Source organism: Mangifera indica, chromosome 4 (assembly GCF_011075055.1).
Source record: "Mangifera indica cultivar Alphonso chromosome 4, CATAS_Mindica_2.1, whole genome shotgun sequence".
In the NCBI taxonomy this organism is placed as follows: Eukaryota; Viridiplantae; Streptophyta; class Magnoliopsida; order Sapindales; family Anacardiaceae; genus Mangifera; species Mangifera indica.
Window position 1 is genome coordinate 14,328,895 of NC_058140.1, and position 140,403 is coordinate 14,469,297.

A 140,403-nucleotide genomic window follows, 5' to 3' on the forward strand; every position below is an offset into this window, starting at 1 on the left:
TAAATGATATTTAAACCGATTATAATATTTGAATAAAATAAAATAAATACTATTAAACTGTCAATACTAAACACTAACTTTAACAAACATATATGAAAATATTTTTTTTTCAAATTTAAATAGGAAAAAATGTTATTTCATTAAACATTAAGTGAGAAACAATCATTCAACCTTTATAATATCCCATAAAACAATTATTTATTTATTGAGACAATTTTGAAAATCCAAAACAAAAGAATGAGTAAAGAATAAGAAATAAATTGGATATTTGTTGTGACATTAGAAGTAGCAAACGAGTAAGTTATTTATAGGTATTTGATTAAAAGAGGATTAGTTGTTATATAAATTTTTTTGTTAACAGAGAGGTCAAACATATTTATGAGTACTTGAAAAAATAAAAAAAAAATAAAAAGAAGGGGAGAATTTTACTATACAAAGGCAAGATAAAATGTTATTGAATTCTTGTAGGGATGCTCCTTAAAGACTCTCATATATTCTCCTTTATATTTTTTGAGTATATAAATTGATATATATAAAATATATTATTATATAATTAATTATTATTTTATTATTAATTTAAAATTAATTTAATTATATAATAAAATATTGTTTATATATTTATTTATATATTAAAAATACGTATGTATAGTTTTATTTAATTTTATATTCTTTTTTAAAAGACAACATAGTATAAATCAACAACTAAAACAACTTAAGAAAATAGAAGAAATAGAGAAGGAAAATGTTAAAAATTGAAGACAAAATACAAATCCATCAAAACAAAAATATACCCATTCTAAAAACAATGAAATATTTTTTAAATCTTAGAACATATCGTGCTGTTTCGCCTGTAAAATTCTCTTCTATTTTTGTATTTTTTTAAAGTTAAAAAAAAAAAGTGAGTCTTCATAATTTGATAAAGGCAAATTATATTAAATGCCTATTTTACCTTTTTATTAAGTAAAAATACTCATTTCTTCTATTTCTAAGCAAACATGCCTGTTTTTTCTATTCTAAGAAAAAATGCCCTAATTTTTTTAAAACACCAAAATTACCCTTCATCACATTTATATAAATTCTCTCACTCTCATTATATACACTTCTTATATTACTTAAACACTTATTCTCACTCTCATTTTTACTTAATATCACTTACTACGGGTTCATTCGGAAGAAAAAAATTTGTATTTATGAATTCGAATAAAAAAAATCAATTCGTGAAAAAGAGTATTTATATGAATCTTAACTCAAAACTTAATTTTATTTGTTAAATCTAGTTTGTATGTCATGTAAATGGGGCATTTGAATATTTGATAATAATTTAGTGGTTAAACGAAATGTTAGAAAAATATGAAGGACATTTCAATATTGCACAATATATAAAGGATTTAAATAATATGTTAAGAATAAATAGATATATTGAAATATCTTAGAATATCAACAATAAAAAAAATCACTAAAAAATCTGGAAAAATATATCAGAATTTTGAAAAGCTTAGGAACTAAAAAACCAAAAAATCGATTTAAAATTTCATAATTATATCGTAAAACGTGTCTCAAAAAGCACAAAACTAAAGAGACAGATGTCAAATTTAAAAAATACATATAAAAAAAGTCTGGTCCGGTCATAAATAAGCTCAAAATCATAAAAATTGAAAATCCTAAATTTAATAAAACAAAAAACTACATAATACACGCTGAAACAGTCTTATTTGGGCCTCCAAATTGGGCACAACCAGCTGCTGGTTGCTGTTATAGAGCTCAAAACGAGCTTTGCGTTGATATATTACAGACCCCGTAACTCCTCCCTGATCAAAAGTTATAGTCGTTTAAAGTCTATCTCCTACAGACCCTATAGTTTTAAAAAAGTCAATTTTCACCCAACCTATGGTTTAGTATAAAATTTTCCACCAACCCCCGTGGATCTCTCTCTTTTCGTTTAACATAATAATTTAGTGGTTAAACGAAATGTTAGAAAAATATGAAGGACATTTCAATATTGCACAATATATAAAGGATTTAAATAATATGTTAAGAATAAATAGATATATTGAAATATCCTCGAATATCAACAATAAAAAAATCACTAAAAAATCTGGAAAAACATATCTGAATTTTGAAAAGCTTGGGAACTAAAAAACCAAAAAATCGATTTGAAATTTCATAATTATATCGTAAAACGTGTCTCAAAAAGCACAAAACTAAAGAGACATAGTCAAAATTAAAAAATACATATAAAAAAAGTCTGATCCGGTCATAAATAAGCTCAAAATCATAAAAATTGAAAATCCTAAATTTAATAAAACAAAAAACTACATAATACACGCTGAAACAGTCTTATTTGGGCCTCCAAATTGGGCACAACCAGCTGCTGGTTGCTGTTATAGAGCTCAAAACGAGCTTTGCGTTGATATATTACAGACCCCGTAACTCCTCCCTGATCAAAAGTTATAGTCGTTTAAAGTCTATCTCCTACAGACCCTATAGTTTTAAAAAAGTCAATTTTCACCCAACCCATGGTTTAGTATAAAATTTTCCACCAACCCCCGTGGATCTCTCTCTTTTCCCCCTCCCCCTAAAATTTTGAAAACACTAAATTTTTCCCCTATCTTATGGGCGCTCGTGGGAGATTAATGTAGCATCAACAAATTTAACCCATTTTCCAGCCAAAACTCGTCATTTCAACCTCTAATTTCAATACAAATCAAATCTACACATCCAATAATACAAAACCCCTCAAGAAATTTAAACAAAACAACAAAGAATCAAAACATCTTATGCATTGTTCAAAATTCAAACTCTAAACATTCAAATCTCAAAATCTCCCTCAAATCTCAATACTCTTAATAATAAATTGATTCATACAATAAGTGAGATGATGTACTATCCTTATTTGTTATTTTCGGTTGTCAAAAGTACGAAAAATCGATGGAAAAGATCGAAATCTGTTACGCCCGTGAGAGACCTATGAGAGATCTGAATTTTTCTTTGAATTTGAACAGTAAATCCATGGAAAATGTGGGATTTATATATAAGGACAATTTAGTCAATTTTTAAATTGAGGGTATTTTTGCTTAATCCTTAAAGTTTCAGGCAATTTTGCTTAACACCCTTTAGTTTTAGACATTTTTTATAATTTCCCATTGATAAATTTACCTGTTTTCAACCAATTCCCATTTTTCCTCATCCATACCTGGTCCAAAAGCCATTGATTAATGTCAAATTTTTAGCAAATGACCAATTTCCCACCAAGGTTTGGTAAAATAACATATTTCTACCGTTTACGTTAAACAAAACCAGGTTCTCACATATCTAATAAATTTATTTAAAAATTTTGTAAATTTTTTAAATAAAATTATTGAAAAAATAAAAAAATCTCAAATTAAATAACTTTACCCCTAAACATTTCATTAAATAATTTTTCACCTCAATTTTATTAGTTTTAATTAAAAAATTAACTTAAACAATTATAAATAAAGGTGTGAATGGTGTATAATTATATATTTGGGAGATAAAATGATAGTTTTTAAAAATATTAAGAGTGTTAGAAAATATTTAAGGTTTACAAGTTTAGAAATTTGCAATTAAGTTTCTTTGATTCAAATTCAACCCACAACACCACCATAAATAAATAGTCACACTATGCCACTATAAAACCCTATTATCTTACCTTCAATTTCAACCACCAAAACAAACATTAATGTATGTCATATCTTAAAGTATTCTACTGGTGTGGACCATCTATTTTATAGCGACATGGGGGGATACTCTTCGTCAAAAAGTTCAGTCTCAGTATTACGGCAATTTTGATAAAGTTGCCGACTTGAGGGACCCCAAATTGTAGCATGTAGGGAAATGAACTTTGATGGGAAGTCACTGCTTCCTGTCGGAATCTGAGCAACTGCACCTACCGGAACTTTATTAGCCGCTTGGTGACGATAACAACAGTGATGCTGTAATGGGGTTGACTATAAAAAAATAATTAAAAAAAAAAAGTTAAGAAAGTGAAAATAAAATCGATTTTAAAATTTTGTTAATTTAAATATACGATAAATTAAAATAATAAAATAATAAAATAATATATATTAGTATAATTTTAAACAATATTTTGATTACTTTTAAGAGTTAAATAATTTGAATAGAAACATGTGATTCATACTTTTAGATAATATCTTTGTAATTTATTTATAAATTACATAATATATTATTATTATTATTATTATTATTATTTACACATCATTATCTTACCCAATATCTTATTGACACTTCATTGTTAATAGAAAACTAAAATATTGGCACAATGACACAGATGGCCTGCAAATCCGGAAGAGGAGTTTACTAATTAGACTGATTCAAGATCAACATATAATTCTTAATGTTATGGGTCAATCTGAAAATTTGAAGGTCTGGGTCCTGGTCAATCATCTAGTCATCTCAAAAGAGTAAGAGTAACTCATACGTTCCGAATAATACCTACCTACTGTCACACCTTCAATAGCCCATTTCAACCCTACACGTTTTATGATAATCCTTTTGACTTCAAAGTCTTTAGAGGAATCTTAACCCTATGATCATTTATAAGTCTAAATTCAATTTCAAAGTCAGGAAAATTTTGCCTATACTATATCCCAAATCATATATTATCTCTTTTATTATTATTATTATTATTATTAATTATTTGATTCCTGTGTTAATTTTTAAATTTGGGATATAAATTTTTATTATTAGTCTTAAATAAATACAACTGCTGGAAAACAATTTAAGAACAGTACACATACACGGTACGCCCACGGATTCAATTCAATTGTAAAGTTTTTCAAATGTCTATAATTACTTGTGCACTGAATATTTATCTATCATTCATTTTCAATCAAAATTTTTTGTTAATAATAAAGGTAAAATTATTATTTAATAAGTAATACTAAAAAAAAAATTAATCCCATTTTTACTTATTAGTTTTAAAAAGGAATATTTTTTTTTGTTAAAATCTAAGTTTTAAAAACTCATTATTTTCTTTATTAAGGTTAACTCAAAAACCAACCAATTCTTCGACAATGAAATTCACTTTGGCCACCTTCTCCAAGATTAGCGACCTTCCTCTAGTCCTCTTTGTCACTTCTGATGACAAAAGAATCGATGGATTAGGATGTTTTTATCCAAATCTTAATAAATCTTGTTCGTTTTCAAAGAACAAAAAAACGGCTAACTTCTCAGTTGAATCTTATTTGTTGCCAATTCTTGAAATAAAACGTTTGTTGTCATTGGCTCTTGAAATGAAATGAGTGATGAACACAAGCTGCCGATTATATGAAACAAAATGTCATCGGCTCTTAGCAGATCAAATTGGTGATGATGAAGCTCGAAGGAGATGTCAATCTGAAGAGACAGAGTGCATCGAGAGGAAGCGATGAAGCTAATATTTGCTTGGGCAATGATGACATTGACAAATTCACGTCACCGACAGAGATGAAGAATAAAAGAAAATCCTAATGGGGAAAACTAGTAACTTTTCAAAACTTGAGTTTCGACAGAAATTATTATTTTTAAAAATTAAAAAATGAAAATAAAATAAAATTTTAATTTTCAATATTATTGATTAAATTACGGTTTCACTTTTATCATTATAAGTAAGTGTTTAAATTTTTGAAATTTCATGGGCAAGACTTTGCATATACACTAAATCTTAGGTGGGAGTAAGTCTTTTGGCCGCTAACAAATGACAAATGGAACCATCACTATACAATGATTAAAGTAATTAATTGGTAATATGATTATGACGTCAACATGCACCAACGTGGAACATATTCTTCTTTTGCGTGTATCTAAACCAGGATGAAAAATACTGACTTACTGTATTTTATAAGAAATAAAATTGTAATAATTATGCCTTCAACATAAAATTAAAGTCCATGATTTTGTCTACCCTATTGTCTGCTTTTGTGGATGCATTTAAAAAGGCTAAAAGACTTATTCCAAGATGCGTTGTCTTCGTCTGGCAACGATTCGACCAAGTCTTTGTTAGGCAAAAACAGTTGAAGAGGAAAGGGGAACTGATCGGAGAGAAAAGAAAAGACGGGAGAGAGAGAATCGATAACTAAATTCAGTGAATAATCACCATAAACGAGATTTAAAAATTGAGAGAGAATAAAAAGAGTGAAACTGATATTTTTTAGAAAGTTAGGGGGTGGTCATATATTAAAAAAAAAAAAACAAGAGTTTGTAACCCTAGTCTTAAAAGAGAAAAAAATCAGTTTTTAAACTTAAAAAATATAATATTAGGAGACATAAATAAATATTTCAAAATTTAAAAATAATCCTAAATATAAGTTTTAATAAAAATTTTAACTTTAATTGTGACAGTAAAATTTAATAGATAAATGAGTTTTTAAAATTTTAAAAATTAATGAATATGAATTTGGATTTATATTCAACCTTGGGTGGGAATAAGTTTTCTGGTATTAAAAAAATTATTATGTTCACAAAATCTAATTTTTTTGATTTAAAGAATAATATCTCACATATCATATTGGACAGGCAAAACTAGAGGTTCAGAAGCCTACCTTACAACAACTTCATCTAAGTAATTTAAGATTCGAGAGGCATATGCCTCTATATATTATAGCTTTTTCCTTTTCTCAGAACATAATCCATAGAATTTTGTACATGCACAAGTCAGTGACGTGGATTCTGATTTGGTTATTCTAATATTTGATCACATCCAGAATTCTGTCGATGCGGTGTTTTTGATTTGAGCTATTTATTCATATAAACTGAACTGTTTACAGCCGTTAAGGCTTTAAACCGTCTATGTGAATTTTCTTAATGATCATAGCTCAGTGTATTAAATCAATGTAGGCGGCTTCCTGCTTCATGGATGACGCATCTCGTAGGAAGATCTTGATATGTCCAAATTAGGTCAAGCCGGCAGATTCTTACCCTTCAATTGAATGTGATGTTATGAATATTTATGTACATGAAAATGAAAGGCAAAAAAATCTTCATTTTCATTGCATATCATATAGACCAAACCAATTTTATTATTACAAGTAGGTTATAATTTAATAGAGAATTTTAAATTAATTATCATTATTGTAATATATTAATTTAATTGATTAATAAGACATTCGGGTTCCTTAGAAAAATCCAAAATTTAAAGCGTATTACTAATGGATTTCATTCGAAAATAGACCTGTCAAGTATAATTCCCATTCTCCGGATGCTTATTAACCAACAAAGAGTTAAACGATACAACAACCAATTCAATGACTGGAACATGTTACACAAGTGAGAATCAAAATTCAGGCGTCTTTCCTTCAATACAAGGATCACTATGCATTTTTCATGTCAAAACTGTAATGTATCTCCCAGACTTTCGCTGTAAGATAAAGATTTACCCAGACTGAAGGATGTTCTAAGTTTTCCTTGTGCCTATCGGACTATTTACAACTATATCTCTTCGACAATATGGGCAGTCCCCACAACTTCTAACCCAAGGATACAAGCAGGCAGAATGGAACCTATGGTCACATGGGAGGCATATTAGTTCATCTCCATCTGTGAAACTCTCCAGACATATACCACAATCAAATGATACCTTTGACACTTCCTCTTCCTCACCTATTCTAAAGCTGCTAAAGATCTCCCTCTGCAAACAATCCAGGGCCTCCTGGGTGAGACCAGGTGGCTTCTCCTTTTCTGCTTCATGCACAAATTGCACTCTTCCTGTTTCAGTGATCAAGTCTGTAAAGGGAGATACCACAGCAGTTAACTGTCTGGTTGAGCTTTCAGCTCCCCAGTCCCCAGCATCATCAAACCTAAATTCACCATCAAATAAATTTCTCCTCCGATTGCCTGATGAAGCTCTGGAGCTTCTCCTACATAAAGCCAAACAGAGCAGGTCACTACCCTCACATTCTGTGAAGTTGAGAGATTATGGTGCAGAGATAGTAGTATAAATGACAATGGATGAAAGTCATGGTGAATCATCTCATCAGTATCATTAGACAAGTAAACTACAACCAATATGCCATGCAATGCATATTGTTAAATACATTACAAACATGATTTTAAAAACCGGCCTGGACTAATTGGAACATCACCACTGCTATGAAAAATGGAAACGGTTTGCTGAAAAACCATTTTGAGAGTTAAACTGGCAACCACTTGAACTGCCCTGATCTGTAGTTTAATGTTGCTAACATCAGCGTGATGATGTCAACAAAAAAAAAAACAACTTTTTTTAAAATTCATTGTCGGGACTTGAATCCAAGACCTCATCTATCAATTTAGAACATGTATATCATCAAACCAAGTTTATTTTTATATTAAAACAATTCAAAATGTATATTTAATGATTAATCATATAAAATTATTTTGAATATTATTTTAATATTTATTTAAACAATTAACTAGTTCAACCACCGGTGAAACGATTCGACCACTGGTTGGACCAAACCGCTTCCTTCACCAGGTTGATATTCGGTTCGGTTATGAAAAAATTGATTACAAGTGCAAGTGGCTCGAGTTCAGCTTTCACACATGATTAAAGTTTATTATAAAGTGCTATAAGCAACCGTCAGCGGGAGGTCATCGGAACAATATAAGTCCCATGACTTGAGAGTTCATCAATCAAGCAATTAAGATGCAAGCCCTTAAAAGCATACAAAGCCTTCATTAATGATTAAACAGATACTCATACAACCTAGCATGTCACTGAAGTATAATAAAATTTATTTTAAAAAAACAACAGTACTTTCACCAAGAAAAAACCAAAAGCAAACACAAATTTGTCAAGTCCACTAAAGGCATATGGCAATTTAAAATTTACTGCTGTGAAAGACATAAACAATTTCTTGCAGAGGATAAGAAGTAAGATTTGAAAAGAGATGTGATCAGTTTTTCAAAAATTAAAGTTGTGTTTTTTCCTAAAGGATTTCAGATAAAATTCATTGGTACAAATCTACCAACCAGTCACGCTCTACATAAAAAATTGGAATAAAAATTCATACAGGTTAAATTAAGTAGTAAAAAGCTAAACCCAGATATAACAGTAAGCACCAACCTGTTTTCAGAAAGGGATACACCTCTCAATCTCTCAAGAAGCCTTGCCCTTGCAAGTAGTACAGCTCCAGGAAGCCTGTCATTGCCATTCACACTGGACCTGCCTGTAATTCTTGAAATTGTTGAGTCAATTGTGTTGCTTGGGACAAACTGGCTGCTTCCTTGATCAGGCCGAACTAAAGCACGCTCCTGAGCAAGCCAAATGCAACACAACAATGAGCAACTAAATGTTCAAAATTCTACAATTAATCACTACCAATACTGATATATTTGTTTTTTGCAGAAAAATAAAGAAGTTTTCAATTAGGCTATATGAACATAGCTCAAAAAGTTTTTATTGCTGACCTCAAATTCTGACTCCTTAATTGTTTGACTTAAAATTTTGACACAAACCACTTTTAGTAAGGATCTATATTCCATTATTCTGCGGGGACACTACATCATGATACCTAAAGTACTTCGAATCAAACAAAACCGTGAAATCATGCATAACATATAAACTAAAACATCCATGTCTTCATATTGTCATAACTAGTTTAGACAGAGGAGGACACCAATGAAAGCTAAAATCCTGACCAAAGAACAAAACCAGGCATTTGTTTGATTAGTAATCCAGAGGAAAACAAAAAATACTTTTTCACAAGCAATCAACAAAGAAAGTCTTAAGAAACCCACAATATTTATGATCTGTTTTGAAATTCCATCCTAAAAACCAGTTTTAAAACTTGAATGAATCTTCAGGGAGATTGCACCCAAAATATTTCCAGAGGTCAGTTTTATCATACAATCAGTAACTATTTTTAGATACACCTCCGAATTAATTTAACTTGGCCCCTTTAGTAACTGTTCGAGACTGGGCGAATACCAGAAAGCTTAAAAGAAAACATTCAATTGAAAAAATAAATCTTTGCACCTGATTTATAGCGATTGTCCACAACCACTCTTATTATTATTGTAATTACTTTCTAAAAATTTGAAAATAACAAATAACTCAAAAGTAAAAAAATTTAATGGTAACACTAAAAACTTAATTAAAATTGGAGGAGTTGTGATATAACAGGTCCTTACCGAATGGGAGGGACGGTGAGACAGATGGCGTCCGTGCGGTGATCTCCGGAGAGGATCACAGCTGTCCAAATCATGGCGATGATTAGAATTATTATCGTGATGATGGCGACGATTGTGGAAAGTCCGTTCAGGGGTGAGAGAATCAAGCCCTGGCCCGTGCTCGACACGGGCCACGCGTGACCTCCTGTTGTAAAACAGCTCCGACGCGCTCGTCATGCAGCGAACGCTTCTGCGAAGGAAAGAGTGGAATGGCCTTGAAGGAAATTGAGCAGAAATTTGGAGCTATAACGAGACGGAGCTTTTAATCTTAAATACGATTTAATTAGATAGTTTGACTGATTCCTGATGCCTTTTGCTATGTTAGCTTAATTTGTAATAAATAGACTAAAACTGGACTGTTAAAGTTGCGTTCAACTTTATTTATTGCATCTTGATTACGGTTATGATTAAGAAGTATAATTACTAAATTAATATAATGTTTAAATGTAATAAATATGCATAAATATTATTTAAAAAGCCCCACAAAGGCAAAAATATAGGAACTATAAAAATGTTTGGTTAAAAAACAGTTTTGAAGTTTTTTTTTAGTTAGAAAAAAAAAAGGAATTGTTTGATGAATATTATAGGACAAGATAATTTTAAACAATATATCTGTTTATTTTAATAAAATTAGATAATTTTTATAATTTTATGTAATTTTTCTAATTTAATCAAATTTCAATGGATTGTACTATAGCAAAAATAATACAAGGCCAAAGGGCATATCCCCCCAAAAGTATGTTGTTTTTCTAAGTTTTATTCTTTTAATTTTGAAAATCTCATATATCTATCAATCACTGGTTAAAATTAACGGTAGTAAAGGTAAAATCGTTATTTTATCTGTAATATTAAAAATAAACTAAAATATAATCTCTTTTTCCTTCCTTAAACTTTAAAAACTAAAAATTTTCTCCCAATCGAAATTTTAAAAAATAATAGTTTCTCTCTAGGGTTTAGTTTTTAGATTTCTGGCATCAAATTTGATGTCATTGTTGGTGGTTTCTCCCTCTTGAAGCTCCATCTCTCTCTGACGGTCTCTTTCCACCCATTTCAATGCCTTATCAGTGTCGAATAAGGCTTGAAAAACGAAAACGAAGCTGTTGTCTTTGTCTAGGAAGACCATTGTCTTCCCAATAGAAGATATTTGAGAAGACGATCATCTATCCAGAAGAAGACGATTGTCTTTCCAGATGAAGACAACATCTTCATCTTTGTCTTTCAAGTCTTCTTTGACGTCGATCGAACATCCAAATGAGTGAAGAGAGACTGTTAGAGGGAGAGGAAGCCGAGAGAGAGAGAGAGGCTGCTGACAATGTTGCTAGAGATGACGTTGGAGATCTAGAAACTAAACTTTAGGGGGAGACTATCATTTTTTAAAACTTAGGTTAGAGAGAAACTTCTAGTTTTTAAAGTTTAGGGGGGAAAAAAAGATAAAATTTTAAGGGGTTAGAGTTGCGTTAATTTTAACTGTTCATAGGTGGGTATTTGAAAATTTCAAAGTTACAAAAGAAAAACTTGGAAAAACAACATACTTTGGGTAGAAAATAGTCCTTTGGCCATAATGAAATTATATGTACACATTTTTTAGTACATAAATTATGTGTCATCATATGATTGGATGATTTTAGATTAATAATAAAATGACATCTGATTACATGATGATATATCATCTATATATCTAATTATATATTGAAAAATGTGTATGCATATTATTAGTATAGAAAAAAATATTACGACATTTGAGGGGTTAGTGCATCTTGTTTGGTGTATTTATTTTTCACATACTAGATATTTTCTTAGCTATGTGGTTCTCTAATTTTCAAATGTCGTTATATTATATCTTATTTATGACTATTGCAAGACGGATTAAAATGACACGTGATTGCTTTGGCCTAAGTATGGAGGACAATGTATAACCATGCAAAATAATACAATAAATTATGTTAAAACAAAATAGAAAATGATTCATATTCATTTTGATTTGACATATAGTTGAATTATTAAATATTCATCTATGTCTTGATGGCAGATGAAATAATATTCATGGGTAAAATCAATGGAATGTTTTATAACATCGAAGATAATAATAATAATATTATTATTTGTTACATAATCTTCAGTTAAAATAATGTCAATTTATTCATTTCTTTACATGTTATTGTTAAGGAAAACATCTCTAATTCTTGGGTTTTAAGCATATTAATCTGTAAGTGATAATATTATATGTAACAAGTCAATATATATGATCGGTAAACTTTCCACTCTAGTATTTATCATATGAGAGACAATATCCATTTTCTTTTATAATCAATATTAAAGTTAAACATTTTCAAGGCGATGTAGAGGAGGGTAATGAATTTTGTCAAAATGTGCCCGACGAGTTTAATACTAATTTAGATATTAATAATTGATCTAGATGTTGTAGATATGCATGTCTAATTTAAATTTTTAGAAACTTTTAAAGATTAGGTTATAAATAAAAGGAAAACATACCAAATTATTCAATGGTACTGATGAAATAGATAATATTTCGATAAACAAATTTGAGTTCAAAAATACATTGAATATTAAATAGGGTGTAATTGGTGTTAACCTGAGAAAGATAGCCGTTAAAAATAAATTTTATATTATTAGAGACTTTTAATGATTGGCAAAACACCCATCTTTAAAGTTTTCATTATTAAAAATATTAATAATAAAAAGAAAATAGTTGTGCTAATATAAATAGTAAAAGATATAAACCCTCTTATTAAAAATAATAATATAACAATTAATTTTATTATTACTATGACAATATTTTTTGTTGTTAGAATTAATAACTAAAGTGAGTATTATCGATGTTCTAATATTTATCAGTATTTAAATATAATATTAAAAATAAATGTTTTTGTCATTAAATTATTTTTATTAGATCCTACATGATGGATATTTCTGTCTTTTTTGTAATATTGCTGGTCGTAAACATAATCTCAGCCATGACTATTTATGTCGTGGTAACTTTATGTTTAGGTTATAGCTAATTCAGGTCTTATGATAAATGATATAACCAGCCTGATCGCAAAGGATGAATTGCATCAGAAAAGACAGAAAGATGGACTAACAAAAAAGTTGGTAGAAAAGACTCAGTTTTCTTGCAATGTGATCATCAGGGGTCTGGTTTCTCATCACCAATATCACCATCATCATCAGTCCTGAGCCAATAGGTCTTCCCAAAAGAAGCTGCTTCTTTTGGAACATCATCCATCACCCATTCCTGGCCTTGAGGATAATATATCCCTGAACGAGGATGCGGAACCCAATTATTAGTCGATAATCTGCTCTTCTTTTCACCATCCAATGCCACTCCTGTTAAGTTCTTTTTCTCATGTGGTTGGCGACGATCTTCATCCAAAACAACAGCAAATTTGCTCGAGTGCCTACGTATTGACAGCTTTGCTCTGAGGATCCCAGCTCTTGCCACGATCTTTGCCTGCAAAAACATTGAACAAATCTCACTCTCCAACAAGATCTGCACTCTTCATGAGAACTAACTAGCATGCAGTAGTGTATATATATATGAGGGAAAAGAATCAGTCATTATTTGGGTTGGTTCAATTTATAAAGACTGAATAAATTCGATTCGAGTCTGCGTAGGATCTGGCGAAGGTTAAGTTTAAAAAGAAAAAGTGGAGGTGAACATTTATAATATTTTTGATACGTGAAAAACACAACTTTGTATGGTGTGTAACTCAGCATATTTCTGTGTTCTGTCTATCAATGGATATGAGATGAGTGCTCGTATTATTTTAAGTCGATTGGAATATATGATTTGTTTTTTCAAGTAACTGCTGAGTAGACAAGTACTCTACATGGCCAGCGCCGATTGGTGGCCAAAATATGATTCTTGCTATGGGGTTTGAGGCTTTGCGCTTAAAAAGGTGGCCCAATGCAATGCAGGTGTCCCAATAAAATTTAAATAAACTAATTAAATATAAAAATTCCATGTTAAAGCAAGCAAAAACTTTTTATGCATTCTTTATCAAAGGGGCCCAGGGGGGTAATCGACCACTACTTATAATTGATTGTGCCTAGGGGTGACAATGGATTGGATTAACTCTATATCAGAATATTGAACTCATAGGTCAGGTTAGACCTTAGATCTATATAATAATCCATCTTTAATTAAGACTTAAGACTTGATTTTATATACAATGAATTAGGTTAGGTCAGTTTATTAATTTTAATAAAAAAATATTTAATTATGTTATATAATTAACATATTAAGAAATTAATTTATAATTAAAAAAAGATAAATTTATTTATAATAAATGACTTAAGTTCTTGTAATCAATTTCATCAATATGAGATTTAAAATATGAACTTGATTGAATTTTTTATTTAATTTATATTTATAGTGTATGAAGAGAATGAGTGATTATATTCATTTAGATATGTGACTTTTATATTTGTATTTTACAAAAAATCTCACATTTAAAAGAATAAAATCTTTTAATTCTTTCAGCTATTATAATTAAAGGTTAAACAATATGTTTTAACCAAACTAAAATTTTGATTATCTCATACATTTGAGATTGATCCAAAGAACTCAAACTCATTTTTTTAATCTAAAATTTTCTTAAAATAATTTTTTAAATTATAATTATTAAGTAATTAATTATAATTTTTAAAAAATTATAATTAGTAATGGGTTGGGTCAAGTTGGTCCATGGGCCTAAACTTGGGCCCATAACAAGCTTGGAAAACCCATAGGTTGGGCCTTATTCTCGGGTTTTGGGTGAAGCCTCCATTTGACTTTGCCTAATTGATGCTTTTAGTTATGCGTAAGTCTCAAATCATAAAATTTAGCCTTCATGTTAGTTTGATCTAATATTATATTGTTTATAAATTTTAAAAATATCATTAATTATTTATTATTATATGAGTTTTCAAAAAATTAACACGAAAAATCAAAAAAAATATTTATTAATGTTATAGGGAATTAAAAAATAGTAATAAATTATAATAAAAAATATAAATATATTTATTATTTATTATTAACCTTATAAGAATATCAAAAAATTGATGAGAAAAACCTAAATTTATTAATTATTTATTGTTAACATTATAGGAAAACCAAAAGATTAGTACAGAAAATTCAAAAGCCATAAAATATATATATATATATATATATATATATATATATATATATATATATATATATATAAAATTAATAAATCTTAAAAGTCTGCAGGCTTGCCCCTTAAAGGTTCAGTATGACACAATCTACTGTAGTATGGGTAGAGCTACAGACTTTTATTATTTGATGGGTTGACTTGCAATGTAATGACACTTGACCCCGTAGTTTGATAGGTTAAAGTGTGGTTAACCTAGACCAACCCGTTAACATATATATATTCTTTATTGTTAAAAAAATACCTAAAACGAGTATTAACTATCAATTTTTTTAATATTGCGATTGAATTTTGTTTTTCAATTAAAGATACAAAGCTTTTTGATTTTCTAATTGAATATCTCAAAATTTTATTATCTTTTATACCTTTTCTCATAATTAAGCACTTAATCAGCCACCCGTGGGAGGAAGAAATGGGCAGAAAGTCAAGAGGTATCTTCTTACTAATTTTCACTTTCTTTTTATCTATCTGGGTCGTATTGTTTTACTTGTCTATGAATGTATCAGAGGTTGATTTGTAAAGCATAGCTGTAAGCTTATAATCCTGTTTTGTCTGAGCTTATTTTTGGCTTTTAGGAACCCAGCTTGAATCCAACAGGAAAGCAATACATGAACATCCAGGTAGTTTCTTTGCATGCTTTTGCTTCACCATGTTTCGCTGTTGTTGGTGTCTAATATAACAAGGACTTTTCTATTTTTAATATTTTTCGCTGTTCATGTGGGTGCTGAGATTTGTTCTTACTTCTAGTTAGGGCGATTACTGATGATATATTACGAGTCTAAAGATTTCAGTTTAAAATAGTAAAAACATGTAGATAAATCCATTGTGATTCTGAAATCTTTTACACTTGAATATCAAAATTTCAAATCTTTAGACATCCACCATCACTTCTTTTCCTGGAGACTTACAATTTTGTGAATGATCAAAGTCAACTGAATTCTCCTCCATTTGTCCTAAGCTTGTAATTCCCAAGAAATTTACAGTTTTCCTCTTTATGCCTTTGATTCTCCTAAAATATAGATTTGCTTATTTAATGACACTTTAACGTATTTAATTTCTCTCCTACTTTGCCTGGAGTCAGGATTAGATATCCTTCCATTCCATGTGGGAAGTTTACCAGAAAGATTGGCCTCTTTTTTAAATGAAGGAAAATAGATTTACGTTTTTGAATAATATCTTACTATAAACTAATGCAATGCCATATAAAATGAATAAAGTTGACAGGGTGGAAAAGTGGCCAAAAGAGTATTTCCTACTCAAGGTGTAGTGAAATGATAAATTCTAATATATTAATTTTTAAAAAAATCAAATATTTATCGATCTATTAAAATTTATTATTAAGAGTAAAGATAAAAATATTATTTAATTAAAATTATTAAAAAAATAAAAAATTACCAATTTCTTTCATAAGTTTAAAAATCTAACAATTTCTAATCATCTAAAGTATAAAAAATGACCATTTCATCTCTTAAGGTTTTATTTTTTCCTTTCCTTCTCCGGTGACGGTTTTTCGAACAATCTCTCATACTGACACGCCCTCTAGTGTTTTAGACTAAGATGAATCATTGATCAAAGATTTATCGATAACACGCTGTGTGATGTACAAATTTGTTATTGCACAACTTATTGTCAACGAATTGTTGGTTGACCTTTGGTTGGCCAATGCATAAATTTGTATGTCACACAACTTGTTGCAGACGAATTATCGATTGATCTTTAATTGACAGACGATTCATCTTTATTTAAAAGGTTGGAGGGCGTGTTAATATGAGAGATAAACCAGAGAACAATCATAGAAGGAGGAAAAGAAAAAAATAAAACTTTAAAAGAGAAATAGTCACTTTTTAAATTTTTGGTAGAGAAAAATTATTAAATTTTTAAATTTAAGAGAAAAATATGATAAATTTTTAGTTTTTTAATATTTGTATTTAAACAATATTTTTATTTTTAATCTTATTAATAAATTTTAATAAAAAAATAGATATTTAAATTTTTAAAAATTAAAAAAAAAAGAGAAAAGTAAGAATTTATCATTCACTAAGCCTTTGGTGGGAAATAGTCCTTTGCCCTAAAAAATTTTATGTGTTAATCTGAGTTTACGGTGGAAACATTCACCATCACAAGTTCATGCACCCCGTGATACAGTAACCCGTTTTCAAGTTACCCGTGAGTTGAGTCAGCAGAAGTGGGTGGTGCCTGGATGTACAGGTTGCCGGTTACATTCAAACAAGTGGGGACTGAGAGGACCCGCATCACGCGGCAGACAACTCTCCGCAGCCAATCACTGTCTGACTTTCTTCTCCTCTTCACTGCACTTTTAAGTTTGAACTCTTCAACTCTCTCTTCACTTCCTCGAACAGGACCCACACTAACATTGATCTATTGACTTGACTTCTCTCTTTCCCCTCCTTTCTTTCTTCTTTTCGTCTTCTCTTTTTGTTACTCTTTTGCGTTCTCTTCTTTTCTCTCTCTAATGGCTCCTGTTTCTCTCATTTTTTCATCCATTCTTTCCTTCTTTCTCCTTGTTTCCCCTGCTCTCTCAACCAACTCTGAAGGTGTTCTCACTGCCCTTTTGCTTTAGGGTTTTGTAATTTCTTTTGCTTTCTGATCTCTTTTGGTAACAAAATTATGTTCCAAATAGAAAATGAACTTAGAAAAAAAAATTTAACTTTACTCCTATGTTCATTTTGGTTTAATGAAGTTGTTATCTTTCTAAATTTTCTTTAGTTGTCCTGGAGATTTTAAGGGCTGGGCTTCAAATTCTTTGTTTCGTTTTTTATTTCTTTGATTTGTTTTTTCCAATTGTGGGTTATTTTGTTTGTTTGTCTTTAGGAAATGCTTTGCATGCTTTAAGAAGCAGGTTTAAGGACCCTACAAATGTGTTGCAGAGCTGGGACCCAACTCTGGTCAATCCCTGCACCTGGTTTCATGTAAGCTGCGATGCCAACAATCATGTGATTCGCTTGTAAGAATCAGATTCTTTCTTGTTCTTTTTTTTTTTTTTCTTCTTCTTTTGGGTTTTCTTTATCAGTTATTCGTTAATTTGAGTTTTTTTTTTGGGGATTTCTTTCGTTCAGTCATCCTAGTTGATTAACAATTTTTCTTCTTTTTAATTTCAGGGACTTGGGAAACTCTAACATTTCTGGGACTTTGGGGCCTGAGCTTGGTCAGCTTCAGCATCTGCAGTACTTGTATGTCTCTTTCCATTTCATTTATTTTATTCACAGTATCGAACCTTTTTCACGAACTAATGATGTGTTATTTGCTGGAAAGCTAAGTAGAACAACAAGAAAACCGCATTTTATCAGTTGCCTTTCAATTTCTTGTTTCTTTCCATAATTTATATAGTAATTGTGTGGGGGAATTGTTTATGGTACAGGGAGCTTTACAGGAATGACATTGGGGGGAAAATTCCGAAGGAATTGGGTAATCTGAAGAACCTTGTTAGCTTGGACTTGTATGAAAACAGATTTGAAGGAGAAATACCGAAGTCTTTTGCCAAATTGAAGTCACTTCGATTTCTGTAAGCATCTTGGTGCTGACAATTGATTGGCCTAAAACTTTGAAACTTCAGAAGTTACAGCTAGCTTGAAATTCTTATTTTGATGTGTTGAATCAATGTTACAGGCGGTTGAACAACAACAAGCTAACTGGATCTATTCCAAGGGAACTCACCACTCTATCAGACCTTAAAGTCTTGTAAGTTTATAGGCGAAAAAAATGTCAAATCAGGACTTTCTTCGTGGCTTGGATGTTTTTTTATTTGATTGTTTTTCAATTTTGCAGTGATGTTTCCAACAACAATCTATGTGGAACAATCCCTGTTGATGGCCCTTTTGCAAGCTTTCCAATGGAAAGGTAATAGAATATTATCGCAAAATGTACTACGGCATAAACTTTTCCTGGATTAGTGGACACAAATAGTGATTTATTCTGATTTACATTTTAATTTGCATCTCCGACATGGCCCCGCAAATAAATGATTGCCGGGGAGATACTCAAATTGCCTTTTTATATGATGGAGGTTTTGAATGGATTTACGTGAATGTTAGGTTTATTCCATTTTGGATTAATCAGTGAGAATCTTATAACGTGTAAAATGTGTAAAAGCCCTGAACTGATTGTCCCCCGTGAAAATTATTTGACCTTTTTTTAACCGCCAACAGGGAATGTATACTGTATCTATATGCGTCTTCATTTATCTTGTAAAAGTGCATCAACAAGTGTTTTGCTATGATTCCCAAATCGCTAAATTACTGTTGATGCATCTTATGTACATTTGTTGTTTCTAATGATTTGTTTTGTGGGTTTATTCAGTTTCGAGAACAATAGGCTCAATGGACCGGAGCTGCTAGGACTGGTGCCTTATGACTTTGGATGCTGAAGGAAAATTAGGATTTGATGGAATTTCTATGGAAGACTGTGATAGCTAAGTCTTATATATGGTGAAGTAGCTGAAACAAATGCCTAGTTGTATCGTGTGTGTTTTTAATGTGTGAAATAACTAAAGCAAGTAAAATAAGACTGAAGCAAATTTGAAGAGTGAAAGCCTTAGTTTTATCCTCGATGAGGAATGCAATTTGCGTTGCAGCAGCGTATGAAAAAGTGCAGCTGTTGGCACACCAATTTTTTATGAATTTTGATCTATCCATGTCTTTAAAAGATACTTGGCCACTTACATAAATTGCCTGTTCTTCGTCCTGTAAATGACTTAGGATTACAAACAGTCCATGTTTCTTGCGAGGGATAACAACACCGAGGGATCAAATTTTCTGATTTTCTTATTGAATGAATGGAACTTATATTTTGTCACATAAAAAGAGACTAAAGCTATCATTCAAAAGAATTTCATTAATTTAAATCACCTGTATCCTCATTCAAAATGTTTAGAGCAGACTGTCGCAGTGTTAGTTAATAAGCCCCCCGGCAACCTGTCTACTGTGTTATTCATTCCCTCGTAAAGGAGCAGACTGTAGTAGTAAGAAAGTTGATTTTGACATCTGGGGTTCTCCTTCCGGTATAGCTATGGGATCCTCCAAGGAAATAGAGCGCTTAAAACTTCTTCTGAGGCAACACAAATGGGTCTTTTTGGAAATTCGATTTTGAAATTTAGATACCTTAGCCTGCCAAAAAAATAAAAAAAATCATTCAAGAGATAGGATTATGATTAGTAATCCTGTTACAAAATACTTCTCAGGTGAAAAGATTTGGGTGGATCTTTTTGGGATGATTAATCGAATCTACTACTACAATCAACACTTGGTCTATGGTATAGAGTTCTAAAGTAGACAGCATTAGTACTCTTTTAAGCCCAATAAACCTTAGTGCTTTCCTTAACACGGCAATAATTCAATCAAGCAAGCTTGCCAAGTCACTCGCATTTGGTTACCGTGTCCTAACTTTAAAATCCCGAATCATAAAAAGGATGTACCAAACTCATTTTAAAGATTAGCGGCAGAGAAGTTACCTGGTAAAATTTGATGATCTTGTTCCTCTTGATGCTTGTGCCAAACTCATGTTAATTGCTGCAGACCACACCATTCCTTTAACTTCAGTTGCCTGCATAATTAATTTTAGCCTGGAACAATTTTAGGTGTACAGCTGACCATCAGTTTCGACTTGCCGGGAACAAGACCTTGATGATTTTGCTCTGGGTTCAGGTGTTGTAAAATGTACAATTATGTCATGCTCCTGCCACTCAGAATAAAAAAAAAAAAAACACTGCTGCATTTTCCGAATCCAAATTGAATCCACAATCAAACATTCTGAGCATTTTTGTAGTTAAGAACTCACTAAACATCTAATCCTCCCATAGCAGGATAATCTATTGGTTATCTGTTTTTTTATAAATACAGTTAGCATCAGACATTTTTGAACCACTGAGATAGGATATTGATCTAGTTTTAGACTATGCCCTACTGGAAGGATCTCCATCCACAAAGCATTTGCAGTTACCGATCTTTCAGAGAAAAATTATGTTCACTTCAGTAACATGGAAAGAGAAAGGAGCAACCAGCCAAAATGAAATGTGCCAGGCCTTTAAACCTTGATCAAATGATTCAGACTGGATGGTTTTTGGTCATTAAGCTTGTGCCATAAAATATGTTTCATAAAATTTGTCTCATGCATTTTGAGGATCATTTTACTCTAATTCATTGATTTCAAGGTTAAACAAATTCTCGCTACTATAAATGTCTTCAATGGAATTTAAACAGTCCACTGGAAGCAATATTCTGGTTCCATTGCTAACCAAATCAACTATAGTAAGAGTAAAACTTATTAATAAAAAGGAAGAAAATAGGAACTGTAGCCTAATAGATCAACTATGTAACAAGGAAGAAAAAATATCCACTAACGAAGCACCACAAAAAGTGAATCAAATGCAAGAGATATTGAATCATGTGTGCAAAGGAATGCACTGGTATAGATAAGTGGCAACATAAATGCACTACTTATGCGTTCCATTTTTACATATAAAAATAGATGCTGAAGCACATTTTGCAATGCTACAGAAAGCAGATTATTTTCCGTTTTCATTCATCTTGAAGGCAGAAAGTGAAGTAAAAAAGTTATAACTCACCTGTGAAAGAATGTAAGCATATTACAACTTCAATCAGTATTGCATCACAGCACTGAGATCACTGGAGAGAGACCTCAAATCAAGAAATGCCTTCTGAAGAACTCAAATTAAATGATAACTTAGTTCTTGAGTAAAACATTGAATAATAATGTGAAGACTGCAACCACAAACCTAACAAGAAGTGCTTTCATTCAAAAACTGATCTTGACAGTTAGAACTTAATAAGATCAATAGATGATGGCGGTATCTTAATGCAGAAAAATAAAGTGTACAGTTCAATCATGAAGGAAATTTTTAATTAAATTCCTTGACCTTAATTAACAAGCAAGATATCAGATGAAGGCATCACTATAGACTTCCAACCATCTACTCATCCAACACAGATGCAACATTAATACTACAACCGAAGTCACCATGCTGAAAGAATCAAAGACTTGTACTTAGTTCACATTGCTATATGACCTAATCGTAGCTTTCCAAATCTAATTGTTCACTACAAAAGTGTCTTCACATGTATTGTAACCAAATGAACAAGGGAAAGTGCTTCCTTTCATTTGTGACTCATACAACAGCTTTAAGTGAGTCAGGCAGCTGTGATCTAAAGGGAAAAATGAAATGGTTAAACAACTTACTGAATAAGAGAAAGTGAAACCAGATTCTAGATCAAGCTCTAAATTTAGTGAAATCAACTGAAAAAATGCTTTCTTTCATTCTAATTTGGTACATTAGAGGGGAAAAATCGGAATTTGATTGTAATTGAAGAACGATTTTGAACACCTAAACACTGACTTTTCCAGTACTGTCTAAAAATTATACATTTATCATATAAACATGTCCTCTTCTCAATACTGCTGACATTCAGATGATATTTTGTCAACCTGATCCAAAACTTCAGACAGCTTTTTCAACTTATTAAAACTCTGTAGTTGATAGTGAACAACATTCACGAGCTGATTCAAAAACTGAATCATCAATTTGTATCAAAAGAATCTTATCAATTTCTAAACTGTATCCAGAAGAAGTTTCCTTCATTCTTCTGAAGCATGGAAGCAAATCCTCTCAAGTTGGGTGGACCAATCTTCTCCCAGTACTGTGGGATCCAACTCCATTGCAGTTCGGAAGTCCAACATAGATGCATACTTGGATCTGGTCGGCCTTTTCATGTTCCTCATACAATTGATACTGGGCACGAGTTGACCAATTTGCTGTCTTAGGTGCTCGTTTTGATACCCTGGCCTAGCCAAACCTATGCAGGGGCCGATCAGCCTCTTCAAATACACATCCAACCCATTGTTTAATAGGTTAACACAGTCCACCGAAACACTAATTCCCTCCATCGCTAACTTTCGTTCCAAACGACTTTTTAAAGATCTCGTATCAGGTAGCTCAGCACTGTTCAGACATGTCACTGGATGGTAGTCACTACATATAGATATATTAGAAAGTGATTTGCGAACTCCACCAAAATTCATACAAAGTCCAAGAGGAGCAGTAACTGGACTTCTACTTTGAACACTTGGGCTCCCAGCTACCTGCTCAACCTCTTCTCCATCTTCAACAGATATAACTTCAACAGGAGGTCTACTACCCAGTGAAAGCAATTCAGTAGCACTTTGCTGCTCTAGTGTCTTGGAAACTGATTCCTCGCCAGCAATAATACTTTGGGGCTTTCCAAGAGGCCCCAATGGACTAGGACGGTCCCTCAATTTTCGATCCCGGTTAACCATAGACCTACCCTTCCGAGGGGATGGGGGAAATGCATCCCCATAAAGTGACTGAAGGGTGCTTCTATGGCTTCCGCTTAGAGTTTTAACATTAAGGCTGCTTCCTACTTTCTTAATGCCTTTGGGTGGCAGAACTTTGGCTACACACGCATTCCTGACAATCGATTTAATAAACTTATTATGAAGAGGGATATTTTCCCTACCAATAGTCCTAATACAAAATTTGTCAAACTCAGACTTGCTAATCTTAAACCTAAAAAATTTGCTAAGCTGATCAAAGTAACTTTCTCCTCTTTGCTGCCCTATCTTCTTCAAAATCAGAGCTTTTAGATCAAAAATGTCAATTCGAGTAAAGTCTGGACTTCCCGACATTTTGTACAAATAAATTGCACAAATTTAACTAAATCAAATCCACATCAAATCTTGAAATTTCAAGCAAAAAACAAGAAGATACGAGACGCTCTCTTCAACCAAAACTTGAAACCCTAATCCCGAACTGATGAGACCATCTGCAGAAGAAACACAAACTCCATCAACACAAAACACCAGCATCTACAAAGACCTTAAAAAAGCCAAAAACAAGTTCTGCTCAAGCACAGCTCAGAGCATTTCATAAATCACTAAAAACAATATATTAAAAAAAAACATAAACCATAAGAACATTAAATTTCCTAATTATATTAACAGAAAATACCAAAAACAAAAATAAACAAATTTAAGCAGAGATTTCCAAAACCAAGAGAACCCCATTTGACATTTCGATGGGAATCAAAAACCCATAAAGCGAATTGAGGGTTGGAAAAAGATTAGGTGAGAAGTACGTACCCAGACAGGCCGAAGCGAAAGTAGAATTCGGCTTTTATAAAATTTAATAACTGTTTGGGTGATCGATATTTTGTCTGTAGTTTGTGATGTAATTTAATGTTAAACAGAGATTATCTAAAAGACATTCACTCTCTTTGGGACATTCTTAGGATCAAACACATGTGCGCTCTTTTGAGGTTATGAATGTGATGTGAATTTTTTAGGGACTCGTTTGGTTTGCTCGCTTGTGATTTTAAATCAACCGTTTATTTTTATTGTTTATATAGCCTCAAGTCTTGGCAGACAAGGGCCGTGTATGAAAGGGGTTTTGATAAATTATATTTGGACTAGATGATATTCATGCATAATCCTCAATAAATTTATCAAGATGTTCTACATAGAATTTATATGCATTAGTTGATGGGATGATTTGGAATCTAAATTTATACGATTTGATTGCTTTTTGTGCAAAGATGGTTACCTGTTTAATGAGATTTTTGGTCATTCTTTATACATGAATAATTCATTATAATTGGCTAATATCAGGTACAAGAATAAAATGCAAAATGTGGTATATATAATGTTTTTTTCTGTTGTTCTGCTACCCAAATAGGAAAATTTGGAAGGTAAAGGCTGAAGGAGTTAGTAATCTAAATGACAAACCGAAGACATAATCTGGTGGTCATTGTTTCTGTTAACAATAAAATGACCGGGTTATTGAGATACAAAATGTAGCACCATGTGGTAGCTGAGAGGAAAAATAATCCTTATATATATTTTTTAATGTTATTCTGAGAGAAGAAAAATCTTGGTTCTTTCTTTTACGGTTGTGGGAAAAACCTTGATTCAATCTTTTATTGCAATTAGGAACCAAATACTAGAAACATGTAACAGTACAATATTTTTTTACTTTTAACCCTTCCTAGGAGCTATAGCTGAAGAAGAAATGAATTTTTCTGTAGTATGATAACTGAAAGTTACAATGTGGATGGAGTTCAAGCTACTGAAATCTTTAATCACCTACAAACTATATGGATTTCTTGTTCGTGGATTTTGTTAAGTTGCAAAAACATTTGAGGACTTGTTTCAACTTAGTGAGTCTATACATAATCCTTTACTTTTAAAGGTTTTGTATGTTTGATTGATTGCTATTTTCAGGGAAGCTCTGCTGCTGTGAATAAAGAAGAGCTTGGAAGAGCCACTTGGATTTTTCTTCATACTCTTGCTGCTCAGGTTTTCTTATTGCCATCACTTTGGCATCTTGTTCCTTTTTCTGTTGGTTCTCTTCCTGAAACCTGTTTATTGGAATTATGGCTGTTAATGGCTTATGGTTTTTTAGTATATATTTATTTCCGCTTTCTTCTTCATAATTCTGGCTGCTTTTGCTTAAGCCCTGTTGAGAAGACGCTTTTCTTGTAATCCCATATTCTGCTTTCATAAAAGCAACAATGTGACAACATTTCGATCTTTTCCTCTTGATACTAATCTTTATCACCTAATTCTTTGCAGGTAAACTACTTAACTGGGTTTTGCTTCAGTCATAATTATTATTGCCGAGTAAAGTATCATTGTTGCAAAACTTGACACATGGGTGTATCACCAGACAGCATAACTAGAAAATTCTTTGTTTTGCATAGACCTCAAAAAGCCTTTTCTTTGCCTATAGATGACAGAACAAAATGATATATATAGTTTCTTGTCTCAAACTCCATTTTGGTTCATCCCACCACTCTCAATGCAACATCAACATGTGCAGACGGGAAATTTCTAATGCAGCTTCACCACAGTGAAGATCAAATCACATCATGATGATATATATTTTTCAACTATGAATTATGCCATTGCTTATGTAAATGGGAAGAATTTTTATGACTTTGTTGCCGTTCTCAGTATCCAGAAAATCCAACAAGGCAACAAAAGGTGGATGTAAAAGAACTGGTATGACACTCTAACCAAATTTTGTTCTTTCTTAAGCTTATATTACTACCATTGCCACTCCACTGACAATGGAGAAAAAACAAGCCCAAAAATAATTAAAAGTTAAGACTTCAAAAAAAAAAAAAGATAATATAGGAAGCTTTGAAGCTTTGTTGGAATTGTAATTCAGCAATGAGACAGTTCGTGATGCCTGCAAGCTTCTGGTGAGCTTGCTTGAAGAACTTTAGAATAAGTTCAGGTGGAAGGGTTATCTTAACACCCTTAGAGACAACATAAAGTAGTGCTGATAATTGATGTTACTGATTTGATAAGCTTCTGGTGAGCTTGCTTGAAGAACTTCAGAATAAGTTCAGGTGGAAGGGTATCTTAACACCCTTGGAGACAACATAAAGTAGTGCTTCAGCACAAGCGGTCCTTCAGGTTTTGGACAAAATTTGGGTCAATTTTGTAGAGCATGCTGGCATTGACTTAACGTAATTTGTTTCAACTTTAGAATTCAGAACTGATGCTGAGGTCAAGTTTAGTCGGCTTAACTTTTTTGGACTTAATTCTCACATTTGTTTTATATTTGTGGACTTGACTCTGATTAAAAAAAAAAAAATGGAGATTTAAACTGGATTTGATAATTGATGTTACTGATTGTCCTTATTGGCTATCTAGATTAACTGAGAGGACCGTATTCGGCTTGCAGATGGCTATATTATCTCAGATAACCGCTGCAAAGATTGTGCAGATCACTTCAAAGAAGTCCTAAGGTGCCATCTCTTTTCCCCCTCCCTCCTCTGCATTGGTTGGTATTTTAGTCATTAATGTGATTCCATTTTCTTTCTGATAACCATGATCCTCGCCCCCACAAAACATTTTGATCCATCGGAACATAAAGGAAAATGATGTAATAACAAGAATTCAAAGTAATAAAACCACGGTGAAAAACTCAAACTCATAATTATGATTAAGTTTTTCTTTAAATATCTTTAATTATATGAGTAGATATTTTAAAGTTTGTATTTTAAAATATAAGTATTAGTAGAGGGGTTAAAGTTATGAAAAAAATAAAATTTAGAATTCTTTGTTAATAGGTTATCAAACTCTAATATTAATTATTTTTTATTAAAGATGAATTCACATTGAATTGATATTAGTTAAATTATTAACTTAATTCATTCAAATTTAAAATAAAAAATCATGAATTGAGTTTGAGTTCGAATCATGAGTATACGATGCTATCATACTCGAGCTCTAATCATGGGGGTTGCTTAGCTCCACAGGTTTGCGAACTTTGTCTTGATTTGTCCTGATGGCAACGGTTATCGAGATAAGTCTATATTCATGCCTACAGGTGAACAATGTGTTGATGGCGGCGAACCAGCTGACCCCCACAATTGAAAAATGCAGTAAACCACGAATTAGAGCTTTAATATTAGATAGCACAGGAAAGGAACTGACTTCATCAATAAATTTTCTATCTTTTCTAGCTTATCAATTATCATCTTCTTGAAACATGAAGTGAGCCGTCCGACAAGTCAGCTCAGCCACTAAAACCCACTTCTAACACGGTTGGCTAACTTAAGACAAAGTCAAATGAAGGTAAGGAAGGCTAACTGTTGGTGATAGAGATGAGTTTGTTGTTTGGCGAGACAGATTGAGTTTGAGGGAGAAGTATCATCACAATCTTGAAGATCATAAAATTGAGGTGAAAGTATCATCACTCGGGCTCAAGTTCTTGTATGCGATACTGAGCTCATGTAAGTCAAGCTCAAGCATCACATATCATATCAAATTCAAGCAGCACCCACCACATCTAATTTGAACTCGTGTCCTTCAAAAGCTTTAGCTCAACTCTTCATATGTCGATCCAAGCTTGAATACTCTCAAATTTGAACTCGGGACTCAGTTTAGACCCAACCTTATATTTTGTATCTATCTCTTTCTATACTGATGGACACATGATTGGTCCCCTATGACAGAGAAAATCCTGTACAGGCCCGATCTCAATACGAGTTCTCCTAGTGGCTGTGTCATGTGCATAATGTGGTTAATAGAAGGTAACTCATAGTCCATTCTTTGTTGATAAAAATTTGCTGTTACAGATTGAAGGTTTATGCTATACTATGAACCTTAACTGTAGTTGAACTGAATCCCCGATTCGTGTTAACATTTGGTGAAATAAACAGCCCAGGCAAATCGGTTTTCCCCTGTGATCGAGTAGACGCAAGGTGGGGCAAGCTGGACTGCGATCAACGTGCTTGCGGTCTACAGGGGGCGACAAATGTTTGGGCATAGACATACCGAAATAGCCGATTACCAAATTTAAAAAGAAAAAAAGGAATGAAAATTTAGTTAAGTACTTTCTCCCGTTGAAAATATTGTGCTTAAACTTGTTCATGTACATAGCAAACAAGAAAAATGGAGTAAAGTACACCACCAAAGCTCATATTTTAACTGTCTAACGTTTTAGCCTCAGCTTCATCATCTTTGACCTTGGTAGGTTCAGCCATCCGAATCGGTGGCGCTTCACCAAATTTCAGTATGTAAGCAGTCTCATGAACAGGCCGCAGTTGTGGAATCACTTGAGCATCCAAATATGCATCGCAATTGAAACACCACACTGACAAATCGCTGCTTCCCAACGAAAAAAGTAGAAGCAGAACTTCAGAAAAATTATCATTAAATATAAAACAAAAAAGATTGTAGATCATACCTGTAACTGAGTGCTACAGAATGGCTAGTCTGGTGGTAATGCTGAAGCATATGCTTATTCACAAAACGGCTGCAAAGCACATCCTTACAGCTCAAGCATAACCAGTTTTCAGTCGGATGATCGCACCTTATACATTAAAATTATTCCACAGGTTACAAAATGCAAATTAAAATTTCAATCTCGAGATCTTAGTTCAGCGTAAAAGGGCTAACCTGTTGCATGGTGTATCAGGAGTTGGTATGTGCGCGAGATCAGACGATAACGAGGTCAAGTGATCACACGACGTCAGAGCTTCCACCAACCCAATTCGGCTCCAAACATTAACGACTCATCCTCCTCTCCAACATAAATTTCCTGCAAAAATCACTTCAAATCAAATAGACGATGACGCGTTTTCATCTATAACAATATCGAATATACCAGCGGAGTAGATGAAGAGGTTCCTTGATTCGCCATTGACACACAGTGTTTTGGAGCTTTCACTGACGTTTCCTCTCAAACGTGATGTCGTTTTTGTTTTTTAGGCTCTTTAAGGTCTAGCAAACGATTTATGGGGCCGTGTAGCGTTAACCAAGGGGCTGAACTATCTGAGCTGGGTCGGATCACAAAAGGTCGATCCGGTTTTTTCTATAACTCTTCCGGCCCAAATAGAATTACACTCACGTCACCCTATTTATATATGCGTAATACGCACCAGGTTCACAATAGAAAACTAGGGTTTTTGACGCAACCGTATAAATTTTTCCTTTGCTCAAGACGCCAATCCCCTCAGCAATTTTCTAGGGTTTTCATAAGCTCTCTGCGCAGCAGCCCTTTATTTTGTTGAAGAAGCAAAAATCAATCATGGGTCACTCCAACGTTTGGAATTCTCACCCCAAGAACTACGGGCCTGGTTCTCGTACTTGGTAATTGAAAGTTTTCTTCTCTTTCATATTGCTGTCTTTTAGTTTGAGAGTATGAGGAAAAGGCATAAATTGGTTCGGCTGAAATCATTTTATGTGTTAGCTTTTAAGATTGAAGTTTAGTTTTCTGATTAATTCAACGCTCAACTTCTGCTAATGTAGGTACTGTTGTGGGTCTTAGTGTTTAATTTTATTGTTCAATATGACATTGATTTCATAATGTTGAGGTTGCTTTTAGTTGTAAATTGAATATTTGAATTACCTTTATAATTTAGAAAGGAAAGCATTTACCCGCCCCTCATGACTCTGCATCTTGAAGAGGCTCAAATGAATAAGCTTGGTTATGTAGTGATACCAATTAAGTTACTAAGTAGTTTTGGAGATGTCAACTGGTTTTTTCATAATGAATTACTGATGCTGCTCTTTAACCTTGTTGGATGTCAATTCCGTCAATGGATGCTTAACTGTTTTGACTGATGACTATTATTCTATGTTTTTAAGGACTTTTTAAAGTTATTTTATGTATTGTGTTTGTAATTTTATACGATTAAGCATCATTATTCCATTCTTCTTTCATGTAAAATTACACTGGGCAAAAGATTCTAGAAAGAGTTTGGTTATTCTTTAGTGTGGTTCATTACTCTTATTATGACTTGCTTAGTATTGGGTACCAATTATTCATGGGATTCTGAAGATTTGTATTCTGATATTTTTAATTGCAGCCGTGTATGTGGGAACCCTCATGGGTTGATCAGGAAGTATGGGCTCATGTGCTGCAGACAGTGCTTCCGTAGCAATGCCAAGGAAATTGGATTCATTAAGGTAACAAATTAGTAGTACTCTGCTGATGATTAGGTCTATAATTTGTGCATTATATGATGCCATTTATTCATTTTCGTCGCACTGATTTTCTTTTCCTTATTTTTTTTTTCGCAGTACCGCTAAAGGATTGAGAGCTTTACCAAGAAGAGTGGCGACTTTTGTTCTGATTAGTATGATAGTGGTTTTGGTGCAAGTATCGCCCCAGTAGTGGTTTAAAATATCGAGGAACACTATGATGACCTTATGTTTTTAATTAATTTGAAGGTGATTTTGATGTGATTGTCTAAGAATATTTGTCATTACTCTTGTAACTTGAAAAAGTTACCGTTTTAATGTTACTTCTGTAGTCGCCAGTATCTCTTAGTACTTTGGAGCACAGAGCTCAAAAAGTTTTCAGAAAAAATGAAAGCAGGGAACTTAAGTTGTGGAGAACTAAACTAAGCCCTATTCAGCTAAGAAAATTTCTGAGGCCATTTTAAAACTGACCTATTTTTGACTATTGGATGCTTTTGGTTCTATTCTGTAAATATGTTGAAACGTAACGTTTTAGCAACTGTTTGGTTGTTAAGATACCCTTGAAATTGACATTATAAAGGGTTTCACAGGAATATTGCTGCAAATAAATTCAATACACACTGGAACGAATTCTTTTCTCGAGTTGTACAATTATTGGCAGTGAAGACGGTAAAACCGCAGAGTCCAAGTGTGAATTGGTAGGGTGCTAAGTTCAGTTTTTAATCCTACCTGCCATAATTTCCTCACCAACTGAGAAATCTCGGATGGGCTCGCTTTCGACCAGACGTAAACTTTTTGCTCCTCGGGCTTCGCTTTAACACTAGAACCTATTCGCTGGCTCTCGTTTCCTTGCATTTAGACAAAAACCCCATTTCCATCTCAGGAAAATAAAAACATTTTATATTTTTTAAGTGAGTACATTGACAAGTATGAAAATGACTGAAGTCCTGGGTTCTGTTGTTGGTGGCTGAGGCAGCCTGAATGTTCCTCATAGCTGAGCTGCTTCTACTCATGGTAACTTTTTATAATCCCAAATACAAGGTATAGGATTGGATCCCAGGTCGGCTAAGTTTCTCACACGAGGTTTGAATGTTTTTTAGCCTCCCAATCTCCACAAGAAGTTTTTGGAATGAAATTTTCTCTAAGTTCATATATGTTGATATCAAATGCTCCATACTTGCTTGTGCTTTGCCTGTTAAAGTAATAAAATTAACGTCGAACAACTAAGATATTGTCTGGTTCTAATAATTCGAAAGAAACCTTTTTCTGGTGCGGGAGTCTAATTCCAGGCTTGCACAAGGAACCTTTCCCTCTTTGCTTTAACTGAGACTAATAATCAAACTTTCTATATATAGAAAACAAAACCTTTTTCACGGTTCATGAACGCTAATGCTGGGCATGTAGATGATGTAACCCTTACCAATTATGGCACGATAATGTGTTTTTGAAGCAATAACACATTATCACCAACCTTATCATATGTTATGTTTTCACACTTTATAGGATAACACATCAAATTAGAGGTTAATCATCATCAGGGAAATGAGAATTAAGCATCAAACATTCTCTTTACGATCTACTCTGTAACCCTTCTACCTGCTAAAGTTACACATGATTTTCCCATCAAAACAAATTAACTAACTTTAACAAAGGTAAGAAAGTCTGGAATTTCAGCCAAATTTGACATTGGATGATTGCCAATTATGCCAATTCAATCAGATCTTGCCATTTACATCTTATCTACACTGTAAACTTTGATTTGGTTAATACATCGTGTATGTCAATATGCCGAGTAAATGTATGTACATTTTTTCAAATGATCACAGACATGAATTCCTTCACCAGCAGCAGTGGCAATAGTGTGACAGCAGTTACATCAGTCAGTGAATCTTCCATCTCTATGCTGAGAAGAAGGGTTTATCTTCATGGCATCCAAATGTAGTTCAAATTTTTGGACACTGTATATCTTATTTAATTTCCCAAACAAATGCACGGATTGAGAATGGCACTCCTGTCATGCCATAAATTCCAAAGCTGACCCCTCCAAATAGTCCCCAGCCTGATGGCTCTCCTTCGCGACCTTCACCAGGTTAAAACTTTTACAGAAAGAATTCAACTTTGAAATGGCTATGCCCTTTTAAGATAATTATTAGTTTTTCAATTAACCAGCTCTGTTAAGGTCTGAAGGACTCACAGCTCAGTCAGCTGTTTTGAGCCTAATCAAATGGCAACTCTTTGCCCGTGTAAAAGTAGAGGACTTCGAGAATTTTTGCAGTTGTAAAAATAGTCATTAGCCTGTTTGCTTCTATCATGTTAATATTCTTCATGCATTTGATGCATGTATTAATTTGTTCTTCAGCTTCACATCTCATAATTGAACAGGCTGCAGGTGAAATATATCCATTGGTGAGATATTTTATGTTGCAACTTTGGATGCTTTCTCCTTTAGGATATGACAATTCAAAGCTTCAATGATAAAGGAACTGATCTGTGTTTGAAAAGAAACCCAAAGGGTGCAGCTAGAAATAATTTAAAAAGGAATAAATCAGGTTGGTAATGTATTATTGCAGTCACTTTGGCTTGTTTCTGCTTTCATTCTGAGTTAGTTTGCTTCTCACACAATTTACCTGCCTCACTTGAGAAATTAACAAGAAAAAGTAATACTATATATACAAACAAATTATACAAATTTTTATGTATAACTTGATGTAGTAGTATCGGACTAGGTGATTTTGAGGTAAAGAAAAAAGGTAAATAATTTTATTATCTAATCAAAAACTATCACCCAAGGTTGTACACAAATGTTTGTACCATATGTATAACTTTATTCTAAGAGAAAAATGGATAAATAAATAGTGGGAAGCATGTGATGTGCCAAAGTTTGCAACTCAATTGACAAGAGGTGTAGGGATAGCTCCCTAAAAAGTTCCACTATTCTTTAGAAAAAGAAACAATTAATAAAGATAGAATCTTTGGTTCTAAGAAAGTCTATTGCCAGCCAAATTGAATTATAAAACACATTTTAGTCATGCACAAGATGTAATTTCTTTTGATAACAAAGGACTCACAAGAATTTAGCCAAAGGGTTAAGCAAGAAAGCAAAGGAATATGTGCGTGTAAATAAACATCACTTAGTGGGCATTATTGAGTGAGTCTTAAGTCACATGTCGACAACATACTAAACTTTCAACTTTGATTATGTCACAATGTAGACATAGCTTAACAAACAAACAAAAAAAGAAATTTTGTTTTAAAAAAAATAGTATTATGTACACAAACAATGATATGTCATTATATGATTAGATAATTAAAAATTAAAGATAAAATAATACCTAATCATATAATAATAAATCATTATTTATTTATATCATATTATTATTTAAATAATATCAGTGATCATCTTACAAATAAAAGGAAAGGTGAAAGAAGGCAATGAGATGGTTTTAATTGTCGGCCATTAATATAATCATAAATCATTAATCATTGAATTTTGTTTGGTTGCATGTGTGGGCTAGCAGTCTAGCTTGAGCATCACTATTCTGTCCCGTTTAATATTTTGTTCCTGAGGTTTGAGTTAAGTTTAAAGTTTCAGTCTCTATTATTATTATTTATTAGCAACAGAAGAGATCAAAATGTTACTGGAATATTTTACAAGGCTTAAGGACAAAATTATGGGTAGTCTGTCAAAACACCCAATAAAAAAAAATATGAGAGCTTGAGCAAGATATGAGACAGAGATTCTCATGTGTTTTATTTTTTTTTTCTCCTGCTTTTTGTACTATTTTAGCTATATATATTGATGTGGGTATTGATTCTATTGTTTATGATGTTACCAGTCTGATACAGTATTATCCAATAATTGATTGTAAGTAGATGTGCAACCAAGTAATAACTAAGAAGGGCAGGATTAATGAAAGCCAGATCAAAATCCAAATTAAAAGGTACTGCAATTGAACAAAGTAGAATGATGTTTGATTATTTCACATGATAATTAAGTTATTATAATAATCATCGGCGAGTAGGGAACATCACTTTTAAAAAATAGTTTGAATGATAACAAATGAGATAAAATATAAGTTTAAATCTTATATAACGATATATCAATATTAAATTTTTGATTTATCTAACTTAATAGTTATAAAGTCGATTTCGAAATCCAAAGTTTGTTATGTGATTGATTTTTACCTAAGCCCACGTTTATTTGCCCATCCATCATTAGAATTTAAGCGCTAATTTTATCAGTTAAAAAAGATATTTCTATTAATTTGTAAAATATATATAGTGAGAATAATCTTACTTACATTTATCATATACAAAGAAGTGTCATTTGGTTCTCCAACATCAAAATTAAACGTCAAGATTCTTATCTTTTCATAAAAAAATTAAAACTTTAATATGCACTACTCTGATAGCCAAAATAGTATTTTTAGGTGTGTATAGACAAAATCACTCTTAAGATGATGTAATGTGTTTGAAATAAAAATTGAGATGATATGATTTGATTGAATTTGTCTTGAATTATACTACTCTAAGTGTGATTCTAATTTATTCTCTTGATACAATTCTGCTAAAAGTGCATTTCGGATAGTATAAATTGATAATATCATACTTAGAAATGTATTATTCAAACTAAATTACGCCATGTTAAGCGAAATATAGTTGTATTATCCTATCTTAGGCAAGATTTTTGTGGAATCGCACCATCTCAAATGCTATTATGATAAAATTGCATTATCTTGAGTATAATCTAAATGGGTTTTCACTTGTTGGTTTACTAATGATGAATATTGTTAGTGATGTTTTTTTTTTTATAAGTAATAATCCAAAAAATCATTATAAAGGTGAAATTGTTATTCAAGTTTAGTAAATATGGTAGAATCAAAAAAGTATATTTTTTTAAGTGATGGAAGCAAGTTAATAAACAAATTTCATAAAGAAATAGATGATAGGTGGACAAATGTTGTTTTTGTTGTGACCTGAAGTTCCACATCGCTCCCGTTCTGTCTACTGAGCGTGTATATAGGCAGAGGCCAGAAGCCCTTAACTTGAACGACACGTAATAAAATCGTGAGGATCCTAAAGATCTAAAGCGTACAATATCTAGTGGCTCATGTAGGTTCTGAACCTGGGTACGGGCCTGAAGCCCTATCCCGCTAGACACGTATGAAAACCTTGAGGATCTTGAAGATCCAAAACGGACAATATCGATCGAGCTATTTATAACAGTTTTAAAACTTAAAGGGTGAAAAAATTACACTTTATTATATTATGCTGTAAAAAGTGAGCATTATGAAGTCAATCTTGTAAGTAGACAAAACACAGTGAACAACAGACAATTATTAATTAACTCTATTTTAAAACCTCAAAGACTTGGACACTAAGACTACTACTGATGAATGACCATGTTAGTTCAATTTTATAGAAGACTATTTGGTGATTATTAATGAATGTCCCAAACTGGAGCTAACGCTGTAACATTTTCATAACAGTTACCTAATAGAGACATTAACTTCCTTAGAAATGAAATGTTTTTAGTGTAGACACAACTCCATCCATTTAATTCAAAAACAGTGAGAACACTGTAAATGTGACCAAACCCTATGTAGTCTGTAAGTACAAGGGTAAGAAATTTTATGTTATTCAAATTGATTATAGTACAATAATATTTAGTTTGAGGTAGACAAAAACTACAAGATCACTATAGAAAAATAATGATCATCAGTTTTTTATGGTAGACCTAAAACATATTGACAATTTAAAAAATGATTCAAATTTCCCTATAAGAAGAGTCCTTCTAATGTATCTGGGTTCTTTTTTCATCTCAAATCATTGTTGCATCTAACAGAAGGATATAATTTGGTGGCTTGCAAAACATACCAAAAAAGATTTAAAACAAGTAAACTAAATGAAGATTCTTTTAATAAAAACGAATAAAATTTACTATGAGAACACTCTTTAAGAGACGATATAAATCTAAAAAAATATCGAATTTTTTATAAAAATACCCAAAAACTCTCTCTAGTTGGTATTTCGCATTTAGTCTAACACGAACGTAATAGGATAATCAATTATTTAATGTTGACTATCATCTCCCCATATCCTTAGGTTGAAATAACATTACAACAATTAATCAAATATAATTATAAGTATAATACGACCCATCACCTTCCCATACCCTTAAAGTCGACTGTCATTGCTTTCACTTTCCTCTGGTCAACTTAATTTTGGCTTTCAAGTAATCCTGTACACCTACTCATTCATTCATGGCTTTCCACTACATGGAGGAGGTGCACTTAAAAAACAAAGAGAAAAAGTTGATGATAATTTCTAGAGAGGAAAATGCGTTGAAAGCAAGGGAAGTGACACAGCATCTTAATTAACCAAAACATTAATATAGTATGACCTTAGCTTAGGTTTCAATTATCACTAGGCATTTCTTTTGTCTTTTCTAAATACCCATTTAAATTTTGAAAGCCTTTTCAGTCACAACATCAACCATTCATTTGCTTGCTTAAGAGCTCCTTTCGTGGAGGTTAATTTTGCTCATTCATTCATGTCTTCCCTCAGGTTCTCTCTCTCTCTCTCTCTCTCTCTCTCTCTCTCAATTAATTGCTTATTTATTTATTAATTATCACCCACCACCAGATCCTAATCTTCATTTTTCATATTATATAAAAGTTGCATAAACACCTCAATTAAGTGCTCTATTTTGAAATTTGTATCATAATGTAAAACGTCCATGGTGGTTTATATTTGTTCAATATGAAGATTATGGCTTTCATTTCTTGGATTAACAAATATAATTCTTAATTAGTAATTACCCATTACATAAAATAAAGGTTTAAGAGCAAAAACACACTTTTGATTCTTATTGCCTTAAAATCCTCCATTGACATGCTAACCAACTTTGCTACAACAAGGTCAAAAGTTTGTACATGAAAATGAGGGCAAACTCAATTTTGATTTTTTATTTAACTTTCTCTATAAATCTTAGAGTGACAAAATTCTCAATTGGAGGAGAATTTTCATTATTTAAGCTTGATAAACAATGATTTATTTTAATTTTAAAGCAAGAAAGTTTACTTGTATAATATGTATATTAATATTAGTATCATTGAAGACCAATTATGAACACCTGTTAAAAAAAAAAAATTATTTGATTGAATGATAAAGACATAAATACAATTACATGTTTAATAAACAATAATTAATGCTTTCTTAATTCCCAAAAACTAAGATTAAACTAAATTAACGTCCTTCCAAAGATTCACAAAACCCAAGCTGCTACTCTCTCTTCTTCCCATCTCACCACCTCACCTACTTTCTTTTTTCTCTCTGAGAATTCACAAAGTTTTGATCTTCTCTCTTACCTATAATGCTAAACCAATTTTTGGTTGGGGAAATCTATTAAATATTTAATCTTTTTGCAGGCGCTTGAAATGAACAGGAAGAGTTGCTTTGTGGTTTAATGAGTGGAAGGGTAAAGTTGAATTCTTGAGAGAAGAGGCAAGCAATGTGAAGAGAAAGATTTTGTTCACAGAATGGTGGCTGCCATTTCTCAACAAATAGCAACAGCAGCTTCTTCAACCAAAAATGGTGAGCCTCGAGAACAAGAAGAAAACCCAACAACTAGTTCACGAACAAAACCTCCTCTTTTGCCTTCTGAGAAAGACAATAATGTACGCATTGGGGTTAATAATCCTAGAAAACCAAGAGGTAGGCAAGTCTCTTCTAGATATATGTCTCCTTCTCCTTCCTCTTCCTCTTCTTCTTCAACAAAAACAACGATTGCAGCTAAACCCCCCAGCCAAAGCCAAAGATTTTCATCTCCACTCTTGTCTCGTTCTACCAATTCACCTTCTACACAAACTACATTTCAATCTTTAGCTCCTAAAAGATCACAATCAGTTGACAGAAGGCGACCAATTAGTATCACTACTCCACGTCCAACAACGCCGGTTCCAAACTCTAAACAAGCCAATGCAAGTCAAGAACTTTCAACTGCAACAAAAATGCTTACCACTTCGACTAGGAGTCTGTCTGTTTCTTTTCAAGGAGAGGCGTTTTCTCTTCCTATAAGTAAAGCAAGGGCAAAGGCTACTCCTGAGAGGAGAAGAGCCACTCCTGTTAGAGATCGGCCATGGCCGAGTCGGACCCGGTCAGGTAATCCGGCTTCTAACCCTTTAGCAAGGAGTTTGGATTCTAGTGTTGAGAGTAAGAAGTTGATTGGGGTTGGATCTGGGTTGGTGGCCAAGTCGTTGAACCAATCTTTGATTGAACATGAGAGTAGGTTGAGTTTGGATTTGAGCAACGCTAAGCAGAACCCTGATGGGAATTTGTTGGTAAATGAGTCTGCTGATCTTTTAACATCTGATGATACTGATAGTGTGTCCTCTGGCAGTACCAACAATTCTGGAGTGCCAGATTCTGGTGGTGTTCTTTCGAGAATGAAAAATGGTGCTCGTGGCATTGTTGTTTCTGCAAGATTTTGGCAAGAAACCAATAGCCGGTTAAGAAGATTACAAGATCCAGGGTCACCTTTATCAACTAGCCCTGGGTCAAGAATGAGTAGTAATCCATCAAAGTACTTGCAATCAAAAAGATTTTCTAGTGATGGTGCAGTGAATATGTCTCCAAGAACAATGGCTTCTCCTATAAGGGGAGCGACTAGGCCGGCATCTCCCAATGCAATTTGGAATGGTCCAGGTTTGTCTCCATCAAGGGGAATTGCTAGTCCTTCTAGAGTGAGAAATACGTTTGGTGGTGCCTTGAGTTGGAATTCTAGCAACACACCTTCAATTCTTAGTTTTTCTGTGGATATAAAGAGAGGGAAGATGGGGGAGGATCGAATTGTTGATGCACATATGTTGAGGCTTCTGTATAACCGCTACTTACAGTGGCGGTTTGTAAATGCTAGGGCTGATGCTACCTTCAGGGTGCAGAAAACGGATGCAGAGGTATGTTAATTGGTTTTCAGAATTTTTTTTTTTTACTAATTGATGCTTACATAAAACTTGATTTACATTTGAGAGTGTCATATATATGGTTCATCCAGCTGAATTGTATTTCTGTGTGAAAAAAATACAATGGAGAAATAAGTTTTTTTATTGGATGGATTATGTGGTCAAATAAAGAATGTAGTAATGTATTGTAGTCATCTTGTGTTGCTTTTGTTCAACTGTTATCCAACTGCATTGTAGTTTGTTTTGACAATGGGATTGTAAATTTGGAATGCAAAGGCTATGTCTAGTATACTAAATGTAGCATTGTTGCCTTTACAGGTGAATCATGTTTCTTTGGCTAGGTAAGTTGCATAGGTATTTGTTTGAGTATTCATGGGGTAGATAATTTATAGGAGTGCACTGAAGGTGATGTGCAATGGTCTTCTATGATTGTAATGAGGTCATAAATGGGTCATTGGAGAACAGGATAGTGGATAAACATGGATTTTTACTCTAAACTTCTTTGGCCTATGTGAGCTTTCACTTTAATGTCTTTCTACTGATTCAGTGACCTCTATGTCATTTATAAATTTTTTCTTATGTGGCCTAAGATTGTCAATTGATGGTTTCTAGGAATTATACAATTGAACTAAATGTGTTCTTGCTTACTAAGAGTCCCTTTCAAGTCCAGGTATAATTTTCTAGAGGTGTTGAATCTTCTGTGTTTTGAACTGTGAGCCAATGAGTAAACGTGAATCAATCTTAGTTCACCATTTTGATGGCCTGAACTTATGGAGTTTGGATTATGTTTGATCATTGGAGTATATTGTTAATCTGGTTATCATGAAATTATGGTGTAAGTAACTTTTTTGAAGAACTGATAAGATATTTTTTTATATCAAACTGAAGAAATGTTATGCTTTGTAGTATCCAGTTACTAGAACAAAATAGCATGTTATTGTTCTTAGAACTTATTCCTGCCCCCTGCGAATAAATAAAAATTGCATTTGCTCGTATATTTAGCAGTTGTGTCATCTAAAATCTTTTGTTGTACCAGAAAAATCTGTGGAATGCATGGGCAACAATTTCAGAACTACAACATTCAGTCACTCTCAGAAGAATCAAGTTATTATTGCTGAGGAAAAAGCTGAAATTGACTTCCATCCTCAAGGGACAAGTAAGAATTAGAATTTCATTCTTCTAAGGTTCTAAATGTTGCAAGCATTGACAATGAGAGATTCATGAGGTTATATCACACTTTTTTGTCTATTCTGTACCTGGTTCTTAAAACCTGAGAAGTCACTATCAATTTGTTTATTAAGAAACTATCAACTCCTACAATTGCATGACTGGAGTAAGCTGAATAATCGACAAACTATGAGGATCTTTCTATTGATCCACCGCGTAGGTGTTCATGCAAATGAAAAAAATTTAGTGTATTATATTTATGGCACTTGAAGATGCAGAACTGCAAATTAGGACCACACTCTTAATGGAAGTTACATACGCATATAGTGCTCAACTATAGGAAGAAGTTCATTGTTATTATATTTTATATACTTAATCAAACTAATTTTCACTACTAGTGCAATCCATGTTTTGAAACTTGGACCGGACCAACTAGTCAAACTGGTCTGCCCAGGACCTTGTGGTCTGTCCCGTCCGGATCGATGTTTAAACTTATATGAGCTATTGGATTAGATTGACCTGATGGTTGAACCATGCAAATCACATTGGATCACAATTCAACCATTATACTAATGTTCACATGACAACCATGTTGTATTGTAAATTTTGTAATTGTTGAGACTCAAATCGAGTCCTAGCAATTGAAAGGAATATGCACAAGGAAAATGCTAGCCGTGAGACTAAAACTTAAGTCTGTTTGTATGGTGGCAAATTTGTAATCAAGCCAAATTCATTTTCCATTGCTTTAATTCAGATTAATATGTATGTAAAATTTTAATTCTATTGTTGACATCATACTAACATCATCGATCAGTTCGTTGGACTGCTTAAGACCCAAATGGGCCCTTTGAACGGGTCAACACCTAGTTCGAGTTTCAAAACATTGAGTGCAGTGTAAATGAAGGAAAAGGAATGTCCTTTTACAGATTGCCGGATGTTGTCCAGATTATTGAAGTTGAGCTTTGGCTATTACAATGAGAAAGTTTTCCAGGTTTTGGGTGATGGTCCATTAAACTGCTTGGTTTTGTATATTTGCCTCTGGGGCCTAGGTGATCACCTTTGTTTTTAGCTCTAACTTGTTCTTTAGCTTGTTATCCTGCTCTGCTTTAAGATAAAGACTGTTTTTTAAGGAGTTGAAATTGTTGTTCTAGAAGTAATTTCTTTTGCTTATGGTTTGAGGACTGCAGGTTGATTTTGATTAATCCAGGAAACAGCTCACGGAACCATATGAGCTCTTTATTCTTTTTGGCCTTCTGTTTTCTTAACTTCATCTTTGAGTTAGCAGCACTGAACATATATATTGATTAATTGAGAAGCTAGTGATCTTGGTTTGAAAGAATGGAGATGTGAACGTTAGACATCACGGGAGTAAAAAAGAGGAGTTTGCGATTAAACAGAACACCATAAGGACATGGTTGCTGGTGTCCAACATGGATTTGACTGTTTGATTTGACTATTAGTGAAAATTAGGATTGTGGTTTTAACTGTCATGATGTCTTTGCATACTAGAAATTCATGCTTACTGTCCAAGTGCCTGTCATCACAAAATGACATATATAGGTGAATCTTTAGTTGGTTATTTTATGTCGTTATAGTTATTACCTATTCAGTGCATAATCTAACACCATTATCCTACATGTCATCTGACCAGCATTTTCGTATGGATCATTTATATCTGTCATTGACAATTTAACTGAAATCTGAGAATCATGTTACAAAGGCTGTAGGTGCTACCATTTTAGCAATTATATTCAGTAACCTGTTATTCTCCTGAAGACCCTCCAAAATACTGTTTTGTTTCTTTATTTGACCTTAAAATTTTCTGATTTGTCACATGACGTTCAGACTAGTTCCACTATGTACGAAATTAATGTAATTCCATCATACTAACTGGCATGATGGTGTGGTTTGATATCATTATCAACCATGAGAATTTTTTTAGTGTACATAAAATATTTAAGCTGCCTCTTCAGGATGTCACATGGCAAATGCACATAATATTCTAGTCTTTAGCATACCTCTTCCCTGGTTGGTCAGTTTCCCTTTATTTTTTGACTTTGTTTAAATTTCTATCTAACCTGGTCTCTGGAATATTTCATATAAATAGAAATTTACCCTTCTATTTAGCTAATTGGTTGTGATTTGTTAGTGTGCTGAACTTTCAGTATTCAAATGACTCTATGTCTGTTTAATTAATTCTGATAAGGTATACTGCTCGGATGGGTCAAGCTTTCAGCTTTACTCAATTTTTTTTATTTTTTTGCATCTGCTTGCTCACTAGGATTTTCGGCAAAAAATTTTTTTGATCATTATTTGGTTTGTCTTTTCAGTTTCAATGTTGTGCAGTTTCCCAATAGACCAGGAAGGAGTGTAAATGATTTGTATTTTGTGCGCTTATTTTGCTTCTACTTCTTTAATGAACAAATTATACCATACAAAACTACAGCTTACACATTGTGTAAAGACTGGTAAGTATATCTCAGTGTCAGTCCTATAAACCACTCTCCTGCATCACTGACCTTGTTTTAGATACATGTAACTGAAACAGGCATCTTCTGCATTGAAGTTTAAGAGTTTGATACCTTAAGTTATATCTCTCAGTAAGGGTGAAGATCATTTTAATTAGAGAAAGAGGTGGACCAGGAAGACTGCATTAGAGAGAAGAAGTTTCACTGATGTTTCTCTACACCTTTATATGAGAAGTTGTCTCGCAAAGTTGTATTCTCTTCAGTTTGTACACTGCATTGTTTTTTTCATGAGAGAACTTACACATTCCTGCCCTTTTTGTGTGGTTAAGCAAAGTGAGATAAAGATAAAGAGCAAAATCTGGTGACTGGAATCTGTGAACTTTTAAGCACTCCTTCTAGAAGGGTGATTTGTAATTGTGAGAATATAACATGTATATTCCTCTCCCAAGGGATAGGCATTCATTTTAAAGCCATAAATTTTCTGAAAATGGTAGTTGCCTTAGGGTCTAAAATGATGTGTTTGAAAATATTTTAAAGATTTTGGCATTTGTTCTCTTGAGCATTTAGGTTATTTTAGAGGGTCTATACCTGAATATTACACATGCATAGCTACACTTTTTTTGTCATTTCCTTTTTTCATTCTATAATGGAGAGGCTGTAACCATAGTATAATTTTTCTATTCTTAGCTGAGGTCTGTTATATTTGGTGAATGTAGATGTCTTATTTGGAAGAATGGACTCTTCTAGACAAAGATCACTCTAGTTCTTTGCTGGGAGCAACTGAAGCTTTGAAGGCCAGTACTCTTCGTCTTCCAATTGTTGGAAAAGCATTCGTATGTGCCTACAGCCTTTCTTTTTGTTATTTAATTTTATACTGGCTTGATAACCAGTAACATTCAGTTGTATAATATGTCGGTTTCTCTAAGGTTGAAAGGATCTAACTCTTGGTTTATCATTATATTTTTTTCTGCTGTCTGTGCCCTTTTACATAATAGGCTGATATCCAAAAACTCAAGTATGCTATCAGTTCAGCAGTAAATGTGATGCAGGCAATGTCATCCTCCATATACTTGCTGTCATCAAAGGTAAAGTATTCAACTTACTACCGTTTCTTAAAACACCTTAACAGTCAGTTTCTTATCAAATTTAAAAGGGAAAAAAGGAACACCAAATCACTAGAAAATAGTCCACAGCGATAATTTTATATATAAGTCTTATTCTTGTGAAGGTTAAGAACTAGAATGCTATGAACCCCAAGAACATCTATGCTGCAGCCATTGACTGTGTTCTTTATTTGTGGTAAATAGAATGAATAAGTAAAATTAGGACTTGCTGTTATCTTCTCACCTGAGCATTTCCTCAATAGTATACATATCATTAAAGTGAGCCAAATACAATGTTTTAATTTACTAGATGTGTGTGTTAGCTATGTTGATAGATGATACACCAGATGAAGAAAATAGAAAATGGAGCAGCTTAAAATTTCATATATTCTTTAGATATTGAAGTAGCTATTGAATGGTACAGCTATAATTTGTATAGCCTTATCAAACCTGTCATTTGATTTTGACAGCTAATTAGATCTGACTGGTTATGAAATGAAACTACAGGGACTATGGTAAATAAGACCTTAGTTTCTGTAGTGGGGCTATACCTACTTTGTCTGCTTGCAGAAGCTGATATGACCAAACAATAATTGTGAAATTGTCCTTTTTGCCTCTGCTGTTTTCAATTGCTTGTTGTGGGCTTTGTAAATCCAATAGTGACCCCTCAGTGAAAAATATTTCATCAGGATATTATTGAAGGGAATATCTTATTTTCTTATAGGAAACGGAGAAATGATAATGTTTTAGCTCCCATTGGTATACCCATGCACTTTGGAAAGAAGGATTATGTCTCTCTTGTTTAAGTTTAGTGAATGGAGACTGTCAACGTTTCAAGGTTATTTCACTTTTAGTGAATAGGACTATTCTAATTAGTGCAAAGATTGTTTCCACCGCTGGTGCATCATTGCTTTACCCAACTGGCATGGTTTTTATTGCTCATGGAGTCTAGTCCCCTACTATAGCACCATAATTGAAAGGTCTTGATGTGGTTTCATCTTGATGATGAAGAATAAGCTAATATAAGTTCTGGTTAAGCTGTTGTTTATAAACAAAGGGGGACATAGAAGCAATTGTATCGCACATAGGTCTGAAAGCCACTTGATTACATTTTCTTGACCTCACCATACCACATCTGCCCAAAAATAATTACCATAATGTACAAAACTCCTTGTATAAACTTACTCTACAAACTGATGTATTATAATATAATTAGATAAGTTAAACTTATAGACACATTAAAGTGGATGATGTGGCAAGCATACTAGGTTGTCGCATTAGTTCGTGTGGCAAATTTGTATATGTAGTATTTCTTCTGCTTATATATCTAAATCTGTGTGTTGTTTGCAGGTGGAGAATATGAATTCCCTGATGGCTGAACTCATGAATGTGACTGCAAAGGAAAGGATTTTTCTTGAACAATGTAAAGATTTTTCATCCACTTTAGCAGCAATGCAGGTAAATTGGACTTTCTGCTGTGCTTTTTTGTAATAATTTCCACTTATTATGGATATTGAACTATAAAAAAAATTTCTTGTAACAGGTTAAAGATTGTAGCTTGAGAACACATATAATACAGCTAAATCGTGTATGAACAACCCAGAGCCTGACAACACGTGTGTAGAACTTATCTTATTTGACACAACTCACTCAAAACGCTAACATTACGACAACCCTCTTCTTTTTCATGTGGGTAGAGGCACACTGGAGGTAATAAGAATGCACTGAATAGCTAGTTTTGGCTTCTCATTTCTCATTTTTGGAACCGGTCATGGTCTCCTATGCATGTATTCAATGTATCTTTATATCAGAATGTTACAAAATGTGGCGATTCCTCCCCTAAATTAAGGCTGTATACATTATTAACTCTTCATGGTCTTCTGGCAAAAGAGAAGTAATGCGTATGTATATTTGTAAAATTCATCTTATCCCATTAAGTTCCTCAATGTTTATCATGTGTGGTAATGTGCTATTGCTATGTGCGGATTGATATTTATATTTGAACTAGTTTAGCAATTTGCAGTGTGGCCTTTGATGTTTACACGAAACCGGCTTTCTTGCCAAAACTAGTAAGTTGAATGCGACGATATAGGGCAGTAGCTGGATATGAAGTTAGCAGTCTTCTATATTTGGCAGTTAGTGGACCAAATTCCAGTCTGATGGATGCTTGGTTACTGTACTTTTCACTGGCAATGACTTTGTCGTTTGGTTATCTAACAATGACTGTGTTGTTCAAAAATGCATCTCACGTTTATGAAGATAGCAATTAAGCATATTACATATGAGTTTGACTTAAAAGTTTTTAGGCAAAATCCATGTACTGGAAATTTTATTCAAGAACTTACGATGATTGAAGATGATGAAGTAATTTATAGAAGGATTGCATTGGGTTTTTTTCTTTTCAACGTAAAGGGTTTGGAATGATTTTCTATCAGAAATGTATAACATAGCAGCAGGTATTCAGCGAAAAAGGATTTAAAAAACAAAGGCTGACAAAGTCGACTACATTGACTGTTTTTATGAGACAGCTCACATACTGTACTTACAATTTGGAACTGAGAAGCCAGGTGCCCACTATAACTTGCGCTGTCAAAATTTTCATTTCATATTCATAACGTAGGTATATGATTTGAGTAACACTGTATATATTAAAAATATAGAATACATAAATAAATATATAATTATGTGTGTTATTATGTAAATGATATTATTTTATCTTTAATTCAAAATCATACAATCAAATGATAACACATATTAAATGTATATCTAAAATAAGTATGTATAGTTTTTATTGTAAAAATTAATATAAATACGGGTAAAAATATAATGTATTATTATATAATTGTATATTATTTTATTTATAATTTAAAATTATGTGTACTTATTTTAGACACACAAATAAATACACAATTTGTGTGTTGTAATGTGATTAAATGTTATTTTTTAATTTAAAATTACACAATTAAATATATATCCAAAATGGGTATGTTAGTTTTATTGTAAAAAATATAAGTACGAATAAAAATATAATATATTATTATATAATTAGATATTATTTTATTTATAATTTAAAATTATTTATTTATATGATAATATATGTATCGGTGTTTATACTTATAATTAATATATTATATTAAACGGGGGAATAAATTATTATATAATATGGTAAAATATTTATAACTAAATATATTATGTATAAGATAATAAAATTATTTTATCATATTTATCACTAATATTGCATAGAGAATAAATCATTCTCAACAATTGAATTTAAAAGTTCTAATTTGCAGTAATTAATTAGAAAGGATCAACTTTTTGGTTTTGTTTAATGTGGTAAAAGGGACCCTTCTTCAGAGCATGCATTGACATTGCTGTCTACCAAAACCACAAGTGGGTGAATATTTGGTACAATTGCTTCATGTTGGATATAAGACAACTTTATGTCTCTCTTGAATAAATTAGTAATCTTTTTCAAGAATTATTTAAGATACAAACTCTTGGGAGTCATTTTTCTAGATATATTTGACCAATTTATAGAGCAAATTAGCTTGATAAGGCTAGGAAAGTCACAATGGTGCATTATATTGTTATTTTCCTCTTAGGCATAGAAAATTTTGTAGTTTCCTATAACAAGAAGGTTGATTAATGCTATAGATAAGTTATATCATATAATATCAGGCATTAGAGGAATGGATTTAATGCACTACATAGAATTCACTTGAATGTTTTCCCAATCCAAGGTGAATATTGGGGCAACTGGAAAGTTAGAAGTGGGTGATTGGTCCACCAAGCAATAATGGACAAAACCATTATCACCCACTTCACTAATTTTTTCACTTCTTTTAAACATTTCATTATTATTGAAAGTGACCAAAAACAAACAGCCTTATGCTCCCAACTCCTTCAATTCTTTCTCTTTCTTCCTGCTGGCGGCGGCGGCGGCGGTGGTGGTGGTGGTGGTGGTGGTGTGGCTTTGATGCAATGGGGGTTTTGTTTGTTTTCCAGGACAACCCTGTTAATGGCTTCTCTTTCTTCCTTGTGGTAGGCCAGCGATATGGGCACAAGCCCAAATGCAACAACTTTGCCTTCTTATAGTACTTTAGAAGCCACTCACCTTTCAGTATTCATTATCCTGTTCCTCCATTTTTGCTTCCTTAACATCTCCCTCTGTCACCGTTTTTGACGCTTTTGATTCCTTCTATACCTCTGTACTTATAAAAAATGCCCCTTTCTTTCTAATGAGTTGGTTATAATTTATGGAAGAATTCTTGCTTGAGAAAAATTAAATGAAAAAGCAAAGAATAATAATCAGATAAAGCTGTTTCTTCCATATTCAGAACAACTCAAAATTCCTCTAAGAATATTAAACATTGTTAATCATATTATAAGTTCTGGGTTAACATAAAATTGTTCTTGCTTAAACGAACAGTCGCAAGACCTTCCTTTCGCCTCCCTCACAACCATAATTTTCAAGCCCACTTTCATACGTGGTCGTTTGGGACTCCTCTGACGGCGCTGGTGCTCGCCGTTTCACACCTCTGGACGGCAAACTAGTTGTCAACGTTAGATCATCATCTCCTGCGGGTTCACAGATCCTTTTCAACGGTACGGAAATACCCTCTCTTGCCGTAAAGGAAAGAGAAGCACAGTTAAGTACATCAGATTCTGACACGTCATCCGACTCCGTCAACACGTCCGGAAGTGGATGCAACTCGCCGCCGCAAAGAACCGTCTCCACCGCCCTCTGGCACACGTTCCAGTTCCCCTTCCATAGCAATCCCACTGCACCGCTCACCGGATTCACCGTCCGCCCCACTGCCTCGTATAGCAACGACTGAAACAATGCTACAAATACCACAACAATCAGAGTCAGAAAATTTCCTCAAGTGTGTTGATAAATGGGAAAAAAGCCCGTTATTAAAACCGCGATGGATGTTAGTAGTTTGAGGAAAGACTAACCAGGACGTTGAGTTTCAGGCACGTTGGATAAAAACGACATAAGACCGGCGCGGCCGAAGAACTTGGCAACGAAGACGGTGGCGTTGGCCTGAGCTTTAGGGCTGCCTATCCATTGTAGACACTGCCTGAGCATGCAGTTGTCACTGCAACCTTTTCTCAGAATTCTGCAGCCATTACAACTCATTTTCCAAGATTTGAAGTTTTCTGTAGCGCATAAAAAACCAACAGAAAATATAAAACAAAATTTACTAAACTTTAGGTTACTTGGGGAAGAAGGATGAGAATAATTGAAGCGACAAGGACGGAGCACGGCAAGATAGTTTATTTATAGGGGGTGAAATAGATGATTATTGGGTTGGGGATGGTTAAATTTTAACCATGGTTAGTTGGGTTGAGTTAGAGTGTCCAGGTGAATTGATGGTGGGGTTTTGGGCTCCAAAGAAATGGGTGAGTGCGGCCCCGTGTCTCCGCAAATGGTTGGGGTTTAGGGGGTTTCTTAGCCGTTGGATACCATTTTGTGGATATCATTTTTTGGCAAGTCATGTACACAGGATGCTCTTCTATTTTATGTTTAACTTTTACAGTCATCAGATTCCTGGTGGTGTTCACTTCTGTAATGTCAAATCCAAACTCTTCTTCCAAACTATATCTGCTTCATTTTTCGATCAATTAAAACATGAACACTAGTTTTGAAGTTTCTAAAGTCATCAAGACCAAAAATATAAAACAAAAAAGAATTAAAAAAAAACAACTCCTCTGTATAACTTCGGTCAATTAAGACACTAAATGCCTTTTTCTGGATGGCACGGATTTAGATTCTTCCGGGATAGCAGAACCAAGACTGTCCGATGAATCTGAGCCACTGATGTCTCCTTGTACGCCTTTGCTAGACCAGAGCTTGGCAAAGATCTTCTTGGACTTGAGCATACCTTTCATTTTACTAATGGCAGCCTTGTCGACACCAGCAGTTTTAATATCACCACCATTTCCCTCACTCCCTCCCATTCCATTGCTTATCCTCAGGGTAGTAAGCTCACCCTTTAGGTCCTTCAGCTCCTCAGCTGTGGCCACAGCATCCCAGTCTTCCTCTGGATTGGTTGTTGCGGACCTTGAGCTCCCGTGAGATCCATTTTTTAAATCCTTAAGACCTCTTGATAGGTCAGGAGTGCTGCCACCTGATGAGGCAGCAGCCCTGATTTGCTCAAAATAGAGTACCTGGACAACAACACGCAGTGGAAGTCTATCATTTTGCACAGCATGCTTGCATGCATCTGCTGATAGCTTCCGACAGTCCATGAGTTTACATATCTTCTTCCTTTCACTTTTGCTGATTGCTGGATGCTCCTGCACCAAACCATGGCTCAAAATGCAATCACCAACAACGCAGCAGCATGAATTTTGTTTACAAAACTAAAATACTTAACAATTGTAACCAAGTTAGATAGCCATTAAAATTTATTGTGCAAAGTTTTACTACAAAATGCAAGAACAAAGAGCATGCTGTACAATTGATATCGTGGTGTTGTAATAGAATGTGATATTAAAAGTAAAAAACTAACTGAATCTCCAATGAGAGGAAAAGATGCGAATAATTCTTACCTTGAGGTACATGTCAATTGCCCGGTAAAGCCCATCATGAGATGGCCTAGAGATACTCGACACCAGCTTGGCTAGATCAACAAACTTTGACAATGGCAGCTTGGGATCCTTTGCAATTTCAGCCAGGTATCCATCAATCAGTTTTGCTACCATCAGCTTGGAAGCATCAGATAAAATCCCTGGGCTTCTTATCTCTTGAATCTCTTGAACTTCTTCCAGTGACTCAATCACAGCATTTTGATCTTGCACCATAAACTCTGCAAGAATTTTCTGTACTGTGTCAACATCATATGTGGTACTTTCACCTTCAGGTGCCCTTAACAAAATATCATTGACTGATGCGTCCTCTAGTTGATGCCCTATTTGTCTTACAAGCTGCTCCTTGACATTATCTCCTGAGTCTAAAAGAATGACTGCTTTCAACAACTTGAGCAAGAAACTACAAGAAACACAGCCTTTCTCTACAGGCAGCAGCCAGATAATTGTATCAACAACTGTTTGATACTTTGACACATCAACACACTGGATCATATCCTTGCTGAAACCTGAAAGCCTTCTGTAAGTATAAGCTTTCAAGGCTTCTCCAATCACTTCACTAGGAAGTATTGATTTGGATTTAATTTTCATTATAACAAGCTTATATAGATCAATTCCAAGCTCACATAAATCCTCAACCCACCAGTCCCTCGGTACAGCTCGGTTTCTGACTCCATTCCAGCTTGGATCATTCCCATTTTCCTCTGGAAGCTTCTTACTGTTATAGGTATATGACCAGTCAACTTTAGAAACATCAGTACAGGCCTTGGTTGCTATAGCTTCCACGCAATAGCTGACTATCTCAAGATCCCTAGACAATGGTAACAGAGACTTGGTTGATTGTAGAACAATGATTGAATCTTTCCAGCTGCGAAAAATGCTGGATCTAAGGAAGACATCAATTTTGTGAATGAGATTTCCTTTCTCAGTAGTTTCATGCATTCCTAGGTACTCAGCCGCACAACGAGCCCCTACAACATTGCAAGCATTGAGGGTTGCAGTGATTCCATAACAAAATTTGGCACAAATTTCAAAGGAAGCAGGACCACCAGGAATGTCAGAAATGTTAACTTCGTTAGTGTTGTCTTCATTAGAGGTTGCTACCAGCTTCTGCAGGGAGGCACATTTTGACAGAAGAGGAAACTGCATAAAACATTTTTTCAGTTTTATTTGATTCAGAGGATGAATACACGTTGGTACTGAGCATATGAGCAAGTAATTATACATATAAACAAATATCCATAAGCAGAATTTCCAAAGCTTTAAAAATTCTGCTACACGTCAGTTTTCTTAAACTCAGCTCCAGTCAGTATGTTGAAACTAGGAACCGCAGCTAATGGCTTTTATGAGCACATTTTTTATTACCTACTGATGATCAGTCAAGCAGAACAAGTTTAAAATGCCTTGGTAGTGCCAAACATTGCTTCATGCAATACCACAAAGCAAGGGCACTGTATTTTAGACTTGGAAATGCTGACAATAATTTTCTCACATATACTAATGTCTATTTTCAGAATAAAGCAAATCATACCTTGTGTAAATGAAACTTTACATCCCCAATAATAACAACAATGTCAGTTGCCAGCTCACTTGTTGCATACCTGAGAAAAAATATGTTTTTCCTTCAGAATGCTGCTAAAATCTCTCCATAATTTCAATATAAAAAGAATAAAAATGAACACGCACAATTAAACTTAGTGTGAGGATGAAGAATATCTAAGTTGTCATTTAAACTACTTTCACTTTCTTTCAGAGCTTCTCAGCTACACAAGATGACTAATGCTAATAAAGATACTTCTGAAAGTGTGTTACTTAATACCAAAGAAAAACACAGTGAAATACAATTTTTTACATTCATTTCCTATGATTATACTATATGGTGAAGCTATCTCAGAAAATCTTTCACTTGAACTTTTACACATCCCTCTATCCAAAGTTTATAGTAAGAAAGGAAGTTTAGCATCCCTAAAGTCTCCATACATTTCAAACAATTTTATCATTTCTCAATTTCACATATGATATTTTCTTATTAGCAATTACCATACATATTCCATTTATAACATAAGAGATATTTCCAGAAGTACGCAGCTGAAAAAATCATGCACATAGGAAGGCTTATACTTTGTCAACTTTAACAGAGTTACTCGCAATGTCGGGGAGCAAGCACATTGTAGCGCTAAATTACATGTACTTACAAGTGGACCAAACAAAACAACAACAACCATGAATACAATCATAGTAACAGAAACAGCTTGTGACAATTTAAATAACACCCAGAGGGATTTGAAGACAAGGCCACTTGGTCAACCGAATACCAGAAGTAACTACTTGACCCAAAAACTTAAACTAAAAGGTACAGGTCCAACAATCAAATAATGGATATAACATAATTTTGCTAATGACACAGCCATGTACTTTAAACTTATGGAGGATATCCTGTTAGATGCCTGCTTCTGACCAAGCAACATAGATATTTGCTTCTATATGACATTCCAAAATAAACCTGATAGTAAAATAGTGTAATAAAACCACTAACAAGACTGGAATCAGATTCAATTTAGTCACTTTTCAATTTAAAATGGAATTTAGTGTAGAGTCAATTGGTTCACATAATACAAGTAAAAGACTATGACTAATGCAGTTTACATGCACATTTCCAGATATGCATTTTAATGGTTTATCTACATTAACAATAGCAGCATAATTAGTTATCATCTAAAGCATGTTACAATCACATTAACTAGATAGCATTCCCAGAGAAGGAAACTAATATATTCTCTGTACTACTATAATTGGTGTTGTCAATATACTGTGCATAGAACACACAGGTTTTGCCACACTTTATAACACTTTTGTCATGCTTCATAACAGCTGTACTTTTTTACCCAGTTCTACAATCTATGTAAAGGCTTAAAATTCTGAACAATATGACAACCAAAATTAAAAGCAGTTCTAAACCAAGCAACTTCCTTCAGCAATAAGTGCCTGTCTCCTAAGTGTCAACTATCCAAAATTTCACACATCTAGGTTACAGATTAATATTTAATTAGTTGCTGCCCAAAAGCAATATTAGAATTCCTATACCAACAGTGAGGAAAAGCAAGCAATTTCTAGTTTATGAAGATTATTGAACAGGAAATGATGACAGACTCTACTGGCACAAAAATTCCTGCCTTGAGAATCAAGGAAACAGAACACAACCTTTTGAATCTCAAAGTTCCGAGAAATGGTCCCACTGCTGAAGGAAAAAGTTCAGAATGCAAGTCCAAATCCGGACCATATAAATGAGCAGGACAATATAGAGGAGAGATTGAAACTAAAATCATGTAATGACAAAGCCTAAACTCTGCCAACGTTTTCTTCAAAATGACCAAAGCAGATGTTATCAGGGATTAATTACATATTTATGATATTCCATAAAAGAAGAAACATTTTATAGACCCCAAAAGAAAAAACTTGTTAAGCATCACCAAAATGGGAAAGCTTCTAAAAAATGGCTAAAAAATGGCAGCCATCAATTCTAATGAACAGAAAACCAATTGAAACACATACAAGGTTCTTAGTAAAAATTGAGCCAGATATAAAAAACACAGAATGAAATAAGATTTAATGAGATCTTACCTAATGTCATTACCATCTATTTGAAAGGAATCTGCCTTTGATCCAAGTTTCATAAACTTCATCTTGGCAAGCAACGGATCTACTACTCCACTGATACCTCAAAGCCACCTTCCTCACTGCTCAGCTGACCACTTTTAAATCAAACTTATCAGACTCACTACACCACATGCCCAGTAGTAAAACACACATTACCGAAATGGAGGAAAATTTTTCAGGAATGGAATGTGAACTCCCCAGTTGTGGGGACCAAATTTGAGATGACACACTCGTTGGGTTAAAAGATAGTAAAGGATCTAAATGAAAGATTAATGATATATGCCCGAAGGGTATGACCGAATCTTGACTGCAATTGAGGCCAGGAATCCTAATATGATTGAAGGATAGAAAATTGAAGGCAAGACAGACGGTTTGAGCAATTTTTTAACAAAAGGTTCTCTGAAATGACAAGAGAGCCAAAGAAGAGGCTGTTTCCTTGGTCGGCGGCAAAGCCCACGGAGCCTGGGTGCACCCAGTTAGCTCAGGGAACATAGCCAGCAGACTCTTGACACTAAATAATAATCACTACCTGCATTAAATTATTCAAAAACCAGACACCTCACAAGCACAACTCTGACTCCACCTCACTAAGTATTTCTTTATCTTCCGATCTCTGATTACTGTGTTTCTTTGTTTTCCCTTAAAATAAATAATGAAAGCACATAAAAATTCATGCCACCAAGACTAATTGAGTTTCTTTAAAGCTTCAAGTTCTAAATCATTTATAAATAGTGTATTTTTCAACCATCGGTTGAGGTTTGAAGAACCTGCAACATTTAGAAAACCACCAAAACAGTAGACAACAAGCATCTATCTTCTTTATACGGAATAGATAAGAAAGATCGCAAAAATTAATTTATATTTTAGAAGAGTAACGAATAATCAAACATCAACTACCGCCCAAAAAAATTGCTTAAAGTTCAACTAGAACCCAGGAAATATACCAGAATATATCAAATAAATCTACTCAAAATCAAATCATAAACCGAAAGATCACATTGTACAATTGTACGTGTAAAACCCTAAAACCCCGACTATCAAATTGGTTAAATTAAACAAACAAGTCAAATCCCAAAACCCACTCTACGTGGATACCCCAACAAAACCCAAGACCAATTCTATCAGATTCACAAACCCATCGACAATATTTCCTAACTTGTAGCATTGAAGTAGAAATAAAAACCAACCCACTTGAAGATTCAGTAACTTCAACACCATACAGATGCTAAAAACTTTCAAACCCGACACAATAAACCAAAAAAAATGATCTCTCTAAAATGGAAAAGCTAACTAATTTGGTTTAACTCCCCAAAATCAAGCCTACTTACACTGCAATTGTAGTATCATTGCAACACATTTATAAATGGGCCACGCATGAGCACTAACTCACTGAGTCTAAGGAACCAAACCCACAAAAAAATACAAATTTACACAAAACCCATCAAACTAAAAAGCTTAAAAAGAAAACTTCAAATGTGCTTTAGCTGCTTTTTTCAGTTTCAGATTCTCTATAATTACGCACGCTAAAGAACCAGAACGCCCCACGTCAAAAGCCAAATAGTTAAGGAATGTGTTTTCCGTTCAGTGTGTGAGACGTAAAAAGCAACGGCACTAATTCTAGAAAATCTAACGCGAAAATGATATACTTTGTTTGTCTAAAGAGCAGTGGCGTGAAAAAGCCTAATTGGATTCATTCAATTTTGGGGAGTTACAGAGAGTGTCTACCTTGCTCAATTATGCACGCCAAAGACTCTGACGCACGGCTTTCTTTTTGCCGCTCTATGGTTTCTTCATTAAATGAGCCTCACTCTCACACTCTTTACTTGCATCTTAATGAACCCAAAGCCTCACTCTGTATATATAGATCAATAACTCAACTCTGTCGTCTAGAAGCTGCATGTAACGTAAAAAACCAAGTTCACTTTTGTTCAAAAACCAAAACCTTTTCATTTAACATTATTTTCTGTTTATTTGAATAATGCGCATGAAGTTTAAGATTATCGTTTGCATTGTCTTAAATAACCAACCCTAGCATCCTGTCCTGTTAGCGTTAGATGCAGCTTTTAGCAACATGGGTTGGCTCCCTTCTTGTTTCACCATAACTGTGCAGCTTTTAGCTGCCTATTGCTAGCTTTGGCAACTGCATAATATGTTCACAAACGAATTGTTTACCTTGTTTAAACTCAATCATAGTTTATGATTTCTTATTCTTTGATTATATTTAAAAGTGAGAGATTCTTAATGAGCTGAGTCTTGCATCAGCTACTGAACTGGAGGATCACCCTAAACAGTTCTGTGTATTTGCATGTGCTATAAGAGAGAGAAAGAGAGAGATCGGCCACATAAAATCATAATGATAAGAATCTTTAGCCACAGAAATCATCAAGAAAAACAGAATATAATTGATCATATTATATGAAAAATTGGCAAGAACATTTCATATTCCAACAATAGCACATCCCTACAAAAGTGCTAGATTTCTTCTTCTTCGCAATTATTGATCATATATATAAACAGCTCAATCGACCACATTTCAAGGTCATTTTTAATTGTCTCTTCTCTCTAAAGATTGAGCCCATCTAAACCTTAATTTTTTTCATTTCAGTTTGTTGCTTGAAATGTAGATCAAGTAGGCAGAACAAATAATCAAAAATCTGAAATAACGCATTAAACAGTTGATTATGAAAAATATTTTTATTTTAATTGAACCCCGTGACAGAAACATAAACTTTTGACAAAGTAAATTTGATGAATGAAATGTGTAAGATGGTGTGAACGATCAAGTGTGTAAACCCTACAAAATGACTCATGAAGGATTGAATAAACAAATAAAGAAAATGGAAATGAAGGTAGAAGCCTGAGTCATTGCTGACTCAATCAGCTCAATGTAAACATGGTAGATATTCCAATTTTCCATCTTTACAATAAAAAAAGGAAAAGATACCGTAAGAAAGACTTGATTGCTTTTGAACTTAATCTTCAAGGGATTCTTTTTATATGAATAATAATAATTGAATATTAGGCAGAATTAGCCGAAAGTCATAGATGGTGATTAGAGTTTTAGTTTATCGACGAACATACGCATATTAGTCAACCGCTCATCTTCAGGCCCTCTATCTTCAATGCTCCCACCTCCCTAATTACTTTCATCATAAGGCCAAACTAGCATTTCCGAAATGACAGATTCTCTTTGTTAATTTTGTAAAAGCCATTTTTTCATTCCCAATTAAATTTTTTAACCAAAATTTTTAATATTTTATTTTTAAAATTGTATTAAATAATTTTTACTCAAACTTATATTAAATTTAATTAAAAATAATAAAAAATTTTATTAATATAAATATAGATAATAATGTATAATAGTATATTTAATCATAAATTATAATTTTTTTTAAATACTAAGTTTTGAAATTTTTAAAAAATTTGAAGTGTTTTTGATATTATCATATTTTTTAATAATTTTAAAAATAACAATTACATAAAAGAAATTGAATAAAATACAATAAATTAGGAATATAAATATTATATAAACTATTGAGATTATAATATTTTTCCAAAATACAAAAAAATGAATATAATAATTTTCGAAACAAGATAGAGAAATTATTCATTTACCTTAGTAAGTTTTTAAAAAATGCCTTTACATCTCATGATATTATTCACATTTCAATTCAAACAAAAATGATATAAATACTCTTTGAACAATGCTATGTGTACTTATTTTTGGTGTATAATTCATGTACACAATGATGTGTCATCATATAATTAGGTGATTTTAAAACGTGTGTCATCATATGATAAAGAAATATCCAATCACATGATAACACCTCATCTGTGTATACAAATTGTGTATCAAAAATATATACATATAGTTTTATTGATACTCTTTTATTGGTTGAAAAATTAATTTTTTAAAATTTAAAGAATAAGAATTTATTATTTCATCCTATGTTTGGTGGGAAATAGTCATTTGAGCTCCTCAATAAAATATATATAAATACGACTCAACCTAATTTTCCATATACAAGAAACTTTTGGGTATTTATAATAGTTCATAATTTAACATAATGAATTGAGTTAAATCAACTATTATAATCTAATCAAAACATAACACTAAACAAAATTAATGAATTTGCTTTGTTCGGGTCACTAGCCCCCACACATTAAAAAATAATATTATACGTATTTATTTTAAGTATATAAATAAATATACATTTATATATATCATCATTTGATTGAGTGTTATTTTATCTTTAATTTAAAATCACTTAATTATATAATAATATATATTAAATATATATCTATTTACGTATTCAAAATTGTATGCATAGTTTTATTACACATTAAAATAACACTTTCCCAGAATATGTTGCCACAAGAAGTAGCCGGTAATATTGAGTCATATAAATTCTATTGATTTTATGCTAATTAAAATTTTGGGTTCTTTACTATTTACATTTGACATTTGACTATAAATGATTGACCAAAGTTAGGTGATGAGTATATATAAGTTTTATTTGGAAGATGCGACGTGTCTGATTTTGCACTTCACACATAAATGAACAAATGAAAATTAGGTCATCAGTCATCACTTTGGTTATATTAATTAATCTTCCCAACACATTATGGAATATGAATATCCCCTAAGAATCAACAGTCAAAACCTACCAAATTAATTAAGTGACAGAGGGAATCCAGAAACTGCCTATTTATCTATAAAAAAGATCTTCTTTATTTAATTTCGGGTACCTTTTTTTATTAAATTATTGCCTCTAATTAATTAGTAATTACGTAGTAATTAATGTTGCGGGCGGCAGGAGCCAAGAAGGATCCGCTAATAATGATAATATCCATCATCCCTCATGAGGTCACATGATTTAATCACTGTCAGATCAGAATCCGACGGCCATGCCTCCATTTAACTCATTTTTAATCCATCAAGATTAACTTTAATGTAGAGGTTAACATAACATAACATGCATTATCCATGTTAATTACATTTTGCGTGCATGAAAAAGGCTACACTACACTCTAGTGCTTTCGAGGTCGACTTTTTTGAGTGAATTCTGTTCTTTCATCATCTCATTGACGTTCACATGCATGGCAATCTCTCCACCATTACTTTTCATTATAATCTCTATTATCGTTGTTGTGTTTTATGTCATTCTCTTCAAAGTGATTAATTATTTATGGATACCCTTTATCGACAACAATCAAACACAGCCTAACTTTTTTTATAATATGGTTCAATTCTCAACACTTTTGTCCCTCCCTTTTAACGACACCAATTCAATCATGCCTTGCCTTAGAATAATTTTAATAATATACCAATTTAATTAAGATTTTCTAAATTATCACGTCACTGATATATTCACAATGTTTAGTCTTTTTTCACGATGTTCTAAATTCATTTAATTAGTCTTTTTAATATACGGGGATGGTTGAGATTCACCATGTCACCATGATATCATGATATTGTGATAAACATTATCAGTGAAAAGGAATGAAAGAACATGAACAAATAATAAAAGGTGACATGCTGCATTCATTAATTCAGTATTATATTAAAGAAATGTTATTTGATCCTCCAAATTAGGTTTTCGGTTTCTTTTTTTGGTAAAGAGAAGATATTCCTTTATATGAATGAAAACAACTAAAATCTTTTTAATCTATAATAGAGATAAATATATCTCATATTGTCCTTTCTCCTATATATTTTCTTATATTCTTTAATATTTAATAACCCTTTAAAAATCTTAAATTATTATAAATATATTTTATAGTTTAATTAATATTTTATTATTTTCTTTTAAGGATGAAAAATGAAAAAAGAAGAGAATTTTTCTTATAAAAATGGAGAGGAGAAGTGAGAAATTTTCCATTATATAGATTCCCCGTTATACTCATATCAAGGACGGGCTGAGAATAGGAATGGGGATGAGGGTTTTCATCCTTTATCTGACCCGTTGTCATCTCTATCTATACTCATCATAAATTATGAAAAATTTTCATAATTTAACTAACAATAAAAGTATATATACAATTTTATGTATAAATAATGATAATTATTATATAATTTTTAATTATTTAATTATATCATAATACATTGTTATTTATATAAAGAGTTATGTACAAACGCATTACCCAGACATTCATGCATGTCCCATTATAAGAAATAAAACTTTCAAATCTTTATAAAAGCAAAGTGGTTTGAGCAGCCCAATTAGGGGTTTCCTTGAATTAACGTTAATATCCAAATTAGTATATGGGCCGACAACTTATACAAATAATGCGGCTGCAAAAAAGCTTTAGTAGACTCTCTTCAAAGACATTGCGGCTCATCATGGACTTGCCCAATACCTATTCAAATAATTGGGCTGCACATTTTACTTTCTTTTCTGGCACGTGGACTACTTTTTTATGGTGCTTTAGATCAGATATCAATGGTGTTGCAGACCCTCCTCTCAGATATCTAAGCAATAGTATCCCAATGTTTAGTATCTGAATATATTAAAGTAACTTGCAAGCATGTGTTGTTTTGTAACAACTCTGCTGTCAAATATATATGGGTTGGCTGGCTGGGCAAATTTCATGTATCAGGAATTTGACTTTGGTGGTGCCATCCTGAACCAACCTTCAAAGTAGATTTGATCCAAACAGTTCCAGTGGTAAGTGGAAACACCATAATATATATATATATATATATATATATATATATATATATATATATATATATATATATATATATATATATATATATATATATTATGGTGTTTCCACTTACCACTGGAACTGTTTGGATCAAATCTACTTTGAAGGTTGGTTCAGGATGGCACCACCAAAGTCAAATTCCTGATACATGAAATTTGCCCAGCCAACCAACCAGCCGGCCAAAATGGAAAACTATCCAGTAATTCCTTCATTGTACTTGGACAAAATCAAAACTGCATGTCACAAGACTTGAACCTAACTACTCTTTTGGAGTTGAAAAGATCAAGTCACCATCAGCTCAGCTGAATCTGATCAATGCCATCTACACGACTTAGGTTTATAGTAAGTATTTTTTAATGCTTTCAATCATGTTCCTACGGTCGTGGCCGCACTTAATTTTATAATATGTTTGCCATTGACGATGGACATGGACCGCTGGTGCTGATCAAGAAACACCCCCCTAATGCAGCTTTGCACAATTATTTTCTATTATTTATGTTGGAAATATTTGAATATTACAAGAAGACTTGAATTCTATTTTATCATTTTATAAAAACAATAATAAAATTATATATACCTATTTTGAATGCAATTTGATACATGTTATTATGTGAAATTGAAAATAAAATAACATTTAAATATATGATGACATGCATAAATATGTATCTATTTATATATGGTCAAAGTGGGTATATATATAATTACTTTGTAACAATCAAAGTGAATGGCATGCTAATATGTATCAACCCTGAAGTAAAACATGGCAAAATAATAGAGGGCCTTCTCAGATACAATGAGTTGTCAAAAGTATAAAAAATATTACAACAAATAATCAAACCTAACTTTCAGTTTTAATACAAGATAAAATTAAAGTACACACATGAAGTGAGCATAAAAACTTTTTTGGGTAATTTTTACTTTGCTTTTTACACGTATATAAGCACTCAAACATACCTCCCGCACGCAAAGAACACTGTTTATCCTGTGTCTTTCAAAAAGTGCGGCATTCTTCACTTACCTACACATGATTTTTTTATCTAAAAACCTAGCTAATCAATGAAGTAGACGATTTGTGAAGTAACTAACTTGCCAAGCAAGAGAGTAAGCTGTGGATGTGTTTTATGTAAACTCCGATTAGAGCATATAATTAATTAGTTAATCCCAGAAAGGACATTCTTGTTCCATTGTTTTAATAGTTAAGCTAAGAATATTCTATGAGGCCACGTTTGGCCTTGATGACACGGCAAGTTCACATTTAGATTTGGACCAGTTATATATATATATATATATATATATATATATATATATATCTCTAGCTTAGGCTTTTCTTAGGGGTTGCGCTTGCTTTTATTTAGTTAGTTTCGTGGGAAAGTGGGACAAAATGCCCAGTAACGTACCTTGAATGCTTCGCTGTAGCTTCGCTATGTATGAACTGACTCAACATTTTCTTGTGGACAACTTTAATGGCGTGTTTGGTGGGAAAGAAAGTGAGGGAAAAGACAAGGAATTAAAGCGGTGGGTTAATGAGGAAGATGTGATTATAATTAAAAGGAGGCTTAAGTTAAGCCCAAATGGATTACATAGAATGTGGTAGGCAGGAGGATGAACTCTGCAAGCCAAGAATTGGTCCTATTTTATATGAATAAAAACGGAAGAATGAATAACAAAGCAACAAGTGTCATCAGGCACGCAAAAGATGTAAACTAGAGATGAAGGGAGGATTATGATGACCATGGAACATGTGCATTAAAGGCATGAACCACATGGGTTGGATTCGGTTTAAGCCACCTCTCTAACAGAACATGGGTTGTGAAGCTTCTGCTCGGCTGGTTCTTTATTGTAAAGCACCACCACCACCACATGATTTCTGTGCTGTTCCCCTGTTTACGCGCCAACCCACTGAATTATACTGCATTGGGCAGTCCAAGGGGTAGTTTAAATGACTGCAAAGTGGTGGATTAAAAGGCAATGGAAAAAATTTCATGTAAAACGGATATGAATTCAAATTCCTTTCAATGGCATTTTAAAGTTAAAACTCTCCAATGACTGTAGAGTTGGTCAATAAATTTAAGATTTTACCTGTTCTATGAGTAAAAGTTTAATACACAATTGAATTGATGAATATTTGATCTTTTCCTAGCAGGACAATTAAGGCCACCCATGCCATTACTGGCAAATCACTTTATTTTACTCGTAGGCTAGACAGAATAATGTACCGTGAAATTGAAAGAAAAAGTATGATTGGAAAATAAATTCATTCATATCTGAAATAGAGATGTAATCTTTTACAATCAAAATCTAGTACTAAAAGAATGAATGAATGAATCACACTAGAAAGACAGATCCTCTGTACATATAGAGTTTAACTAAATGAAACATAACCCAAACTGAACAAACAATTTTCATATATAATCTATAATTCTAAATTCAATCAATCTTTGCGAAGGACTAGTCTAACATCTTGCAATCTGTTGTTGATTCATGAAGAACTTGGGTTTCTTTGTTGGCAAAGGACTTTCCACTTCCTGAGACCAGAACTCCGGCAAGGCCGGCAAGTTCAGGTCAAACCCCCGTTGACTGCTTGACCCACCGCCTTCAGAAAACGAAACACTGGCGGTTGCATTCACGGAGGAGGCATTGATATTGTTGTTGTTGTTGTTGTTGCCGCCTTCGTAGTGGCAACGCTTGTGGCCCCCCAAGGCTTGACCCGAAGAAAAAGTCTTGTGACAGATTGAGCACTCATGACTCCTTCCACTCCCACTGCTGGAGGTGGCAGCGACCGTGTTGACTTCACCGGAAACAGCGGCAGCGGCGTGGGAGGTGGAGGAGATTGACGTCTCGGTGGAGTTCTTGCGGTGGCTGGCCTTGTGTCCACCTAAAGCTTGGTAAGAAGGAAAAGCCTTGTTGCATACAGCACACTTGTAAGAAAGTTTCAAACTCGGAGGCTCCGGGAACTGCTGATCTTCCTGTTTTTCAAGTGATGAAGAAGATGGGTTACCACCAGTGGAGGTGGTGGCTCCGCCGCGAGCAAGCATGATAAGACAAAGAGCCAAGTACTCCTCCTCACTGGAAGCTGGAGATTCGCTTCTGGGGCGCTTTGATCTTTTTCTTTTGGTCCATGAGTCTTCATGACTGAAGGGCTGAGTGGCAGCAGTAGGAGAATTCAAAGCTTGAAGAGCCATTGAAATTGAAAAGGTCTCTTTGCTTTTCTTGCAGAGAAAGATGTTGAATGAATTAATGGGTAAGAAAGAGTGAGAGTGGGGAGGTTTATATATAGGAAAAAATGAGTGAAGTCGGTCAACTAAAGAAAGAGTAGTAGTGGAGATGGGTTGGAGGTGGGGGGAAGGTGAAGACGAAGGAAGAGTGAGTGATGACTGAGCTAAACAAGACTTATTCAAGTCAAAACAATGCAACGCCTGCACTTTTTTACCCTTCACAAACAGAGACACTTGACATGCACTGCAAGACAAGGTGGAATTACTTGGCACTGGGGCTACATTAACAGTCTTCAGGGCGTGTGGGGCAAGTTTTATTTTTATTTTTTTCTTATTAATTTTAATTACTCACTAATCTAATCTAATCACTTTCTAAGAAACATGATTTGGTTCATGGTTGGTGTGTTAATTTGTATTAGCTAAACTATGTGGGCATCTCAGATCTGTAAGTAAGATTATATTGATAAATAGTGGATTGTTTGTTGCTTCCCCTATTTGAAATCTCACTCATATTAATAAGATAAATAAATTTAAAATATAATAATCAAATTTATAATTATTATATTAAATAAATCAAAATTTTGTAAAAATTTTAATTTTGTATATTTTATACGCTGAATGACTATTTCTCACCCAATGTTTGATGTTTTCTCAAATATTCCCTCTTTAACTATAGAAACATCAAACACCCACCCATGACTGATTAGATTTAACAGAACCTTAACGTCTAAAAATTTTATCTCTTTTTATCCCCTTAAACTTTAAAAACTAAAATTTTCTCTCAACCTAAGTTTTAAAAAATCGCAGTTTCACCATAGGGTTTGGTTTTGAAATCTCCGATGACCTCTCCGGCTCTGTTGTCGACGCCCTCTCCCTCCCGAAGCAACCTCTCCTTCCGACGATCTCTTTCCTCCCATTTAGAGGTCCAATAGGCGTCGGAGACTCCTTAGGAGACGAAGAACTTCGTCGGGGAAGACGAAGAGGTCGTCGGAGATTTCAAAACCAAACCCTAGGGTGAAACTGTGATTTTTTAAAACTTAGGTTGGGGAAAAATTTTAGTTTTTAAAGTTTAGGGGGGTAAAATATATTCTATTTTAGTTTATTTTTAATATTATAGTAAAAATGACGATTTTACCCTTACCACCGTTAGAGTTTTATTAAATCTAACCGGTCATGGGTAGGTGTTTGATGTTTTCATAGTTAAAGGGTGGAAACTTGAGGTAACATCAAACCTTGGGTGGGAAATAGTCATTTGGCCATATTTTATAATATAAACTTATTTAAATTCCTGGAACAGACAAATAGCAGTAGAGAAATGGAAAGAAGTAATAAATACACTAACAGCGCAATCAATTTTGCTTTGGTTATAACAACTGAAAACAAAAAAGAGGATATTCCACATTGGTAACGCCCTTCGTCTTCTGCCTCGCCAAAAATGGGTTTAATTCTTATTATCAACTTTATTAATTACGCAAAAGATAGTTGCATCAAATTCAAATACTCACCGTTTAGTTGGCATCACGTCTCACAGACGCAATTTATGTGTGGCTCACCAAGACGACAGCTACAGATTAGTGAAAGGAGCATCAGAAGCTTCAAGAATCAAGCATGTTTGATTGTCCACTTGTGTTGGTAATACGCATCAGAAGCTTCAAACATGTTAGACTGTCCACTTGTGTTGATAGTATTATCCTGTTTCTTGTCTTAAATATTGTTTTGCGGTAACTCTTCTTTCATCAAATTTGGGAAAATACTATTTAAATTTTAATTCAATGGTATCTTATGATTAGTTATGTAAGAAAAGGCATAGGTTCCTAAATAACGGGCTAAACTATTTTTTTAAAATGTCTTTGATTTCTTTTATTGCTTAAACAAAATTAAACTTAATTATATTGTTACTTTCATTTATTTTCATCTTTTTACATGAGATCGTGTCTCTCATTTTATATACTTCTCATTAAAGTAAATTTTTATATCAATAATTTAATGTTAATGTCCATGATAACATACATAAAAAAGGTATTTTCTCTTCATGTATAAAATATAACTCGCATTGAGCAAGTTAAGATGTCAATATTTGATGTATAGATAATATAATTTATTTTCTAAAAATATTATTTTTTAATATATGAAACCTAAATCATGTCAGGTATGCTAATCTATTTATATGTGATATACAGAGTGTAATTTATTTTGAGAAGATATTATTTATCAACGTGTAAAGTATAACTTATCAACTTGTAAATTGCCCAAATATAATCTCTCAGTGTGCAAAACTTAGCTCATTCTAAAGAGGTGTTGACACTTAATATGTCGAATATAACCCACTTTAAGTACGTCAAGGTTTTGTAAACTATAGGGGTTACGAATCAATTAAAAAAAATTAGATTTTTAAAGGTATTATGGTCAATTCAGCAGCGTACAAGAGTATTTGTTTAGAACAGTACAGTAGTAGAGTGCCAGTGTGGAACACAGTATCTTCACGGACGCGCAACTGTCACGCCATACGGCACGGAACGCGGTTCAGCAAAGACGGACGCGTGGTTGTTTAAAGACCTTTACTATTTAGAATGAGATAACCGACACGAATTTTTTTGTGTTGATCATCGCATAAAGCCGTCAATTAGTTGGGCTTGGGCATTTGTGTTGGACGCAATGTGGATACAGCTAAACTTGGTCGTCACAGCACGTGGCGGTTGAACGTACATGCTTCAGAATTCTAGTGGATGCTGCTACTTGTGTGTTAAGGAAGGTTGCAGTTATCTTTTAATCAAATGTTACGTGTACTTGATTAGGTGACTTAATTGTGATCCATTAGATGTAATCCCTTGCATAATATTTATATCCATATAATAAATTAGTAATATTATGTTTATGTATGTTAATTTTGAATAAAAAATAAATATATAATTATATATATATAAGTTCAATTATCACCTAAAAACTATTTAATTACTCTCAATTGTCACTAAAATAATTATTTTATAATTAAGTTAGATCGATTAATCATGAATGAATCTAGATTTAATATTATTTAATCATATTAAAATACATATTAAATATATATCAATTTATATATTTAAATAAATACTTATAATTTTTATCGATAATATATTATTTAATTAATATATGAGAATATAGGGTAAGCTCAATCAAACTATCTAAAGGTATATATTGCCACATATTCATTAAATTTGTTCCATTCATCCATCAATTTCATATCTTATAAACAATTTTTTTTATTATTAGATTAATGTTATATATACAAAAACAAATTTTATTATTAATCATACATCAATTTCAGCGCCATGACACCTGCAGATAAGAGAAATCCATGCCGTGTCCGTCAGTTTATTGCGTTGGCTTAGATCGAATAAACCTAGAAACTGAAATCTTTCGTATTCAAATTGCTGTATGTATAAAAAGTTTATGACTCTGTGCGTGCATCTGTTAAATTAATCAAAATCAAATGGTATTTGACAAGTAAAGGCAGCGGCGACGTTTGAGATGGCGTCATACAAGATTCAGCCAATGCCCGAGTGCTTCATCATCAATGAGGCTGCATATTTATCAGGTCGGTTCCGCAGCCTTAGCGTCAAAGTTGGAGTCTTTTCTTGGGCTCGTGTTATTCTATTAGTGATAAAGAAGAAAGTGAACTCCTACAAGTAATAGCGATGAAGTCATGCTCACATAAATTACAGCAAGGAAAGGAAGTATAGTGGAAGATTCAAGAACCTTGGGATGATTTGTTATTGTTAGTTGAGAGGTTAATTAAGACTTGAAATGTCAACGTGTTCACTTCAGTTCACCCACATGTATGGAATATGGGTTTATGTCCAGTCTCTTAACAACTGATTTGTTGGCTTATTTAGTTGCTCTAAACTTCTAGACGCAGACAGAGGGTCCTTGTGTGGTATTGATTAATCTAGATAACCATCTATCTCTATTACAATTTCATTGAATTTGTTAGAACTTGACAAAATTGCAGTTTGTGCTTGAAGAGGAAGTTAACTTGACCAGTAAGCTTTGCCATAAAGGGAGCCAGCTGGATTTTTGACTACTGAAAATGTAAAAACGGAAATTTGGTTCGGCCCAGGCCCAGTGGACCAAGTTCAGCTGGGGGGCTCTTGTTAGGCTTGCTTGCTCGTATAAGTCCATACATTTGGGCTGGCCTATCGTTTGATGAACATTTTGTTTAAAAATACCACTTTATTATAAATTTACTTAAAAAGATAAAAAATACAAAAATTGACCTAAAAATCCTTAATATTTGTGGCCTTTATGAAACCAAAAAATATGTAAATAAAATAATTTTTATTGTAAATCTGCATCACTTCGATGGCCAAATTTAAGGAGGGTGGGAAATCAATTTTTTCAAACCTAAAGGGTGAATGTTCTTTCATTAAACCTTCTGTGGGAAATATTTTTTACTTTCACATTTTTCCAAACTGAAAACCTGAGTCAATTTTGTCTTTTTGATGGCAACCTCTCTGTTTTGTCCACCTTCATCGCTTGCCAAAGAGCTACCGGGTCCCACACCCGCTCTTCCCAAATCTTCGTTTCTCTCCGACGGCAAGCTCTTTAAATTCACGCCCTCTTCAAGAACAAAACACAGAGTTGAAAGATGCTACATCACTCCCCGTGCCGAGTCTCTGAACCACATTCCCAGGCAGTTCAGGGAACAAAATCTCAAAGATGGATGTTAGTTTTAAATTAGCCACCTCTTCTTTTTTGCATTCCCTCTTGTTTATTTCACCAATTCTTCGTTTGTTTATTCAAAGAACACATTTTTATTAGTGACATGCAGTCTAATTCATTTATCATATTTTAATTTAGGATTTGAATTGAACATATGCTAATTCAATCGTAGTAGATAGAAAAAATACTTCGGGTTTCTTTAATTCAATATTATTTTATGTATGTGTAAGAAGAAGATATAATATACCTAGATGGTGAATGATTAGCCTAAATATTGGAGTAAGAATTTTAGTAACTGTAGAAATTCAAATCATTGATAGTGTTTTGGAGAGCAATTTGAGCATGATAGTGATCAAAGTTGGTGGCTTTCGTAAGAGGATAATCTTATGAGCATACTAGTGTGGGAGATCAAAATTAAGTTCTTTTTTTTTTTTTTTTTTTTGTATTTTTGCAGTGAGGTTGATATATTTTTCAAATTAGAACTATGTCATTAATCAGTTCACTAATAGTTGGAACTTTAACATTGGAATTTGAAATACGATGTCCATATAAACTAGGTTTTGACATCCTACTAAATTAAATATTAACCATTTGAAAGCTTTAGTGAGTACTTTTCCTGTAATTAGGTTTATGATGTTTTACATTGTCTAAGAAGTTTGACCATTAATAACCCCATTTAGCTCAGTCCCAAAGATTGCAGTTTAGTGGATATTATATGATGGATTTTGGTTTATCTGCTCCATAAACTATTTCAACTTAACTTTGGATCTTTAAGTATTTTTTAATATGCAAAATATGGGATTTGGGAGCAATTTCTTTGTGCTCATTTAGACACCATTTTTTCTGAGTGATAGAAAAATGGCTTTTCGTATTAGAACGTGTGAGCATTATTGTTAATTAATCATATTTTTATTTTTCTGAATTTTCTAATTGACTTCCAATGTGTATCTCAAAGAAAGATAAATTCAACTAATTACTCTTATTTTTTACTTCTTTCTTGCAGTGATGGACAACTTCAAGAATGTTCCTCAGTATCTCTATGGTCTTAGTGCTTCACAGATGGACATGTTCATGACAGAAGATAACCCTGTATGCAGACAATCTGAAAGAGTAACTGAGGTTCTTTCTTCTTACATGCTTTTTGAAAAATTTGAGTGGATTAATGATGATATAAAACAAGCAAAAACTATTACTTGTTAATTGCTGGTTTAAACAATTTCTTACAGGAAAACATTTCTTCTGCCCAAAACTATTTGAATAATGGGGGTATGTGGAGTCTGTCTGGCATGAATGATAGGGGTCCTTCAAAGTATAGTATGAGTGTAAGTATGTATCGCGGAGGGGCCAGAGGACATGGAAGACCCAGAACTGCACCTCCTGATTTACCTTCTTTGCTACTAGATGCTCGGATATGCTATTTGGGAATGCCGGTGAGTCTTTTTACGATGTTGCATCACCATCTACCTACAGGCTAAATATTTGTATACTACGTTACTACCTCTTGCCTGTTTAATTCTGTATACCATTCTGGTATTTTCCTCATTAATGTTGCAGATTGTACCTGCAGTGACTGAGCTTCTGGTTGCTCAGTTTATGTGGCTGGATTTTGATAATGCTACAAAGCCTATATATTTATACATAAATTCTTCTGGGACACAGGTTTGTGTTGGAAGCTCCTACTATTTATTTATTTATTTTCCTCCTACATGATATGCTGGTTTGGAATCAACAGTCATAGCTTGCTGGAACTGCATTCAGTTTCTGCTAATCATTTGTTAATATGGTTTTGTCATGCAATTTAGAATGAGAAGAAGGAAACTGTGGGATCTGAAACTGAGGCATATGCTATAGCTGACGCCATGGCTGTAAGTATATTTATAAATCACATTTCTATGACTGTCTTCATCTGTTTAAGGAATGCCTATCTTTGGTCATTATATATGATAATATTTGTCAACAATTTTCACTCAAAGTTCAGTGTGAATCCTTTTAATATGTTACCATAATATTAAAAGAACAGCTCTTTTACGGTCCAATTTCTGTACGATGGTTTTAGATTACATTTTTTTTCCAGTGATCCGACCTGCTTTTGTGTAACCTCTGTAATTTTCTTTTATTTTTTGGAAGTATTGCAAATCAGACGTCTACACTGTGAACTGTGGCATGGCTTATGGTCAAGCAGCAATGCTTCTATCTCTTGGGACAAATGGTTATCGTGCTCTACAGCCAAATTCCTCAAGTATTATTCAACCTCCTGTTAAGTTTTATAGAATAGCATGGTTTTGTTGCAAATAATTCTAATGCTGTAGAAACTTCTGTGGCTGACACTACTTCCATCTTTTACTTCATTTGGGTCAAAGAACATGATTGAGAATCAACTTTGGCTTTGTCATATCTTATCTATGATTCCTTCATATAACTTATCATCAATCAAATGCTCTACCATTTGACTGATATAATAATGACTGCAACCGAAAGAATTTTGGAAATGATTGGTGACATTGAAATGTGTAACTACAGATTTAATGAGATTTTTAATGGTTATGCTAGATTAGAATATTGGAGAGAGTAATGAACTGCTGGAGGAAGTTTGAGTATTAGTAAGCTATTTTGTCGGTTGCATACGCAATTGACGTTTTGCTCTTTACTTCAGTTCCTTCAAAGACCTTAATTTTAAGTTTTGGAAAGCATTTATTCTCAATTCAATGGACCCACCTCAGCAGATCACAAATGACTTTGTATGTGGAGCAAGCTTAGACCCATTCAGTACCAGCATTGAGGATATTACATGCAACTCTCTGATATAAGTTATGTAGTTAATAAATTGCTTTTGTGCATTGTTTGCATTGTTGAATAGCATTATTAGTTATTTTCTTATTTTTCTTGGAAGTAAATGTGGTGCATTAATCAATATGCTGATCAAAACATGCATTATCTTGTGAAGCATTTTTTTGCAAAACTTTTACTTATTTTTCCTTAAGATTTATCACAATGGTGCCACTTATATTTGAAGAACCAGAAAATTGGGTTTTGTTTTTCCACCCTCTGAATCTATTTCCTTTCTCCAAAACCCTTGAATTTTGTTTCCGTCTTGAAGAGCGCTTATATTTGATCCCAACCTTTCCTGAGATGGTAAACTTATGATAGACTATTGGTTCAGTGAACAGTTGTACTGCTCGGTCAGTTTTAGGGTACTTGAAGAACTGAGTCATGCTTTTTGTTTCACATAGCTTCTTATCATTTTTTGTTGAATTGCAGGAAAACTCCACTTGCTTACTCTTTTTGTTGAATTGCAGCGAAACTTTACTTACCTAAAGTCAACAGGTCAAGCGGGTCTGTCATTGATATGTGGATTAAGGTGCCCACTCTCTTTCTGTATCTCTTGTTCTATCTTTCTTTGAGCTTCATTCTAAACATGATTGCATATAGGCCAAAGAGCTAGACGCCAACACGGAATACTACATTGAGCTGTTAGCAAAAGGAACAGGGAAATCCAAGGACGAAATTGCTAGGGACATCCAGCGACCTAAATATCTACAAGCACAAGAAGCAATGGATTATGGCATCGCAGACAAGTTAATCAATGCAAGGGATACAGCTTTTGAAAAACGGGTACTGTTTTCGCTGTTTCATTGTCAGGCTGATTATTTTTTATGCCTCATGCCCTGTTTCCACTTATAAACAAGTTCTCTGTAATCAGGATTACGATAAGCTTCTTGCTCAGTCAAAAGCAATGAGAGCAGGAGGAGGGGCAGGTCCACAAGCAGCTCCTTCCGCGTTTAGGTGACGGTTCACAAGATGCTGAAGATACAATTTAGTCGTGAATATGTAGAAAAGACTGACAAAATACAGAATTTACTGAGGTTGATAAAATTTTCTGAATTAAATAGTTGGATTTCTTTAATTTTATTTCAATTCAAGGCAGCTCAGAATTCATTTCAATTCAAGGCAGCTCAGAATTCACGTCTATTGGACGAAATTTAGATCTGGGTAACAGACAAATTTTAACAATGTAAAGATGATTTCAATCCTCATGTCGTTATCACCATTTCAGTGAGATAAACCAGAAACGTAGTACAAGCACAAGCCTAACACAATGAATCTCAATCTAGAATGAAACAAATCTAGTTGAAATTTTAATGCTTACATTCAAAACAAAACAATTTCGTTGCAAGACTATGCTATGAAGATTGGTTCACAGGCCCCAAAAAAAAAAAAAAAGGAAATTGCAAAATATGTTACAAAAACTCTTTTCAGATAAAATTTTGACACGCTTCATCAGAAGAAAATGAAGCCTTCCAGAGGATGCTTAAAAGATTCCATATTTAAAAACGCTTGAACAAACATGGATCTTAAACAAAAAATTATGCTGGAGGGTTTGGGAACACTTTTGGCTTAGGCTTGACTTCTATTTCATTTATACTGCGCACAAATATTGCATCTGGTTCATGTCTGCAAAAAGAACAAACACATTTTAGGCTTTAGCTAACGTTAGAATTAGTAAGAGAGTCATGTCTTACGGTTTATCTCCCTCTTCAAACGTGTAACTTGATGCCACAGCCAAAAGACGACCATCTCTGCTAAATGAGAGTGCTGCAATGCTTGATGGATATTTTGAGTACTGCAGAAAAATAGCGTGATGATAATTATAATAAGCAATATTTTCCAAAGATGAAACCATCCCAAACATTTACAAAACACCCAAACTGTTTACCTGATATAGCCGCTTTTTGTTGTTCCCATCCCACACATTCACAAAACCATCACAACCTCCAGTAGCAAAGGTACCATAACTGCAGTTTAATTACAAAGCAAGTATGAAAAGTTTTGTATGTGAGAAGAAGACACCACTATGACTATTTTCAAACCCATAATTTAAAGTTATACAAATATGCTGATTTTATAAACAATTTATTTCTGAAGTCTTGGCTCTGGGGTCAGCTCATATGTGTAAAAAACTCACTAGACTGTATCAATAAATTTCAGCTTTTCCAACTTATAAACAAGAAAAAAAAAATAAAACTGATATTTTTAAGGACTTCACATTTAAATTCACAAAAATGCACATTTCAGAATTCAGTTACACCAAGTTATCTACATGTTTTCAGATATTCTCAAAGAGAAAGTTCGGGAATGTACAGTGCCAGTGGTTCTTGGCTTCCATTCCTAAGTTGATTTAATATTGAGTTAATTAATGGGCAACAGACCAATATGTACCGTTAGTCACTTGATTTGAAACATCCTACAAAATTCTTGCTCAACATCAATTTTAATGAGACAAGGATCTTCCACAAAAATATAAAATGACCTGGTATCTTAACTTCTGGCATCTCATCTCTATGTTATTTTATCAACAAAACTTTAAAACTTACATCGGGTGAAATGCAATGGCATTTACTGGATAAACAATGTCTCTTCCAGCCTCTGATTTTCGGTGACACTTGAATGCATATCTGTGCAGCATAAAGAATCATAAATATGCAGCTAAACAACAGATGAAAAAACACTGTGGCCATCGCCTTGAGTAAAGCATCGCTTAAGTTGCTTGAGGCGCGCCTTTGACAACTATGCACTGTGCATTAACAAGTACAAGCATACATGGATCTTTGTCCAATAATGTACCGATAAAAGGAGAAGACCATATCATGACTTGTATCCAGTCAATGACGTTGGTACACATCACCTCAGAGAATGTCTATTGTAATTAAACTAAGACAGTATTAATAACAAACCATAGAAAGATGAAGAAACTCCAAATTTTCTGAGAAGCTGAAAGAAGTCACTTACACTTCTGTTTAAGATACCTTTGTTTTAAAATATGAAAAAGAAGAATATTCGAGGGCTCAATTCAGCAAGAGCAAAACAAGAACCAACAATTACCTCTGTCATTTGTGCAACAGAACTAAAGATAAATGTGAACACTGCAAAGAGCAATCAATTCTATATCGTATAAGAAAATGTATACACATACTTTTTGGCTTGACTAGCTTCTGAGAGATCAAAAAATTCCATTGCAACCCGTCCTTCAACAGAACTAAGAGCATATCCTGCATGCAGTTATGTGGATGAATAAATATAATGTCCGATGGAAGGAAACTAAGGGAAAGAATTAATCATAGGGACAACAATAATTAGATTACTAGCAATAATTTGATATGGTAAGTCATCATGATGATTAAGGAGTAATTTGTACCTGTTCCATTAGGATAACAGCGCACACATCTGGTCTGATACTTTAAAGAAGATTCCCTCCTCTGCTCAGGTTGAGACATATTTCGCAAATCATAGACATTTACATGTCTTCCTGCAGTTGCCACAACTAGACGATTTCCAACAAGGGATAAAGAGTAAACACGCTCAGGTTGTGGGTACATTCCAACAAGAGTGCGCTCCTGGCCACTTGCACCTCTAGGATCCCAACACTTGAGAGTTTTGTCCCAACTACCAGTAATCACTTGCCCTGTAAGCAATCCAAATAAAGAAGGAAATACTACATGCTGAGAATTTTCCACACAGAAAAACAGAAGATTAATCCTTCTCCAATCCTAAACATTCAATCTGTGAATGAAACAAATCTGTCCAACTTATGAAGGAAAAAAACATTAAAGGATATAATGTTAGTGACATCTCCAAACTGACTCTGAATAATGATTAACAATAACCATCTGATACAATAAAGCATCCATAATTTTACATTTTTATATTGCTCAACTATTAAAACATAAATGTAGTGGCTCTTCAAATTCCACAGACCACAGCTACACCTGTATGCATATCAGTATGTTACAAGAGTTAATTAAAAATGCATACTATTATAAGCCCATAGTTTGAAAATATCAAGTTTTTCTATAGTTTAAGAAACAATCCAAAAGAAATCACCTAATTTATCAAAAGCATCAGTCACCCAAATCACCATAGAGCACCATTAAGAAGTGGAGCAAATTAAATAATAAAGGGAGCTTGTAAGTTGTGAATGATAACTGACCTGCCGCATAAGAGTACTCAACACAACGAACAGGTGCATCATGCCTTCCCAAGATATCCTCTTTGCCATGGTTGAAAACTAGCCTGAAACATTTACCTCAATCTTAAGCTTGATGAAATGCTCCAAAGATGTAATTGATACAACATGATTCAAAAATTCAGAGAGCATACATGTGTCTCATACAAGACCAGGGGTATGAGTGCAATCAGATTCAGTTGAGTAACCATCTTATATTTATGGGTATCAATTAGTAATAAGAAATTGCAACCAATCATAAGCAAATAAAAACAAATTATCTAAACATTCACTCAAACAACCATCAGGAGCAAGAGATCAGCAAATGATTTATCGAAACCAAAGAAAAAAAAAAAGTAATCATATGTGATGAGAAGAGGGAAGAAGAGGAGAGATGCAAACTAACTTCCACAGTTCAAAAGAACATGTGTAACCAAAGAACAGGCCATATTATAATAGTTGTTGATTCAATTACTGAGTAAAACGAACCAGGCACTTTAGTATATTTGAATGTATCTACAAGTTTCTTCAATATTTCTTTGACTGAGATAGCAAGAATGTTTTCGGTTCATTGCCCTCAAAATCTTTGTCAAGGAAACAAGGGGCCAATGAAAGATTAGGGAATTTTACATTTAAAGATAGACCTGGCGAAGTGGTGAAATGCAACAACGTCAGGTAAGACTCTTATCATCGTCTCTCATACACATTCAAGTCACTTCATATCTTTATTACTCGTAAAGATCTGACACCATTTTCAATAGTGTTACACTGTTGATAGATCCATAAAATAAGCATTGTGATACCAATGTACCTTGGCATTGTTTACTTTCTCCCTTCTATAATGCTAATCTCCATGTCCTTTGAAAGTATTGTCAAAGTACTACTGTGTTCCTCCACTTAACATCCCACCTTCTACAGGGAAGAGAATGAAAAATGGACAAAGCAAGCTATAAGCATAGTGGTACAAAACAGGTAGAGCTTTGTCTTCCTTTTAAATTCCCTTATAACCACATAGAGTGCATAATATTTGCACCTTTCACAAATATGGATCCAATCTTAAACTTCTTAATATAATATTAACAAATCCAACCTAAAAGCTTAAGCCCATAGTAAAACATTACCTATCATATAACTAGCCTTGACAAATTTGTAGAGTTCATTAGTCTGGGACTCTGACATGCAAGACATAGAAATGAACATAAAATAGTTTCCACTTTAAAAGATAGAAAACAAAATACATTCTTTCCTCTTCTTTTCTTCTCTCAGACAAACAATTAATTAAAGTATGTAACACAAATTAAAATGTTAAACTCCAAAAGAAGATGTATAATCAGTGATTTTAAAGGAAAAAATTCATTGAGTTTCCTGAAGATTTAGCCAAATCACAAGCGGAGCTCATCACTTTAAAATTGGTCAAAAACTACTCAAATTTTCCTAAAATTTACTAGAAATATCCCCTGCCTACTTGTTTGTATTTAGATCAAATATTAACCTCAACAGAGGCAAATGCAATTTATCTTAATGGAAAATCAGTTCACAACAATAAACAAAACAATAGTTCAAATATATCTTAAAATAATAATCATTCGAACTCTTTCAGCAGTCCTGCAACTATTGAAGTGATAAAAAGTGAAAATTGGAAGTTTTTATAACATATTTATTATGAGTTGCATGAACTCTTGGTCGGACATCAATGTGAAAAAAAGAGAAGACTAACCTTCTGACAGTATGGTCGGCGCCGGCACTGAAGCCAGAGGAATCATCGTGGAAGCAGCAATCAAGGACAGGCCCGCCATGCATGAACTCTCCGCGCAGAACATTTGCGCTAGCGTCGTACAGTCTCACACTCTGTATTACCGATCAAACAAACTCACTCTAATTTCAATTAAATTTATAAATAAATATTGAGGTTAGAGGTAGGTAAGCGAGCTGTACCTTATCCCATGAGGAGACGAGCAGGTGATCGCTGTGGTTGGAGAAACGAAGATTGGAGATCCCGTCGGAAGGCGGGTTGGCAAGCTCGCGACCGGAGATAGGAGGCGGCTGGACAGCTGTCATCGCCTAAATGGTTTGGAAATGCCAACAGAGAGAGCTGCTAGGGTTGTGCCGCGACAGCGAGCGCCAGAGAAGAGAGAGAGAGAGGGAAGGAGATTTGAAATGAAGAAGGGAGTGAGTTACTCTTATCGCTTGTGACGCTTATCTTTTCTTGTTTTTTTATTCAAAAAAATTTGAATTCAGAATGCCAAACCTTAAAGAGAGAATGAGGGAAAGCTTAAGTTTTGGGCTCTTTCGGCTTCCGGTGGGTTAGAGAATTTATATTTAAAACAAATCACTTTGCTATGAGATATAATAATGATTTTTTTATTTATGATAAATGATTTCCCGACCATAATAAGTTTAATTTAGGATACTTAATTAAAATAATCAAAATTTAAAAAGTTTATAAGAAATTAATCAATTTTTTATGGGTTATACAAATATAATTAAAACCCAAATTTGAATATCAAAATACTCTCATCTATTTTTATATAATCTTTTAAGGTTTTATACAAAATCATTTCGACCAAATCTTACACATTTGAAATTTCTCAATTTCATATTTTCCTTCAACATTGGTGAAACTTATTATACGTTATATTTATATATTTAGTAATGAAATTTCTAAGAAATATATAAACAAAAAGATTGGTATAGTATTAAACTGTTATTTAATCAAATGTGGATAAATTGATATTTTATGGGATACGAAAGTAAATTAATATTCTATAGTAAAATTATATTTTTCTATATTTGTTTTTAATTGTTTTAATATTATATTTGAACATTTAATTATGAAAATTTAGTTAGTTTTGTTACAAAATATAGGACCATACCATATAGATCACACATACCAGTCAAATATCCAATAAAGGGCTGAGCTCATAAAAATCAAACTTTCCAACAAGAATGCCACAATTGCACAAGAGTGGAGTCTCGCTAGGAGCATCTTCAGTGATGTCATGTAATAAGAGGCACAGAGGGATGGATAGTATTATCCTGTGGAATGAGTTCCCCTACATTTAGGAGACTCGGGAAAAGAGGGGGAGGAGCGAAGGACTTTTAACTAACAAGTGGGTTCTTTTGTAGGTTTTCACAAGGGTCATATGCCTCCTTATGTGTGCAATGGAAACTGACAGAAAGTTCGCAGGCCTGGTCCTGCTGCCTCCAAACGTGGAGATTCCAAGCTCTCTGGCAAAGGTTCTTTGCTTCTGTGTCCTCTTGCTGCTGTTCTTTCTGGGGTGCTGGATTGCTGAGATGATGGTGCTGCTCTCTGCTGAGATGCTGCCTTCCATTTTTCTCTGGGCTGCTGCTCCTACAACCTGTTTGGAAGATTCTGCTTTCTGGGAAACTGCTCTTCTCAATGCTGCTATTCCAGTTTACCAAGCCTGGTTTTCGTTTCCCGCTCGCATGGGAATTTTTTCAGCCTTGTCCAGTCTTCCCCCAGGCTCCTGGTGCCTGTGCTGTGCTGTTGGACTTCCAGGTTGCAGATCATTTTGTTTGCTGAGCTGCTGACTCTCCACTCCTCCTGTGAGCCATGCTACTGCATCTCCAGATTTCCCTGCTGCTGTCTGTCCTCCCTCCTTTTTATGACTTCCAATGCTGGCTCCCCTTGCTTGGTGTCTGACCCTTTCTTGCCTAGAAAAATCTGCTGCTTGGTCCTGTCCTATTTGTGAACTTGCTGCTTTGGCTCAACGTCAAGCTCGCATGTCTCCAATTAATGAAAATTTTGTTATGCTGGTCTCCTTCTCTCCTCGCCTGGTGTGGCATCGTATTGCATAGCTCCTGCTCCCTTTGCATCTCTGCTATCCTCAGCAGTCTGCATGGCAATTCTGCCTGGAGTTTAAGCATGGGTTTCTGCAGTATGTTCTCTCCCCAGGTGTGGTGCTGTAAGGAATTCTTTCCTCCTTTCCTTGCTTGCTGCAGCAACTTCAAGCTCTTCAAGTCTGGCCTTGCCTGGAATTTTCTTCAACACTATGCAGAAACCTCTTGGCCTGTTCTGCTTTTTTACTCCAGTTCTTCATTAGATCCAAGTCCAGGCGAATGAATGGTGCCAGGAGAGATGGCTGGGAAGGAGAGAGAGCACCGGAGAGGTAAAGATATCGTAGGGAGAGAACCAGATAAGCCACCGTACGTCAAAAAATTCATTGAAAAATTGAATTTGAGAGAGAATAGGTAACTTTTTAAAACTTAACCTTAAAAAAATTATTAATTTTTAAGATTTAAAGAAAAAATAAAGTAAAATTTTATAACAAATGAATTTGATTAATTTTAACCAGAGTAAAAAAAAAAAAAACAAACTCTGTAGCCTATTGTGGAACTTAAGCACCGCGTACAAAGTTTAATTTTCAAATCTTAGAATACTTTTGATTTATATTTAGTTTTATTTTGGACTAAATAACGTCATTGGCTTTGCGCATCATCCTAAACTAATCCGAAGGAAGGTAGTATCTCTAAATTTTTCCTACTCAGTTTAAATTAATTATTAAAAATAAGCATTAATATACATGTATAGAATAAAATATACAAAGACGTTTTTACCCCAATTAAATTTAGATATTTAATCTGATTACCAATCGGAGCTCGGGTGCCCAACCCAGTTGACATCATAAACCCAACCCCCAACTGCCAAGGCATCAATCCGCTCCTACGAAAAAAAAAAAAATTAAAAAAAAATCATTCAAATTAATTTGTAAACGAAGCCAGAGCAACACTTGCCATTTGATATCTGAACGGATCTCCCTTTCAGTCATTCTCTTAAAGCTTCAGCTTAAACCCTATATAAATTGAAATTCCGAATAAATGCACCCTGTTAATCTCTAACAATATCGAATCTTCACTAACTGATTTTGTGTCCGTTCGGTTTTCGGTGCAATGGTGGTCTGCAAATGCCGAAAGGTTATTTCTTTCTCTCTTCTGTTACTAATTATTTGATTCAACTCTCTGAAATTATTATTGAACTTGAGTTTGATATTTTCTTACACTAGAATGATTTAATTCGCGTTGAAATTCAAAGTTTATTAGTGGAGGTTTTAGATCTAATTTGATTCACTGTTTTGTTTGTTTCTGATGGAGTCGGATCGTTCATAATTCAAATTGTAGCTGTTCTTATTATTCTAGATTGATTCATTATAAGGAAAAAGAGAACAGACTTCATTTTTTTAGCTTACAGATTGCTAATCTGTTTTATGTCTTGGAGAATTGTTTATGTGTTTTTTTTTTTTTTTTTTGTGTTTCAGGCTACAAAGTTATATTGTTTCGTGCACAAGGTTCCGGTTTGTGGAGAATGCATTTGCTTTTTTGAGCACCAATTATGTGTAGTAAGTACAGTGAATACTGAATTCTAAGGTTTCTATATTTCGTGATAATTTAGATGTTGGCTATTTGGCCTTGATTGACTGGATCTTGTTCTTTTTGGAGTTCATTAAGGTTATGATTATGCATCCATGCTATGCCATTACTGGTTTCTATAGATATTTATATTTGATTATTTGTAGAGCTGATTTTGGTATCTGCAATTGGAGCATAGATCAGATTTATTTTGTAAATCTAGAAAGAGAAAGTAATGGAAGTTATTAAGATTTATACGAAGAATGTTATCACATAGATGCATCATGAAATGGATTCCAATGTTGGATAAGGGCTAGGTCTATGATACAAACAATATTTTTGTTTTCAGACATTTATCAGCCTCAAATCACGTTTGGCTGATTATAGTTAGATACCATAAACTTTCTACCTGGAGCTACAGAGTCTACAGGCCAGTTTAGATTGTTTACTCCCTCCCCTCCCTTTTTTAAGTATTTTTCTTTTCTATAATTATAGACTATATTTTCCTTCAATTATAAAGATTTTGAAGGTATCTTGCCTCAGTTATCTGTTTTCGACTGAGTTATTGGCATTCTAGATCTTTGAACCTTGTTACTTGCATTCTTTTTCTTCTAACCTTTGGCAGGGATTGTCTGGAATAGTAAATTGTTACTTCCTTTAGGATGTATGTTTGAATGAATGCCTTGATTATGGATTCTCTTGGAAATTTTGTATGCAATCTCTGTGTATTTGCATCGGCTACATTTGTTAGGAATTCAGTATTATTTTTTTTTGGCTTGTAGGGCATAAAAGTTTTCCTGCACTTTCTGCTGTATTTATTTTATTTTTTCCACATTTGTAGATTCGTACTTACTCAGAATGGGTAATAGATGGAGAGTATGATTGGCCTCAAAAGTGTTGTCATTGCCAAGCAGTGCTTGAAGAGGGGACCAGCTCTCAAACTACCCGATTGGGTTGCTTGCGTATGTGATTTTTCAGATATCACTAATTCCTCATGCAAATTTTTGTTTTGAGATTGCATGATGAACCCATCTGTTGAACATAAAGTCAACTATTTTTGCTTATTATAGATGTTATACACACAAGTTGTTTGGCTTCACATATCAAAAGCTTCCCTCCGCACACTGCACCGGCTGGATATGTGTGTCCATCATGTGCTACTTCTGTAAGTCTTATATTACTTGAACTATCATCTTGTTATATCCTTTTTTTCTTTTCTTCACTGCTATATATGTCAGTTGTTCATATAGAGCAGTATTTCAGGTGATATACAAACACTTTTAAGCATGCTCTTGTACTATTTTGAAAGGTAATTTTAGATGTCATTGCAATAAGTGGTTGATGGAAACCCACAAAAAAAAAAAAAAAAAAAATCACTATGATGAATTCTTGAATATGCATATAAAGGGAACATTGCCAGAGTCTTGAATCATGATATAAAATAATAACCTTAAAAAATTTTCTTTACCATGTAAGACGATGCTTTTGAGTGTGGTTTAGAGCACGGTACTTTTTTATGCTTAATAATTCTTGTCTGCTTCTTTAAGCTTTTAGATTAAGTGGTCAGTCAACATATCAGTAGAGCTAGGTTTACTAAGTGGTCCAGTGTTTAAATATCCTCATTTTGTTACTTGAATCTTAAGAAGTTTTGTTTCTGTTTAGTGTAAGTTGTGGTTGTGGGTGTGTTTGGTCCACATGCAAAAACATGTGAGGGGACACAAGAAGAGTTTAAATACATTTTTTAGGATCTTACTGACTAGCTTAAGCTTTTAAATCAAGTGGTTACTTGACATATTTGCATATAATAAGCAAAATCTTCTTCATGCTTGAGAGTGGGATTGTTTTGACTTGTATGAAGGCTGGCTTGATCTGAACAACTAATAACTTACGTTGGTTTTCTTGCTTCATTATTCTTTGTTTGCTCTTCACCAAGCAAACTTGAGAAATTTTGCAACCTCTTATACTTTCGGATGAAATCAAATCTTGTACATATCTGTAGTTGTGTACACGTTCCAAGCTTGATTAATGCCATGGATCTGATCAGAGTTTAGTCCATTTTGAGGATGTGATCATGTGAGAGTTTAGCACATGAAAACATGTTGGATTGATGATTCCTATATCAGTGGGGTTGTTGTAGGGCTTTTCTTGATTTGACTAGAATTGTCAATTACTTCATGGTCTTTGTGTTGATTCCATTTCTCAGTTTTTTGATATAGATGTGTTATCAACATGTCAAATCAAGAGCCTCATCATATAGACTTGAGACATGAAATCAGGAGAGAATAAAAATCAAGGAATTGAATTTTGTGACATGAAATGTTTGAAGGGTGTGGAAGTATCCAAGTTTCTAACATATTTGGAGTGCTATATTAATGAGTGGTTAATTTTGATAATTAAACATTTCATATACAATGCATATGTTTGTAGTTATAAAAATCTTGGCAAAAGAGCTGTAAACTGTTTAAATACCTTAAAGATTCTGTGGAATTGGTTTGGGCTTATTGGAAAACCTCAATATGTGTATGGTGCGGAGATTTTATTGGATGTAATAAGTTGCCTAATAGCGTGCAATAACCATTGGGCCAACTTCGGCATGTTACCAGTAAACTATGCAATCATGACCTCCTGACATTTTTGCTTGACAGATCTACATACTCTATTTTTCCTGTTTGGTTGTTGGTTAAAATTTTCTTTTGGCTGAGCATATTTCCTGGAATAGTTCATTTACAGTTGGTGTTCTCATTTTTGCAGATATGGCCTCCTAAGAGTGTTAAAGATTCAGGATCCCGTCTTCATTCACTGTTGAAGGAAGCAATTATGCAGGTGAGATTCATGCTTCACTCTAAGTTTGTTGTAATTAAATCTTCAGTCCTAGGAGAATCTGGTTATTGATATCTAGTACTTTAAATATGTAAAACTTGTTAAAAAAGGCTGAAGATTTTTTTTATAATTATGACATACTCATTCTGCATTTTCAACAGTTGATATAGATGTCCTACTTTTTGCAGTTATCCTTGAGTTGGTGCTTTCACCATAGGTATATTTGATTGTCAGATGGGTTGCATTTCAATTTAATAAGATGGGGTGAAACGTGTGCATCTTTGTAACTAAATTGTGTAGTGGATCTAATATCTAGGGACTGTTTTTTATTCGCTTTTTTTTTTGGCGATTGTGATCTAGAAGGGCTTCATTTCATTGAGACCCTAAATAACTCTTGCCTAACATTTTGCAGACTGGACTGGAAAAAAATTTGTTCGGAAATCATCCAGTTTCTCTGACAGTGACGGAGTCCTGCAGTCCTCCCCCTGCATTTGCGTCTGATCCAATAATTTCTTCTTCTAATGTGAGCTCATCATCCTCTGTTGCAAAAAATGGAATAAACTTAACTGAAGGATACATGGCGCCAACTTCTGTGGCAGAAATTATGGAGATTGAGAGTCCTAACTCAACAGGGAGTTTTATCAAAAGTTCTAGTCCTCCTGCTGTAAGGATTTTGTAGTTAATTATTTATTCTTAAATTAGATGTTTGTGTCATTTTGTATGTTTTTATGAAAGAGTCCTTTTGCCTGTATGCTTGTTTAATTTGTTATCTTAATTTTTCTTTTGAAATTGCTCTTTATCACAGCCGGGGGCTACAACACGGAAGGGTGGAGCCTATGTTGAGCGACAGAACTCTGAAATTTTGTATTTTGCAGATGATGAAGATGGGAATCGTAAGAAGTATTCACGAAGGGGTAAGTTGAACAAGTTGTTCAGCCAGCAACTGAACTGTTCTGAGCTATTTGTTATATGAATACCTGATGCTACCGATTTTCTTCCAGTTGAGTTTTAACATGTAGCAATGCCAAATGGGTGGAATACTGGTCTTGTTTACTAGACCAATATGTGTTTTTGTTCAATGCATGCTCTGTCAATTTTTCTAGCTTCTGTCCTTGAATTTGATAGTTGACTTAAAAGTAAAGCTGATTACAGTGAGCCATTATAGGTCCCCTCCGTCATAAGTTTCTCAGAGCATTACTGCCTTTCTGGTCAAGTGCATTACCAACTTTACCAGTGACTGCTCCTCTACGTAAAGATGCATCGAATGCAGATGATGTTCCGGAAGGTCGTTTGCGGCATCAAAGACCCTCAAGGACAGATCCACGGAAAATCCTTCTCTTAATAGCAATCATGTATGTCTGCCTCTCATAATCTGTATTGTATGTGTGCTTGTGATGTTTGTGTATCTACATTTTCATGCATATCTGCTGAAGCTTGTGTGTGTTTTGCCATCTATATGTTCTTTTATCCTGGATCTGTTACAACAATAAAAAGGAAGTGGAAAAACAGCAGAAAGAAAGAAAGGGATAAAAGTTGATGGGTTTGCAGAGGATGATGGATCAATTTTCTCAACTATTTGTTCCTCTAGAGTTTAAGGAGTTGCTAAAATACCAAAAGTCCAATTTTTTGGCCTCATTTTGTCCCCTAAATCCCGTTAATCCAAGGGCTGTACTGGGCATTATAGGATGACCCTGAGAGTTGATACATTAGTTCTTTGAACAATGATGTCATTAGAGATGTTGACATATCTGGTTATTTATTGACCCAACGAGCGAATAGGGATTTTTCATTGGAGAAATATATCACACAAATATTATTTTCCTTAATTCAGTCTCTGTTATGGTGTACAGGGCATGCATGGCTACAATGGGGATTCTATATTACAGACTTGCGCAACGTGCACTAGGGGAAGGGCGGCCTGATGATGAGCAGCAGTGATTATAATTTAAGGTTGCAGTGATTATACAAAGACTATCTACCGGTTATTGATGGTGCTGCTGTTTTCCTTCCTTCGGCTCCCTTATGTTTAACCTGTGGCTGATTTTGTATGAAACACAAATAGTAGGAGAGATTTTTTTTTTTCTAAATGCAGATGACAGACTGTTGCATAAGCGTTTCCTGGATCTGTCTTTTATTTGTCCCTTTGTTACCTGTTTTGGAATGAAATGGTTGAATCAGGTTTAAGGCAAAATGTTTTGTTGAAAATGGATTTGTTTTGTAATCATCTTTCTCTATTTAGTTAATAAGTTATTCGAAATTTAAAACTAGAACTATGTGACCACTTAATTAATTTGTATTTCTACAGTAATTTCATATCATAAAAGACCAAGAACCTGAGATATATAAGTATATAAAATCACCCTACTAATAAATATGTTTTTTCGATATAAGTAATTTCTCAATAATGTAGAGGACAGCCATGCTTCCATAAATATATATATTTGACTTCATAAGCTAATTAGGGCATGTTTAGTCTAAAAGGACAATAATAATAAAAGTAATGACAAAAAAGAATTATTTAAGCAAAATATATTTTCAAGTGGCACTGAAAGCCATGATTTAGGTGTTTTGATTTAGGTCAAATGACTTATTCTCACCTAAAATATGTTGTTTTCTCTTATTAATTTTGAAAATTTCATTTACCCACTTATGACTATCTAAATTTAAGGATAAAATCATTATTTTATATTTTTTATTAAAAATAAACGTAATTTTGATTTCATTTTTCTCCGTTAAACCTTAAAAATTAGTAATTTTTTCTAAAGCCAAATTTTAAAAAACTGCATTTTCCCCCTAGAGTTTTCAAACTTTCACTTCCAATTTTTCAGGTGACAACCGGTGATCTTTAAGAATCGTTTTTTCCTCTTCGACGCTTCTCCTTCCAACAGTGCTCCTTCCGACGCCATGAGACGTCGTCATCGACGAAGACGACTTGTCTTTGTCAAAGACGAAGATGCATCTTCGTCTCTAATGAAGACAAATCGTCTTCATCCAAAGACGAAGATGAATCGTCTTCGCCCAGAGATGAAGACTTTTTGTCGAGAAAGAGTTTTCATTGAAGAAGAAGTCTCACAATGCCTGAAGAAGCATGACTGAAAGGAGGACGCGTTGGAGAGGAAGAGACGGTGCCTAGAGAATGTTGATTGTCATCGAAAAAATTGGATCTAAAAGTTTGGAAACCCTAGGTGGGGGTATTCTTTTAGTCTTTCTTTGAATCGAAAGCCAACAACTTACATAAAATAAACAAGAAGTTTTTTAATTATGAAATATAAATAATTTCCATGTGAAACACCATTCTTTTCAGACCAACAGGCAAGCCTTATATCGTTGAAATCGTACAAATTAACTTTGAAAAAAAAAAAAAAAAGAATAGTCTTACTTTGTATCGAAAGGCTAACAACCCATATAAAATAAAATAAACAACAAGAATTTTATGAAATAGAAATAATTTCCAAGTGAAACACCATTCTTTCCATACAAAAGCAAGCAGGCCTTATAAAAGAAATACAAATACATTAATCCCCATAATTATTTTAAATTTCGAAACCACGTGGCGTTATACAGGACCATGTTCATGTTTCCTGATGCCTCGAACACCAAAGCTCCTCACATTAAGCCCTAATTTAAACATAGAGAAAGAGAATGAACGTAAACAAATGAAACCAAGGACATTATTATGAATTCATCATGATAACACAAACCCTTTTGAGTTTGTTTAACGGGAAAGGCTCTACCCAAAACAGAAAATAAATAAATAAATAAAAGCTTCAATTATAGAAACCCTAATGAGTCGTGCGAGCAGCTGGCCATAAATGAATCTATAAGCACAAATAGGAAATGTGGTACGTGCGGAAATAAATCCCATTTTATGAAGGTTTTCCAATATTGTTGTCATAGTAAGATTTTATTCCATTCCATACGAGTTGTTTTATGCAGATACTCATTATACTTTTAATACCAACCAACAAGAGATCGCCTGGAAGCCCGATGAATAAAATAATAATAATAATAATAATAAAATTTAGATTAATATAATTATCCTGTTAATTAGAAGTACGATTGATAGATATATATCTTCGTAGCAAAAATAGTGTAATTCTGGTTTCTGAATTAAGTAAAAATTTATAAAAAGATTTGAATGTATAAATTTATTTACAATATTTTAATGTGTTTTAAGGGGTAGAGGAAAGACATTGGTGTTAGATGGTTAAATTTAAGGACTTATGTTTGTTTATATTAAATATAAGAATGATAAGAAAATATATAAAAAATAATAATAAATTTTGTAATAAATTTGACACATAAATAGGGTTTAGTGAATAGAAAGTAGAGAATTGTAAAGTGGTAGATATTGTTGTTTTATATTTACTAAATTTAGTAAATGATTGGATTAATAAATTTGCAATGATTAGAAGTTATTTAAAATTAATTGTATTTTAGGGATTTAAATGGCAAGGGAAGGGAACCACTCTCTCTCCTCTTCCTCTTTCCTGCTACCAACCTGAAAAAATTAGATTATTTTCAGATCCTCTTCAATTATTATTTCTCATCAATTTATTTTTAAATTACCAGCCAAACTTTATAATTATAAAAATTAAAATAAAGAAAAGCCTACATCATTTTCTGCCACACAACAAATCAAATGTGCCAAAATTATCTTGTGATCTTTGCTTTAGTTGATAATTGGATTCTGGTAAAATATTTTAGCATACAAGTTATAGAATAATTGAAACTAAAAGATTTAGAGGTTCTGACAAAACTAAGGTACCATCGTTGTTGCAGAATCAACTCTGAATGCAAGAAAGAGTAGTTCTTTGTTTATAAATTCTTATTCAAACTATTGTGTTCTAACATGCAAGAAAGTTACATGAATTTGTGTACGTAGTATTTTTCTATTATAAATTGGCCAGTGATTCATAACTATTGCATGAACTTGGAGATTAGGGTTACAATAAGCTTAGAAAGATACATAGAAATCAGGTTTCCCCGTCCAATGGAAAATTTGATTAGCATTTTTAACAGACATGGATTCAGATTTGTGAAGTCTGAAGAAAGAAGGAGACAAGCATCTCATCTCCACGATCTGGCTGTACTTTTGTTAACATAAAATTTTCATTTTCATACTGTTTAAACGTAGTTCTTTATGTTGAATTTATTTTACTAAAAACAACCGCACGTTCTCAAGATTGGCAGGTGTGATTCTCTTCCTCCCAAATCTCTCTTTCAACGCCTTCATGTTTTATCCTAACTAGTCACAGTTATACTCAGCTTGAATCTCAATATATTTTTCGTTTTTGACTTTTGGTTAAGCCTCCAGGACGTAATTTGAGGCCACTCAAAAGGCTTCCTATTTTAATTGTATTATTGGGTGAACTTGGTCTCCCTCTCTGAGTTGTACATTGGCCCCATTATAAATTATGAGAATTAGTTACAGGGTATTGGACTTTTTGTGTTCTAATAATTGATAAATATGAAAAGAGATACTGTTACACAAATAAATTCAATGCTTTTGCGGACATTCTTCTGATTTGTTGGGTATAAATATGTCTCACAACCCAGTTTCCCATTCAAACAATCTTCCGAATTTGAGAGCTTGTTTCTCTTCCTAGCTAACACACTTTAAAACATTATCTCTAAAGGAAAAATGATATGGAGCCTTTGGGAGCTAATGCCGAGGGAGAGTGGGGATCTCTAAGTGGAATGTACACCAATGAGGAGGCTGATTTCATGGCCCAATTGCTTGGAAATTGTCAGTTCCCGAATGATTTAGATGGCAGCACAAACTTCAGAAACGCCTCATTGCTTTGGCCTGGCAATTATGAGTCATCAATGAACTTGTCAGGTTTTAGTGAAGGTTCGTATTATTCTCTGGATGTTGGTGATAATAATACTAGTTCATATAGTCATAGTGATGGTAGTAGTATTCTTTTCCCAAGTTCTTCCAGCCAGGAAAGCTACTATTTGAGTGATTCACAGCCAATTTTTGTCACTCAAAACTCTAGCTTTGGGTGTATGGATTTTTGTTTGGGGGATGCAAATCACACCACCTCTTACCTTATTGAAGGTGATGAGTGTTTGAAGCAAGAGATGAGCCATGGCAATAAGGAAAATCGATCCAAAAATGAATCTGAGATGCAACTAATAGAGCCAGTTCCTGAAGAAAAAACCATCAACAACCCATCTGAGAACTCTAAGAAAAGATCTAGAAGCACGACTGATGTGAGTAGAATATGAAACTTTTATTAGCAATTCGTTAACATTTTTTTTTTATTTGGTTGTGCTTGAAGTTTTTACTGATTATTTTTTTAACAATGTAGGCTCAAAAGAACAAGAAGGTTTCCAGGCCGAGAAAAAACCAGAAGACTGTTCCACCGACTAACAATGAGCAGGAAGATAATAATAATGGTGCTCTTAACAGGCAGACCTCAAGCAGCTGCTGCTCGGATGATGATTCTAATGCCTCTCAGGAACTATATGGTGGAGAGACTTCAAGTTTGAGTTCAAAAGGGAAGGCAGCTGTCAATCTCAATGGCAAAACAAGAGCCAGTAGGGCCTCGGCAACTGATCCTCAAAGCCTGTATTCAAGGGTAAAAATCTAACAACTGTATCACTCAAAATTTTGTTGTTGATGCCAATAAGTAAAAAGTTGAATAATTAACATTTTGCCTTTTTATCTTGCAGAAAAGAAGAGCAAGAGTCAATGAGAGGCTGAGGATTTTACAGAATCTTGTGCCTAATGGAACAAAGTTTGACATTAGCACAATGCTTGAAGAAGCTGTCCAGTATGTGAAGTTTTTACAACTCCAAATTAAGGTAAGGTCAACTGCAAAATTAAGAAGATTATGTTTTGCTGTGATTCATTTGAACCTTAAAATAACATAGATGAATTGATCTAATTCTTGTGCTTTTTGGGTTTTGATTTTTGCAGCTCTTAAGCTCTGATGATCTACGGATGTATGCTCCCATTGCTTACAATGGAATGAAAATTGGACTTGATCTCAAAGTCACTGCGCCTAGGTGAATGCAGAAGATTATTGAGGGCCTTTCTTTTATTTCTGTTAAAAACAGTTAACAAGTTCATAAATAATAAAACTTTTGCCATTATGTAATGAATGTATCTTTTACAAGTAATCATAATTTTCTCTCATCAAATTCATGGGAGTAATTTCAATGAGGAAGTCATTGGATATATCTGTTCAAATATATTGTCATCGGCCGATTATAATATTCTCTGGACTTAACACTGAGTGATATTTCAATGAACAATTTTCCTTGGTGTAGCAAAAACCAACTTGTAAATTAAAGAATATTTTGCTTGCAAACACAATCAATTATCAGGATTGTGAATGATGAAACAGTTGATAAAGGCTAGAGACTTAAATGCTTGTTTTCCCCCTCATCTTCCCTCTAGAACTTCTTGTAAAGCATCTTACATAAAATTTGGGAATTTCTATACTGAAAAGGTTAGAGGTAAATATTTTACAAGGGGGAGACAATATGTGTTACGACACAAATTTGATACGGGAAGGGTGCGTGAACAAGTTCGTTTTTTAAGCACAATTATTAGGGTAGACTGAAGGATATGGAAGGGATTATCCATTCCTGATGTTTCTGTGGTATTGGGTTTTGAGCTAAGTTAATGCATCAATGGTGGATGAGCATGTTCTGTCTTATTTTGATAAGGGGAATAAAATTAACATGGAGCTCAAGGTGTTAAAGGATTCCCTTCAATCAGTTAAAATTAGTGGCGTCAAGGGTATGAATGGTGAAGGCGACGGAGTTTGAAATGGAGGCATTAGATGACTTTCCTAGTAACTTATCTCTACTTCGTTATGTCTTAAAGATTGTTGGAAATTGGTAGTGAATTAAGTTATGGTGAAGGCGACGGATTTTATGCTATGTGCGTAAAATCCAATATTAAAAAGTGTAGTTTTCACTTAGTAAAATTATATATACAAATAAATTGTAAAAATTTTTATGTATAAATTGAGATAATAGTTTATGATTAAGTGATTTGCTTGTTAATTTTTTTTTTCTTACCTCAAAATTATCCAATCAAATACTATCACATATGATTATACATAAAAGTTTGTATAATAAATGTTAGCCAATAACATGTGTATGTATATATATACAAAAACATATATATATATATATATATATATATATATATATATATATATATATATATATATATATATATATATATCATCCTGTCACAGACTTACAGATGGAATACATGTTAAAAACAGATAAGAAAAAGGTTTCTTACAAGATGAAGAGATAGCAAAATCAATGGAAGTCAGTCTTTAATTCCCACATCAAATTTTTGCTTTTCACAATTCTTGTTAAAGAGTTACAGTTTTAAACTTTCCATGCGAGTGTTCATCAGAAAGAGTTGACTAATATAATCATTATCCAAACAACTTAATAGGAACAAGTAACAAAATATTCTAAATTCCAGCAAGTACAAACAAGAAAGTGAATTCTCTTTATAATTAAAAATAATAGTAAATACAGTCAGTGAGCAAAATGTTCATCCCCATCTAAAAGGCATAAAACGAATTTAAAAAAGTCATATAAATTAGGGGAAATAAGAATCTCGAATGGATGGGAACATAATTTCTTTAACGTTACAGCCAAATCCCTTATAATTTCTGTGCCCCAAATGCAATTCCTAGTCCCATCTCTTCATCATGTTATAGTCCAAACAAACAACAGGATTACCTCTATTCTGCCTTTCATTATTGTCCGGCGTTAAACTAGAAATGTAGTTGAGTCCCCTTGAAGCCCATTTCTGCTGATGTTCCAAAGCCCAGCTAGAAGTGAGCAGGAGTTGTTGAGGTGTAGCAGTCCAAATATAAACTTGCAGCCCATATTAACTTTTAACAAATGCTGTGCGTTTTGGTTTAAGTTCCTTAAACTAAAGATGCACCATATGGGGAGAGAATGAAGCTTCTTCTGGACGCTTCAGTTAAACTGCAGATTGAAAACAAGTTGTACTTTACCCTAACTTCGTTTCTTCTTTCTTCTACTTGTTCTCACTTCAAAGTGTCTTAGTTTTGATAAAGATCAAACGGTGTTCCAGAGTTTAGGTATGATTAGTTAAAACAGTTATGTTTCATTAGTGCTGATTTAGATGGCCAGCTTGACAACTGATTTGTTGTATAAATTCTGTGTAAAAACCTAAATCGATGGAGGAATTTTCAATAACTAGTGTATTCTTTCATTCGATTGCTCTTTTTTCTTTTAATTTCTTGTTTGGCTACTTTAATTTTTGCTAATTCTTGGAATCTTTCATCCAGTTCCAACATTTTTATAACATAGACATTATATCCATGCTTCAAATCCTTCAGACTGGAACAAAGAATGGCAATGAAACATACCCACTCTGTATTTGCCTCTGGACAGTCAAGCTGGACTGGGCCATTATGGCTCTGATCTCAGAATCCATGTATTACTGCAAAGGCAAAAGAGAATGAGATAAAGAAAGATCAAATACCCAATAGCGTGAAAATGATGCCTTACAACTTTTCTTTTTCCCATAAGAAATAAAACCGTAATTTGAATATCTATCAAAATGGCTGGCTTGAATAACAAATGAAGATGAATGACCATAGGACAAATGCATGCATACCACAAAGCTATCTCTTCAGATGTTTACCCAAAGTATTATACATACATACATGCATACATACATATATGTATATATATGGAGTGATAACTCTAGGGCACGTTTATTTTGCATGGATTCACCAGGCATCCTACTACAATAATGGATTAATGGGTAAAATATTAATGTTAGGAGCCTTCTATACCCTTTAAGTAGTTTTGAAATTCATAAATCCTTGAATTTGTTAGTGACCTCCTCTAATGGAAAGTTTTTGACAATGTGAGTTGCCTATTTGGGTAACATTTCAAGTGCAGTACCAACTTTACCAGTGACTTAAAACTACATCAGACTTAAAAGTTAAGCTGATTAGGCTGAGCCATTATAGGTCCCCTCCTCATAAGTTTCTCAGAGCACTGCTGCCTTTCTGGTCAAGTGCATTGCCAACTTTACCAGTGACTGTTCCTCCACGTAAAGATGCATCGACTGCGGATGATGTCTCGAAAGGTCGTTTGCAGCATCAAAGACCCTCAAGGATAGATCCACGGAAAATCCTTCTCTTAATAGCAATCATGTAATGTCTGCCTTCGTATTCTGCATTGTATGTGTGCTTGTGATGTTTGTGTATCTACATTTTCATGCGTATCTGCTGAAGCTTGTGTGTGTTTTGCCATCTATATGTTCTTTTGTCCTGGATCTGTTACTACAATAAAAAGTGGAAAAAAGCATCAGAAGGAAAGAAAGGGATGAAAGTTGTTGGGTCTGCACAGGATGATGGGTCATTTTTTTCAACTATTTGTTCCTCTGAAGTTAAAGGAGTTGCTAAAATACCGAAGTCCAATTTTTTGGCCTCATTTTGTCCCCTAAATTCTGTCAATCCAAGGGTTGTATTGGGCATTTTAGGATGACCCTGAAAGTTAATACATTAGTTCTTTGAACAATAATGCCATAGGCGATGTAGAAATATCTGGTTATTTATTGACCCATCAAGCGAATTGGGATTTTTCATTGGAGAAATATATCACGAAAATATTATTTTCCTTAATTCCGTCTCTGTTATTATGAATAGGCAAGGAAGCACGGAAAGGCACAGTATAGTGCGTTCCCGAGTTTCCGAAACATTTCAGTTTTCGAATCAGCCCGAAACCGGTACGAAACGTTTCGGGCCGTTTCGGTTATTTTGCAAAAATATGAAACGCATTTCTTGACATATCCCCAAGCATAGGAAACGTCCCAAAGCAATATGTTTCTTCCTCATTCCCAATTTCATTCAATTTCCAGTAACCTAACATCTCTCCATCCCAAGCATATGTCTCGGCTCCTCACAGTCTCCGACTCCGACTCTAGCGCGACATCTTAACTCCTCACTGTCTCTGGCGGCTCAACGTCTCAGGCGAATCTGTTACGTTATTCTTTAATCTTCATATTCTTCTGCAATCTTCATATTTGTCTTCAATATTCAATTTGAAAATTAAACTGTAAAGATATGAATCAGTCTTTGGTAAAAAGAGTTTCTCAAGTAATTATTAAAGGAACATGTGATGCATCTTGTTGTCAGAATTTTGAAGATCAAAAGAAGGTTAGAAGAACAAGAGAAAAACCCACAGAAAAGTTTGAAATATGCAGAGGGAAAAAAATAAGAAAATAGTGGACAGTAAAATATTCATTCAGAAATTAGTGCTGTCTGGTTTAAATTTTATTTATGTTAGTGTTGGATTGTAAATAGTTCCTAGAAGAATTGGAAAAAGTGTCCCATTGTTGTGTTATTTATTTTTTTCAAATGCAGAGTATTGTATTTTCTTATAAAAATTTGGTATTTATAAATAATCCCAACATTTTTAATATTTATACATTTTTTCACGTTTCTGTTTCTTATATTTTTTAAAAATGCGTTTCAACGTTTCCGTTTCTCCGTTTTTACATTTCGACGTTTCCGTTTCGGTGCTACTTAGTGAATAGGGCATGCATGGCTACAATGGGGATTCTATATTACAGAGTTGCGCAACGGGCTTTAGGGGAAGGGCTGCCTGATGATGAGAAGCAGTGATTATACTTTAAGGTTGCAGTGGATTATGCAAAGACCATCTACTGATGGTGCTGTTGTTTTCCTTTGCTCGGCTCCCTTATGTTTAACCCGTGACTGGTTTTGACTGAAACACAAATTATAAGTGAGATTTTTTTATTTTATTTGAATGCAGATGAGACTGAATGTTACATAGCCTTTCCCGGATCCGTCTTCTCTTTGTCCCTTTGTTATCTGTTTTGGAGTGAAATGGTTGAATCAGGTTTAAGGCAAAATGTTTTGTTACTTGTTTTGTAATTATCTCTATTTAGTTGATAAACTCGCATATTCGAAATTGGCGTAGAATGTAGATTATTAGTAACAAATTAGTGCTTTACTGCTGTGTTTCTTATGCATTTTCTTGGATTTCCTGATTGACAAGACATACTTAAGTAACTAAGTTAACACTACTTTCTATAGACTTCATCTCCTAAAGAATGCATGTTGATTTTGCGTAATTTAAAGCAAATAATTTCACAGGACTCTATAATTCAATTCGGTTTATGTAATAAGAAAGATAATTATCAATTGTTTAATGCAGAAAGTAAAGTTGACCAAGAAGCAATACCCAAATATAAATGGACGTAGATTAATACTATCTTAGTTATTATGAGTAAAAGGTATATTACTCATGTCTTAAAGAGCAGGCGTTCTCTATCCTTACTTTGACCGTTCACTGTTATCTCTTCTATGAATTGATCAGTCAATATGTTGTGAAAGTACAATCCTAAAGCTCTTAGTCTGTGTGACAAGCCTTAACATATTAATATACTTAACATATTAATATATCGACTTACTAGACTTGCTAATTGGTTTCTGACCACGACCTACTGTAAGGGAGCCAACTGATCCAGCCTATTATTATGTCTAAACAGTCATTTGTCGCGTCTGCAACCACAAAGCTTCGTTGATCTCATGGAAATCTCTTTATTTTCACTATCAACATCAAGCATGTCAATTCCTAATGTACTATTACCCCAAAAGTATACAATTAACACTCATAACATGCAGATCAGAGTTCTGAACTTCACGTCTCAATCAAATATCCATTTATTCAAGCACGTCACCATGCACATAATATATATATATGTTCATACATAAGAAAATCATTTGATAACAAGCATTAACCATCATCTAATTGTCACTCTGATCATAAACCGACAACAATGATCATAATTTGAAAGTGAGAATTCCTTTTCCATCACTGAAACACGAGAACCAAAAGTACGGATACTTGCTTGAATTCCAAGCATCCAATTTGATTTAGATCTCCAATCATGATCTCTACTCTCTAACGAATTAAATTCACAAAAATGTAATAAGAAATAGTTTTCAATTAATATTTTGTATATGAAAAATAGGTCAACATGTAGAATCATACCTCTTTTTATAGCATTTTAATAAGATGATCATTCAAATGAACATTTACTTAATCGAAACAATTATTTGACACTTAATTCACTTATAATATAATATATTATTTTATTCGTAATGGGTGTTTACCCTCCACCCTACTGTGGTGTTAACTTCACATACTCAACCTCCAAAAATGTTTATTTTATTTAATTACCTTTTATTTTTATAAATATTTTATTCAAATTTTGTTATAATTTGATATGTTATTGATTTGTATAAAGAAGTCATCCTCTTAATTTATAATTATTTTTAATGCGTTTATATTCTTTATAGTTGTGTTTATTAACTAATGAATTTATCATTATTAATGTAACAAAAATTTCATATTTAGAGACTTAAATAATTTATAATATGAATAATTTCTCAATAATAAGTAAAAATAATTTATAACAATTAAAAAAATTAAAGTTAATATTGAGCTAGTGTGGTCAACAGCTCTAACTGAACTCCCACATTAATATAATAGTAATTTTATATATATATTTATTTATTTATTTATTTATTTACATTGATAATATTTTTTTTTTCTTGTTCTTATCCTTCCATGTGAAATTGGAGTTTCTTTTTGATAGTATTAATCAATTTTTTCATTTACCATTTCATTTATTCCATTTATATTCACTTCGTTTGTGCTTCATAAACACATGCTGAATAAATATTATATACATATACGAGTCTTTTAAAATTAAAATCAAAGGGTATGATTTACCCAATTGAATAAAGGATAATGGAGTTTAAGAATTAAAAAAAAAAAAGGTGTAGACGTTTGCAAATGGTTTTCAACTTCTCATACAAAAAAACAGAGTTTTCTTCATATCTTAATACTTAGAAGCCATGCTTGACTTTGCTGTGGATAACTGGGGGAGAAGAGAATCTATTTCGACCTCTCCTAGAATTATTTTGACAGGCCAGATGCTGAAAGCTTTCCATTTTTGTCTAAATTTATTTATTTAAAAATTACAATACTGTAATATGGTACTAATACCCATGAAATAAATTTTAATCAATAAAGTAGAGACTTCAATTTTCCTCCTCCACCCTCTCAACTGCGACAAAAGAGTTTGTTACAATTACCCATTGATACAATCTTCGAGGTCAGAGATTTCATTTAATAGATAATTTTGATACAAAGAGACTATTTAGGTTTCTACAGAAATTTCAAATCACTAAAGACGAAAAACTTGAGATATATAAGTATATAACATCACTCTACTGATAAAATATTTTCGATCTAATTCTAACTGTTTAATATTTTTATTAAGTAATTTCTCAATAATGTAGAGGATAGCCATGCTTCTATAAATATATATATATATTTGACTTAATAAGCTAATTATGACATGTTTAGTCTAAAAGGATAATAATAATAAAAATAATAACAAAAAAGGAATTAATTTAGCAAAATTTATTTTCAACTTTGAATCGAAAGACAACAACTCATATTAAATAAACAATAAGGTTTTTAATTATGAAATATAAATAATTTCCACGTGAAACACCATTCTTTTCATTCAATATAGGCAGGCCTTATAAACAGAAAAATTATTAGTTGTTTCATTAAAATCGTACGAATTAACTTAAAAAAAAAAAAAGAATAGTCTTGCTCAACAACCCATATAAAATAAACAATAAGATTTTTATGAAATATAAATAATTTCCATGTGAAACACCATTCTTTTCATACAACGCAAGCAGGCCTTATGAACAAAAATATTATTGGTTGATTCATTAAAAATCCTCTATAAATTAACTTTAGAAAGAAAATAAAAATACAAGAAAAATCAGCACTTTTTATATATTTATAATTGATCAAGAATAATACCAGTAAGTGTCCCGTAATAAAAGACGACCATGGAAGGAATTAATCAAGTTTCTATGATTAATTAAATCCACAGAAAATAGTATAATTAATTAAATCCAACATTCGTTTAGCATTGGTTATCATGAGGTGAAACTGACAACAGTTGGTCTTTGAGACGTAGCATGTGGGCACAGAGAGTTTAACGAACATGCTCCATAATTTGAGTCTGCAGTATAATCAGGACGTACATTATAACATTAATTGGATTGGATCCTGGTGATTAGACAGAAGAAATTTTTTGATCTGTTTTAGTTAAGAAATTAATTATATGTCTGTTCAGAGCATATTTAGATGCTACGATATTAACGAGGCAATGAAGCTTACCACGGCTTCCTTGATTGAAAAATCCATCTTGAACTATGTAATATAATTAAGGTCAAATTCCACCCAAGGTTTAGTATAAGTCCTAATTCACTCAAGATAATTTTTTAAAATTCAAATATTTATCTATTTATTAGTTTTAATTATTACAATTAAGAATAAAATTATTATTTAGTTAAAAATATTAAAATAAAATTTTATTACATTTTCTCTTATATTTAAAAACTAATAGATTTCCTTTTACTCAAGTTTAAAAAGTAATTATTTAATCTCTAGGGTTTCTCTTTCACTTTCTTTCTTCGGCAAGCTTTCTCCGACGACAACTGGCCTTCTTCCTCTACCATGGATGACCATCAATACTAGTTACAACTTTTTCTGCCGTAGATGACCACCAAGATTGATTGAAATGGTCAAATTTTTAGGTACAAAGCTTCTTGAAACAACGACAAATCGCTACAAAGATTACTGCGAAATGTCAATCTTCAACATCTTTGGTCTTCGTGAAACTCATATTAGTATTTCTTGAAGAAGAAGGACGTTAAGGATCGACATTTTGCATTGATCTTCATCACTATTTGTCACCGTTTTAGAAAGCTTCGTGTAAGAAAATCCAGTCATTTTGGTCGATTTTTTATGGTTTTGCATCAGAAAACCGCCAAAGAGGGAGGGGAAATACTGTCAAAGAGGAATGTCAAAAAGAAAGGTCATAGGAAAGATGGAATAAAGTTGTTTGGGTGTAAGTTCAATGTTTCAAAGTTTGAGGGGTGGTTGTTCATTCTAAAATATAAAACCTTAAAAATCATATATGATGGGGATGAAAAATTAATTTTTTAAAATTAAGTTAATGGAGAAATGATTAATTTTTAAAACTAAGAGGAAAAAAAGAAATATTTTTTTTGTTTAAATAAAAATATTTAAATAATAATTTTACCCTTCACTTAATAGCTAAAATTAATGGATGAGTAAATATTTAAATTATTAAAAATTATGAGTTTAGGTTTATGGTAAACCTTGGGCGAGAAAGGTCTTTTGGCCTATAATTAATTAAATGATAAAAAATTAGACAGGGCTAAACGTAATAATAATAATATATATTGCTGGGTAAGCCTCAGATGAGATTGACTTATTTTTCCTGTGTAAGATGCTGGCGTGAAAGTATTTAGTATCGTACATCAATCAATGAGCCTTTGGTGTAAAAACATCAACAGATGTGAAATATAAATAAAAGGCATATAATTAGTTTTTTCGTGATTCAGTAGTAACGGTTAATACTAACGTTTACGATATTGTTAAGAATAGATTATTAAGTGTCCATAGCTATTTTCCATATGATCCTTTTTTTTTTATTATTCGCTGCCCCGAATTTATAATAATGACTGGTAGGGTTACATAATTTTTAGGATAATGCATGAATTAATAGTGTGATGCATATTACAATTGTTCTTATTTGATAGGAGTATCACTACAATTCAATTATAATTATTGATTTTAAAAAGAACGATTTTTTGGACAATAGAAAATACTCACATAATGTCCAGTTATTGTTGTAAAAATGGTCAATGTTTCTTGTTTTGAGACTTCTAAAAGAGAAGATATCTTTTTTGAGACTCGGCTCTACGAATCACAAGGCGGGATGATGCTTGTTTGCTATCTGCTAGTTGCAGTCTAAAGTCATATCTGCGAGTTAATTTCAAGGAAGAGTTTTGATTCTAGAATAATTACCTTCTGTTTTGATAGTATGAAAGGTATTATAGAAACTTTTCACCTCTTTTGTATAGATAGACACCATGTGGTCGACCATGATTATATCTTTTATTTGTGACTAGATGCTTGACACATGCCTTAGTGTTATTATAAACGGTTTGGATTATTTTTCACTTTTCCTGAAATTCTTTTAAGAGAATCGTCAAGTTCATACATAAATCATATTTTCCTTAAGCATTCTTAAAATGACCCTATCCTTTTGGTTCATCTCTTTCGGTCAAAAGTATCTTTCTAACTTTGTGCATTCTTCGTCCACCTTTATCAAGGTAAATTTTTTTTTTTAATCTTTTTGATGTGTTGTTTGTATAAGATCTTGTAGAGAGGGCTTTCCTTAGGGTATTGCTGTAACACCCCAGGTCTAATAACCAGGCCCACTGTTAAGATATTGTCCACTTTGGACACACAGTCCATCATGGTTTTGCTATTGGGCTTTGCAACCCAAAACGCGTCTTAACAGTTAAGGAGCTCACAGGCTATTTAACCAATCCAATTCTCCCACCACTAACCAATGTGGGATCCATAGATAGAGCACACACAGACCCAGCATCTCTCCCGTGCTTTGTCGATGTGGGATTCCCCTAAGGGTATCATATACATCCCCCCTTACGGGACTCAGCGTCCTCGCTGAGGTTTGCCCCACCATCGTTCAAGAGGACACGCGGAGTTGCTCTGATACCATTTGTAACACTCCAGGTCTAATAACCCGGCCCATTGTTAAGATATTGTCCACTTTGGACACACAGTCCATCATGGTTTTGCTATTGGGCTTTGCAACCCAAAACGCTTCTTAACAGTTAAGGAGCTCACATACTATTTAACCAATCCAATTCTCACACCACTAACCAATGTGGGATCCATAGATAGAGCACACACAGACCCAACATCTCTCCCGTGCTTTGTCGATGTGGGATTCGCCTAAGGGTATCACAATTGCCCTTTGGAGCATATCTTGATTGTCACAACTACAGTTTAGATTGATTAGGCAGAGCAAAGTTATCGATTTTCAGAAGAAGCAGTCCAGTGAGCAAACAAAACTGGAAAATCAACTAAGAGCCATTCTTATGGAGGTCCTTAAAGAGAATGATAAGGATCGTTAGCCACAGGAGGTAGGAATTGAGAGGAAGGCTAGGGTTTTGCTCCTTGATGTTTTCTATGTAGTTTGGGTTCGATTTCTCAACTAGGTTTTGTCCTTCTTGGATGAGAGTTACACTAAACAACGTGTAAAATGGAGATATCTTTGAACACTTAAAAATGTTTATGGTGCTCTACAAGGAGGAGCAAGAGCGAAGGCTAAATGCACACTCATAGTGTCAGATAATGATATGAGATGCATTATAAGACAAGTTTTGGATCTTGAGAGAATGAATAATTTTTGTCTTCCATTCACCACATAAACAAGGATGAAAATTTTATCCTCAATTCATCACATAAACAAAGATAAAAATTTTGTCATTAATTCTCTACATAAATAAGAACAAATTTTTTTGTTGGAAAAAAGTTATTCTTATATTCTTTTTTGGGACAAAACTGAGTTATTTAGGACAAATAATAATTCATTTATAAAAAAAAAAATTCATCCCAAAATGAGTATCATTTTATAACAAACCAATATTTTATTTATAATAACCAGTTATTTAGTACCTTTTTTTTGTGACCATTACCTTTTGGTAACCCAAATTTTTGTGATGATTTGATTTGTTGTGCCGATTAAATTTTTAGAGTGAAATTTTCACTTTCCGTGACAAATTTTTATCAAATTTTATGAAATTTGTTATAATAATATATCTAATTGTTTTTTATGTAGCTTGTTACTTTAGAATGGCTTGTCACCCTTTGGTAGTTTGTTGTTTTTTAGGTATTGTTTTGTGAATTTGGTCAAGGGAGAAGTTTACCACATGATATTAAGAATGTTAAAGTCAGGATTGAGTTTAAGTTTGAAGAATTTTAGGAGTGGATTTTTAGAATATAAGTTTCAACATGTCTCCAGTTTTAAGTTAAGAATGTTGGGTTTCTAAATTATCCCAAGTTACGGGAGTTTCAGAGTTATCAAAATTGTCCAAATGAAATAAATGCGAGACTAGATGAATTTAGCAAATTTCTTTCTATGAGTGATTTCTTATGTTCAAATTCTACAAAGGCAAACATCTCAAGGATGAAACAAACTATATGTTATTACTGAAATTGGAGTTTGTCTTAGTCAATTAACTGCTGTTACATGTGAAACAATCTGGCTATATTAATGAGATTCCGATCAACTGGGATCACAAGGATTCTACCATGACAACTCCTCATGCAATTATGTCACCCCATTAAATTTTAAGATACACATCTAATTTAACAATTAAATCTTGTTCAATTTATCTGTGATTCAGCTTTATTATCTATAAGATCGATGTGCAATTATTTTAATTTTCGGTTTTGTTCTCATCTTTCATTAAACTATTAAAAAATAAAATTGACTTGATTCTTAAAAGCATGCGGCCGATCCTTCATCAATCTCATCCAATATGTAGTATCCTCCAAATTTCATGATTAAAATTTCCCACCCAAGGTTTGGAGTATGCATTTTTCCACCCTTTGATGAGATAAATCAATTTTTTAAGCCAAAATCAAACACTATTAATGAAAAAGAGCTCTAACATATGTAGAAAATGTAATTAATATGTTACCCCTAATTGTTTCACATTTTTGAAATTTGCCATATTACTCTAATCAAATGCAAATAACATTTTCACTCTACTATTCATCAAACAAACCCACACCAGCAACCAATATTACATTTCTAGTCTTCCAGTCCAATCTTTTCTCATAATTGGTCAAAAACACCAAACACAATCTTGTGTACGTTGTCAGGGGAAATAAGGAAACAGTTCTCATCCAAGTCACGAGTGAGTCCTTCAAGTTGATGTAGAGTGTAGAGACAAGAGTGGAAAGCATTGGAGTCAAAGGTGGCTTGATTCAAAGAGAACGAACTAGAGCAGTATCAACAGTTTGTTTGGGAGTGGGGATACATTGTAGGAGTTGTTTCTTGGTTTTTTTCAACCACGATCCTTGAATTAGATAGCTAAGGTAATGGTCATGGTGGCAAAGGACATTGCAAGAGAAAAGCACGGTCATGACACTATCTAGATGAATCGACAAGGTCATGACACTAGTAAAAGGAGGATAGGTCACGATTTCAAGGAATATAACACTAATAATTAGATTAATATCGGAAAAGGTAATGAAACTCTTATTCTTCAAAGGCCATCAACTAAACCATTAATTCTGTCGGCTAGCTTTATGTTAAGGTGTTAGGTTCTAAGTGAAAAACTTGATTTTTATCCTCAAAAGAGTGGAAAAATATTTTAAGCTAATCCTTATGTGAAAAAATATAATTCGCTCGTTAAACAACAAAAGCACATTACCCTAGTCAATATAGATAAATTAATCCCCATAATTATTGTTAATTTTGAAGCAAATATTGAAACCACGTGGTGTTGTACTGGACTATATTCATGTTTCACGATGGCTTGAACACCAAAGATCTTCACATTAAGCCCTAATTTAAACATAGAGAATGAACATAAACAAATGAAACTAATTACATTATGAATTCATCATGATAGTATAAACTATACATAATTTGTTCTTTTGAGTTTGTTTAATGGGAAACAAGTGGTGAACTAGCTGCCAGCTCTTTCCAAAACAGAAAAATAAAAATAAAGAGCTGCAAATGATGAGTCGTGCGAGCAGCCGGCCATAAATGAATCAATAAACACAAATAAGAAATGTTATTATTCTCATGTGCGGAAGAAAATAAGATTTTATGAAAGGTTATCCAATATTGTTATAATACTGAGATTTTATTCCGTTCCAAACGAGTTGTTTTTATGCAGAAATTCATTAAACTTTTAACACCAGCCAACAAGAGATCGTGCAGAAGGCCGGCTGGCGAGTTCTTATTATTTCAAAAATATGAGCAAGGTGTATAAATGAACATATATGTATGTCGAATTAAGTGTACAATTCTGTCTGTATTCATATGGGAAGCTTCCTTTGCTCTTTGTTTAAGAAAAATATGTTTTATTTTAAGCGTAGATGGGGCGTTAAAGTCGCCGGAATCTTTGGTGGCACTTTGGGACATGGCCATGGAATTAGACTGATTCTTCTTTTGTATTTTTTCAGAGTATTAAATTTGTTAATGGAGTTCTATTGGTTAATAATAACATGAGCATGCATTTTGAGGTTAACTTTTTTTTGGGGTTTTGACCCAAATCTTTCTTGATGACATTTTAAATGATACTTCTGCAGCTCAGGTCAAAACTTCATTTTTTTTTTTTTGGGTTTTTTGCTGGGTAAGCTAGCTGTGAATTAAGAAATTGGCTCTTTTTCCTGCATGGATATTTTATAATTTGCCTCTTTAACTTCTAATTACTTACCTCCTCTTTTTTTTTTTTTCAATTTAATTGGACTCATATGTGTTAATTAATATTGAAAATGAATTGGGATAGCAGAAAATAAAAATGAAGACTAAATTGGGATGACTACTAATTTTGATAGTAGAAATAGATAGTAAACATTTTATAATTATATGATGAATATCTTTTAACTCTATAACCCAACCCAAGAGATCTGTAAATCTATTTGATGTAATTAAATTTGTTACCATATCATCATACCATCATTTACCCTATTTTAATAAATCAACTTATATTACTTTAGATATTGCATGTTGAATGAAGTTAAGAATTTATAATGAGATGGTTATCTTATTATTTAGCTTATTAATAACATTCAATAAAATGCTAATAATTTTAGAAATTTTGTAAAATAAAATGTTATCCGCATTTTTATGATAAATATTTTTCAATGTCACATGTTAAGAATACAAATTGAAAGTTATACTTAATAATGCATTAAAATAAGTAAATTTTTTGTCATTTTTATAATAAACAAATGTATTTTAATATTTACTATTAATGGAAAAACCAATTATCGAGATTTAGTAACTCGAGGATTTTAATGAATATAGTTATTAATAGATAAGTGATTAAATTCTAATTTTATAATCAGATCGATGAGATTTGATTAATATGATATTTTGAATAATGATCCAAATTTAAATCGATACAATTATTTTGTTAATTAGAAATACGGCAGATATATATATATTTTGCAGCAAAATCAGTGAAATTTTGGTTTCAAATTTAGTTAAAATTTTAAAAAATAGATTTGAATATCTAATTTTATTTATAATATTTTAATGTGTTTTAAAGGGTAGAGGAAGCACATTGGTGTTAGATGGTCAAATTTATAGACTTATGTTTGTTAATATTAAATATAAGAATGATAAAAAATAAAAAAAATATATATAAGTAAATTTAGTAATAGATATGATAGGTAGATTTAGTTAATAGAAATGTTAGATTTGAAAAGTGGTAGATATTGTTGTTTTATGTTTACTAAATTTAGTAGATGATTGGGTTGGTAAAATTACAATGATTAGAAGTTATTTAAAATTAATTGCTTTTTAGGCATTTAAATTGAAAGGGAACCACTCTCTCTCCTCTTCCTCTTTTCTGCAACCAACGTTAAAAGATTGGATTATTTACGGATCCTCTTCAATTATTTCTCATCAACTTATTTTTAAATTACCAGCAAAACTTTATAATAATAAAATTAAAATAAATAAAAACCTTCATCATCTTCTGCCACACAATAAATCAAATGCGCCAAAATTATCTTGTGATTTTGCTTTAGTTAATAATTGGATTCTGGTAAAAAATTTTAGCATTGTGATGACAGAAAATGAGCATGTGTATTCTTGAAGATGCCCTAATCCCCATCTTGGAATAACTTAACTACAATTAAGACTAAGTCTTGCATTGAATTTTCTTAATCTTTTTCTCTACATTGTTATTGCTTCATAGAAGTTAAATTTAATGTAATTTACCAACTTCTTTGTGTTGGATTAATTACACAAATTCATATACTATATTCATGTAATTAATTAATTGAATTACATTAAAATCTTATACATACAGATGGTAAAATATTTAAAATTAAAAGATTTAAGAATTCAAATAAAACTTATTTGCGATAATTGTTACAGTATCAACTCCGAATATGATCCATTATCTCCCTTTTCCCAAGTCTTTCTTGTTGAATGAGTGTAACAAATATGATGTAATAAAGAGTAATTCTTTGTTTATAAATTTCATTCTCAAACTCTTACATTCGAACTATTGTGTTCTAATGTGAGCGAATATAAAGATATTATGAATCTAACATGCAAGAAAGTTACATGAATTTGCATACATAGTATTTTACTATTTTAAATTGGCCGATGATTAATAACTATTGCATGAACTTGGAGATTAGGGTTACAATAAGCTTAGAAAGATACAAAGAAATCTGGTTTCACAGTCCAATGGAAAATCTGATAAGCATTTTTAACTGATATGGATTCAGATTTGTGAAGTCTGAAGAAGGGAGGAGACAAGTATCTCATCTCCACGATCTGGCCGTCCTTTTCTTAACATAAAATTTTCATTTTCATACTGTTTAAACACAATTCTTTATGTTGAACTTATTTTATTAAAAACAACCCCACGTTCTCCAGATTGCCAGGTGTGATTCTCTTCCTCCCAAATGTAACTTTCAATGCCTTCATGTTTTCTCCTAACTAGTCACAGTTATACTGAGCTTGAATCTCAATTTTATTTCGTTTTTGTAGTTTACTTAAGGTTCGAGGACGTTTGGGGCCACTCAAAAGGTTTCCCTATTTTAATTATATTTTTGAGTGAACTTGGTCTCTCTCTGAGTTGTACCTTGGCCCCATTACAAAATTCTGAAACTTAGTTGCAGGTTATTGGCACTTTTTGTGTACTGATAATTGATAAATATGAAATGAGATATTGTTACTTTTGCGGACATTCTTCTGGTTTGTTGGGTATAAATATGTCTCACAACCCAGTTTCCCACTCAAGCAATCTTCCGAATTTGAGAGCTTGTTTCTCTTCCTAGCTAACACACTTAAAAACATCATCTCTAAAGGAAAAATAATATGGAGTCTTTGGGAGCTAATGCGGAGGGAGAGTGGGGATCTCTAAGTGGAATTTACACCAATGAGGAGGCTGATTTCATGGCCCAATTGCTCGAAAATTGTAACTTTCCTAATGATTTAGATGGCAGCACAAACTTCGGAAACCCGTCAGTGTTTTGGCCTGGCCATCATGAATCAACAATGAACTTGTCAGGTTTTAATGAAGGTGCTTATTATTCTTTGGATATTGGTGATAATAATACTAGCTCGTATAGTTACAGTGATGGTAGCAGTATTCTTTTCCCAAGTTCTTCCAGACAAGGAAGCTACTATTTGAGTGATTCACAGCCAATTTTGGTCACTCATAATACTAGTTTCGGGTCTATGGATTCTTGTTTGGGGGATGCAAACAAAACCACCTCTTTCCTTATTGAAGGTGAAGAGTGTTTGAACCAAGAGATGAGCCATGGCAATAGGGAAAATCGATCCAAAAATGAATCTGGGATGCAACTAATAGAACCAGCTTGCGAAGAAAAAACCGTCAACAACCCATCGGAGAACACTAAAAAGAGATCTAGAAGCAACACTGATGTGAGCAGAATATGAAACATTTGTTACCATTTTTTTTTTTTGTTGGTTACGGTTGAAGTTCTTACTGATTATTTTTTAACAATGTAGGCTCAAAAGAATAAGAAGGTTTCCAGACCGAGGAAAAACCAGAAGACTGTTCCACCGAGCAACAATGAGCAGGAATATAACAACAATGGCGGTCTTAACAGGCAGACCTCAAGCATTTGCTGCTCGGACGACGATTCTAATGCCTCTCAGGAGCTGAATGGAGGAGAGAATTCAAGTTTGAGTTCAAAAGGGAAGGCAGCTCTCAATCTCAATGGCAAAACAAGAGCCAGTAGGGGATCAGCAACTGATCCTCAAAGCCTGTATGCAAGGGTAAATATCTAACAATTGTATCACTCAAAATTTTATTGTTGATGCCAATCAGTAAAAGTTGATTAATCAACATTTTGTTTTTTTATCTTGCAGAAAAGAAGAGAAAGAATCAATGAGAGGCTGAGGATTTTACAGAGCCTTGTCCCTAATGGAACAAAGGTTGACATTAGCACAATGCTTGAAGAAGCTGTCCAGTATGTGAAGTTTTTACAACTCCAAATTAAGGTAAGGTCAATTGCAAAATTAAGAAGATGATGTTTTGCATGTGATTAATTTGATCCATAAAATAACGTGGATGAATTGATCTAACTCTTGTGCTTTTTGGGTTTTGATTTTTGCAGCTCTTAAGCTCTGATGATCTATGGATGTATGCTCCCATTGCTTACAATGGAATGAACATTGGACTTGATCTCAAAGTCACTGCGCCTAGGTGAATGCGGAAGATTATTGAGGGCCATTCTTTAATTCTCTCTTAAAAAAATTTAGCAAGTTCATAGATAATAAAACATTTTCCATTATGTAATGAGTTTATCTTTTACAAGTAATCATAATTTTCTCTCATCAAATTCGTGAGAGTAATTTTTATGAGAAATTCATCGGATATGTTCAAATATATTGTCATCAGGCCGATTATAATAGACTTCTCAAGACTCAATACAGAGTGACATTTTCATGAACATTTTTTCTTGGTGTAGCAAATACCATCTTGTAGATTAATGAATATTTTGCACGCAAACACAATCAATTATCACTAAAGAATAGGGATGGCAACAGGGAGGGGTAAGGAGGGGATCTCAATCCCTATCCCCTTCTCCGTGAGAGATATCAATTTCTATTCCCGTTATAAAGATGAAAATAATTCTCCGATCCCTTCTTGAGGGTAAAAATCCCCTTCTTATACTCATAAAAAAAAATTTTCTCCTTATACCCTTAAACATAATATAAATATATTAAATGACAAAATTAAGTAAAATTAAAACGAATTCACTATTTCATATGTCACATATATAATATATTAATCACTTTATTATGTACAACAAAAACATAAATAATCTAAAATTATAAAAATATGTTAGTATTTTAAATAAATATATTAATATAAAGGGACTGAGACGAAAGCGGGGTAGGGCAGGGCGAGAAGAAAACACAAGTATTCTTGTCTTTGATTGTGGGGATTTTTTCATCTCCGTTCTCGTCCTCTTTCTTGTTTCTATCGGGTAATCCCCTCTCTGTTAGGGTCGGAGAGGATCAGAGCCTCTAAAATTGAGTTAACATTGTCATCTCTACTGGAAGAACAAACTTCTCTGTGAAGTTTTCTTTAAGAACTTTAAAATGTTATTCTCAGTTTTCATTTTTTCTTTTTTTTTTGTAATTGAGAACCAACCCAACCATTATATCGGATAAGTCAAGATTTTATTAGTCATGACAGAGGCTGAAATTTTGATATTTTCCCTATAAATTCTATTACTCCATTAATTTTACTGATCCATCAATTTTCATATGTTATTCCCTTGGTGTATCCCTTTCCAACAAGTCTAACAAGAGATTGTTTTCTTACAAGATGAAAAGACAGGAAAATCAACGGACGTGAGTCTCTAGTCTCTAATTCCCACAACAATTTTTTGAATGACCAATATCGTCATTATCCAAACAACTTCATGAAATAATCCAACAAAATATTTTAAATTACAGTTAAGTACAAACAAGAAAGTGAATTCTCTTTAAATTAAAAATAATAATAAATACAGTCATTGAGTAAAATGTTCACCCCATCTAAAAAGCATAAAATGAAATTGAAGTTGTCATATAAATTAGGGGAAATGAGAATCTTGAATGGATGTGAACAAAAATTCTTTAACGTTACAGCGAAATCCCTTATAATTTCTGTGCCCCATATGGAATTCCTAATTCAACTCTGCATCATGTTACAGTCCAAACAAACAACAGGACTACCACTATTCTGCGTTTCATTATTGTCCAATTCCAGCATTTATATAACATAGACATTATATCCATGATTCAATCTTTAAGACTGGAACAAAGAATGGGCACTGAAACACATCCAGTCTGCATTGCCAAAATCCTTGAAAGATTCATGGTTCCTTGTTCATGCGTGTTCATCATCTACATGATTTTGTACTCCAGCTTGACTGTCCAGAGGCATATACTGGGCCATTATGGCTCTGATCTCAGAATCCATGTATGACTGCAAAGGCAAAAGAGAGTGAGATAAAGAAAGATCAACAACTTGAAAGCGCGAAAATGATGCCTTACAACTTTTCTTTTTCCCATAAGAAACAAAATTATAATTTGCATATCTATCAAAATTGCTGGCTCTTGTTTAATTAATCAGCCTCATACCCAAAATAACAAATGAAGATGTATGACCATATGACATATAAATGCATATCACAAAGCTATCCCTTCAGATGTTCACCCAAAGTACTATATAGGAGTGACAACTCTAGGGCATGTTTATTTTGGATGGATTCACCAGGCATCCTACTACAACAATGGATAGAAAGGTAAAATATTAATGTTTGGAGCCTTCTATACCCTTTGACTAAAATTACAGATAGATTTAAGTAGTTCTGAAATTCATAAGTCCTTGAATGTGTTAGTAACCTCCTTTGGGTAACACTATATCAGAGGTTACAAAAACTTGTCCATTAAATTATAAAAGCAACATTTCAAGGGGTTGCGCACAATCAATATGCACAACCAACACTAACAAAACTGTGATATGCAAACTAGCTTTAAATAAAAAAAATTATATAAAATGAATGAAAAAAGAATATATATATCCCCAACTTACTCTTAATCTATATTTATAAACGAGATATGCTCCGCCAGCAGCCATAGCCAAGCCAACTAGAATGACCCAAAAGGCAGTCCAAGCAGATTTAACTTCTGTACCCCTCTTACCTGCCATTAGCAATGAGGGGAACATCAAGAGATGAACCATAGCAAAGCACAAGCATATTTATAGGTGGTTACCAAAAAAAATTATTTATAGGTAGAAAAGTATTGAAAAAACAATCTTGAGTTGGCAAACTCACTTATACAGGTATCATGGTCCCTGATATACAGAAGATCCCCACTACAAGTACATTCATAGCTCCCCCAGGTATTTTTGCAGCTACATGCAGGGCACTGACAAGCTGTCCTCTCTTTGCATTCATCAATATCTATATGTATATAGAAAATATTTAGATGACTGAACCATCATTTAAAGAATCTAGAGACAAACTTATTCTGGCTCTACAATAGAAAAGAAAAACTTTTAGCACACAGACTGCATAATACTTTTTCCATTCCACAACTAGTTGCAAACCAAAATAAAAGATATGTAATCTGTCAATTACATTTAAAAACAAAAAGATTAATCCAGAGTTTACATGACTGTTGAAGCTTTCTTTGGGCATGTAATTGCACTCATTCCTAGGTGTAAATGCTAATGAACCCAACATTCAAAGGCCTAGGATCTACGTCCAACCTCTTAAACCTTTTTCTTCCTTTCAATCATCAGAAAGTTGCATCTAGAATCAATTTCCAAGAAATCTGAAACCTATTCACATCAATCAATATGCCCAAAAGTTGTAATGCTGGATTTAAAAGTTCTGCACAGCAGAGATTTTCTGTTCAGCATCAAAAGTTGACTATTAGTAATTATGACCATTATGTTTACATTGCCGTAATTGCCAAAAGTAAATTAGTTTTCTCACACATCACGATTTCTTGTACCCATTACTTCAGATGCTGTTCAAAGAGTTACAGATGACATGTTAAATTGTCTTTGTATATGTTGTCTTTGTGCATTTAGACGCCATCTCAGTAAAATAAATTTTACATTCCATTCATCTTGGCAAGAGAAATATAAAATAAGATCAAAATGGAAGAATCTCTCACCTACGCAGCTTTTGACACCATCACCTTTAAAACCTGGAGGACACTGGCATTTCCCACCCTCAGAATCCTGTTCAAGGAATCATATTTGTGAACATAAATACTCTGGCAGTGAGTGTCAAAGTGCATTGAGAACACAGGAAGTTGTAAAGAGAATATCACTGACCAAACAGGCAGAGTAGGCGTGCCCATCCTTGGAATCATGCCAACAACCTCCATTATTTATCCTGCACTTTCCAGGACCACTAACTGCAAGAAAAAAGGAAAACTTATTGCTTAAATATTAAAACACCACCATTAAGTCTCTAAAAATCATACTTCTAGAAATTTAAACATCAGACCTGAAGCACAAATTCAAAATTTATATTTATCTTCCTTTATTCTGACCCCTAAAAAGAGATTAGTTTCTTTTGTTTTTTTTTTCCCCGTGAATCTTGATGAATGCACATTAAAGAGCTCAGCCTGAGGTCAACAACATCTACACATAGGGGTGAATTCAAGCTAAGCAAAACCCAAACAAGAGTATGCTCAAGCTTGGATCAGATCAAGTAGAGGATAGCTCAAATTTTACTTGAGATCAACAAGCTCAAATTTTTTTAGCTTGGGCTCAGTTTGGTGTGTAGTATTGAAGCTCGAGGTCAATTCACAAGCTACTTGACTTTGGATTCAATTTGAAAGGCCCAACCCAAGTTGGCAATAGCTTGAAATACGATTGATTTTGTTAATTTTTGGTTACTTGGATATTTAAAGCCCAGTTAAGATTAAGAGTGGATTTGATTTAAGCTAGCTTGAGCTTGGCTCAAAGCTTGGAGCTCGAATTGAGCTAGCAAGCTAATCTGAGCCAAGCAAGGCCCAACTCAAACTCAGCGCATTTTTATAAACAAGTCAAGCCCTTGAAACAAGCTTGATCTGAGCTGTGAGCCTAGCTTGAGTTAGCTTAGATTGAATCCACCTTTTTCTACACATCTCAAACTAGGCTCAGGTGTTACAAGGAAAAACTTACAATTGACTTGATATCTGTTGGGATAGGTTTAGTCTAACAAGTTCGAACTAACCCCTTCCCCAAAAAAAAGCCTTGCCCATTGTATTCCAAATACTATACTATATTCAGAGACTTAGAATTTTCCTTTGTTATTTTGTTTTTCCTCTAAATACTTGGTAAGCAACTCATAATCTTAGCAAATAACTTATATTTTGTCAACCAATAAGAAAAAAAGAATTTTAGAAATAGATACCAGCTAAAATTTATATCTGGTAAGAAGTAATTACAAAGTAAAGATAAATCAGAAATATTACTATATTAACATTGTTTCCTTGGTCTGATCAACAAAAATCTCAAGTTTAAGATATGTGAAAGAAACAATGATTCTCAGATGATGCAATCATTTGATTGAAAATCGTCTCTTAACTAAACTCACACAAATATAGAGGCTACATTTACAACAATCTCACCTTCACAGTGGCTGTAGCCATCTCCTTTGAACTGCACACCATCAACCAGGGGGCATTCGCATACCCTCCCACGGAATGTGTCCTGTTAGAATCATAAACAACTCAATAACTCAGCTAAATAAATGGACAAAAAAATTGAAGTAAATATGAAGCAAAAAAATAACCTGCCTGGCCAAACGGTTACATCCATACCTTGCAGGCCGTGATGTTGGCTTCTTTATCTTGCCAGCAACCCCCATTATTATCCAAGCACTCATTTGTCTCTACATCTGCCACCAAAAAGGTTCACTCATGAATTAATGTGCAAAACAAACACATCTCCCAGAGTTAACCATACCCAGTGAAGGTTCCAGCTCCCGCCAAAGGGTCCTGAATATGTTTCTGACTTCTCCAATGTCAAGATTCAACTAGCACACTAGAGGTAAGAAGCTTTGGGGCTTCGATTGTTGCACCAGAAACATATATATGACCCAACAATTGTAACATATACCACCTATTTAGTACCAGACTAAGATTAAAACTCACCACTACTCAAACAAACAGCTGGCTCAGTTGTTTCCTCAAAACCAGCACAGATGGCCCTCAAGACAGCACCTTTCTCCAACTTTCCTGCAAGAAGCAGCACATACTTCATCAAAGGGAAAAAGTCCATATTTTATCTACAAAACATTAACTCAAATACAGACCTCGATATTGATGATTGTTAACAACAAGGGTTGGCAGTATGGTTACATCACCCCTTGATCCTTTACCAACCTACATAAAGTGCTATTGTCAAAGTGATCATGTATAATTGAGCTAAGAACACCAATTTTGAAACAGGAGGGAAAAGAAAACATGGCATAATGTAACTTTATGTGCCTAAAATACTGAAACATATCAAGATGTACTAAAATTTAATAACAGTACAAAATAAGAGGACAATTACCTGGGCATCTTGCTCTTCTTTTAGAACAGGATTGTCAGCATCTGCCTCTGGATCTCCCATGCACTTTTCTATCTTTTTACTATCAAGCCCTGTTGAGACATCACATGAACAACTAAATATCATTCATCATCAAAGAAAAACATCCTCTTCTCCATGAGGCCATAAATGGCCTCTAAACTAATAATCATAAGATAAATGATAAGTTATTTACCTAGAGATTTGATCACAGCATCAGCACATTCTTCATTGTATTTTTTATCTTTCATGGGACATCTGATTTGAAAATCAGTCACATAGTCCCACCACACCCAGGGCTTTTTGGACTCATTTGCCACTCGATACACACATAGCTGTCTTAAGTTCTCAAGAACAACATCTTTTCCTTCATAGCCAGAACTGAAGTCTTGCTCAGGATCAGGGGCACAGTATCTTCCGTGATTGATGCACTGCGACTTACACTGTCTACTCAAAGTGAATGTCTGAGGACAATACCAAGTTATATAATGCGGTGTGAAAAGAGTGTAGCCACCTTTCTCAAGTATCTGTGCTGGACCCCTAAAATCCTTCACAAACGCCATTAACATGTCACATTTAACTCCACATTCATCATTGCTGTTGGTCCACAACTCATACTCCACACGGTCATCAGGATGTGGAACAGCTTCTCTCCAATCAAGATTTATGTTTACCATTTCTGCATCACTGAGTGCTTTCTTTAATTTTTCACCAAAACTTTTATCGATAAGTGCAGATGGTATGGTTATATTCTCAATATATGTTGCGGATGAAATATCCTCTTCAGGTGTGTCCATGGTTATTAATGCTTCCTCAATATCATCTGCAACAAGTACAGCCGCAGCACCAGCTTTCTGGGCATTCCAAACCTTCAAAGCAAAGTAGCAATCTGGAAAGAAACATAAACATTAGATATCATTCCTACAATTAAAGCTAGAAGAAAACATAATCCAAGACTCAAACTTACAGCAAGGAATTCTGTTTATTTCTCCTTTCAAATGAAAAACAAATATTAAAATACTCTGATGTAGGCCACAAAAAGGTTATAGATAAAAGAAGATTGGAGAGAAAAACAGTCAGCAAAGAGCAAACATTTGAGAGAAGTACATAGAACAATAGTGATTAAAATAAAAATTAGAGAGAATAAGGATAAAAGGAAGATAAAATTTAGAAGAACAAAAAGAAAAACTAAGGGAAACAAAATTATTCATCATATTATTATCTTCCATCAGTCTGTATCCCAAAGACTAAATGATTGGCCTATGTATGATAGTCAAGCAATGAGAGCTAAATCTTAATCAAGTAACAGATCTGACTTAAAAAAGTAGTATCTCTATATTCCTAAAATAATAAAAACTTCATCGATTCTACATCACATTCACTATAACACAAAACAGCATTTCATAGTCAAAAAGTTTAACAGAACATAGATGGAGAATAGCTTATTAGAAGAGCATTCAAGAATTTGCATTAAGCAGTTCAAGAATTATATCCAACACCAAAATAAAACATGGGTAACAAGAAAACTAGTGCTTGGTTAAAGAATAATAATACGCATTTATCCGCTGTCAAAAAGATTGACAATGGCAGTTTAACAAAAAGGCACAGGTTTGCATCAATTCACGCTAGGAAGTATCTTCACATTGAATTACAGCTTCCAACTTTTCAATAGAGGTTTCTAGTGATTGGCTAACTTTCATAATTATAGGATATCAAGTTCCTGGAGTCAGTTATTTTATATCTCCATCACCTATGAATACATTCTTATATCAAAGGCATTCAGTATTGAAATAAAATTAATAGAAGGAAACTTTTACCCGACATTCACATAACAACAACTACTCACAACATTAGGCCCCATAATTGAAACCATATCACATTTTCATCAAGCATGAATAACATAATACCTAAGCCCATAAGAAGAATCATTTCCAATGCCTGAACAAGATATAACATTTCAGTTCTGTTGGACACTTAAGAAAAATATTTAATGTTATAAGGCCAGCTTCACCCACCATAGCACAAAAAGAGAACCACAAACAAACTCGAAAGTTCTTTGGACTTTCATAGCTCATTCAGAAAGAGTCAGAGTCACTCAACGAAATGAAAACCTAGAATTTCAAAATGCAAATGTGGCTGGATCAAAAAAACAATAAAAAGGTCTACTGTATCAAGTGCAGTACAAAAGGGGATCAACTCCTCAATCAATCCTAGAAAACCAATCAAACATCATACTTCCAATCAGATTTTCACAATTAAAAGATAAATAAATGAAAGACCTGACCTGCTCTTCAATCAAACATATGAAACCACTTAGACCTCAAATGTCATAACTCCGAAAGAATTTTTTAATCCACAAGAAAATAAATAGCAATAACCAGAAATCTGCACTTGACTTATGTCAAACAAAACAGAACCATCAAAACTCAAATGTTACTGCAAAGAAAATAAATCTAAAACAGAAAATGATTATCTGTGAAAATGACTAAATACTACCAAAAGCAGGCAAAATTTTCCATATTAACGAATATCTCCTCTAGTAATATAAAATACTACAAGGATAGACTTTCCCAATTACTTAGCAAAAACAAAACCACAAATCTCAGCATAGCAGCCAAGTTTACTTAAAAAAATCTACCTCCCAAATGACAAAAGCAAGCTTAAGATACATAACACTAATCATTTGCCTCACAAATTAAAAAAACAAAGAAGTTAATTTAAACAATCAAAAGGGCACATAAACAATTAATAAAATCAACCAAAAAAAAAAACTGGAAAACCAAGGTACCTCCACGATCGACCAAAACAAAATTGGGCATAGCACCAGGCTTGGAATCAAACTTAATCCCAAAGTGATCAAACTCTTTACACCCCTTTCGGTTCTCCTTAGGATAAACCACAGACCCAGCCATGCTACCTCCATACTGCGGAATCCCGAAATTCCCAATCGCACTGTCATGCGACCCTTTAATACTCTCGGGCGATGTGACCATCAAACTGTTCTTCTCCACCACGAACCTCGCCACCGAATAGGGCGCATAACTTAACAGAAATAGAAACCCAAAAATACAGAGACTCCAAGTGGGTTTTCGAATCTCCATATCTTTGTGGGCTGCGAGTGAGATTCTGACTTGTCGAGATGAATCAAGTGATTAAAACATCAAAGTGGGTTGTTAAGTATAAAAAAAAAAAAGGTTTGTTGGTATTTCTGGAAGTAGAAATATGCTTTGTTCGCTAAATCTCGGTGATAAAAAGGTGAAAGAAACGTGTGTAGCGTGAATTTCGGGTAATGCAAGAAAGAAATCAAAATATTACTGTATACTGATTTATACAGTCATTTTATTTCATATCTTATTTCTTAAGAATTTACGGAATTGATTACTTTGGGAGTTGGATTACATGTAAAGTTACCTTTTTGTCCTTATCTAAGATAATGCAACTTCCTTTTACGGAATTTTCAAAAAATACCTCCTTTTCGTCCTTATATGGAAAATAGTTTTTAAAGTTTATTTTATATTTTCAGGGAAAATGTTAACAAGTAAAAGAAGTTTCAAATTTGTAAAAAAATTTGATATAAATTAAGGTCAATATTGTAATTACGGGGACTTAGACCGCGTCAAAACAGTAATGTGAAAGGGTAGAACGAAACAAGACGTCAACGTTTTGGTAGCCAGCCACCCACCCACCTTCCTCACAATTACTTCGTAGAAACCTTTTTTTTTTCTACTTTTTTTTTTTCGGTTTTAAGTAAATATTACAGCTTTTTTTACACAAGGAACTTTTCAGAATTTCAGTCTAATTATTTATTTTGTTGCAAGAAAGGAGTAATGGTCTTATTTTTTATTGGATAAAAAAAAAATCTAAAAACTATTTTATTACAAAATGAAAGTGATGTTCATGTTTGATTAGAGACTTTGACTCTGAAGTCATTCTATGACCATCTGGAACTCCCAATTTATTGCTAGTTTTTGTTGACCATTGACATGAGCTGACTCTAAATCTAAGCAATTACCTTATTCCACAAGTTTATTAAAACCTAAAAAAGAATGAGATGCCCACTTTTTATTTGTTTAAAATTTTACCTAATTGAATTAATCCATCTTACATTATCAATTAGGAAAAATTTTAAATTGTCTTATAATTATTAAATTAAAAATTCAAGAATTTTGTCTTCTTGTAAGCTTTATAAGAGGATTTCATAATTATTATCAATCAAGCTACCTCATAGGGTAAATAATTCCATTATTGTTACTATTTGGAATGTTACCAAGTCTAAGTTTTTTTATACTAAAATGGGTCAATTCAGTCAACTCTGCCTATATTGAAAATGTTGAAGTGAAAAAAAAAAATATTCACAATATAAACCAAGTCACAATATTCCCATTATTGTACGACCCTGGTACAAAGAAGACAGAGAAATTCATTGGCATATTAACAACGCTATTTTTTGGATCAAATGCCTCCGATTTTACTTAAAACCAAAAATGTTGCAGCTTCCTTGATTGTTCTGTTTACTAGCTGTGTGAGTGTGATTGGTGAAATGATTCTACGAATTACCTTTTATTTTTCCTCCAGTAGCCTGGTTGTTGAACTTCCATAAGCTTCATTTCGTATAGCTAGCATTTAATGTAGATATTTATGTCATATCTATAAAGAATCCATATGGAATTTGAGCAAGTGACATCCAATTAAGTGGGAGCCCTACCATAGCATGCAAAAGTGAATTGCATGTGCTTAGAAGACCGAACCAAATGAGGAGTGACTTTGATGGATGCCCTCTCAATCACTTAAAACTATATTTTGAAGTTGGAGTTTGAAATAATTTTCTTAGTTACGTCATTTTTTATAACAAGAAGTATCACCTAAATTAGATTGTCTTTTCGAGACCAAATCAATTATATCGAACAAAATAAATTTCTAGTCTAATAACCAATTTCACAATCATTGAATAAGTATATTAAAAATTTAATTTTGATATATTGTTAAAAGATACTTAAACTCATACTTTCATATACATGAAATCACTTTTTTACCACTTAAACTATTTCTTAGAGGTCTTAATTATGTCATACAAGACTACAATTTATATAGTCATATAAGACATAACTAGAAAATTGTATATAATAAATTAACACAGAATTAATATAAGTTTTGAGCAAGATTATTTGGTAACACACCCTAGGTGAGCATTCCATAGCCCTCGCGATTACACTGATTTAGTGTATAAGGTGATAGTTTTGTGCATCCTTGTCAGATCGCACACCCTATTGCTTGTATTATAATGTTGTATATTTTTATTTGGAATAAAGTATAAGCCTACTTGGATTAGTGGGAGATGTGGATAATGTCCACAAAACAGAAATTTAGGGAGAATGAAGTTAGAAAGAGTCAAATTTTGTTATAAGTTTTAAATGGCCTGTCGCTTTTGGGTTAACTAGTAAAAGAGAAGGTAAAAGAGAATCTAGAACAATTTCTAAAGCTAATGGGCTGGACAGGGCTTCGATTTTCTCAGAAATCCTCTCCCCACCTTTTATTGTCGGCTTTTATACTTACATTCTATATTACAGTTCAATATTAACGTTAAATTTGTAATCTTTGCTACCATAATTATTCTATTACTATTTCAGATCCGGGCTTATTGTCGATCACAGAGGTGATAATTTTGATATGAATTTAGAGCTTTCAACCCTCCTTAATCCTAACGAGGAGATTTTTCGATAAAAACAAGAATAGAGACAAAAAAAATATTTGCAATTAGAGATAGGGATATATGTATCTCGTCTCTATCCCGTCCCCATCTACGTATTTTTGTAGTAATATATTTACTTAAAATATTAACATATTTTTATAATTTTAAATTATTTAAATTTATTTAAGTTTTTATTGTTCATATTAAAGTGATCAATATATAATATTTGTGATATTTAAAATAGTGAGTTGGTTTTAATTTTATTTAATTTTGTTTTTTAATATATTTATATTATGTTTAGAGGGTTTGAAAAGAGATTTTTTTTTTTTCACGGATATAGGACTCGCAGGAACAAAAAAAAATTTTTCTTTGTAAAAAATAGACAAAAAATCCTTATAATCCTCGTAACAAGGATGAAAATTGAAATCTCCTACAAAAACAAAAACAGGGATTGATATCCCCTCCTACCCCTCTCTTTGCCATCTCTAGTCCGTCACTTCTAATCAAAGTTTTACCAAGAAAGTATATGATTCTTCAGTCACTCACTTCACTCTACTTACCGGGGCTCTTTTCGTAATGCCTCAAAGTATACATAATCCTTTTCATATTTATAACATAGGTTTTATAAACAAGCATGCCTTGAATTACAAGTGTCCTTTTTGTTGGTATGGGAGTGTTGGGCCATTGCAACGTTTTATGCAGCAAATCCCAAAGAGAAAGTTAAAGAAAGAGTAATTAACAATTTTTTCACCCAAGATTTGGTGTAAAAACACTTTTTCTTCCATCATTAAATTTAAGTTTATTTTTAATATTACAGATAAAATAATAATTTTGTTATTGAAACCGTTAATTTTAACCATCCGTAGGTAGGTAAATGAGATTTTTTAAAGTTAACGAAAGAAACTTAGGAAAACAATATACTTTGGGTGGAAAATAGTCCTTTAGCCTTAAAAATATCTATACAACAATTTCTAGAAGCCTATACAATAACGATTTCAGTTTTACAAATCAATCCTTTTTCAACCATGTTTTCGACAAAAATTTGCAATTTATAGATGAGTGTTTATGGGATGAAATGTGAGCAATAGGAAAAACTCAATTAGACAATAAAACAAACATCTTTGATTGCAAGGAACAAAAACCTTCTCACGAGTTTATTATCAAATACCCAAAGTGCACAAAATCAAGACAACCCAATCAATTTCTCTTGTAACAATCAAACTACAAGAAGATCGTAATCAAACTTCATTTGACCACAAATATACTAATCAACTCAATTTTGTTTCAATTTCAATAAAACAAAACTCAGTTCAAACCCAATGAACATCACTCGACAAATACAAATTAGATTTTATAAGGATAGCAAATGGAAGGTGATGGGATGACAAACAAAGATATCGATGATAAAGATAATGACCTAAAGATGACAAAGTGGTGGAAAAGATTGATAGTGGTGAATCCAAAGATGGTCGGCTACATCAACATAATAATATTGAATAAATGAGAGATTGACAAAAGGAAGACGAAAATGGTTGAAAAATATGAGTTTAAGGTCGTTGATATTAGTCGAAGCAATAGCCACAAAGAATGTCGACCAAATTCTAACAAGTAAGATAGTAAGTGAATCTCATTTTCTGCAACGATTGAGAGAAAGAGAGTAGAAGGGAATTTGATAGGGAGAAACCCAAGAGAAAGAGGAAAGAGTTTGAAAGATATATCACTAGTAATAATTTTGCATTGACTAATTAAAAATAGGGATATTGAATTTTTTATCCTTTTTTTAATCGTCTATACATATATGTTACTCGTTTCAAACCTTAAACAAAAATATCATAACAGTAATTCATTTCTTCAAAATACCTTCGTTGATACAATATATGCAAAAAGAAAGAATACTAAACAGTAATTTCTCTTTTTTTTCTCAGTCTTCCAACAAGAAAAAGAATTTCTGCAATATGAAAAAAATTCTTCAATAGAGAAGACACATGTGATTGAATAATAAAACTTATGAGAGAAAGCCACTATAAAGGATTCAACTTAAACACAAGGGAGGGAGAGACGAAAATTGTCAAATTTCTTTAGAGAATTCACATTTGTTGCAAAACTTTCATAGCAAAATCATCAATATTCAAGTCAGTTTTGATTCAAGCTCTTAAGTTATGTGTTTTCTTGTTTAACAATTAAAAATCAAATAATGTAAAACAGATTTATGTTAATGATTTTATGTGAAATATAATTTTATTGTGATTTCATATTGTTAGATTGTTTAATGTTGTGATTTTATGTTGTTGTATTATTTAATGTTGTTTAATATTGTATTGATAGTTAAAAAAATATGAAAATTCGGGTTTAGATAAAAATCAGACAAAGAATAGGTTGGCAGAAAGCAAGAGGTTGACGTCAATGTCAATCCTTGGCGTTAACGCCAACCCCTGACTTTCTGTCAACCCCTCTAGTCCCACATGTGTATTTAAATATAGGTGTTTAACATAGTTATTTAATGTCAACGCCAATCCATTACATGTCTTAATTTAAATTAAAAAATTTTTAAATTCATTTGATCTTATTTAACACATATATAAATCTTGTTTCAAATATTGATATCAAATATTTACATATATTTTCTCTCTTCAATGCATAAAAAGAAAGAATAATATTATCTTGTCTGATTTTTCAAGGTTAAAAATAAAAACAATTTAGATATTCTAATAAATAAAATAGTAAAAATATCTAAAGTGTAAAAAGTGTGATATAAATATATACGTAAACTTAAATTAGGGTAAAAAATTAAATATCCCCTAAAAATATCTTTATACCTTGAACTCGAGGTTTGTAAAGTCAATTAATTTTTATAAACATAAAATTACTTTTTGGCCTTTTTATTCTAACTTTTTTGTTAACACAGTTATGATTTGAGTAGAAAAATGTTATTAATCCCAATTATGGAATGGAAAAGTGTTTTTCCTCCTAATCTTAGATGGAAAAATGTTAATGGTTCTTAAAGAAAAAATGACAAAAATTATATTCTTGGAGAGAAACAATATACAGGCTGTGTAATTTTATTTTAGTACATATTTCTTCATTCTCATTTCTTCATCTCCTTCAATATTGAATAAGGATGGACCGAGTTGCTTTGAATTTATTTTGTTTTATAATAATTAGCTTCATCTGCAATATTATTTATCTTGTAGCTTTCCTTTGACTAGCGTTGTAGGTCTAATAAGAATATAACTAAATATAACTAATTTTTGGTAACCCATATACAGCACAATATTTACACATAATTTAAAATTTTGGTTGATTTGAGAATACAATTCAATGCTTGTAGACGTGTTCATACAAAGGTACAAACCTACACTGGTTTTGTCTAGGTATTACCTTTTGTCTTTATGAAATTACTCAAAATGCATTAATCGTATTATAAATGGACTCAGATCTCAGTTTTACTTTACATAAATTGATAAAGAGAAAATATGACCAATGATCATTGGAAATGCACTGCAAATGAGAGAAAAACTAGGAGGGAAGGAGAATATCATTGTTATAGTCATTATTAGTTGTTGCAAAAACCTTAAAGGGACAATGAAAATTTTTCAAACTTTGGGTAGAAGAACTTTATTAATTTTAAAATATGGAGATTGGAAACATGATAAATTTTTAGTTTTTAAATTATTTTTATTAAATAACAATCTTATCTTTAATAATAATAATAAAATTTAATAGAATAATAAATATTTAGATTTTTAATAATTAACGAATAAAAAATTAGTTTATACTAAAGCTCAGGTGGGAAATAATCATTTGGCCTAACGACAATGCGATTTTGTGACATGTAAAAATATTGATAGAACCATTAACTGAAAATGCTTTTCTCCCCAATTTTGTGAATGTATAGACTATCCATAATTCTATTAAGAAAATTTTAGTTTGTTTTTTCAAATATTATACATAATTTACGATAGTAGAAACAAATTAATATAACATAAAAATACAAATAATGGGAGAATAATTATATATTCTCAGCCACTACAAGTTCTCTTGGCATCTTCTTCCGTATGACTTTCAACGTTAATACCAAATTTACCAACTTCTCCGCAAAAGTCAAAAGACATATAATAAATGACAACCATCTAATCTGTGTTAGTTATCGCGTTTCGTTTCAAATACGGATAATCATTTGAATTCCTCAAAGCCAAAATCCTACCCAGAAAACCATGCTTCATTTTTTAATAATTTTTGGCGGAAGCAATGTTTCACAGTTTACAATCCATGCAACTTGGTGCCGGTGGTTTAATATAAAATAATAAAAGTCAAAGAAAAGTTTTAATTTACTCTTAAAAATATATTTACAATAAATAAAAAATTAAAATACGCATTTGTAAGCTAACTATTGTTAAAATTGTTAGCTATAGGTAAAGGTAAACTTTAAAAAATTCACTTCTCCCATTTCTAGGTTTTCATCTTCGGCTAACGATTTTCTTAAATCTCGCCAATGGTCTTCTCAAGTCCGATTAAAGATCTTCTTAAACAAAGGATGACTCTTTATCCTCTAGATTAGGAAGAAATGACAAGGGACGACAAAGAGTTGTTGCATCTTCCAGACAACAAAGGATAACCATTCGTCATCTTTTGTGGTGATGGATGGTTGTCCTTTGTGGTCGGATCTAGAAAATAGGTGAAAAGTATTAGTCATCGATCGGAATCATGGTAGTGAGAGAAGGGAAACAAACTATAAGAATAAAATCTGAACTTTTCAAACTTTAAGATTGGAAGTGAAGTGTTAGTTTTTAAAACTTGTAAAGAGAAATTATATAAATTTTTAAGATTTTAAGATAAAATAACAATTTTATCTATATTTTTAACTGAAAATTTTGATGATAATTAATCCATAAATAAATGTTTAAGTCTTTTATCTATTATAAATATATTTTTAAGATTGAGTTAACACTTGAAAGAAAAATACTCTTTTGGCCGACAATAAAATATCATTTCACGGTACATAGATTACTTCCAAATATTGATTACCGTATATGTATTAATTAATTTGACTTAGATTAAAGTATTATAATAAATGATAAACCTGGTGCAGTAACGAACCACTCTTGATAAAACCTGAGCGTTGTCTTGTTCACAAATTGAGAAGTCAGTATTTGATTTTGCTTTTGCCGGGTTTCTAAATAAAACCTGCCTTATTTTATTTCTGACTGCCAGCAGATAAGTATGACTTTCAATATTAAAACCAAATTTGCGAGCTCTCTTCTGGAAGTCAAAAACATTGGATATATACCAGAATCAAAGTTTTACTATAAATAGAGGTTGCTATTCCTGAACTTTGCACCAACAACATATTCAAAACATACATTCAAATCTCGAAGCAAATCACTCTCTGGAAGAAGAAAAGCAAGAGACAAAAAGTTACAATGGAGGGTTTGATTCCTTATGTCATTCGCGTGGTGAAGAAGTCGAGGGCTTTGAATGGCTACATGAGCTTGTCTGAGAGTTCCGCCCACCCAAGCTACCATTTGTTAGGCAGAGCTGAGTCCTTGGAGGGTTCGAGTTCTCACAGGCGAATAAGGTCAGAATTTCCGCCTCCTCCGGTGGAATTCGTGCAAAATCGACCTGGAAATGATTCTTTCGCCAACGTAACGTTAACAAAGGTCCTGTGAAGCCAACTTCTTCTGTGGGTGGAGGCTTCAACATGGTACAAATCCTCAGCAGTTGAGAAAGGCACAAGCTGTTGATTTTTCTAGTCTGTGAAGATGAAGATGTTGAAAAAGAAGAATGATCTGAGTTTTTAAGTGTAAGGTTTATTTATTTATTGATAGGGTGGTTCCCTGCTCGTCTTTGTAGTTGCAATTGTAAAAAAGTACCCAGTATTGTACACTTTGTTTCTAAAAAGAATAAAATTATTCGCACAAACAAATTAAATAAACTTATTTATACGTAATTAATGATTAAATTATATAATTATTTATTTTTCTCTCAATTCAAAATCATTCAGATGTTATCACTTTAATTCTCGGCGTTGATACACTAACTAATGGTTTTTCGGCAATTATTATTTTTTTATAAGTAATATTTTTATGATTTTATAAAAATGGTAGAGGTATAAATTTAGAGTTTTTTTAACCTGAAAATTCAGTTTCCAGGCAACTTGTTAACCGTTCAAAGTTGAATGAATATTCCCTTTTTCTTGTCTTTTCATTTATTGGACATTTAATTTTTATGTGTAAACCTATATGCGGAGCTAAGAATTCAAGTAGGTCAAAAAATTAAAAATAACGATATAATTAAACATGTTTACATAAAAATTTGCTCAATCAATTTTTTTATTTTATTTTATTTTTATAGGTATATTCTATTCGTAGAAGCAAACCTAATAAAACAAGTGTGAAAAGAGTCAAGGAAAAAGGCTGTAAATATAAACAAATGCTGAAAAAGCAAAGCTCTACCTTTGATTCCATGAAAATAATTTCTATTAATTGGTTCTATAGAATGGATTGGTGGATCATCCTGAATAAGACGCTCATTTTTTTAAACAAAATGTTTTCGAGGTTTTTAATTTATCAAAATATTATTTTTCACCTAAGGTTTGTCGAAATGATAAATTCTCATTCTTCAAATTTAGGAAAACTAGTTTCCTCTTGTCATTCACTTTTATTAGTTAATTTTGTTAAATGAAAAGGCAGCAATGTTATTTTGCATATATTTTTTCATTCTATTTTTTCTTTTAAAAACAATGTATGTTTAGAGATGAATTATAATTTTTTAAAATATTTTGGATATTAATGAAAATTATTTGGGGGGTTTTGAAAATTAAAGAAAGTTTGAGTGTAGATTTTTATAATTTTAATATTTCTCTCAATAGTTTCAAAAATAATTATTATACCCTTAAAGAATTAAATAAAACATAATATTTTAAGGTTGGTAGAGTTTTGATATTCTAATGATTATAAATAATAAATTTTTAAATTGAGAATAATATATTAATAATTTAATATTTATATTAAGTTTTTAAGCAGTTTTATAATTTTAATAAAAAGACAAAATAGTTATTTTTAAGAAATCAAATAAAATTCACTAATAAAAATATATGATCGAAGAAAAATTGGTTTTTTGAAATTTAAAGGGTGTAAATGGTCATGTCATCAAATCTTAGGTGGAACGTAATCATTTGGCCTGGTAATAAATTGAGTTTTAATAAAATGCAAGTACAATGAGAAAGATCTCAGGTGCTTCCAAGGACATTACATCCCACGGTAAAAACCTTAGTTAATAAATATGGAAATGAGAAAAAACCAATATATAAATTATATAGATATAATTCAGTAAATAATAAAAAATATATTTATAATAAAATGTTTTTAAAATTCACATATAAAAAAAGTAAGGAACATATTTATATAACTTTAATATGACACAATATCAGTCATATATTTCAAAAAATATGACAATATTATAATAATTTTAGTACTTTTTATAATTCTTTTATTGAAAATTAATATAATAATTCAAATATAAAATATTTAATTAACTATTAAATATAATATAATATAATATATAATCAAAATTTTGTGTACAATAAATAATACACCACTCAGTTGAAAAAAATAAATAAATTAATCATCTTAAATTTCAGATTTTAGATCAAGGTGAATATTTGTACAAGTCACAAAAAAAAAAAAAAACAAAATTAAAACTATAAATTGAAAAATAAATGTTATTGAGTCTTTTGTAAATAACAATGATATTTTAATAAATAATTAAAAATAGAAGAGATAATTTTATATTTAAAATTTAATTAAAATTTTAAAAATACAACAAACATAAAAAAAAAGCCATATAATTTATATTTAATATAAAAATAATGTGAAATATGTATTTAATATATTTTAAATTCAAAAATTTTTTTCAAACGTATTTAATAATGAACAACGGAGAAGCAAAGATAATACACGTACGTACCAACTGGGTAAAAAGTGCATGTAACGCTAACCAAATCTGTCAGTCAAATTGGACATGACACCTCATGTTTGGTTGGCTGTCTCCAAATGTCTGCTATCTTTTTTAATACTTTTCTCGTAGCTGTAGAATCTTGAGGGACGGCCGCATTTCTCAGACCGTGTTGGATTTTAGAATTGACCAACCGATAATACTTTAAAATTAATATCCAATTTGGAAGTTGGAAGTGGATAAGATGGCAGCATATGATCTTATCAAATAGACTAATAATATGTTCATATTTGAATACCCAATGATAGGATCATCATTAGTACCTAAATCAAATTCATTTAAGCATCTCAATAGTCAACAATTTCTGGCATCACAAAAACACACTCCAAATTGCGCTTTCAGCATGTCTAAAACAATTTGCTGATAAGAACAAGGTATGAGATAAATTTCATCTAATATTAATAATTTCTAAAAAGAGTAGATACAAGGTATTCAAAGATAATTTCAGACGCATTGGTCAATTGGGCACTATAAAAAAATCAAAACACAAACAAAAAAAAAAAGGAGAATAAAAGGGAGTTGCAGTTCGATAATCAAAGACCGAAATCTTCGATATCAGTCATGCGACCCGTATTCTCAACAGACCTCGTATCAGATTGATTCACCACTAGCTGACCACATGCTCCCATTATATCCTGGCCCATTTGCTTACGAACGGTTGTCCGGATGTTATAGGTACCTCTGAGAATTTTCTGAAAGCTACACACTTTCTCTTCGCTGCTGGTATTGAATTGACTTAAAGTGCCAATTGGATTAAAGGGTATCAAATTCACAACCTGCTCCAGGGCACTTAAGTGAGATAAAAGATTTGGAAAAAAGAAGTGCATATGAAGTGACATAACTGTATAAGCTAGAAATCTATAAATGATCATACACCCAACCTCATTATTAGCATACCCCAATATACCACAGTAGGGCTAAATGATCAATGTGACTGTTTTCAAATTGATTAAGTATAGATCTCTAAGTGAGTTTAAAACTTAACTATGTCTTTATTTTTGTTTATAATAATACTTGGTTAGAGTACACAAATGGAATTTCAGACTATATTCGGACAACTTACAGATAAAATTAGTGGCCCCATTTCAAACTCCCAAATCTGGTCAAATAGATACCAATCCAATTATTTAATTGCATATAAGCTCAGATATGTTATTAATTTAGAACTTTTTTAACGTCTTCTGATAGGCCAGTGGACTGGCCGTATATATGTAAAACAATTTTACCAAGAAATATAAGGAAATTTCTAGGCCTTTGCAACATCACTAATGAAGTTTGTCCATAGATTAGCACAGATGTAAAAGAGGCTGTCTTACAAGGATAAAATAACAAAATTATTCCCCATACTCCCAAGTTAAAAATTTAAGAGCTTACCACTTGAAATGTCTCTAGCAGTTTGCCAAGCTGGTGAGCATGTTGCTCTTCATCATTCACCTTATCCAGCATGATGTACTCAATAAATATTTTTTGCTGACTGAAAGTTTAAGATTCAAAAATTAGTTAAAATCTGAAATGATTCACAAAAAGAGAGGTGGAGAGACACAGAGAGAATTGAAAAATAATTTTCAAGAAACATTTGTGAATCAATTGCTACCTATTCTTTTGATATACATGAAGTGCATTCATAAGTTTTTCCAGAGGAAAAGCTCGAGCTGCAGGCATTATCTGGCAACGGACATCTTGAACTGGTGCATGAAGGGATACAGCTAAGTTCAAACCTGGTAGATCAGTATGAAGCTTATTGATAGCATGAACAATGCCAACCTACAGGAAGATTAGATGCAATTGGCAGGCTTGTAAGTCAAGTGTCTCCTGCATTAATACGCCATTATGCCATTTTTACATAATCAATGTAATTTTTATGATCCCAATTGATTTGAATTTTTCTTCATAAGAAATATTGCATGATCTTGCACTTGGACTTATCAAATGAAAAAGGAAAAATGAGAACCAGAGCAGGGAAAACGGCAAAAGGGTCTCATCTGAACACGTGGTACGCAATTCACAAAAAATTCACATGTTCTATACCATGGCAAGTACTTACAAAGCTGAATTTTCATGAATATTCAGTAGAAGAGTTCTACTCAGATGCTTAAACAAAAAAATTATGATAACTAATGAGCTTCTATATACTTATTCAGTGAAATCTATAGAAAGAAAATTGTAACTATCAACTAACAATACTTACCGTTGACACTGTTATTCGCTTTGGTGACAGCTGAAATGGTAATCCTGTCATTATACGAACAGCTTCCACTAAGGAGTTATAATTATTCAACGGTTCCCCCATTCCCTGGTCAAAAAATAGAGAAGCAAGGTACACAATACATATCAACCTAATTTAGAGTAATGATGTTGGATGATATTGCAGGCTCACTTCATGTAATATAGTATCAGTCTGTGAGAGTGATTAGATCCCAGTCAATATTCAACTGAAACAACAAAAAAACATAAACAAAAAAGGAAAACAGAAACCATTTTATTGATCAAGGAGATTTACAAATAGATAAACCAGCAATTCGAGAAGTCAGGGCCTCTCAATCTAGCAAATCAAGGAGCCAGTGACCTCACAAAAGCCCTAAGGCTGCCCACAGCTAAGCTGCAAAAAATTCTAATTTTCTCCTCCTTTTTCCCCACTGTTACTAACTTCTATTTTTCTCATATCATAATACACAGTCCTAATAAAACTTCATTAAAATATTTAATTTCCTATAATTAATTCAATCATCATTCTAACATTTCATTATTTAAGTATTATCCAATTCAACTAGTTTCACTATTATCCTAATTCCATTATTCAAATATTATCCTAGAAGAATTGGAAAGTATTTTCATGGAAAGTTTTTTTACTGTCCAGAATAGTTTTTCTTTTTGAAAAACCAGCTGTCCAGATATATTTTCTTACTTTTTCCTCTCTTTCTTGTTCCTTTTTTTTTTGTCCTCCCCCTTGCTTTTTTTTACTTTGCCTTCTCATCCATTTAAGCTTCTTCTTCCAGTGTACAACTGGATCTTCACCATGCCTTAACTCACCATTTTCCCCTTTTCTGGCCACTTCCCGGCATTGGATTATCATCTTGGTGTTCATTCGCCTTCCACCATCACCATTCCCTGCCAATTTCATCATTCCCAACCACTACAGCGACTTTTCATTTTCCAGTGAGTTCTCCTTACCTTGAATCGACTCCTCACACATCTTTCAGTCATTGATTCATCTTCCCTGACACATCTGATCATCGATTACACCATTTTCATCACCAATTTGTTTGACTCAAGTATCGCCACAACTATTGACCTTCTCGTTGTCGATTTGCACTTTTTCAACAACAATCAATCTCCCTGTTGGCCAATTAGACTTTCCTTGCCTCCCACCCTTTTCGATCCAAACCTCCTTTGCTTGATCCAAGCTTTGCCATGACTTCGTATTCCAAAAAGCCCATCCGGTGACGACTTGTCTTCCTAGCACCATATCTCACCGATTTTCTTTCTCTCTTGCCGAATCTCATCGTTTTGATACTATTTGATAGGATTTTAGCCAATATTCAACCAAAACAACAAAAAAACACAAATGAATAAAGAAAACATAAGCTATTTTATCGATAAAGGGGATTTCCAATTAGATAAATTGACAATCTGAGGAGTCGGTGACTTGGGGTCTCCCAATCTAGCAATTCAAAAAGCCAATGACCTCCCAAATCAGCTTTAAGGCTACCCATAACTAAGCTACCCAAAATTCTAATTTCCTTCTCCTTTTTCCTCACTATCGCTTCCCTTTTATTCTTCTCATATCGTAATATCCTATCCTAATTCAAACTCTATTAAAATATTTAATTCTCTATAATTCATTCAATCATTATCTTAAAATTTAATTATTCAACTATTATCCAATTCAATTATTTTCATTATTTCTATTATTATTCTAATCCTAACATTAATGATATGAACCACACCCCAAAAAGTAATTATTGAAATTTGAAAGTCCAAACTCATATAAACTTCATATTAGAAGTTAATGTTTTCCAATATAGATCTAAGTTTCATACATTGCATGTGAGATCATAACATACCACTATTCTCTACAGCCCCGACGTCCATACTGGTTGGTTGTATATTAGCTCCTTGCTAGCCCTATGTAAATGGTGCAATGTTGACATCACCACCCAAATCACACAATTATAACTAAAAAATATAATGGTGACTCAGATACCAAATGATATCTACCTTAAGAGAAACACACCCAAAAAATTAGTTATTGAGATTAAAAAACCTAAAACCATATAAAAGCCTACATCAGAAGTTCATATTTTCCTATACGGAATTCAAGTTTCATACCTTGCACTCGGGATTGTAGCAGAGAGACTTAATGTGATTTTAAACTAAGAGGAAAAAAACAAGACATAAACTTAAAAATCCAGAATTTTAAGAAAAACAACCCCTCTACAGTAATTCACACACAGTGAGGTATATAAATTTAGAAAAATGGGACAAAAGGGCACAATCAATACTATTTGCAAGGACGTTTGTCAATAAAATTTCTCCTAATACTTTTTTTTTTTTTGAAAAATTTAAGGTCTAAACAAAGTTTATTCAACATACAATTACTTAGCAATTCATACATTAGATACATGTTTGACAATAATTACATCACAGAACTTATCATTCCTCACTAATTTGTTTGCTCATAATGCATGACCTAAGTGAACCCCACCTAATGATCCTCAATATAAAGTTAATAAATTAACAATGTATAAAACAAATATATTCAAACACAATCATCTCATAATTGATACAATAATTGCTAGAAATTCAGCTTACCATGAAAACCACATTGCGTATAATTGACAAGTGAGAGGCATGAACCAACTGCTCGACAATCTCCCCAGAAGAAAGATTGCTTTTAAACCCCATGGTTCCTGTGGCACAAAATTTGCAACCCATTTTACAGCCAACCTGTAAACAAATGATTTAAAAAACTCTTAATGACAGGCAGATGAGCACAACAATCGAAATTCAGGAAACCAAGCAGAAAAGGTTACCTGTGATGAAATGCACAAGGTGGACCTAGGACCACCAGGGCGAGGTTTCCCACAATATTTTCCCAAACGAGTATCATATCTCATTATCACAGCCTCCACAAAACTACCATTCTGCAGTTCAAATCATCACATAACACAATTCCACAAAATATTAACAACAAAGCACTTCATAAATTCTAACAAACAATAAATAAGTGTCAGTTATAGTACCTGCAACTTGACGAGGAGTTTGGTGGTGACGTTATCGCTGGATTGGATGGCAGAGTGAAGAGTGGAAGTGAGAGGCTTGAATTTAGAGCGAAGCAGAGGGTAAACAACCGATGGTAAAGATGGGATTTCGTCCCATTCGCAGTTGGGGTTTTCAATCACAAACCTTTTTGTTTATAAAATAAGAGTATGTAAGATTGCTACGGTTAAAAAAAATGCAAAAAATATTCGCATAATTATGTTACAAAAAAGAAAAAGAAAAACAAGCCCACTTCCAGATAGTGTGAATGAAGTGAGTGTTGATTCCAGCCTTTTCGAATTCGGTTCTGAGGATCCCGCCGTCGAAGATTGAGCGGTAACTCATTTTCTCGGTATTTTTGTGTTTGGTTTGTGCGACCAGGGATTCTGCTGAATACTGCCTCTGAGTGCGGAAAGCAGTGAACGGCGTCGTTTAATTGGCAAAGAAATAAGAAATCCTCAAACCCGAATGCATAAATATTTTTTAAAAATTTAAAGCAAATTTTCGTAAAATAATATATATAAATCTTCGAATTTGTTGGAATAGATTACAGGAACTATAGTAATACAAAAAACAAAAATGATTATTAATCTAGTTGTTATGAAATTGGGTAATGTTATAAGCATACAATATACATCGAATATAAAAATGATGTCTTTGTATCATTAAATATTAATTTATTTTTAATTCAAAATAATTCAATCATATAATAACACATTATTTATATACTCAATTATATACATAGTTTTATTAAAAATTATAAGCTTTGAATTCATTAAAAAAATGGGTCTCCAGTCCACACACAAATGGTCGATTCATGAAGGTTAAAGAAAATAGTCTGAATTCAGAAAGGCCGCCACCACATAGCAGTATTCATGCGCACAAACACAAAATTTTGCGCCTACTTCATGTCAATAAGAACTATATTTTTGGATCAAATGGTCAACTTCAAAAACAAACCACAACATGCATTGCAAACTCAGATCTACCCTAAAATCTTAAGCTTTTTAATTACTAAGAAGCTAAGAGTGCTTCCACTTTTGCAATCTGATCTTCTTCATCCTTGGGGGTGGGACTCCTGTTAGCATCCTGAAACATGTCATGCTTCCACTTTTCACCTCGAGTACCATTTGGGCGAAACCCTTGCCTTCCTTCAAATCTATCTCTTCCCCTGTAATCACCACGACCACCACCACTGCCATCCCTTAGTCTCGATAGATAGCCAACCCTTTGTGTTTCGCCCCTGTTTGCCAACCTATCTCCTGTAGGTGGCTTCTCAACTCTATCTGAATGGTGGAAGTCACGGCCTCTCTGCTCCCTTCTTTCACTTCCCAGTACAGGACGGTCAGGACGACTCACCTTGGCTGACTCTTCTACTGCTTTATCCACATTTCCAGAGTCCAATGAGATTTTCTCTTCCCTAAATGCTCGTCTTTTGTGGGCAGGTGGAGGTGGATCAGTCTCCAATTTGAAGAATTCATCATGGCACCAAACACTGTTGTCAACCACCTTCCCATGTGATTTCTCATCTCTTGGCCGTGTATCATATGCTTCTTTCTTATCAGCAGCTCTTTCATTTCTTTGACTCCTTGAATCCCTCCGCAATTCTCGATCTTAAAGAGAAGTAATAGTAAGAGATGGAAATTTGGCACAAGAAACAATATCAAAGCTTCAAACCATAAAGTAGCTATATGCACAGGAATATCCAGATCAAGGAGCATCAGCTTGTGTTTAGACAGCAATAACATTCACAAAATGTTAAATGAAACTTTGCATTATACATCAAACTAACATAGAGCTCATGCCTTTTTCCATTAAAAAAATATATATTCTTGAGAAGAAACTTTAACACTCACCAGAAGCAGCTCCACGACTAAAGCTTCGACCAACTTGCCCGGCATTACCACGCTCATCGTGCTGTTATAAGACACGCACAGGCAAGCCTAAGATTGTTACATACACGGAAGCACTTGCATGCACGGGCCGAACAAGAATCCCACAACATCAGCCTAGAATTAAGGTTTGCATACACTGAATAACAACCAAGCAATTAAATTTAACAAAAAATACAGGCTTGTTCAGTTTGAGAAAATGATCAATCCGGAGTGTGGAAGAATTTCCCAAGTCAACCTGGAAGCATGTTTCAAAAACTTTTGGGCACAGATTGTGTAGAGACATAAACACATGACCAATTACTTTCTTGAATAACAGTGAGCAAAGGGCATATTCCACTAACACTTTTTATGCATGCAACATAACTGGCTTCCATTTAATTTGATTTAATAATAACTGGAAGAAGAATTTCACAAGACACGTGTTAGAGTTCCTTATATTTTAAAGATTTGTGCTTAAATGTTCAACGATCCTATTATATTTTATCACATTACTGTGTCTATTATGGTTTATAATGTAAGCACACACAATTGCACAAGCACAGACAACCACACAGTAATATATGGTACTGTGTCTATTATGGTTTATAACGTAAGCACACACAATTGCACAAGCACAGACAACCACACAGTAATATATGGACCAAGGTGTGTGGTCACATCTAATTGGTACAACAGCCGGGCATACATCAGCAATTACCGAAATAAATCTACCAACATTCAGACAAGGAAAGAAAATTATATTTCCCTCTCTAATTTCAAAAGGAGTTCCCTCCATTCATTCATCATCAGAATCAATGAAATCATATGTAGATATCTCAGCCAATGAATGTGGAGATAAAACCTGGAATATTTGCAGTTGTTTGAACTTCTTTATTTCCTTTAAGTAACAAACCAAAGCTAAATAAATTTGAAAGTCCTACTTTTGATGGGAACGGAAACTTCTAACTTCAATTGCTGCCAATGGTCCCAATCTAGATACAAATTCTTTCAACATAGCAGGGACTATATGCACAATGAAATCCACAAATATCTTAGATGTAATAGTGGCAAATACTTTCAGAATGTAGCATTTCATTAGTTAATAATTTATATAAGCAAATCTGTCCAAATCAGTTAACAGAAGAACAAACAAACTACTGAATAATGAACACTCATAAACTAACACCAAAACCTGAAAATAAGTTCGAGAGCGAGGTACATCAGTTGGATCCTTGTTTTTCTCATGAAGTGCATTGGATTTCTTGTCAGCTTCTTTGGTCCAGCACACAGTTGCAGCCTCAGTATCAGGTGCAGATTGAGCCTCAAGTGGTAATACATCTTGCAGCCGGCGTCGGCGTGTTTGATCCTGGTCTACGTGGTCTTCAAAATCCAAATTATTGTTGCTGGGTACCCTCTCTGCAGCAGGTTTTCCATCCCTCCTAGACTTCTTAGGACTAGGAACACCAGTAATTATGAGAAGCCAAACTATGATTTAAGAACCATAGGTGATTGTCACATGCTCCTAGAATGCTAAATAAGCTTAGGTAACTAAAATCATGCTGCAACTACATTTCACAGAGAAAAGATTATGCAATCCACGCAACCCAATCAGTCATACATCAGATTATTAGCATACATACTCATCAGAAAAACAAGTGAAATTCAGAATAGGACAACTGATTTTATGTGAGAGGGCACAGAGAATAATCAACATTTGTAGGAGAAGAAATTGTTGCACCAAACCCACAAGAAAATAACATAGAGGTAATAATAAACAGATGCCACAGAAATTAAAATATTTGAAAGAATGAGGCGAAAAACTAGAGTCCTATAATTCCTTTCCTCATAGGCTTATCCCCTTTCACCAGCAAGATGTCCACCCATAAGCTCCATAATTTAGAACATATAAGCTATATGAATAAATAAAATTTCATTGGTTTACCAGATATCGAATTCACCCAATCTCACACAGATGCTCCAATAAACAACAGAATGAGCGGGCAAAGGAAATCACTCAGAGCACCATATTGCAATATAAGATCCAAAATAAGCACTTGCAATAGATAATGCATAAATATAAAAACACGTACACGCACACACACACACATTTACAAGTTCAATAAAAGACAAAAGATAATTTCCTTTCGCGGTAAGTATCTAAATTAGACTGCCTCTTCAACTAAATTTCATATACAGTGCTTAAAAAAGACATGTTTTCATTCATTTCTCTTTAACAAGAAGATAAATTTGTTTCCACGAACAGTAGAAAAGGACTGGGCATTTTCTATCAAACATACAACCCCAAAAAACCCATCAGGATTTTAACATTACTGATGCAAAAGAGAAGAAATGGCACCTGGGTTCTCGGTCAAATCTAGAACGGTGTCGTCTGGATTCAGAATCTCGACCCTCGCGTCGTGACATTGGCTTGATTTGAGAATTAGGGTTTTTTCACTAGCGGTAGCAGTGTGTAACAGGAGCTCTGAGTCCGGGATTTATTTCATACACAAAATATTATTGAATGAATTACCCAAAAAAAAAAATTGTTGAATATATTATCTGCCGGCATCAAGATGTGATCATGGCCACACGATGAAGGTACTATTCATAAGTACGGGTCAACAGCCCGAAAAAAAATAAAAATAAATTTTTTTTCTCTTTACCCTTTTGAAGTGATTATATTAATAATAAATATTTTCAGATAAACATATAAACAAAAAAATATGATAAGTTTGTTAAAAATTTTGTTAAGGATAAATACTGAATTTTGGAAAATGGGGTACGAGGATGCATAATTCACATAATATTGTCAAATATATAAATTTTAATTATCTCTTTAATCGGTTATCCTTTATTATTTTTTTATTACAAATCTATAGTATGGAAATCTTTCTTTAAAAAAGAAATTAGAAATTTTTTAAATTTCTTTTTCGAAATATTACACGTAAATAATTATTTAAATCAAATAATTTTCACCGAATTCACACATAAACTATGGTTTTATTAATAAATAAATCACCAAAATAATTCTTAAAGCACTTTACATTCACAATACAGAAACTTATGAAATGTTTTCTTTCAATCAAATAATATAAAACATCATCTTAAAACAGGTGCAATAATACAATTGAGACTTACGCATTGAAAATGTTTATGTAACTGAAAACTCTTTTAAAAATTGTACTTTAACTTTAAACTTTGATCTTTAAATTTTGTTTTGTGTTGATCAGACTAAGATAATGTATGGAACTATGTTGAGTTAAAAAACTAAACTGTGGATCATGTCTTAAATCTACACAACTATGCAAGCTTGTCTTGCACATAACCACTTTCTGAAACCTCTGACCCTGTGGGGATGGGCATGCAAAAGCTCAATGGATTCTAGGGTAGAATAGATTGAGGCAATGGTCCTGAAGAAAGCTTCACAGGAGGCAAATGAGGATCATATGGAAGAGAAACAACAAACACCTTCCCAAGAAGCCACTGATCTTGAAAAAGAGATAAGCAGAGAACCAACTTCTGCTCTTATTGAGAAGGCTCAACATGATACTCCTCAGCCTGCACCAGGGCTAGCAACTTCTAATTCCTTCTCTACAGATCCAGTGATGTACTGTTATTCCTCAGACTCTCCTAAGCAACCACCTGTAGTGAATTCTAATATAGCAGGGAAG

General features: G+C 33.1%; 18 protein-coding genes, 1 long non-coding RNA gene and 1 pseudogene across 31 annotated transcripts; 8 read left to right on the top strand and 12 right to left on the bottom strand.

Annotated features, from left to right (window-relative positions):
- Positions 1 to 7,195: 7,195 nt before the first annotated feature.
- Positions 7,196 to 10,482, bottom strand: LOC123212935 (probable E3 ubiquitin-protein ligase RHY1A). The gene is made up of 3 exons (XM_044632183.1): positions 10,129 to 10,482; positions 9,062 to 9,249; positions 7,196 to 7,874 (listed from the first exon to the last, which is right to left on the bottom strand). The coding sequence occupies exons 1-3, from the start codon at positions 10,342 to 10,344 to the stop codon at positions 7,412 to 7,414; spliced, it is 867 nt and encodes a 288-aa protein (XP_044488118.1). The 5' UTR covers positions 10,345 to 10,482; the 3' UTR covers positions 7,196 to 7,411.
- Positions 10,483 to 13,058: 2,576 nt separating this feature from the next.
- Positions 13,059 to 13,682, bottom strand: LOC123215143. The gene has a single exon (XM_044635215.1). The coding sequence runs from the start codon at positions 13,646 to 13,648 to the stop codon at positions 13,313 to 13,315; it is 336 nt and encodes a 111-aa protein (XP_044491150.1). The 5' UTR covers positions 13,649 to 13,682; the 3' UTR covers positions 13,059 to 13,312.
- A 4,020-nt stretch (positions 13,683 to 17,702) lies between these two features.
- Positions 17,703 to 19,975, top strand: LOC123214061 (leucine-rich repeat protein 2-like). The gene is made up of 7 exons (XM_044633769.1): positions 17,703 to 17,893; positions 18,171 to 18,303; positions 18,458 to 18,529; positions 18,718 to 18,861; positions 18,966 to 19,037; positions 19,125 to 19,196; positions 19,656 to 19,975. Exons 1-7 carry the CDS (start codon positions 17,812 to 17,814, stop codon positions 19,720 to 19,722), a joined length of 642 nt encoding a protein of 213 aa, XP_044489704.1. The 5' UTR covers positions 17,703 to 17,811; the 3' UTR covers positions 19,723 to 19,975.
- Positions 19,976 to 22,593: 2,618 nt separating this feature from the next.
- LOC123214060 lies at positions 22,594 to 24,687 on the bottom strand. Of its 2 annotated transcripts, none has more exons than XM_044633767.1 (2): positions 24,468 to 24,687; positions 22,594 to 24,151 (listed from the first exon to the last, which is right to left on the bottom strand). In XM_044633767.1, the coding sequence occupies exon 2, from the start codon at positions 24,012 to 24,014 to the stop codon at positions 22,947 to 22,949; it is 1,068 nt and encodes a 355-aa protein (XP_044489702.1). In that variant the 5' UTR covers positions 24,015 to 24,151; positions 24,468 to 24,687; the 3' UTR covers positions 22,594 to 22,946. The 2 variants fall into 2 exon arrangements, with proteins under 2 accessions (XP_044489702.1, XP_044489703.1); XM_044633768.1 differs by having other exon boundaries at positions 24,337 to 24,473.
- A 741-nt stretch (positions 24,688 to 25,428) lies between these two features.
- On the top strand, positions 25,429 to 28,667 carry LOC123214322 (annotated as a pseudogene).
- A 52-nt stretch (positions 28,668 to 28,719) lies between these two features.
- On the bottom strand, positions 28,720 to 29,541 carry LOC123214323 (histone deacetylase 6). The gene is given in 5 exon segments (XM_044634074.1): positions 28,720 to 29,003; positions 29,086 to 29,211; positions 29,298 to 29,382; positions 29,385 to 29,439; positions 29,506 to 29,541. Coding segments are annotated over 5 exon segments (483 nt in total). The 3' UTR covers positions 28,720 to 28,822.
- A 245-nt stretch (positions 29,542 to 29,786) lies between these two features.
- LOC123212923 (40S ribosomal protein S29-like) lies at positions 29,787 to 31,165 on the top strand. The gene is made up of 3 exons (XM_044632167.1): positions 29,787 to 29,990; positions 30,710 to 30,809; positions 30,924 to 31,165. The coding sequence occupies exons 1-3, from the start codon at positions 29,929 to 29,931 to the stop codon at positions 30,930 to 30,932; spliced, it is 171 nt and encodes a 56-aa protein (XP_044488102.1). The 5' UTR covers positions 29,787 to 29,928; the 3' UTR covers positions 30,933 to 31,165.
- Positions 31,166 to 38,072: 6,907 nt separating this feature from the next.
- On the top strand, positions 38,073 to 46,480 carry LOC123214878 (QWRF motif-containing protein 2). 4 transcript variants are annotated; one of them, XM_044634885.1, is made up of 6 exons: positions 38,076 to 39,781; positions 40,824 to 40,943; positions 44,139 to 44,255; positions 44,418 to 44,507; positions 45,876 to 45,983; positions 46,069 to 46,480. In XM_044634885.1, the coding sequence occupies exons 1-6, from the start codon at positions 38,366 to 38,368 to the stop codon at positions 46,117 to 46,119; spliced, it is 1,902 nt and encodes a 633-aa protein (XP_044490820.1). In that variant the 5' UTR covers positions 38,076 to 38,365; the 3' UTR covers positions 46,120 to 46,480. The 4 variants fall into 4 exon arrangements, 2 of the variants coding, with proteins under 2 accessions (XP_044490821.1, XP_044490820.1); XR_006501906.1 differs by lacking the exons at positions 44,139 to 44,255; positions 44,418 to 44,507; positions 45,876 to 45,983; positions 46,069 to 46,480 and adding exons at positions 43,285 to 43,422; positions 43,484 to 44,132 and having other exon boundaries at positions 38,073 to 39,781; XR_006501907.1 differs by lacking the exons at positions 44,139 to 44,255; positions 44,418 to 44,507; positions 45,876 to 45,983; positions 46,069 to 46,480 and adding exons at positions 43,285 to 43,422; positions 43,503 to 44,132 and having other exon boundaries at positions 38,073 to 39,781.
- A 2,350-nt stretch (positions 46,481 to 48,830) lies between these two features.
- Positions 48,831 to 49,984, bottom strand: LOC123214511 (LOB domain-containing protein 37-like). Its single transcript, XM_044634321.1, has 2 exons — positions 49,485 to 49,984; positions 48,831 to 49,370 (listed from the first exon to the last, which is right to left on the bottom strand). The coding sequence occupies exons 1-2, from the start codon at positions 49,666 to 49,668 to the stop codon at positions 48,943 to 48,945; spliced, it is 612 nt and encodes a 203-aa protein (XP_044490256.1). The 5' UTR covers positions 49,669 to 49,984; the 3' UTR covers positions 48,831 to 48,942.
- A 133-nt stretch (positions 49,985 to 50,117) lies between these two features.
- Positions 50,118 to 56,593, bottom strand: LOC123214510 (BTB/POZ domain-containing protein NPY2-like). Of its 3 annotated transcripts, XM_044634319.1 has the most exons (5): positions 56,502 to 56,593; positions 54,741 to 54,871; positions 52,651 to 52,720; positions 51,084 to 52,262; positions 50,118 to 50,828 (listed from the first exon to the last, which is right to left on the bottom strand). In XM_044634319.1, exons 2-5 carry the CDS (start codon positions 54,800 to 54,802, stop codon positions 50,259 to 50,261), a joined length of 1,881 nt encoding a protein of 626 aa, XP_044490254.1. In that variant the 5' UTR covers positions 54,803 to 54,871; positions 56,502 to 56,593; the 3' UTR covers positions 50,118 to 50,258. The 3 variants fall into 3 exon arrangements, with proteins under 3 accessions (XP_044490254.1, XP_044490253.1, XP_044490255.1); XM_044634318.1 differs by lacking the exon at positions 56,502 to 56,593 and having other exon boundaries at positions 54,741 to 56,315; XM_044634320.1 differs by lacking the exons at positions 52,651 to 52,720; positions 54,741 to 54,871; positions 56,502 to 56,593 and having other exon boundaries at positions 51,084 to 52,090; positions 52,191 to 52,262.
- Positions 56,594 to 62,233: 5,640 nt separating this feature from the next.
- LOC123212757 lies at positions 62,234 to 63,474 on the bottom strand. Its single transcript, XR_006501608.1, has 2 exons — positions 62,885 to 63,474; positions 62,234 to 62,505 (listed from the first exon to the last, which is right to left on the bottom strand). It is a non-coding gene; the product is annotated as an uncharacterized LOC123212757 (long non-coding RNA).
- Positions 63,475 to 63,725: 251 nt separating this feature from the next.
- Positions 63,726 to 64,841, bottom strand: LOC123213069 (zinc finger protein ZAT10-like). The gene has a single exon (XM_044632409.1). The coding sequence runs from the start codon at positions 64,667 to 64,669 to the stop codon at positions 63,941 to 63,943; it is 729 nt and encodes a 242-aa protein (XP_044488344.1). The 5' UTR covers positions 64,670 to 64,841; the 3' UTR covers positions 63,726 to 63,940.
- Positions 64,842 to 69,082: 4,241 nt separating this feature from the next.
- LOC123214083 (ATP-dependent Clp protease proteolytic subunit-related protein 1, chloroplastic-like) lies at positions 69,083 to 73,315 on the top strand. 6 transcript variants are annotated; one of them, XR_006501810.1, is made up of 9 exons: positions 69,090 to 69,403; positions 70,404 to 70,519; positions 70,627 to 70,830; positions 70,955 to 71,059; positions 71,203 to 71,265; positions 71,528 to 71,639; positions 72,659 to 72,758; positions 72,830 to 73,012; positions 73,101 to 73,315. XR_006501810.1 is itself a non-coding variant. In XM_044633797.1 (9 exons), exons 1-9 carry the CDS (start codon positions 69,181 to 69,183, stop codon positions 73,185 to 73,187), a joined length of 1,146 nt encoding a protein of 381 aa, XP_044489732.1. In that variant the 5' UTR covers positions 69,097 to 69,180; the 3' UTR covers positions 73,188 to 73,315. The 6 variants fall into 6 exon arrangements, 5 of the variants coding, with proteins under 5 accessions (XP_044489735.1, XP_044489732.1, XP_044489733.1 ...); XM_044633797.1 differs by having other exon boundaries at positions 69,097 to 69,403; positions 70,404 to 70,510; positions 72,697 to 72,758; XM_044633798.1 differs by having other exon boundaries at positions 69,097 to 69,403; positions 70,404 to 70,489; positions 72,697 to 72,758.
- Positions 73,316 to 73,419: 104 nt separating this feature from the next.
- LOC123214084 (mitotic checkpoint protein BUB3.1) lies at positions 73,420 to 78,700 on the bottom strand. Its single transcript, XM_044633801.1, has 9 exons — positions 78,336 to 78,700; positions 78,118 to 78,248; positions 76,386 to 76,468; positions 75,594 to 75,860; positions 75,372 to 75,447; positions 74,773 to 74,853; positions 74,115 to 74,193; positions 73,921 to 74,021; positions 73,420 to 73,852 (listed from the first exon to the last, which is right to left on the bottom strand). Exons 1-9 carry the CDS (start codon positions 78,456 to 78,458, stop codon positions 73,765 to 73,767), a joined length of 1,029 nt encoding a protein of 342 aa, XP_044489736.1. The 5' UTR covers positions 78,459 to 78,700; the 3' UTR covers positions 73,420 to 73,764.
- A 2,376-nt stretch (positions 78,701 to 81,076) lies between these two features.
- LOC123213614 (zinc finger protein-like 1 homolog) lies at positions 81,077 to 86,778 on the top strand. The gene is made up of 9 exons (XM_044633089.1): positions 81,077 to 81,335; positions 81,677 to 81,757; positions 82,609 to 82,729; positions 82,838 to 82,932; positions 84,519 to 84,590; positions 85,000 to 85,251; positions 85,393 to 85,501; positions 85,753 to 85,939; positions 86,438 to 86,778. The coding sequence occupies exons 1-9, from the start codon at positions 81,312 to 81,314 to the stop codon at positions 86,523 to 86,525; spliced, it is 1,029 nt and encodes a 342-aa protein (XP_044489024.1). The 5' UTR covers positions 81,077 to 81,311; the 3' UTR covers positions 86,526 to 86,778.
- Positions 86,779 to 90,236: 3,458 nt separating this feature from the next.
- On the top strand, positions 90,237 to 91,608 carry LOC123214324 (transcription factor bHLH84-like). Its single transcript, XM_044634075.1, has 4 exons — positions 90,237 to 90,806; positions 90,905 to 91,174; positions 91,269 to 91,400; positions 91,516 to 91,608. Exons 1-4 carry the CDS (start codon positions 90,237 to 90,239, stop codon positions 91,606 to 91,608), a joined length of 1,065 nt encoding a protein of 354 aa, XP_044490010.1.
- Positions 91,609 to 108,669: 17,061 nt separating this feature from the next.
- On the top strand, positions 108,670 to 110,030 carry LOC123214325 (transcription factor bHLH84-like). Its single transcript, XM_044634076.1, has 4 exons — positions 108,670 to 109,239; positions 109,327 to 109,596; positions 109,690 to 109,821; positions 109,938 to 110,030. Exons 1-4 carry the CDS (start codon positions 108,670 to 108,672, stop codon positions 110,028 to 110,030), a joined length of 1,065 nt encoding a protein of 354 aa, XP_044490011.1.
- Positions 110,031 to 111,370: 1,340 nt separating this feature from the next.
- LOC123213615 (vacuolar-sorting receptor 3-like) lies at positions 111,371 to 119,121 on the bottom strand. The gene is made up of 12 exons (XM_044633090.1): positions 118,686 to 119,121; positions 116,094 to 116,786; positions 115,883 to 115,971; positions 115,641 to 115,710; positions 115,480 to 115,563; positions 115,147 to 115,223; positions 114,955 to 115,036; positions 113,669 to 113,751; positions 113,506 to 113,572; positions 112,656 to 112,784; positions 112,412 to 112,521; positions 111,371 to 111,802 (listed from the first exon to the last, which is right to left on the bottom strand). Exons 1-12 carry the CDS (start codon positions 118,996 to 118,998, stop codon positions 111,704 to 111,706), a joined length of 1,896 nt encoding a protein of 631 aa, XP_044489025.1. The 5' UTR covers positions 118,999 to 119,121; the 3' UTR covers positions 111,371 to 111,703.
- Positions 119,122 to 129,976: 10,855 nt separating this feature from the next.
- On the bottom strand, positions 129,977 to 135,307 carry LOC123212731 (dual-specificity RNA methyltransferase RlmN). Its single transcript, XM_044631895.1, has 8 exons — positions 135,112 to 135,307; positions 134,843 to 135,005; positions 134,633 to 134,743; positions 134,412 to 134,546; positions 131,788 to 131,892; positions 131,194 to 131,363; positions 130,974 to 131,073; positions 129,977 to 130,375 (listed from the first exon to the last, which is right to left on the bottom strand). The coding sequence occupies exons 1-8, from the start codon at positions 135,201 to 135,203 to the stop codon at positions 130,133 to 130,135; spliced, it is 1,119 nt and encodes a 372-aa protein (XP_044487830.1). The 5' UTR covers positions 135,204 to 135,307; the 3' UTR covers positions 129,977 to 130,132.
- Positions 135,308 to 135,682: 375 nt separating this feature from the next.
- Positions 135,683 to 139,307, bottom strand: LOC123213800. Of its 2 annotated transcripts, none has more exons than XM_044633388.1 (4): positions 139,089 to 139,307; positions 137,952 to 138,186; positions 136,715 to 136,775; positions 135,683 to 136,471 (listed from the first exon to the last, which is right to left on the bottom strand). In XM_044633388.1, the coding sequence occupies exons 1-4, from the start codon at positions 139,154 to 139,156 to the stop codon at positions 135,873 to 135,875; spliced, it is 963 nt and encodes a 320-aa protein (XP_044489323.1). In that variant the 5' UTR covers positions 139,157 to 139,307; the 3' UTR covers positions 135,683 to 135,872. The 2 variants fall into 2 exon arrangements, with proteins under 2 accessions (XP_044489323.1, XP_044489322.1); XM_044633387.1 differs by having other exon boundaries at positions 137,925 to 138,186; positions 139,089 to 139,304.
- Positions 139,308 to 140,403: the final 1,096 nt, after the last annotated feature.

Bases quoted from the DNA above. Each gene is read 5' to 3' on its own strand.
- LOC123212935 (XM_044632183.1), bottom strand. From the start codon at position 10,344: ATGACGAGCGCGTCGGAGCTGTTTTACAACAGGAGGTCACGCGTGGCC. The intron at 9,250-10,128 runs GTAAGGACCTGT...TGGCTTGCTCAG, and splicing joins CTCACCGTCCCTCCCATTCG to GAGCGTGCTTTAGTTCGGCC. The intron at 7,875-9,061 runs GTTGGTGCTTAC...GGCTTTATGTAG, and splicing joins GTATCCCTTTCTGAAAACAG to GAGAAGCTCCAGAGCTTCAT.
- LOC123215143 (XM_044635215.1), bottom strand. From the start codon at position 13,648: ATGTTTTTGCAGGCAAAGATCGTGGCAAGAGCTGGGATCCTCAGAGCA.
- LOC123214061 (XM_044633769.1), top strand. From the start codon at position 17,812: ATGGCTCCTGTTTCTCTCATTTTTTCATCCATTCTTTCCTTCTTTCTC. The intron at 17,894-18,170 runs GTGTTCTCACTG...GTTTGTCTTTAG, and splicing joins TCTCTCAACCAACTCTGAAG to GAAATGCTTTGCATGCTTTA. The intron at 18,862-18,965 runs GTAAGCATCTTG...TCAATGTTACAG, and splicing joins TTGAAGTCACTTCGATTTCT to GCGGTTGAACAACAACAAGC.
- LOC123214060 (XM_044633767.1), bottom strand. From the start codon at position 24,014: ATGTCGGGAAGTCCAGACTTTACTCGAATTGACATTTTTGATCTAAAA.
- LOC123212923 (XM_044632167.1), top strand. From the start codon at position 29,929: ATGGGTCACTCCAACGTTTGGAATTCTCACCCCAAGAACTACGGGCCT. The intron at 29,991-30,709 runs GTAATTGAAAGT...TTTTAATTGCAG, and splicing joins GGGCCTGGTTCTCGTACTTG to CCGTGTATGTGGGAACCCTC.
- LOC123214878 (XM_044634885.1), top strand. From the start codon at position 38,366: ATGGTGGCTGCCATTTCTCAACAAATAGCAACAGCAGCTTCTTCAACC. The intron at 40,944-44,138 runs GTAAGAATTAGA...TGGTGAATGTAG, and splicing joins CTTCCATCCTCAAGGGACAA to ATGTCTTATTTGGAAGAATG. The intron at 45,984-46,068 runs GTAAATTGGACT...TTCTTGTAACAG, and splicing joins CCACTTTAGCAGCAATGCAG to GTTAAAGATTGTAGCTTGAG.
- LOC123214511 (XM_044634321.1), bottom strand. From the start codon at position 49,668: ATGAGTTGTAATGGCTGCAGAATTCTGAGAAAAGGTTGCAGTGACAAC. The intron at 49,371-49,484 runs GTTAGTCTTTCC...TGGTATTTGTAG, and splicing joins GCCTGAAACTCAACGTCCTG to CATTGTTTCAGTCGTTGCTA.
- LOC123214510 (XM_044634319.1), bottom strand. From the start codon at position 54,802: ATGAAGTTTATGAAACTTGGATCAAAGGCAGATTCCTTTCAAATAGAT. The intron at 52,721-54,740 runs GTAAGATCTCAT...ATTTTTTCTCAG, and splicing joins ATAGATGGTAATGACATTAG to GTATGCAACAAGTGAGCTGG. The intron at 52,263-52,650 runs GTATGATTTGCT...TGTTTTATGCAG, and splicing joins TAAAGTTTCATTTACACAAG to TTTCCTCTTCTGTCAAAATG.
- LOC123213069 (XM_044632409.1), bottom strand. From the start codon at position 64,669: ATGGCTCTTCAAGCTTTGAATTCTCCTACTGCTGCCACTCAGCCCTTC.
- LOC123214083 (XM_044633795.1), top strand. From the start codon at position 69,181: ATGGCAACCTCTCTGTTTTGTCCACCTTCATCGCTTGCCAAAGAGCTA. The intron at 71,060-71,202 runs GTTTGTGTTGGA...CATGCAATTTAG, and splicing joins TAAATTCTTCTGGGACACAG to AATGAGAAGAAGGAAACTGT. The intron at 72,759-72,829 runs GTGCCCACTCTC...GATTGCATATAG, and splicing joins TCATTGATATGTGGATTAAG to GCCAAAGAGCTAGACGCCAA.
- LOC123214084 (XM_044633801.1), bottom strand. From the start codon at position 78,458: ATGACAGCTGTCCAGCCGCCTCCTATCTCCGGTCGCGAGCTTGCCAAC. The intron at 75,861-76,385 runs GTCAGTTATCAT...GATTGCTTACAG, and splicing joins TGAGTACTCTTATGCGGCAG to GGCAAGTGATTACTGGTAGT. The intron at 74,854-75,371 runs GTATGTGTATAC...TATGCTGCACAG, and splicing joins GAAGCTAGTCAAGCCAAAAA to ATATGCATTCAAGTGTCACC.
- LOC123213614 (XM_044633089.1), top strand. From the start codon at position 81,312: ATGGTGGTCTGCAAATGCCGAAAG. The intron at 82,933-84,518 runs GTAAGTCTTATA...TCATTTTTGCAG, and splicing joins GTCCATCATGTGCTACTTCT to ATATGGCCTCCTAAGAGTGT. The intron at 85,502-85,752 runs GTAAGTTGAACA...GAGCCATTATAG, and splicing joins TAAGAAGTATTCACGAAGGG to GTCCCCTCCGTCATAAGTTT.
- LOC123214324 (XM_044634075.1), top strand. From the start codon at position 90,237: ATGGAGCCTTTGGGAGCTAATGCCGAGGGAGAGTGGGGATCTCTAAGT. The intron at 90,807-90,904 runs GTGAGTAGAATA...TTAACAATGTAG, and splicing joins GATCTAGAAGCACGACTGAT to GCTCAAAAGAACAAGAAGGT. The intron at 91,175-91,268 runs GTAAAAATCTAA...TTTATCTTGCAG, and splicing joins CTCAAAGCCTGTATTCAAGG to AAAAGAAGAGCAAGAGTCAA.
- LOC123214325 (XM_044634076.1), top strand. From the start codon at position 108,670: ATGGAGTCTTTGGGAGCTAATGCGGAGGGAGAGTGGGGATCTCTAAGT. The intron at 109,597-109,689 runs GTAAATATCTAA...TTTATCTTGCAG, and splicing joins CTCAAAGCCTGTATGCAAGG to AAAAGAAGAGAAAGAATCAA. The intron at 109,822-109,937 runs GTAAGGTCAATT...TGATTTTTGCAG, and splicing joins TTTTACAACTCCAAATTAAG to CTCTTAAGCTCTGATGATCT.
- LOC123213615 (XM_044633090.1), bottom strand. From the start codon at position 118,998: ATGGAGATTCGAAAACCCACTTGGAGTCTCTGTATTTTTGGGTTTCTA. The intron at 115,711-115,882 runs GTAATTGTCCTC...CACTTTATGTAG, and splicing joins AAGAAGAGCAAGATGCCCAG to GTTGGTAAAGGATCAAGGGG. The intron at 112,785-113,505 runs GTGAGAGATTCT...ATATACATATAG, and splicing joins TGGTGTCAAAAGCTGCGTAG to ATATTGATGAATGCAAAGAG.
- LOC123212731 (XM_044631895.1), bottom strand. From the start codon at position 135,203: ATGAGTTACCGCTCAATCTTCGACGGCGGGATCCTCAGAACCGAATTC. The intron at 134,744-134,842 runs GTACTATAACTG...TTTGAACTGCAG, and splicing joins AACTCCTCGTCAAGTTGCAG to AATGGTAGTTTTGTGGAGGC. The intron at 134,547-134,632 runs GTAACCTTTTCT...ATTTGTTTACAG, and splicing joins CCTTGTGCATTTCATCACAG to GTTGGCTGTAAAATGGGTTG.
- LOC123213800 (XM_044633387.1), bottom strand. From the start codon at position 139,156: ATGTCACGACGCGAGGGTCGAGATTCTGAATCCAGACGACACCGTTCT. The intron at 136,776-137,924 runs GTTTTGGTGTTA...GTCTTATAACAG, and splicing joins GCTCTCGAACTTATTTTCAG to CACGATGAGCGTGGTAATGC. The intron at 136,472-136,714 runs GTGAGTGTTAAA...CTTCTCTTTAAG, and splicing joins TAGTCGTGGAGCTGCTTCTG to ATCGAGAATTGCGGAGGGAT.